This window comes from Lepidochelys olivacea, assembly GCF_965140295.1.
Source record: "Lepidochelys olivacea isolate rLepOli2 genome assembly, chromosome: 8".
Taxonomy (NCBI): Eukaryota; Metazoa; Chordata; order Testudines; family Cheloniidae; genus Lepidochelys; species Lepidochelys olivacea.
Genome location: NC_140418.1, coordinates 48714032 through 48832946, shown reverse-complemented (window position 1 = coordinate 48832946; position 118915 = coordinate 48714032). Strand labels below are relative to the sequence as shown.

The following is a 118915-nucleotide window of genomic DNA, read 5'->3' as shown; positions in this document are numbered from 1 at the left end:
GATGCCATCTATTGAATAATGCAGCCATTGCAGTTCAAAAAACTCAAAAGCAGTTACTGTACTTCCAAATGCTTGTGTTAAAACAAAAATCCCACCTTCGCTATGATGCTAGAGGAGTGACGGACGCTCGAGCTCCCACCTAGTGCCCCCCTGGCTGAAAGAGCCCCCTCTAGGGAACCATGAAGCATTGCTAGATTCACTACACAGAGGTTTTAAGCCAGGAACCAGAACGGTCTGTGTCTTTGTAGGCTCCTGTGGTTCAGCCTGGGTCTCTCCCCTGCCCCTCAGCACCCTTACCTGGAGTGTTTTCCCCAGGAATTGAAATGGGGTGGGTTTTTTTTGGAATAGTTAGGGCGGGGAGGGGGTGAGGGCCGACGAGGGTTGAGACCGTGAAGGCAAAGGTGGGCTGTATGGCACCACAGTAAAAACTGAAAAATGTCCCATGACCATTTTTATTAGATTTAGCTTATGTTTTAAAATCATCACAAAAATTAAAGTGGGCTACTCAAGCCTACTATGAAGCACTACATCTACAGCCTTCTTGGTTTCTTGTTGTAATTTTGTACTCTTTGGTGTCATCTTGTGTGCCCGTTACTTCCAGTCCTTCATGATATGCTCATGATCAGGCAGAAGCCGACTTCTTTCAGAACACAAAATTCTATTCAATGAGGAAAAAGAATGCTCCACTGTAGCTGTTGTGACTGGGAGCAGCAAGAGATGAATTCCTACTCCTTTCATCCCAGGAAACGTAGCACAAAGATTGGGACGAACCACTAGTGATGATAAAGAAGTTGAAGTTAATCTTCATTTGTTCGTCCTATGTTATTCCACTCTGCGATCAAAATTCTCTATTCTGTCCTGATCACATAGCAGCCCTACTGCTGGTAGTGCCTCACTCCACTCAACTGTAGGTATTTTATAAGACAGGCATCTGTAAAAGCTACATGGAGGTTGAATAGAATCCAGAAATCACTAGTGTAGATTTGTAAGAATCAAGTCTGTGTACTTTTTCAGCTGGTTTAACAAGCACTTCTTTTCCTCTTCACTTAAGGAGTCAATTCAAGTACCTTCATTAGTCAGCTTTTGGACTGAAGTCTTTGCTTCTTCCAGTACATTTTCAATGGATATCTCTGATTGATCCAAGGATAGCTTCTATTGCTGGACAAAGATCTACTACTGTTGTAGCAGATGCCTGGATGACATTATTTAATGACCCAAGTGGTTTCAAAAGTAGATTTACAAGAGAGAATGGCGATAGTCTTCTCTGAACTTAGTAACAAAAATAGTCTACCAGCCTCACTACTTAGATCTGTCCTATCTTGGTGGATACTTTCCAAAGCCAGTAATAACGGTTGCAATAATTTTAAGACAACAGCCAAGAATCGCTCATAACAATGCCAGTAGGTTTTCCCAGGTTGGACTAATTTGAACTTCAAATTTGCAGTGTACCTATTTGTTTCCAAGATGTTCAGTCCTTTTGGACTCTCTTTTTTCAAGCAAGAGTATCTTTTGAAGATTCTGCAGTTTCTAGATTCTGCGCTAGCTGGAGTAGATGGTCTCTGCAACGTATATAAGAGAGATTAGGGTTACACTTTTCTCTGAGCAAAACTTGTACTCCACTACGTCTTCCAGAGAAGCTTGTAACACCATCAAATGCACAAGCAGCCATCTGTTTGGGGTTCAATTTACAAGCATTTAACTCTTCTAAGATGTCACAGATGGCAGGTTATATATCTTCAATAACCTGAACATCTAAAATGCATCTACTGATCTACCATGGACATTGCATTGGTGCATTCATCAGCAACATATGCACATATTTTGAATATGGTGAGAAAGTTCTTCACTTCTTCAAACTGCTGAGTCTTTCACTATTGCACTGCACACTTCTAGAGAGTCAGCTGAGTTTTTCAGAAAGACAGCAAGCATTTGCCAGTCTTGTTTGAAACTAGTGTCTGAAACAGTGTCAGGATTCACAAGTGACAATGCACTCAACATTGGCCTCCAGTTTGTAGTGTGTGGTATCTCTTGCTTAAATAGAAAATACCATGCAACAGCCATGTTGGTTCACATGATCTGAGTTGTGTCTCCAGCATTCTTAACAGCCTCATTAAGTTCTTCTAAAACTAGCTTTGACAGTGACTGGTTTATAAGGCTTTCTGCATGTCGATGCAGTCCACAGGCATGGTGTTTTGCAGCCTTTTCAATAGGTTGTCAATATTGGCTTAGGTGATCAGTCTGGCAAATCAAGCCCCTCCGCTTTTACTATATAAATCCATGATATGCCCACATCTTGAATACTGTGTACAGTTCTGGTCACCCCATCTCAAAAAAAAGATATATTGAAATTGGAAAAGATACAGAGAAGGGCAATAAAAATTATTAGGGGTATGGAACAGATTCCATATGAGGAGAAAGTAAGACAACTGGAACTTTTCAGCTTGGAAGAGCGACAGCTAAGAGGGGTATGATAGAGGCTTATAAAATCTTGACTGCTGTAGAGAAAATGGATAAGGAAGTTTTATTACCCCTTTACTTAACACAAGAACCAGGGGTCACCTAATGAAATTAATATGCTGCAAGTTTAAAACAACCAAAAGGAAGTATTTCTTCACACAACGCAGAGTCCCCCATGGAACTTTTTGCCAGGGATGTTATGAAGGCCAAAATTATAACAGGGTTTAAAAAAGAACTAGGTAAGTTCATGGAGGTTAGGTCCTCCAATGACTATTAGCCAGGATGGACAGGGATGCAACACTATGCTCTGAATGTCTCGACCCTAGTCTCTGTTCGCCAGAAGCTGGGAGTGGATGACAGGGGACGGATCACTCGATGATTCCCTGTTCTGTTCATTCCCTCTGAAGCACCTGGAATAATCACTGTCAGAAGACAGGATATTGGGATAGATGGACCATTGGTCTGACCCAGTATGGCCATTCTTACATAAAAATAATCATAAAAAAGTTTATGACAGAAACTCCCCTAGTTAATGACCTCTTGAGATAGCGATGATGTGATATGACGACTTTGGCAAATTATGTATTTTAAAAATCTTGGCCTACTAGGAAACATTTATATACGTTTTCCAATCACAAATCTAGCATTCTGGAGCCAAGTCACTAAAACATAGTCCAGTGCTCTGGCTGCTGCTGTTTGTCGTGCCACCGTTCACTCTACTGCTCCGTCCCCAATGGCCCTGCACTGTCACCTTCTGCTGCCACTGTGACCTCTGCGAATCGGTCTCTCGAGGTTCCACCCAGCTCTCAGTGATTTCCGCTCTCAGTGGGGGAGCCTCGCTGCTAGTGCAGGCTGGGTTGTCTCTTCCACAGAAATGCTGTCCCACAGCAGGCCTAAGCACTTAGACTGATCATCACGGATTTCAGCTCTAGTGGTCAGTAATGAAGCCTAATCATCTCTCTCTCTCAAGAGGAGGCAGGTCAAATAGTGCCTGTGACTCTTAGGCAGAGCCCACAACCAAGCAAAAACACCTGTGCCCCACCCTCTCTCTCTTCCCTAGGATGTGGCATTCAAACCCCCTGCTTAGCAAGTGCAGTTCAGTTGAGAGTGACGAGTGCTTAATTTGTAATGAAAGAGGTGCTGGGGTTCAAGCAAGTTTGTTACATTCACAACTGATGTGACAAGCCCCGAGGTCTCAGGGCTATAAACTGCCAAGCCTAGAGGTGCTGGGGCTCAGCCCTGCAAGCCCGAGCACAAAATAAGCACTGAGGGAGACCCCCTCATTCAGTCAGGCTAAGTACAGTTCTGCTGTCCTTTCCTCCTACAATGTGGATAACATTTCATGACCCCCACATTTAATACTTAAAAACAACAAGGAGCCGGTGGGTAAAAAAACCACTTCTTCAGATGCATCTGAAGAAGTGGTTTTTTTTACCCATGAAAGCTTATGCCCAAATAAATCTGTTAGTCTTTAAGGTGCCACCGGACTCCTTGTTGTTTTTGTGGATACAGACTAACACAGCTACCCCCTGATATTTAATACTTAAGTGACTTGTAACCCACCACCAGCCCAAATTGATCACTTGGGCAGCACAGCTCTGTCTGCTGGATACCCAGGCAGAGTAGGTGTGTTTATGTAAATGCAGTCTGGTCCTGAAGCCTTTCCACCCTCCACTGGCTCATTGCTAGCTGTCAGGGGAGAGCTCATTCAGACCTTGCTTATAAATAATAATTTGAAATTGTTAGGTGGGCTAATATAGCTGAAACAAATGTGCCGACATTGTCATAAATAACAGCTGTCTGAAGAAGCTAGTCTTTGTTCATATTTTTCAAACCCATTATGCTTTCTCAGGTACAAGTATTCTCATATACTGTATATGCTTTTTAAAGCGTGTATTGTTTCATTTTCGGTTCAAATTTCCAACCAACAACTAAATTGGCAACACTGCATGTAACTGGGGGAGTGGGGTAGGTGTAGGGCCCTAGGGAAATCTCTGCCTGGAGAAGAAGGCCAGGGTAGGAGAGTTTGACTTCTTCCACATGGTGAGGTTAAAGTGTATTAAAATACAGGCCAGATATACAAAGAGCCAACCCACATAGCCCATGGAGCCAGGACAAAACACAGGGACTTAATTTTTAGTTACTAAAGCATCATGCAGTGAGCAGTATTACATAGGTTCCCAGGCCAGCAGGTTACCGGGGTCATCTGGTCTGGACTCCTGCATAACACAGGCCATAGGACTTTGAGTTAGGAACCATACTTTTAGGGCTACTGCGATTGCACAAGCTGCAGTGGTGCATGCAAGTCAGGCACACAACTGGACCCCTAAACCCTGTGGGAAATCTGCTGTTTAAAGTGCCATTATTAGGCTATGGCTGCAGACCATTCTCCAAGTTGCTGAGCTGCTGGACTAGGACAGAGCTGCATGTGGAAGGTTCTCCCTGGCTGTAAACCAAAAAACAAACAAAGGGCTAATCTACACTGGCAACGCTAAAGTGCTGCCACGGCAGCGCTTTAATGTGTCTTGTGTGGTCATGGCACAGCACTCTTAAAACAAAAACAACACCTCCACAAGGGGCGTGGCTCCCAGCGCTGGAACACTGTCTACGCTGGTGCTTTACAGCGCTGAAACTTGCTGCACTCAGGGGGGTGTTTTTTCACACCGAGTGAGAAAGTTGCAGCGCTGTAAACTGCCAGTGTAGACAAGCCCAAAAGCTCTGATTCTGCAGAATCCCTCACAGCTGCTAATTAAATCCACCCTCCAGGCTGGGTGGTGGACACCCTGCTCTAGTGCGTCAGCCAGCTGTCAGTCCACAACCATGATTTTTCAGCACGAGAGTTTAGACAGAACAGCACCTGCAGATGGGGTTTTTGCTCCAGGGACATAGGGGCAGGCTCTCCCCTACAGAGCAGAAAACAGGGAGAGACAGTGCAGGCCCAAGCCTGGACCACCCACCTGGCAATCACCTTAACAGAGGGGACAAGAAGCACCAGTATCCAGTTATTTCATCTTTATTTACAGGGAAGGGCAGAACAGTACATCAGTCTTGAAAGCCACCCCACTCAGGCAGAGCCTCCAGCCCCTGGAAACCTCTCCCCCTCGGTAGGGCTCCAGCCACTTATCACTTAAGGGCTGGCCTCTGGCCCTCCTGGGGCAACCCAGGCATCACTGGGTCTCAGGAGTAGGGAGATTGCCATGCCTCAGGAGCTGGTTGGGGGGTTTCTGGACAGGGTGGTGGGGAGAAGGGCTTCCGCATCCCACCATAGGAGAGGGAATGGTTTTGCCCCTGGAAGTGCTGACTTGGGGCATTTATTCCCTTCTTTATCCCCTTGGGGTCTCAGAGAGCCTATCACACACTGCTACTTCTCTCATCCCTGTTCAGTTGGAAGGGAGGGAAGAGCCAGCAGAAGGTGAATAAGCAACTCTTTTCTCTAAGAAGCCAGACCTCTAGGTTATTCCTTATTAGTTAGCCCAAGAACAGGACCAGGCAGTAGCCTCGCAGGACTCCAGATGGCCACAGAGGGGCAAGAATAAGCCTGAGGTTTGAAGGCTCACCCCAAAGCACAGGAGCCTGGTACCAAACACAGCTCATAAAGCAGACAGTGAGCCCCCTGGGAATCCACCCGGTCCCACGCAGGGAGCTGCTTAGGGAAAAGGAGAGCAAAGCACTAGCAGGCTTGAGGGCAGAGGCCACAGCAAAGAGCTCAATGGGACATGAGAAGGTTAGCACTGGGGGATTCCTCAGTTCTTAAGAGATCCTTTCTAGTGCTGCTCCTTCCCCATGAAGAACCATCCCTCCCCCCCATGGGGGCTCTTGGGGTTCCCTATCACTGTAGTGATAGCCCCTCAAGCACAGCTGTGCTTGACAGCTGCAGCATTGGGCAGTGGCACTAAATTGATGAAGTCCCATAGTCTGTACCACATCATGGCACAGTCGCTCATAGCCAGCATGGCCACCTGCCCCTGGGAATGAACTGTCATGGCTTTGGTCTCTGCAGAGCTCTGGGAAAAGAGCAAGTGCTTCAGGATACTGTCTCCCAAGGCAATACTGGCAGGCTGGGGCCTGAACACAGGCACATGTGGGTTTAGCACCTTCTAGAGGAGCAGAGAACTTGCTCCAGGTCCAATCCAGCTCAGATCCTTAACCAAGCCAATTCTGAAGTAATTTGGGGGGCTAACACCCCAGCCTAGTCAGGATGGCCCCTCTAGACCTGCCCTCTACCATACTCCCAATAGCAGTGACTGCTCAGCCCTTTGCTTCTCTAGTAATGGGGATAGAGGGGGCACGTGCCCAGGGGGCTCTGAGCAAACAGCAAGCCCAATGCTAATTCAAGGACCCTGAAAAAAGAGGTTGCTTTGCCCAGCACCAGCGGGGAGAAGATCCCGCCAGCTGGCAAAGAAAGCAGGTAGCAGGGAGAGCATGGAGACAGTCTGATCCTCTGGCCCAAATCCCAGCCAAGGCACTCAGTGGTTTGCCCTGGTAGCTTCAAGTAGAACTTGGGCATGGGGCCGGGCTTCTCTAGGGGCAGAGGTTCCAGTCTCAGAGGGGCTTGCTCTTGGGTGGCCCCAGAGTGCCAGCAGCACTAGGCTCTTCACAGGCCACGCCCTCCCTCCCCCATGCCAACGCTGCAGTGCCCTGGCATAGCATTACGCTGCAGGGCTTTCTGGGAGGGGCTGCTCTGTAGCTTCTAACCTAACTGCCCTTTCTTCTCCCCACAGACCAGCTGGGGAGCAGCTTCAGAGATGCTGTAAGCAGAGCTTCAGCTCAAACCCCACTCACGGAGGAGCAAGGCCCCCTTCAGACAGCAAGCACGTTTCCCTCCCACCCCCAACCCCACACACTAAACGGGCACCGCCGAGCTCTCGCCTGGCGCTCTTGCTATTTCAGCAGCTGGCCAAGGGGTGGTGCTAGAGCACACTGACATCTATCATATTGTCCCACCCATGGCCCCAGGCCTCCCCCCTACCAAACTCCAGGCAGCTGGGGAGAGCCCCCAGTCACTTGTAGCCAGACAGGGGCGAGGTGCTCTTGTCACCCAGATGTGTGGGAAGAATCAGATGGGCCAGTGGCTGTTAATAGCCAAGCCCAGAATTTCACCCCTTCAAAATCCACCCCCTCTCCACCCCCCCAGCCAGTTCTTTGTGGGATGAATCACTCCAGCCCCAAAACCACAGCCAGCAGGAAGTCAGCTGCGGTAGGGGCAGTGCTGAGTGACTCAGGCAGGAGCGCTGGGGAGCCTTGGCAAGGCAGGCAGCTAGCAGGGATAGGGGCGGGAAAGCAGAGTAGGAAAGGGCAGCAGAGGTTTCAGCCATTGTTCTCCCCTACGCCACCCCTCCCTGCCAACCAAACCCAGCACCCTCCTGCAGAACAGGGACAGCAGCTGTGTGGCCACACACAGCCACGCAGGCCAACAGCAAAAAATCACAGTATGCGCCACACCAAGCCTGCCACCCACGCGCCCCAGCCATGGGGTGGCTGCTTCAGGTTCCTAGGCCGCTTGGTCACCTAGTTTGAAACCTTTGGTACAGTTTCCCCCTCCCACACTTACCAGTTCCCCAAACCAGCAGCACCCGTGTACTTCCCTCCCCGCTCCCTTGTCCCAGCTGCCCTCAGCAATACCAAGCCTGGCAAATACCTTATGGCAAGTAGTTTTACATTGTTTCTTTTTACACAAAAATAGAGCGATTCTGTATTGATAGCCAGTTCCGTGCCGGAGTGGTTACTGAGCGAAGCCAGCGGTAGGCATCCCCAGCGGCATCTGGGATTATGGGTATCCAGATGCTCCTCTCTCATTTCCAAGATACAAAATTAAAGGCATGTGTCTCCATCTAGTTACTTAAATATCAGGAGGCTGGGGGCGGGGGAGGAGGGGTGACTGGACACAGTATGGACAAATCAGCTGCAGCAGAGCTCAACCACCATCCACCCCCAACCTCACCCCAAGGCCTGGGGTCAGTGTGGCCGGCTACTTGACTCAGAAGGCTGCCTCTGGCATGGAGTGGTGTAGCCGTTCAGGCAGCTGTTGATCTGGCGTTTACTGTGTCCTCCATTCAGAATGTCCTGGATGTGCTGCACGATCAGGTTTATGGCCACTGGGTGTGTGGGAAACAGATGGGGTTAGATTGTACAGTATAAATAAGTCCCGAGCTACAGAAATGGGGCCACTCCCAGCTCCCTTTGCAATGCAGTGGGGCACATGCCCGGGAGTGCCAGGCTGTCAACACTGCAGGGAACAGTGATGCCAGCCAAGTCACTGAGTGATAGCTTCCCGCATGCAGGCGGCGCTTCATCCTCTCCCACAGCCAGAGAGGAGCCACCCATCAGTGGAGTGACACTGATCACAGCAGTGAGGAGTTGGCTCTTCCTCTCTAATGGGACTATCCGAACATATGTACTTTAGACCTACTAAAAGCCCCCTTCACCTTAACAGGTCTTCCTCCAGAAGGGGTTCATGCTGCAGGATACAGAGGGGGTCCCATGCTACTCTGAGTTATTGCCAATTGTACTCTGGTTCACACGTTAAGCTGCAGCCTGCCAGCCCACCCATACAGCGACAGGGAGCATCTAGGAGTTTCCCATGGGAGAGCACCTCCTCCAACCACGTCTGCAGACTGTAACTGACCTTGAAAGCCAGATATGGGACTCATCACCTCGCTAGGAGCCACACTGGCTCCCATCTAACCACAGCCCCGCAGGAGCCATTCACGTCCACATGCCCAACAGCAGCCATGACCCTATTAGTCAGTTTTCCCACATGAAGCCTCCCCGTCCATTAAGGAGGAGCATCACCGCTCACCTTCATTATCTGCCCCCCTGGGGATGATCACATCAGCATACTTCTTGGTCTGTGAGAAGAGAGCGCAGTGTTACAGAGGAGACCAGAGCGTGTAACTGACCGAGTGCTGAAGTATTTTCATTCATTTATACCTCTGAAGATTTCATACCAGAGTCCAGCAGCGCCAACCCCCCCCCCAACCTCAGCCATCCCACCATGGGACGTTTAAAAAAAAAAAAAAAACCAAACAAAAAAAACCCAACAACAAAAAAACCACAAAACCACACTCTGGCTTCTTTTCATTTGCCCTCTTGTTTGAGCTTTAGGCTACGCTCTGAGCACGTTTTCATGCTTTTCTCCACAACGATGGAGGCTACAAAGTTTCATTAGTAAAAATTGTGATCAGGTGAGAATCTCGTGACTCCGGAAGCTGGTGCTTCAAGATAATCATCCCACCAAAGATCACCAGACTCACACTAAGGGTCACAGGAGTTGACGAGACTGAGTTGCACAGGGAGTTTGTGGGGAGAGGCTGCCAAATAGTTTGTTTAGATGGGATTTCAGTGTTGCTTACACCGCCCTTCTGGAAGGTTAACGATGCAGCATCCCACTGTTTGCTGGCTCACACCTTCTTCCCCCACAAGGCCAATGCCAGCTTCATCCCCACCTTGGCATTTAGCTTGGAGCACAGTGAAGCCACCCACACGGCACTGCTATCGGCCACTGTCAGGGTTCCCTCCCCACTCTGAACTCTAGGGTGGAGATGTGGGGACCTGCATGAAAGACCCCCTAAGCTTATCTCTACCAACTTAGGTTAAAGACTTCCCCAAGGCACAAATTCTTCCCTGTCCTTGGATGGCATTGCTGCCACCACCAAGTGAGTTAGACAAAGATTTAGGAAAAGGACCACTTAGAGTTCCTGTTTCTCCAAAATATCCTGCCCAAGCCCCTTCACCCCCCTTTCCTGGGGAGGCTTGAGAGTAAACAAGATAAGCACAGACAGACCCTTGGGTTTTTAGGGACACTAAAAACCCAATCAGATTCTTAAAAACAGAACTTTATAATAAAGAAAAAAAATAAAAGAAGCACCTCTGTAAAATCAGGATGGAAGGTCATTTTACAGGGTAGTACGATTTAAAACACAGAGGATTCCCCTCTCAGCAAAACTTTAAAGTTACAAAAAACAGGAACAAACATTCCTCTTAGCATAGGGAAAATTCACAAGCTAAAAACAAAAGATACTCTAACGCATTTCCTTGCTATTACTTACTATTTCTGTAATTTTAGATGCATCATTCAGTAGGAGCTGGATTACTTGCTTGGTCTCTCTCTTTGTCTTGGAGAGACAACAAGGAGCACAAAACAAAAACCTTCCCCCCACAGATTTGAAAGTATCTTCTTCCCTTATTAGTCCTTTTGGTCAGGTGCCAACCAGGTTATCTGAGCTTCTTAACCCTTTACAAGTAAAGGAGGGACTTTATGCTACCCTCAGCTGTATGTTTATGACAGCCACAAAACCAGAGCACTGGGCCAAGCATTTAATTGTTGCCACTGCTGCAGAATCTGCCCTGCACAGCCAGACCCTGAGAGCTCCCAGAGGCGGTGGCCAGGCTGTGGGAATAGCCTCTCTCCACAAACTGCTACATTATTCATGGCTTTAGATAATGGCAGTTATGGGAGCCCATTACAGCCTAGCTCTGGCTCTTAGGGCTGGTCTACACTGGCACTTTACAGCACTGCAACTTTCTCGCTCAGAGGTGTGAAAAAACACCCCCTTGAGCGCAGCAAGTTTCAGCGCTGGGAGCTACGCCCCTTGTGGAGGTGGTTTTAAAAAGAGCGCTGGGAGACCTGTCTCCCAGCGCTCTGCTGAGACTACACAAGCAATGTTAAAGCGCTGCCATGGCAGCGCTTTAGGACTAGTCTACACTGGCAACGCTAAGACAAGGTGGAGGAATGTAATATTGTTTATTGGACCAACTTCTGCTAGTGAGGGAGACAAGCTTTTGAGCCACACACAGTTCTTTCTTCAGGTCTGGGAAAGGTACTCTGAGCGTAACAGCTACATACAAGATCCAACAGATAATGTACACTAACTGCTTATGCTAAACAACCTGTTCGCTCTTCTGTTTAGTTGCGACACTCTCCCTACCTTTCCCACACCCGAAGAGCTCTTTGTGGCTCAAAAGTTTGTGTCTCCTCAACAGAAGATGGTCCAATAAAAGACATTACCTTCCCAACCTTGTCTCTATGATCCTGGGACTGACATGACAACAAGAACATTGCATAGCTATGGATCTGTCAGATTCCAGTCATGGGAATTCCCTCCCAGCCCATCTGACCGGGAGCTAGTTAGGAGATCAGTACCAGGATTGCCAGCGCTTATACCAGGTTGTCTGTCCTGCACTGCATGCAAGTAGAATAGCTGCTCCTTGAGCCATGAGCTTGGAGCAGGGGGTGCAGATCAGACAGACAGAGGCAGGAATCACTGGGGCAGGAGGAGAAGAGATGTTGCTGCCACCTCTGTTGGGCACTCCTCTCCCTGCAGGACCAACAGCCGATTCTGGAAGCAGACAAGGGCAGCAGTAGCAATTTTGCTGGGGATCCATGGTCAGGAGAGGAGTGCGCCAAGGTGGCTAGAATACAGTTTCTTGCCTCCTTTCTGCAGCCGACTACCTACCCTTCCTGCCGGGCCTCTACACCCTCCCCCGATCCTATCAAGGAGGGAGCTAGACTTGGCTCCCATGACAGGTCTGCTCCGCTCCACGTGTCCCAGAAGCCAGTGATGACTGTGGGACAGCAGATAGCCGGGAAGGAAAGTCCAACCCTGGACTGTCTCAGGGCGTCCTTAATCAGGCCTTGTATCCCAAAGGGATGCACTAATGCAGCTCTCTGCATGGAGCAAAGCAAGGCCCTGTCCCACCCCTTCCCTCCCTGGCTTGAGGAAAAGGAAGTGCAGTGCTGGGAACAGGAAACAACAAACAGTTAAGGAGGGTGGTTGAATGGTTAAGGCACTTGACTAAGTCAGGAGTTCTGGGTTCTATTCCCACCTCTGCCCTGACTGACTTGCGACCTTGGGCAAGTCACTCCACCTCAGTGTCTCACTTCCCCCATGTGCAAGAAGGGGATAAAAATCCTTCCTGGTCCGTGGTGCTTAGATGTGCTCTGTGGGGCAGGGTCTGTCTCTTACTAGGCGCATGGCCAGTGCCTAGTGCAAGGGGGCCCTGATCTTTGTTCCAGGCCTCTAGATACTACCACACACAGACTGGCAATGTGGGCTCCTTGTGTTCACCTCCCAGCCCCCCCACCCCCCCACTCTCCCTCTGCCTTTCCTGGGAGCCAAAACCATCTCCACTGAAGTCACTTCACTTCTGATTCCAGGAATCCACAGCTGGCACCCAGCAAGCTCTTCATTGGCTTTGTAGCCAGCCAGAAGGGTGAACCCCAGGCCAAGACCTGCAGCACAGAGCTCAGTCTCCTGCACCTCCTTATGGGCCAACCAGAAGGCGTGAGCACTAGCTGTCTCCCAGCACACCCAGGACAGCCTGTTAGCCACTGGGGCTATGCACAAGCTTCACCCACAAGTAGGGACTTCCCCTGCTGCTGCTGTATCCAGCTGGAAATTCCAGCCACAGGGAAGTGACCATTGAGAGCAACAGACACCATGTCCTGCCATGCAGCCATCTGTGCCTGCAGGGAGAGGATGCACACTGTCCAGGCTGGTGCTGTCCTGAACAAAGTGACATGGCTGCATGGTAGGGCGGGCCCCAGTGAGAAGAGAGAGCTCCCAGCCAGCTCGCGGGGTGGTTGTTTTTCTCACTCACTGGCAAGCAGAATTCCTCAAAGGCTGGTTTGACGAAGGTAATGTACTGAGACAAGATCTGCTCAAGGTCCCGGCCTCGCTCGCTGATGTCCCGTAACACTAGGAGAAAAACAAGGCAGTCAGAAGCCAATTGCATAGGTCAATGCATCCCCGCCCCCGTTTCCCAGACAGGCCCCTTTCCAAGCACAGGCCTCTTCAGGCCACACCTCAGGCAGGCAGGCTTGATGGCTCGCAGTTTAATGCCATTTGGTTGCAAGAGCTCCCGATAGTAGGGGGCTGATATTACAGGCCTGAGCCAGACAACATGGAGCAGGGGGCTGCACATGTTCCCCCCCTTCCAGGTCTATCAGTGCACTTCAATTCACAACATTCCAGTCCTGCCTCCAGAGTTCTCCCAATACACCAGTCCCACCTACGGCCCTGATGCTACTGCATTACTGGAGTCCCCCCACAGCTCTGCTGATGCCCCTCAATCCTGACCTGCAGCCCCCTGGTATTCCAGTCGTAGGCCCCTCACACAGATCTGTGAATACCCCTCAATCAGGGCCGTCCTTAGGCATACGCAGCTGCGTAGGGCACCATGAAATTTGGGGCACCGAATTGCCCCAAATTTCATGGTGCCCTAGGCAGCTGCGTGCTGCATACGTGGCAGCACCAGCCCTATCCCTTGGCTGGCCCCCCCGCAGGTTGCGCCCACTGCAAGGGTCAGGGCCGTCGGGGGCCCCATGCCCCCCCTAGGGACAACTCCCTTCACCCCACCTCTTACCCTTCCCCCTGCTCTGCCCCTGGCCTGCCCCCATTCCACCTCTTCCCCCAGCGACCCCAAGCTCACTGGCAGTGGTGGGAAGCCCGCTCTACTCCGCCAGCTCCCAGCTGCGGCGCTCCGCTTCCTGCCACCAGTGAGTGCGGGATGTTGGGGAAAAAAAGACAGTCCCCCGCTCTCACTGGTGCCTGGGAGCTGTCGGAGTTGAGCTGGCTGGGGCCAGTGAGTGCAGGGGGAAGAACCCCTTCCCCCAAGCCCCCTTTCCTGAGCGACACAGCTGGGGCCAGGGCAAGGGAAATGGAGCAGGCTGCTCCTGGCCCCCTGCTAATCCCCCGGGCCACTCTGGGCCTGTGGGGCCCCCAAAAGTGCCCCCCCCGCTCCTGCCTCCCAGACTTGGGGGGGGGGGGGAAGGAGAAGAGAGAGAAGGCACTTCTGCCGCACATGCCGGGTACTTCAGCATACGGGTTACAGCTGCAGGGAGTCCAGCACCCTCAGACTTACTATAGTGTCAGCTGTGATACTCTGAGGAAGTGCGGCACCCTCAGGATAGGTAGGTAAAGTGTCCAAGACGCCAGGGGAGGCTCCAATTCTGTTTCCACAAGGCTCCTCCCCCCAGGGATTGGGCTTTACCTGCTGCTATGGCTAGTCTTTTATTTCTAGTGGTCTATATGCTTTGCTGACCCAGGATATGCACCCATCCAGAAAGCCTGATATACACATGAGACCAAGGAGGGTTGGCAAAGATCAGATCAGGCCTGATCCATCTTCCATTAGAGTCCCTGGAGAGACTCCTGTTGACTGATGGGAGATGATCAGCCTCATTGCAAAGGGTAGTATCTGGAGCAGCTGGCCAGTTCTGCAATCTGGCAGCAGAACCACTCTTAGCAGAAAGAGCATGATGCAATTTACAAAAACCAAAGTCCTAAGTTTACTGCTCCAGCCTGTGCTAATCCAGAATTCTGGGCTCTGGTTCCCATAGTAACATTCAATTACAGTAATACCTATGAGTGGGCTATGACTCAGTAGCCAGATCCCATTACATCATCCTGCCTAGTTTCTGCAGTTCAGAGGTTACAGCCAGAAAGGACCATTAGTCACCAGCTCTGGCTTTCTGTGAAACACAGGCCATTGGCTCTCCCCCCACATCCCATTACTGGTTGAGACAGGTACATTCTTGGTCATTAGTTAGGGAAGGAGAGAAACAAGGCTGTGACTAGCGCTTTCCACAATGCCTATAAAAGGGAACACGGAAACCCTCTGGGTGGTCAATCCTCCCAAAAAAAGGAAGGAGTCCGGTCCCTTGAACAGGGAGGGAGCTGCTCTCCGATGGGCCTGCTGGTCTCCAGCCAACCATACTGCAGGGCTTTAGAAGCTGGGGGCGGGGGAGAGAAGAGGGGGAAGAGAATGAACACAACAGTTCCCAGTCACTGACCTTCACCTATGGCAAGGGCTGGAAGAGGGTAATTGAGCACTGATTTGAGGATCGCTGTCTTTAGGGGCTGTCTGTTCATCACTTAAGATTTCTTGCTTCCAGGGCTCTATTAGCCAAGACCTATAAGCCCCACTGACACACCCACCTCAGCGATCAATAGAGAGGTCTTTCCAAATCAGCTGGCTCAGTTTCTTCATTGAGGTGGTGGTGCTGGGAGGGGGGTTCATTTCTCAGTTGCTATCATTGGGCTGAGGGCCATTTCTCAGTTCCTAGCACCAGGAAGAACTATAGCTGGATCTTAATAAGGGATTGGATAATTTTAAGACTAATGACATTAGAAATCACGTACTAAGATAAAGGTAACCAAATCTCATGCTTCAGGGCATGAGCCGATTGCCACAGTGGTCAGGCAGGTTTACAATGAGCCTATATAAAGCACTGTATTGTCAGCCAAGTGCAGGTGATTTTCACCTTCCCTTGGGACATGAGACACAGGCCATCTGCAGAGGTGGGAGACGCAACTGGACAGATGGCAAATCCTAGATCCCCAATATCATGACCACTGAGTAAGGGAGACTCCTTTTGTAAGGTCCATATGCAGGGTTTACAACCTGCTAGTTCTCCCTCCCATCCCCGCAGTGACTGTACTGTGACTTCCCTGAATGAGTCACGTGGAAGCAGCGGGCTGAGCACAGAAGAGACAGATGGGTGTAAAAAAAAAAGTAGCGTTTATCAGCAATGACAACATCTCCCCTACTGACGAGACAGTAACGTTGGCTTGACAGTGGCAGGCACCCTGGAGAATCTTGGCTCTAGCTTTCTCAGCCAGCACTGAAATCCCATCTCAGACACAGGATGAACACATCTCTGGAATTCTACAGAGACACCCACTCATGCTGGGTGGGCCTTCCCTAGAGTCCCTTAATGGAGTTCTGCTCTGGTGTCCTGTTTTGTCTATACTCAGACACCTCGGCTGAGATTTCCAAGGCTGCATAGATAGGGCCCTGTGTAAAGCACATCTTTAGAAAACTCATGACATCTTTAGAAAAAGCATGAATGACAGTGTGAATGCACAATGAATTTTACAAACAAAACATAGTCTTAAGACAAAATTATTTAAAATATCATTGTTTGGGGGCATTTTCACGCCCTCTGGGAAACTGTAATTTATACAAACTTCTAAGAACAGGGGATTTAAAGACATCTCCTATTAAAAGGTGTCTCTAAATTCCACAGGTTGATTTAAAAAAAAAACAAAAAAAAAAACACACAACAACTACCACCACCAAAAACCACCTCGACCAGCATTTGCCAGTAGACGAGATCCCATGATCTCTCATAGACCCTGTGGTACCAAAGTCCTCCCTACACTATGTGAAGAGGTACCCTAGCAAACAGTTGGTTTTAAGGCCTTAAATTTGCAACACAGCACCCGTGGCAGCTGGCTCAGGCCGTCAGCTCTTACAAAATGCAACACGTGGCATCAAGTCTTCAGCCCAAATCCAGTCTGACACACACACACACACACACACACACACACTTACTTTCTTGCCTTTTCTCCAGCGTGGCCAGCAAGCAATGAGTGTGACAGCAGTACCAGTTTGTCTGCATTTCCCCAATGCCATGCTGCAACACGGCAACTTGTGTTTTGTAGTTAATGCTAAACCAGGCCTCTTCACCACCCTGCACCGCCAGCCACAGACCCGTGGTCCTTTTTTGCTCTATAACGCCCAGCCTCCGCTGAGTGCACATGTGGTAGCCAGTCTTCTGCTTCCTACATGCAGTGCTTGCTCCAATCAAGACCTTCAAGAAGACTAGGAGCTGTGCAAGAGCCCTGCTCAGCTTCTGGAGCAGTTCAAGCAGAGCTCACCTCCACAACCTATGGCCAGCAGCCCCACATCAAGCATTGCCAAGGTAGAGGGTTAGGAACGATACCAAGGGACTGGAGTCCTAGTACACTAAGGCTCAGGTTGTGAGTTGTGCATATTGGGCTCTTCAAGTCATTGGTCTGGATCAGTTTGAAGGAAATCCCCTTCTGAAGGGGCAACTATCCCAACTCCTCTTTGATAAGGTCCCTCACCAAAGACTCATAAGCAAAGTAAGCAGTCATGGGATGAGAGGGGAGGTCCTCTCATGGAGCAGTAACTGGTTACAAGATAGGAATCAATGGTCAGTTTTCAGACTGGAAAGAGGTAAGTTAGAGTCCTCCAGGGACCTCTACTGGGACCAGTGCTGTTCAATATATTCATAAGTGATGTGGAAAAAGGGATAAACAGTGAGGTGGTAAAATTTACAGACAATACAAAATTACTCAAGATAGTTAAGCCCAAAGCATATTGCGAAGAGTTACAAAGGGAGCTCACAAAATTGGGAGACAAAACGGCAGATGAAATTCAATGTTGATAAAAGCAAATGCACATTGTATGTATAGTTGGGATTAGAGCTTTCCAATATATTGGGATCTAAATTAGCTGTTACCACCCAAGAAAGATCTCGGAGTCATTGTGGATAGTTCTCTGAAAACATCCACTCAATATTCAGCAGCAGTCAAAAAAGATAACCGAATATTAGGAACCATGAGCAAAGGGACAGATAATAAGACTGTAAATATCATGGCAACACTATATTAATCTCTGGTACGCCCACACTTTGAATACTACATGCAGTTCTGGTTGCCCATCTCAAAAAGATGTATTGAATTGGAAAAGGTACAGAGAAGGCAACAAAAACCATTAGGGGTATGGAACATCTTCCATATGAGGAGCGATTAAAAAGACTGGGACTGTTCAGCTTGGAAAAGAGACTACTAAGGAGAGATAGGATAGCAGTCTATAAAATCACGACTGGTGTGGAGAAGTGAATAAGGAAGGGTTATTTACTCCTTCACATAACACAAGAACCAGGGGTCACCGATGATGGAAATAGGCAGCAGGTTTGAAACAATTATAAGGAAGTACGTCTTCAAACAACGTATGGTCAACCTGTAGAACTCATTGCCATGGGATGTGGTGAAGGCCAAAAAGTATAACGGGGTTCAAAAAAGAACTAGAGAAGTTCCTGGAGGATATGATCCATCAATGGTTATTAGCCAAGATGATCAGGGATACAATGCGATGCTCTGGGTGTCCTTAGCCTCTGACTGCCAGAAGCTTGGAGTGGATGATAGAGGATGGATCACCCAAATATTGCCCTGTCCTGTCCATTCCCCCTGAAACAGGCCACTGCCGGAAGACAGGATACTGGGCTAGATGGACCATTGGTCTGACAGAGTAGAGCTGTTCTTAATGTAACCCATCCAGAGTCAGCCCAGACTGTCGATACGAAGCCAGGATGCTAAGAGGGCTGACTGCAGTGGGAGCAGCCCACCACACACACAGTACTGCAACTCCATATGATGTTGTGCTGTATGTGCTTGGAGCCAGGTTCTGGTATTGCCGAGGCTCTCAGTGGTACTGCACGGGTCAGAAGGGTGGGGTGGGGGGAAGGAGTTTCCTCAACTCCAGAGACTGGCAATATGGTAATCAGAGCACCCAACTGACCTGCCTGCTTCATCCCAATTGGAAAACACATGACCTCTCCCAACCCCAGTCGTTCCACTGCCCCATCAGAGTCCAGCCTCCACAGCAGGCCAGCTCTTGCCATTAGCATTACTATCAGAGTGGCAGTGGTTGTCTAGGGACAGAAGTGGCAACAGGACTCCAGGGAGATACATTAGTGTTAAATACGCCTATTACTCCCCAAGTTCTACGGGTAGCTAAGAAAGATAATCCAGTGTCATAAGCCCTTGTCTTCCCAAATTCTACGTGCCCCCATTCCCAACCCTGAACTGTCACGCAATGGCCACCACACTGTCAGTTCTTGGCCAGCATTCATAGCCAGAGCCGACCGGCCAGGGGAATCCTGCCAGGCCGGCCCTTCAGCTCCCAGAAAATATCCCACCCAAGCAAAGCAATTTTGGAAGCGACCCCCAAGCCCTCTGCTCTCAACCAGCACTAGGCACGTGAGGAGTTCCAGGATGCAGTGGCATTAGCCACCGTATTGTCAGGAGAGATTGTTAGTGTAGGCCCTTAGAGACAGGCCCTTATCCACTCAGAGCACGAGAAGTATCTGCAGAGACTCTCCCTTCCTATAGTCACTCCCTGAGCTTACACAGCCCATCCCCACCTGCCATGCTCTCTCCTACATGACAGACATGGACTTGGAACTAGTCTTTAAACCAGTTTGCTGTACCGCTGCTTTTGGCGCCCCAGGACTGGCGGACAACTGGCACTCCAGCTGTCTGCACTGAATGGAGCTGCCACAACAGAACTGAACATCTAGTCTGGAATCCTGTCACTCATGTTCACCAAAGCCAGTTGCTTCAGGAAGCATAAAACCCACACAACCTAATACTACTTGGGATACAGGGCAAGAGCTTCCTGATGCCACCGGGGGGTTGATCTAATACTCTGGACCATGAAGGCCAAGTGCCCTTGCCATTTCTGTCTAGTTAGGAGTCACAGAAGACATCCTTCCATCAATCCAACAGACTAATCCTGCTTCAGAATCTTTGCCTGCAATATCTCACAGAAGCAAGCTCCCAAGTCAGTTATGCACCAAGTAGCATCTTTCTACCTGGCTAGCGATGCACCCTCACCTCTGCGGGACAGCCGGGTGTCTGCATCAGTGTCCACAAATAGCTTCATCCGGAAGAGGTCCCGGACCTCCTGGGTGTAGAAGGCCAGGATGCCCTCAAAGAGGACCACATCAGCTGGGTACACAGTCACTGTCTCCTCCTTCCTGCCACGCATGAGAAAGGCATGTCAGAACAAGATGCAGAGCAAGAGGAAGAGCTTCCCTGATGGGAGGAGTGTTGGGGATGACAGTTTCTTGGCTCTATGCCTCACTGACACCAACTCTGGGAGAGATGTCACCTCTCTGTGACTCAGCTTTCACCACTCTGCCCCATCCCAGTATGGCAAAGCTTAACCAGGGAATCCAAAGGTTATGGACACTCCTCCCTAAAATATGGTGAAAGGAGGGAGCAGGCTAGACCATCCCCCTCACTGCCACCATGTGCATGCTCATTTCCACCAGGCAGCTGCTGTATGCAAGAGTCAAACTAATCAATCACGCTCAGGGACCCACCCACAGGAACAGACACCCTTTCCAGTTTCTCCAGTGAAGGAGGCAAGTATTGTGCAGATGACAGCCCCATTCATTACGCAACCTTGGTGCATTCCCTGAGCACTTTATGAAGCAGAGGTCCTGTGGGAAATAGCATGTGATTGTACCGTAACACACACAGAATTTAGGTTGAGTGGATAAATAAAAAATAAAAAAAATGCTACAATGCAGGTTGAGTGCTTGACTTTGTAACCCTTGTAACCTTTTTGGTGTGGACTATTCAGCTCAAGCATTTGGGCAATATACAGTGCATACAAGAGCCAGCAAAATAAAAGATACCTTCTCCAGAAATACCCCATATTGGTAGTTTGTGCTCAAGAGATCATCGCCTGGAGTGTCAGGGAGGGAGGGTGCTGCAAATGAGGATGGGCAGAGCTGCATCCCACACTCCCGAATCAGAGCAGCAGGTGCAGAGCAAGGCAGGAGTAGTGTCTTACCTGGAATGGGAAACAAAGTCATAGACAGGAATCTGGACTGTCTTCCCTTCCATGATCTCTTTGAGCGTTTTGACGATGAGCTCGTTGTCAAAGGCATCTGAGGAGAGACAAGCTGTTATGAAGGCTGCTTGCCAACCTCTGCCCCCATACATCATGGTATTTCAACCTAGACAGAGTCCCTGCTGAGCTAGACATGGAGGAGCAGAGGCAGGTGCATGCTGCCTCAAGGTCTGAGTGCTATTGGGCCAGATCCCCCGCTGGTGGAAAGAGGCAGAACTCCACTGAAATCAGTGGGACTATGCTGCTTTACACCAGCTGAGGATCCAGCCCTGGAAGATCAATACAATCTTTGTACTGATTTTGTTTAAAGCCAAGACTAAAAAGAGTGAATCTCCTCTTGAACCCCAGCCCCTCAGAGACTAGAGCAGCCTTTTATCCCTGAACAGCTCCCTCCCACAGCTTCATAGAAAGGGCTCTGTTAGCAAGACAGCCCACTGCCCAAGGCAGCTGAGTTTTGGGTGAGGCGGTTCTGGAATTTCCCACCAGCCCATTAAGCAGTTGAAAAAGTCTCTGTTGTAGTAACAGGAATTGGGCTTCCTTTGTATTTAGACCTAGTTTGTTTAGTCCTAGTTTGTTATCCTGCTCAGTAGGTGACCTCAGTTGGGGTAAGGCTTAAAATCCCAGCTTTTAAGGAGGAGATGTTTTAAACACTACTCTCCTTGGGCAGAGTATTCCCTCCGGCTGGGCAGCGCGCTGAGCATGTCAACCCTCAGGTGGCTGCTTTTCAGTGGTGCAGTTTGCATATAATCTGCAGAGCACTTTAGGATCTTCAGGATGAAATCGGATACAGAAGTAGAAATAAATGTTATAGGATGGTGCAACCATCCTCTTGGGACAAGGACAAGACTCAGATTCATTGCACTAGGAACCTGATCAGGATATGGCAGCTGGTCCCAAGCAAGCCAATGCACTGCATCACTACCCATCCACCCCTCTTTAACGCAGTGAGGCAAGAAGCTGGGTTCCCGGCATTACCAAGAGGTTCTGTGCCAGTGGAATTAAAAGAACGACTCAGATCAGGAGAGGTGTAACTGAAGCCCTATCACAGCCCAACACCTCCTCCCAAAGATCAGGCTCCATTCACCTGGGTGGTCAAAGTTGAACTGGCCCTTGAGTGCCTTGGACTTCTGCTCAGAGGTAAGGACCCGATAGAAGCTGTCTTGGCTCAGTATCACCACCTGCTTCTGGCGATAATCCACCTCGTTCTGGCCCAGTAGCTGGACGATTCTGGCACAGACTGAGGACTTCAGGCGACGTAGCAAGGGGGAAAATGAAAGGAGAGAGTCTGATGCAAATGGAGACTACTCTGAGCAGGAGACCTGCAGACTGAGGAGAAGCCTGCCTTGGTTGGTGGGGAGCAGGAGGCTGCAGGCTCAGGCGGGAGACATTCTCATCCTCATCTGATGCTTTGCTCCTTAGCCAAGGAGCAGAGAGCTCATCTGTCCTCTTGAGACATCCCAAAGCCATCTGAGTGCTGCCCCTGGATCCTTTTCTAAGGGTATTGTTTTGTGGCCTATTGCTCATTTATTTAGTTAATAGGTGTGAAGCCACCTGCCCTCTCACTTCCCCATGTGCCTTCTAACTGCTGGGAGGGAGAAGGGGCTCTCTCTGTGTCCCAGACCTGTTCTCCCAACCAGCTCCAAAACTCCTAGCTGTCATAAGTCTCCACTATCCTACTCTTGCTCCAGCCTATTTTGTCCCCCATTCTGAGAGTAGCTCCAGGGGCTGCTCTGAGCTTTCCACAGGCAGTAGCATGAAGCCAACCTGATCCAGGTCACTTGCACTGCCGCCCATGGGGTTCCCATTAGCAGCAGTGACAGCCAATGTGACTCAGGGTCTGCCCTCACTAAAGAGCAGCTGAGGAGGCCTACAAGGAGCAGCAGAGGCTCAGGAGCTGCGCTCAAACTGGCTCCAGGAGTGGTGTTTGTGGGACAGAAGCCAACAAGCTCTATTCTCCCCTCACTCACACAGAGAAGTCTGCTGAACTCTGTTACGCCAGCGAGGGGAGAAATCAAGCTCTGACTGGGGAAGTTGGAGGGGAGAAAAAGTTGTTTTTAACACCCTAAATAAAGCCCAATGGAAAGTAGCTCATTCTGCACTGGCCAGAAAACAGGAGGGCCTTTCTCCGAGAGTTCTGCAGCAGCAAGCAGGGCTTGGAGGAGCAGCAGAAAGCACATCCTGGTGCCTCTTGGCACAGAGGCTAAGGGAACTGTTGAATGAGCAGCTTGGTCTGTGGCTCTGGCTGACATCTCACACTTTCACACTAACAGAGGGAGCAGACCAGAATGAAGAGCCATGCAGCTGGGGACGGGTTTCAGGGAGGAGCTGCTGGGGATCCCAACCTGTTCTGTAGAGAAGATGTCTGAAATCACCCTTTTGGGTGCCCAAGCTCAGGTTGTTTGGATGGTAGATTAAGCTAGTCTGGGGAGGGTCCCAACAGCTGGGGGAGCAGACACGTGGCTGGTGGAAGCCTTCCCCAGCTCCATCCCTACCGCTGCTTCCCAGCTGACTCAACAGGGAGGCAAGTGGCACAGGAGCATCAGAACAGAGGGAAGTAAGGAGGTGGCAGAGTATGGGTGAGAGAGGAGGAACTTTACTCCAAACTGGTTTGCAGATTTAAAGACTGAATTACCAGGACAGAGAGGAGAGGTGCACTGGACCCCATCATACATGCACTGAAGTCCCTGGGAGCTGCAGCAGCAAAGCACCTCTGGGGAAAAAAGGCGGCCCCTAACTTTAAGTTTCAGAGTAGCAGCCGTGTTAGTCTGTATTCACAAAAAGAAAAGGAGTACTTGTGGCACCTGTCAGTCTGTTTCTTCACTTCAGCAGGTGGGTATTGTAGTTGTAAGAATGCTTGATAAACACTATGATAGTTTATGAAACCCATTATTTCATGTTCTCTATGTATATAAATCTCCCCACTGTATTTTCCACTGAATGCATCCGATGAAGTGAGCTGTAGCTCATGAAAGCTCATGCTCAAATAAATTGGTTAGTCTCTAAGGTGCCACAAGTCCTCCTTAACTTTAAGTTGTGGCCTCAGTCCCATACAGCAGCACTTAGCTGTGTCACTAGCAGGTTGCCTCACTGGACCCCTGACCGTTTTGAACTTAGATTAGTTACAGAAAGCGGGCAGATGCCTGGCAAACTTCACCTGTTTAGGTAGCCATGTAACCACACTAGTGCTTGCCTAAGGCAGTTAGTTGGCAAGGCATTCTGGGTGCCTATTCCACAATGTACCAAAACACACTGCATTGGCTTGCGGGCCTCAGAAACTGAGGAACAAATAGGAGCTATTGCTCCACTCGTCCCACCAGTGACTCAGCTAGCCTCCTAGTTTGCCAGCCGACATTCCCTTCTCTGCTCCCCAGATGGACCTCCCTCCCATCCACGTCCCCACATTTCCATTCCCACCCTTAAGTCACAAATAATGCCCCTGCTTCCAGCTATGCACTCTGAGCCAGAAATTCCACTCTGGAGTGCCAGCTGGAAATGCCAGTTGGATAGCCAGCTCCAAGTGCGTTAGAGCAGCAAAGAGGGGCATTAGTGGAGCTTCTCAGCATTAACATCCACACCTAAAAATGCCCCGTGGCCAGGCTGCAGTCTACAACTCCCCCCCAAATCTTAATTCAGATGTTCCACAGTTGGATTGTTGGCTCAGGAGGTGGAGTTGGAGCCAGGGGCATTATCAGAGACCAATGGGAGGAAAGTTTGTGGGGGTGGGTGGGGGGGGACCTTCAGTTGGAGAACAGATGAGAAGATTTGACAGCCCCATGTCCATTCCCCCTCCAAGCCCAGATGGACCCCTTCTGCTATGAGCAGTGCACTATGGGCCAGTGCTTGGAGGACTCTCTAGCCACAGGAGCTGTACAGAGTGAATGGATAAACAGCTTATAAGTGGTTCAGTTCTAGAGAGGTGGGTTGTTTGAACTGTTCTGTGGGCAGCTCAGCCCTCACCTCATCAGAGTCCAGGGGCTGGCAGAGCTACTCTTCTCACCAGACTCTGGCCTGCAGAGCTCTAATTCACTAGTCCAGCCACCCCCGCGGCAGAAGTTGCAAGAAGCCAAGATAGGAGTCACCACTTAAGTGTCTGAAGCTCAGCTTCCCTGTATATAGAGCGAGCTAATTTCTGGAGTTCCCCAGAGCTCAGCTAGAATAGCAGCATTTGGGAAACTTTGGGTTTTGTGTTATTATGAAAAGTGAAGAAATTCAGGCTCAGAAAAGAATCAAAACAGAGCATCCAGTAAGAGAAGAGCTAATTTAATTGGGGGTAGGTGTTGAGAGAGCACACAGGCAGCTGTACAACCCACTCCCACCTCACTTAATGATTCTGTTGGCCAATTGTGCTTTATAGGTGGCATCCCTTCCTGACCTCTGCAATAGGCAGCTGACACCCAGAAGCAGGGTATTTAAATCCTGTAGATCTTATCAATGGATATTCACTTAAATTATATATAATCTCACACGCACACACACAGACAGAGTAGGACAGAGTGTTTCCTGACTCCAACCATCATGAGTTGCTTGCCATCACCTCTCCCTTGTTTTCCCATTCCTTGCCTCCTTCCCCAGCACCATTTCAACATCGCACTCTGACTTATCAAGCTGTATCCCACTGCTTTCATAAACACTTGACACAGATCACCTTCTCCTCTTCCTGTTCTATCTCTCCTAGCTAGATTGCTGCCCATCAATATTGACATTCCAACTCTGAGAATCACTGTTGGGAGTCAGCAATGTGTTATGGGCAGAGCCATCAGCCAGCAACCCCTTAGGGTTCTTCTTGCAAATTTCCCATGGTCTTTTCATTTGTGAATTAGCCCTCTCTGTCTTACACAGGGGCAGAGCCTGAGCTGGTGTCAGTCAGTGTAGCACCATTGTAGTCAGAGACTATTTGCCCAACTGATGCGGGTGGGGAGAGATCAGATTCCCATAGCTGGAGACAGACACAGGAAGAAAGTTCCAGGCTCAGTTAATCTCCCCATTCCAGGAAGTGAGAGAGATAACTGATGTCATGGCAAAGGAACACTGAGGGGTAACTTCTGGCCTGTGTTCAAGCAATAATTGGCTCTTGCCTGGCCTGCTGACCCTACAGAACATGGTAAGGCACATAGGGAATGGAGTCTTTGAGGATTCATCTGTTCAGCTATGCTCTGGCACTGGAAGTGGAGGAGTTCTGGGGACATGCTGTCAGATGCTCTCCATCTCTTCCTTTAGGGGGATTATTCTCTCCCTTTGCAATCAGCTCACAAGGCACCCCTGCATTCAGCAGCACAAAGTTAAACACTAGTTGTGAAGTGTGGCCTGTGATTGAGGGACAAAATAGCCACGCCTCCACCTTTATCATTGTTTAGAAGATTGAGGGTGGAATGCGGGGCCCACCCCACACCCATTTCTCTTCAGCTGACCTTTTAAGGGTGAAGATCAGAGCACTTGCAAGCCGCATTTGCCTTCCAGCAGCCTGCTTCTATCAGGCACCAGAAGTGATGACTGCACAGTGCGGGCCGGGGAGCCTACTCTATTTTTCTTAATGGATTTTAAGGGTTGTCAGAAACAATGGGGGAGGTATCCATGAGGATTTCCTGCTCTCTAGTCAGGAAAGATAGACACAGATGCTACCCTCCAGCTCCAACTATTGCAGCAAGGCCTCCAAAATGGCATGTGCCTCTCCCACATAACAGACCGATTCAGCTCCAAGACAGCCTGAGCCTCCAGCTGTGCAGAGCTCTGGTCCAACCCTGAACTTCAGGCTCTTGTGGATCAAAGCAAACCAAGACTTCCAGGCATGAACGATGCTTCAAAAGGAGGGAACTGGGACAGCTCAGAATGCAGTGGGGTGGAGCTGGAAGGAGAGGTGTATGTACAAGTAGAACTACAAAAAGAAAAAGGAGTACGTGTGGTACCTTAGAGACTAACAAATTTGAGTATAAGCGCCCCACCGTATTTTGGGCTGAATGCATCCGATGAAGTGAGCTGTAGCTCACGAAAGCTTATGCTCAAATAAATTTGTCAGTCTCTAAGGTGCCACAAGTACTCCTTTTCTTTTTGCAAATACAGACTAACACGGCTGCTACTCTGAAACCTGTCATCAAGTAGAACTACCTGTGTGACAGCAGCAATGGGGAAAGAAACAGCCAAGCTTCACAGGGGTTTGGGTTTAGCTTTCAAAGAGTGACTCTTGGGAAAGGAGTTCCACATCTCTCTCCTTGTGGATAGTCACCAATCCGGGGTAGTTTAACAACTGGATCTTGTTTCACACACACACACACACACACACACTCTTTCTCTCTCTCCACCCATTAATGCAGCCACTTTCTTCATTTAGCTTGGACAGTGAAATGAGACAGCTCAGGTTCACTTCCTCAGTTCTCCAGCACCATAAAGAGCTTGTTGCATTTCAGTCAATACAGCAGGGAAAGAGTTTAATCTCTCCCGCCCCACCCATTAAAACCCTCACCTGTTCCTGAAATACAATAGTGTTTCCTCTCCCCATACCCACTCTTTTTGGGGGGGGGGGGAAGAGGGGGGAGAAGAAAGATTAGGAGTCTAAAATACTTGAAAAATAGGACCCCATCCTGCCAAAAAGCTGTTTATAGAGAAAAGATCCAGTCCCTCTCTGCAAAGCTGCTTCTGACAGACACAAACCAATGGTGCCCTGGTGGGAAAACTTCAGCCACTGGCTTGAAAGCAAGATTCTGAGGAGGAGGAAAGACTAGAGACACAGAGGTCATAAGTTCCCCTGCACAACAGGAACAGAAACTCCTCTAGCATTCAGAGTAACAGCCGTGTTAGTCTGTATTCGCAAAAAGAAAAGGAGTACTTGTGGCACCTTAGAGACTAACCAATTTATTTGAGCATAAGCTTTCGTGAGCTACAGCTCACATTCCCTTCAAATGAAGGGCACAAATCCCCAGTACCACACACAAGAGAACGCCATTAGGAAGAAACATAAAAACTCCTTTAGTGGTCTGGAAGAGGGAAATGACCAGTGAGGTAGCAAAGCTTCGAGGTGACCAAGTTATATGTTAGTCAAGACCTGAGAAGACTATGAAGAAATTCAGAAGCATCTAACCAAGCTAGGTGAATGGGCAGCAGGATGGTAGAGGAAATTCAGCACTGACAGATGCAAGGTAATGCATAGTGGAAGAAGTAATCTGGAATCATACATACTGCTGGGCTCTAAATTAACTGTAATTGCTGCAGGATGGGACTTGGGTGTCATATTACACAACTCTATGTGAAGCAGCTGTTAATAAAAGAATGTAGTAGGTTCAATAACAAATGGTATAGAAAATAGGATAACGCTGTGACAGGTTGAATCACAGAAACCCCCCTGGTAACTGCCAACTGATGTGCTGAGACTACTTCTCACCCGTTTCCCCTGCCAGACTGGGGGGTTCAGTGCCCTGCCTGGTTTGAGCCAGACACACTAGCCTGCTACTGAGCCAGACCCAGGTCTGAACAATGTCCCCCAAAAGCTGCAGGCTTAACTGAAAACAGCTTAAGAAGTGTTCCTGTCTCCAACACTCAGATGCCCAAACCCCAAATAAATCTGTTTTACCCTGTTTAAAGTGTATACAGGGTAAACTCAAATTATTCATCCTTTATAACACTGATAGAGAGATATGCACAGCTGTTTGCCCCCCCCCCGCAGATATTAATACATACTCTGGGTTAATTGATAAGTAAAAAGTGATTACATACAAAAAGTAGGATTTAAGTGGTTCCAAGTAATAACAGAAAGAACAAAGTGAATTACCAAGCAAAAAACAAAACACGCAAGTCTAAATGTAATACAGTAAGAAAGCGATTACAGAAGAAATCTCACCCTCAGAGATGTTTCAATAAGCTTCTATCACAGACTGGACGCCTTCCTAGTCTGGGCACAATTCTTTTCCCTGGTACAGTCTTTGTTTTAGCTCAGGTGGTAGCTAGGGGATTTCTCATGACTGCAGCCCACTTTGTTCTGTCCCACCTCCTTATATATCTTTTGTATAAGGTGGGAATCCTTTGTCCCTGTCTGGGTTCTCACCCCTCCTTCTAAATGGAAAAGCACCAGGTTAAAGATGGATTCCAGTTTGGGTGACATGATCACACATCACTGTAAGACTTTAAGCCCTCATTCCTCCCAGCCTGATTTACAGGAAGGCCTGCAAGTAAACAGAGCCATTTACAGTCAATTGTTTTGGTTGATGGGAGCCACCAAGATTCCAAACCACCATTAATGGCCCACACTTTGCGTAACTACAATAGGACCTGAGAGTTATATTTTACATTTCTAGTTTCAGATACAAGAACGATACATTTATACAAATAGGATTACCACACTCAGTAGATTAGCTTTGTAATGATACCTTATAAGAGATCTTTTGCATGAAGCAATTCTAGTTGCATTTTATGAAAATATGCTAATGAGTGTGAATATAATCATATAGAGTGCAACATCACAAATGCCTTTAGAGAAGCAGCGTGGTCCAGTGAATAGGGCACTGAGCTAAGTCTCCAGAAAACTAGGATCGATTCTTGCCACTGACCTGTGCGTGACCCTGGACAAGTCACTTCCCTTCCCCGTGGCTCTAGCTGGTCTATTTAGATTGCAAGATCTTCAGGGGAGCACGAAAAGTACAGGACCTAGTATAAAGGGCCCACCCCCGGTCTAGCCTGGGGCCTCTAGATATTACTAAAAAGAAAAGGAGTACTTGTGGCACCTTAGAGACTAACCAATTTATTTGAGCATGAGCTTTCGTGAGCTACAGCTTACTTCATCGGATGCATACTGCAGAAGACATTATATACACAGAGACCATGAAACAATACCTCCTCCCCCCCCACTCTTCTGCTGGTAATGAGAGTGGGGTGGGAGGAGGTATTGTTTCATGGTCTCTGTGTATATAATGTCTTCTGCAGTTTCCACAGTATGCATCCGATGAAGGTGAGCTGTAGCTCACGAAAGCTCATGCTCAAATAAATTGGTTAGTCTCTAAGGTGCCACAAGTACTCCTTTTCTTTTTGCGAATACAGACTAACATGGCTGTTACTCTGAAATCTAGGTATTACTGTAATACATATAAGGTAACTCCCTTTATATAAACTAATGTGACACTGTCACCTAGAATACTGTGTTCTGTTTTAGTCACGCTCTCTCAAAAAGGATATGACCAAATAGAGGGGCACATGTCACACAGGTGTTTAAAAAAAAAAAAAAAAAAAAAGCCAGCCACCCTCAATGAATAGGATGCTTTCCCAGGGAAGTACCTTCACTTCTTCCAGAATCTAAGCTTTCACTTAAATATCATCAAGTACCATATCAGTCTAGTTTTTCACGGTTACAAACAAAAGCTTTGTAACCATGAACTGAGAGAAGTCAGAGCAGTGATATCTTCCTAAGCCTGCAGGCACACAGCTCTAGTGCTTCTGCTGCTGCTCAGAGCTTCCACAAGCTGCAGTAGAGTGAAAACTGACTTAAGGCCTTTTCACTTTTACTACTCTTTTTCGGGTGCTGTGGTAGCAATCCAACTGACAAGAATCTGATCAATTTCATTTTGCTAGGTCTTGGAGAAAATTCTGAGTAACAGCAGGGTAAGTGCTAGAGCTAGTCACTGGGGAAGCCCTACCCCTCCTGCAGCAAAAAAAGGCAAAGTTTATATAGTGGAAACATCTTCTTCCTTCCAGCAGCCAGAAAGCTGAAGGAGGCGTTATGCCCAAACAGTGCTGATTGCACATCCTCTTGCAGTCTTTCGTATCTGTTTGCAGCACAGGTGCAAGGTTGGGCAATGTTAGGAGGAGAAGGGGGAAAAAATATAGCAGAGGAAAGGAAATAGGAAATTAATATTGAGGCAATTCAGAAAGAAATTTAACATGGGTTATAATAAAGAGGAGAAGGAGGAATTCAGGAATGGCAACTAGTAAGGACCAGTGGAATGCTCATTTCATGAGTTTTACCTGTATCCATCAAATATATTCAATTCATACTCATTCATGGTATTTAACCAGCTCTATAGCTGGTCTGATACTATTCAGAACATATTAACCTGTTATATATTTGACTAATTCTACTATTCTATATCCCATAGGCTAATCATCCCTACTAGCAAGTGAAATTTTGAAAACAGGTGTAACAGAAGTGTTTGGGTATTTTGCACTGCATTTAATAGTAACATTGTCAAACAGTACACCTGCTTTGTTCCTTTATGGTGCAGAGAGATGGCATCTGGAAGGGGTGGGTGGTAAAGGTACTTTTCACCCAGGCCATAGGCTTAGTCCTAGGGCTACAAGATATCAGTAAGTTTTTCCAAGCCTGCCCATACTGGACAACTGTGGAATAAGATGCCCATTGAGAAGTTTCTTCCTACCCCATGCCAGGAAGAGGTTGGTTTATTTTCTCCAGTGTTATGGATGTTCTCATTAGCTATCTACGTGTCTTTTTATGGTTGCATGACACCTGCAAAGCCAGAGTTGGGAAATACAATATGTCATGTGGGACTACATCAAATGCCTTACTCAAATCAAGATCACATCTACTGTTCGCTCCCCCACCCCGCTGCACTAGGCCAGTAACCTTGTCAAAAAACAAAATGTGTGGACAGGAGTCCTTTACTTGAGGAGAGAGGAAGGAGAGCAGGAGTTTTCACTGGGCTCTTTGGTTCCAAGAGGAAGTGGAGTTGTTGCAGTATTTAACAGGTCTGTCAAACAGTACTAAGACAAACCTTGGGAAATCACTTGGTGGGGGCACGAGAGCATGGAAAAGAGAGTCTCCATTTAATCCTGCGCTTCTCTGGTGGAACTGCCAACAAGGGAGCCAGTTTCACCACTTCCTACAGACCACTAGACAGCCATCAGACGGTAATGTGCTGGGCCTAATCAAAGCACAGGTTGTATTCTGACAATGGGAAGGCTTTGTATCCCAGCCAGCTCTTACTAGTAATGCATTTCACTAGACAACAACAGACTCTTAATAAAGAAGCTGCATTGTGGCCTGATAGGCCATCACATTAGCTCCCTTGACAGCTCTAGTCATGGGCATCAGTCTGAGTCCTCCTCATCTGCCTATTACCACTTATGCCAGCAACAAGGCTTCTGCAACACGTGGGCATGGCCGACCTTACGGGTGGGCCTAGAGTGCGAGGCCGTGGAAGGGCGCTCAGAGCCAGGGGGAATAGGTGGGGAACCTGAGGGCCAGGGGGGCCAAAATACAAGTTTGTCCAGGGCACTATTTTCCCTAAGGCTGGCCCTGCATATGGGCTTCAGAGGCAGACAATCCAGGAGGCTTTTAAGTTACTTCAAGTTTTTATTCTTTATTTGAATTCCCCCCCCCCCTTTCTTATTTTCCATAATCAGCTGGATCCATTTACTAAATGCTAACAGAATCCCTCTTCCCCAACCCTCTAGGGAAGGCCTGGTCACTTTGTAAAGGAATGCCAGCTCACCAAGAGCAGCACATGCTAAAAGTCAGGTGTGGTGCGCTACAAACAAGTTATCTCTATACTCCCCTTTCCATGGCCTAACACAGCTGCTTAGTGTCCACAGAGTTATTTCCTGCAGTCTGCCATAGGCACCGACTCCACTGGCAGCCAAGCTCTCCTCAGCCCTCAGCCCCCCTGAATGGGCCACGTCCCCGGCCCTCCGCTTCCCTCCCATTGCTTCCCGCTGCCAAACAGCTGTTTGGCGGCACTTAGGACTTTCCAGGAGGAGCAGGGACACGGCACACTTAGGGGACGAGGTGGAGAAGAGGCGGGGCCGGGTTGGGGATTTGGGGAAGGGGTTGGAATGGGAGAAGAGAAGGGGGGGGGGAAGAGGCAGGGCCTCATGGACTAGATGGGCAGTCTGAGGTATGAAGTTCAGCATGTATGATTCTTTGCTGTGAGAAGTTGGGAAGAATGTTAAAAGTGGCAATGTATTTTGTATGAATAATTACTTTAAAAAGTTCCTGCCATTACAGCTATGTTGATAGACTGTTAGCATAGATCATCATCAGTGTTACTGACCACATAAGGAATAGTTACAGGTTTTTAATACAAAGAGGGGTTTTAATAAAATATACAGTTTTTAAAAAGTTAATACATTGATTTTTATAGCATACTATATTACTCTTCATTTTTGGCTATACTTTTGTATTGTTGTATGAAAAGGTTTCAGTGATGCGGCCCTTGGGCCAATGTACTAGTCCTCATGTGGCCCTCGTGGCAAGTTGAGTTTGAGATCCCTGGTCTAGAGCACTGTTTCTCAAATGCGGCCACTAGGGGGTTTCCCTGCAGCCATGACAGCTTCCTGGGTGGTGATGGGGGGTGGGGCAGCAAAGCATCAGTCCCTCCCGGTCTTGCTCCTGGATGTGCCACTTTGCACGTTTCCAGAGACAGGTGGGCAGGGGTGAAAGTAACTTAACGGATTTACTGGTACACAGGGCAGACGGGTCCTGAGCAAGGTTGGGGGGGGGGGGGGGGAAGGAGGGAACGCACGGCTCTGCGCCCCTGGAAGGGGCAGTGCCTTGGGCAGAAGGGACAGGGCTGGTACCAGACTCCCCCAGCCAGCCCTTCAGCACTGCCCAGGGCTCCAACCACTGGAACGGTAGTGGTAGTTGGGAGCCCCAGGCCCTTTTAAATCACTGGGCAGGGCAGCTACCCCTTTTGCCCCCCATTGCCCCCATCAGCAGCCCTCCTGATATGGTAACCTGTGTACTGGCAGCCACTTTCTTACTGGACCGGTTTACTTTCACCTCTGCAGGTGGGACACAATGCTGAAGGAGCAAGGGGAGTTCTCTACCTGGTGGGGGGGGCGGGGAGAGGGGCTGGCACACAAGGGGGAGAGGGCTTAATGGGGCTCAAACTTCAGCCCTGGGGTGGCTGGGTGGCAGGGACTTAGGGAGCCTGGCTGAAGACCAGGGCTCCAGCCCTGGGGCTTCAGACTCCAAGCCCTAGCTGCGCGGCAGCAGGTGCCAATTCCTGGCTCTGGCTGTGTGGTGCCAACCCCTAATCCCACTTGCGGGCAAAGACCCCATCTGTACACTACGACCCCCAGCCCTAGTCACTGACTCCGGGTGACCTTGAGCTCCAGCGGCTGCCAGCCCTGGGTGCAGATCCCCGGCACCGGACTAAGGCTCTGGCGGGTGCTGACCCCTAGCCCTATGACAGCAGGCACAGGCCCCAAGCACCAGCCCCAAACACGGTGGCAGCCAATCCCCGGCTGCGCGCCCCGACCCCCAGCCCAGGCTGCTGACCTCCTGGGATGTCAACCCTGGGTTCTGGCAGGTGCTGGCCCTGGGCACCCATCCACAGCCACCAGCCCTGAGTGCAGATCCCCAGCCACACAGCAGCGGGCACTAACCCCAGGCTTTGGCAGGTGCTGGCCCTGGACGCTGACCTCCAGTCCTGGTCGTGCAGCAGCAGGCTCCAGTGGGTGTGTCCTGGGCCAGCAGACTCCTAGCCCTGTCTGTGCAGCAGCAGCTGGCACAGACCCCAAGCACTGACCCTGGGTGCTGACCCTTGGCCCGGGTTGCACAGCAGCAGGTGCTGCCTCTGGGTGCCAACATCCAGCTGCATGGCATTGGATGACAGTCCCTGGCCCTGAGCGCCAATCCCTGGCCCTAGCCATGCAACTGCAGGCACCAAGCCTGGGCTCCAGGAGATACTGACCGAGGGTGCTGATCCTCTGACCACGCGGTGGCAGGGCCCCCTGATCCATCACCCCTGGCTTCTGCTGCTTCACCCCGACATCCATCCTCCCTAGCCTCTGCCGCCTCACCCCCTACCCCTCCATCCAGGTCTTAGCTTGCCAGGACTTGCTGTAAAAAGTGATATTAAACATACAAATATCACTTTTCACAGCATTATTTTTATTATTGAGTCCAAAAAAGAACCCTACATAAATAAATTACAATGATCTTGATGTGTATACATGAATATTTAATTAACTTTAGGAAAAACAAATGAGTATTTTAGGAAAAAAAGTGTCAGGGTGGCCACCAGCAAGAGTTGGTGGTGGCACTCTGAGGCCACCAAAAAATTTGTTGTGAGAACGGCTGGTCTAGAGAAATTTTTACCCATCTCTGACTCAACAGCAGCAGCACAGCGAGGGGCTTTTTTTGCGTGCGCGCCTTTGCAAGGAAAACATCCTCTGTTATCTTTACTCTGGTGTGTTGCAAACTGAGTGTGTTACAACAGTCTGCAGTTGGCACGGAGAGTTAGATGGATTTGCAGCTTTGGAATAGGAAAATACATCTGTCTTTTTTTCCACCATCTAGATCCTCTCTGCTTCTAACCGGGGCCAGCACATGTGGACCTTAAGAACTGATAGTCAGCCATACTGCTAGCCACAGAACATTCAGGAAAGTTTACCCCTTGCCTGGGCTCAGTGTGGTGCATATCACCATAGATGTACAGCGTTCTTTGTTCTTCCAATGACCCGTTTGCCCTCTATTACAGCAATCAAGAATATCACCAAAATTGGAGGTCTTGCCAGGAACCAGCTGGGAAGATCCCTGTTGTGTCAGCTGCATACACATTTCGCCTTACCTCTGCCACCAAGTATGTTCTCACTTTGCTGCATCATGAGCCACATTAACTATAATACACCAGTTTGAGATACTAGAGGCATAAGCACCAATAATCTCTTCCTGCTGCTTCTGCTTCAGCATAAGTTAAGAAGGGACTATAAGAAAGCTGGCTATGAGAAGTTTGCACTGATCTGTTGAGTTCCTTTTAAAGGGCAGCACTGCACAGTATGTGTGTTTTGGCAGCAAGTAATCATTGCAGAGGGGAAATCAAAGCTGAGAAAGGAAAGACCATTTAGTACACCACCTTGCTGATAAAGAACCTCTTCCCTGTTTTACAGGAGAGCCTACTACTGCTGCTGAGCATGTTTCACTTTGAAGCGGAGAACAACTGTGCCCTATTGGACTGTAATCCCTGGCCTTACCTTGTGGATTCAATAGACTGCTCCAAGACATAGCACTTCAGCAGCGACAGACACAATGTTACTGAGACAGCTATACAGAGCTAGGCCCACGCACAAAAGGCCTCACATGAGCCCAGAATACCTGAGTCACCAGAAAAAAAAACTTAGTGTAAGAAGAATTCAGCATTGGTGCCCAGACAGATTTCCACACACACCCCCTCCACCTTCTATGGGATTTTTTTCCACTGGGGAACATGCACATGTGTTTTCAACAAGCAAGAGAACAGATAAAGGCCACCCCCTATCACTGCAGTGAAGGCCTAGTGTATTTTTTTTAAGTCATCTTTAGAAAAAACTGAGTGCACATAGCCCTGTGTTCCTCCAGTTACAGCCAGGCATTTAGTGCTCCCTATAACAAGGAAGATTTCAGCTGCATTCCCACCTATGAACATGAGCGTGTTCACCTGGAACATTTTTTAAATGGACACCATATGATGGAACAAATTCCATCCCCCTCTGAACAGAAAGACAAAATGTACGTAGAGCAACTAGTTTGCCTCTACTGGTAATTCAAACAACAAACTCACCATAAACCTCAGCCCAAGCTATCTCCCTATTGGCAGTTCCTAGAGTTTTCCCCAGCCCCAGTTCTGTGTCCAGAGGAACTCTTCTACACTCACTTACATCCAGCATGGAGTTACAGAGTCACATTTGCCATTATGAGTCAGCATCTCCCAGTAGGATTCCAACACCTGCTACCAATCTGGGTCAACAAAACACCCTCATGCCCATCAGACACACCATATCTGCCTGAAAAAAAATCTGTTACTATCATTCTAAGCAACACTTCAGATTACTAGAACAGAAAGGGATTAGAGAGGGGCAAATATTTGTCCTTTGCCTCCTCCGTCCATGTTATTGTCTGTATATAGGGGAAACAGTGAAACTGGCTATTTGTAGGAGTCTTTCGTACACATTAAATACCTTAAAGGAAAGTGCAATTGTAAAGCCATTAAAGTTACCAGAGAAAGTACACAGACAGAGCCACATACACAAAAACTAGTGTGCAATAACTACAGCTCCAGGCCTGTACTGCGCTAAACAGGGCCAGAGCATGAGTCAAATGGGGGTGGGGGTGGGAGGTCTGTTGACAGAATGAAACTGGTGTTGCTTTAAAGCTGTTACTTGCTTACTGATTACAGTGACAAGTTTAATATTAGTGTGGAGAAAAAAGTGAGGATCTAAGCTCCTTTCACTAAGAGACAGGTATAAAATTCTAGAACCAGCTTTTCTAGAGGTGCTTGTACACATGGATATAGACAACTGAAGGCCTGAGGAACTTCATTAATAAGGAAAGAATCAGTTTGTAACAGCTGCTCTTATCTCACTTAATTAAAAGTGGACAAGTTATATTCAACAGCAACTATTTTTGAGTTCTACCCTCTGATAAGTTCTACCCTCTGTCTGTTTTGAGTTCTACCCTCTGTCTGTGCTTCTAGTTTATATTTTCTTTCTCCCCAGCCTAGGAGTGCAGGTGCATCTCCAGCAGGAGCAGTTAACACAATGGCATGATTGCCACTTCCAAGCTCTCTCGTAACAGCGCCTATTAGCCTGCTTCCAGGCAGGCTGAGGGAACTCCAGTGACTCCTCCACATAGCTGCGATCAGAGTCGGAGGAGGGGAAGCTGGGCAGCCCCAGGAGGGACTGGGGAACAAGACACTTATCTGACTCCCATTCAGCCTAGCCATCCATGCAGCACTGAGTCACCCCGGCACAGAGCAATGTCACCACCAAGGCAGAAAGGGGAGGAAGGAGGTTGCGGGAGTTAGAATAACCGTTTAGACAGATGTTTACAGGAGCACAAGAGAGTCACCAGGACCCATCTGTGACGACCCCGCACCCCGGCACAACTGCCACACAGACATCTGCTCCCCCTAGAGCCGGAGGTGAGTGGCAGGGGTGTCAATCAGGAGGGAGCCCGCCGAAGCCGTTGAGTGCCACCTGCTTGGGGATCAGGCCTTTGTGTCTGGCAGAGGGAGAACACAAGGCAGGAAGCAGCCGCTTTGCGGGGAGCGGAGGCACCCACGCCGCAGAGCCGAGCTCGCTCCCCAGGGCGGGCGAGCTGGCTGCGGCCAGACAACGTGCTACAAAGCCGCGCCACCAGTCAGCAGCCGCCCTGTCTCCCCGCAGCGCGCTGGGGCGATCCCGGTGCAGGAGGGGGACACGCGCGGCCTCTCACCCGCCCAACGCCTCGCTAGGAGCCGCACCCCATCGCGGCAACAACACGCCCCCCCCTTCCCGGCGCACACGTGTTCTTGCAGCCCAGAGGAGGCCGGGGGCTCTCCAGCAGGGTCTCGGCTGGCACGCACCCGGCCATGGAGCCGCTGCGCTCGGCTCCCCGTGCACTTACGCGGGGACCAGCCCCCCCCGGCTCCGCGCTCCCCCACTCACCTTGCCGCTGGCTGTGCCGCCGCTGACCCCGATCAGGAAGGGCTCTTCGCCGCCAGGCTGCTCGTGCTCCTGCAGGCTCTGCTCGCTGTCCCCTGCCATGCTGCTGCCGCCGCTCAGTCTCTGGCTCACCAGTCGCCTTGGGGGGCTGGATTTATCTGATGAGTCAAGGAAAGGCCTTCCTCCCCGCCTGGTTCACATCCCCAGCGTGCGGCTCCCTGCCAGGTGCCTGCTACAGCTGCACATGCTCCCGCCGCCCGGGCTGATGCTTGGGTTTGCAAACTGGCTGGGGCTCAGGGCCGCACAGACCCAGCATCCAGCCGCCTTCCGCTCACTGCCTCCTCCAGCTGCTGCTGCTGCTGCGGAGGACAAAGCGGAACGTGTCCGGGTAACGCCTCCTACAACACCTGTGCTCAGTTAACCCTCTCTAGCACTGAGGCCCTCTACTCCAGATTGACCGCACTGTGAGTTCTGTTGTGTTATGGCTCTGAGGCGTCAAATCTTCCAAATATCCTACTTTGCTCGCTTCACCCTTTCATTTCCAGGGGAGGCTGCCCAGGGATGACACCCTGGGTTTGCACCGAATGCATTTGATGAATTCATTCTCTTTACCTACTGCCCTAAATCAGTTGAGAGCAGCACTTTAGGTATGAATTTCCCCAGGCCATTTCCAGAGATCAAAATCAGCTTCTACTGGAATGCTCATGATAGGAACTCAAATGTCACCAATCCTAGGTTCATCACCCTATCCCCCCACAGCCCTGATCCAAGCACTTATGTCCATAATGTATGTACTTAACTTTTAACACATGAATAAACTTAAGCATGATCAGGACCCAAATTCCAGCACTGACCACACAGGATATGAATTTTGAGAGAAGGAAGCATTGAGAGGAACTGGAGTCATCTGTTCATTGGTGCCATCTCTCCTGTCCCCCCATCCCTGCAGAGTGTTTCTTGTAATGTCAGAGGGTCCCACCTCAGCACCAGTTGTGCTCTACTGCTAGTGCCAAGAAAGGAAGTGCTATAGGCAGAGAAACAAATGAGAGATTCCTGGAAGGGTGATTTCCAATGGGATTCCCATGACCCCATACCAACTTTAAAGCTATGATTGGGGGCACAGTGCCAGGCACAAGGAACCATTAAAAGTTTGTAACAAACAATATAACAGTGCCAGAGCACTTCAGTGCTCCAGGCATTACTCAGGCCCAGATCCATTGCTTTCAGTGGAAATTAGGCACCTAAATACCTTTGAGGATCTGAGCCTTAGCTCCATTTCCCCCATTGTAGCCATCTCTGTAACTATGTGTAGTATCTTCAGGTCATTTAGCTCTCCTTGTGCCCACACAGACCTGCACCAATCTGTGTGTGGAGACAGAGAGCAAGATGTCTACCATGCCCATGACCTTTTGCACTGGCCATTACACATTTCAGATTCTGCCTTCTCTGAGGTCAGTTTAGTTTCTTTCCCAGATGCCCACCATTGAATTTCCTCACCTATTAGTATCCACAGTCCAATTTCTGTCTTAAAAGCAGGGATTTTTTGGCACACAAAAGAAATTGAGAAAACCATGAATAAAAAAAATAGGATCCTGTCTTGTTAGGATATTATGAAAAACTAGGCCAAGCCAGCACAAAGTTTATGTTACAAAATACAGAAATATTACCTATGGCATATCAGAATAAAGGTTGTATCCCAGCCTAAAGTTATCTTTCAGTGTCCCTCTCTGTCTTAAAAAAGCGTGTGTAAGCAAGGCCAGATCTTCACTACAAACTTACATTGGTATAACTACGTCACTCAGGAGTGTGAAAAATTCACACCCAAGTGATGCAATGATGCCTACCTAACCCCCGATGTAGACAACACTATGTGGACAGGAGGGCTTCTCCCATCGACATAGCTACCGCCTCTTGCGGAGATGGATCAACTACACTGATGGGAGAAGCCATCCTGTTGGTGTAGTAGCTGCAGCGTTTTAAGTGTAGACCTGCCCAGTATAACAAGAGCTCCTTCTTTCAATAGAAAATATACATACATTTTGTCTTTCCCCAAGAACTAAGATCCAAATCCTCAACGGTATTTAGATACCTAACTCCCATTGAAATCAACGGAAGTTAGGTGCCTAAATACCTTGGGGATCTAGGACTAAATTCTTTGTAATGGAGATGATAGGCAGCACACTACATCAACTTTCAAAAACAGTCCAGAATGATAAAATGGAAGTGAATCAAGTTCAGGTACCAGTTTGTGCTACATATAAAAAACAATAAAATTTCCTGTACACATGCTAAAAGCTTACCAAATCTCACCTGTCAGTCTTATGGGACCCTAGTCAGCCAAAGTCTTTCCCACCCTTCCACAAGGTTTGGGCCCCTATTGGACAGAAGGTCCTGTCCGTTTGCTGGATCAGAAAGAAGGCCCTGAGTCAGTTTAAGTGCAGCCTTTTCATACCAAAAGCCCCTTCTTTGTCTGTTGGTCTCTGGAAAACCCAGTTTGAACCATATGTGCAAGCCACCCGCCAGGGGTGCTACTGCTTTGGAGATGTTATAATCTGAGTGATTCATCTTAACAACCCCTACTGTTTGCGGTCCCTGAAGGAGCCATGGTAACCTATCTGCGGTAGGTGTATACAATCCCTGGCCCACGGTAATACATACGCTGTAATACAGTATTACATAACTGTAATACAATATGGTCCCCAAAGATACTGCATGCAGTTGCAATATCCATCACAGATGAAAGCAAATGTAATAGCAGTGTTCAAAAAATGAAAGGATCTCTTACATTTAATGTTTATTCCTATGAGAATAATGGAACAGATGTTAAGAGGGGAAAAACCTGAACATTGTCAATAAACAGCTGGAGTTTTCTTGAAGCACAGATATTGCAACTCAAAAGAGGTCAAGTGTGGCTTTGCACAAGCCCCACATATGGACCAGTGCATTGTGTTACCTGACAAGCACATCAGGAAGCAGATTGTGACTGAGGAAGTGAAAATGGCCGAGAATCGAGATCCTCTACGTATTTAACCACTTGATTCCAATTTATTTCAATGGGAGTTAGGCATCTAATTACCTTTGAGGATCTTGGCCAAATGTGCCTACTAGTCCCCTCAGCTCCAGGTGAGGGGGAGAATCATACTCTTTCCCAGCTTTATACCTATACATCCCCCAACACTAAGCGATGATGCTAAGGTTGCCTGTTCCCCATCTCTTCCTGCCCACATGTGCAGAGAGAAGGTATAGCAGCCCCTTGAGAATGGGAAGCTGGTGCAGGGAAGCAAGTGAGTGCTTTTTGCTCCCTTACTCCCTTTTGCAGGATGGGCCACAATCTGGCCTAAACTTCGATGCCTTTGTTTTGATAGTATTGTTACCCCTTTTGACATCAGCGGTTGGCCAAAGTTTGGGGCCCTGTGGGTTCTTTCCGCTAGGATGGGGTGAGATACTTCTTTGATGTAATCCTGTTTATTTACAAAGAATGTACAAAGTCAGGTTTCCCAGAACACGGCAGGAATCAAACAACAGCTTTGCTCACAGCTTCAAGATTCTTTTTGGCAGTACCCACCTTTAAAGCTCTTTCTAGGCTTTTCTCAGGGCCACACACTGTGCTTGTTCTGTCTTCCTTGCTGCCTTCTCTCTCCCACACACATAACTCCACCAAACAATACCCAACAAGAACCCTCCACCCACATCATGCTAAGTCTTGAGCAGACTCATGTGTGTGTGCCTGTGTTCCGGATTGAGGCACCTACTGTTTCGAACATTTATTCTGAATGAAGGACTGCTGCTACTCTCATCAGTTTCAATGATGTTCTGCCCAGCCCACAACAGTATTAGGTCTGGTCTATACTTACAATTTAGGCCAACATAACTATAGTGCTCAGGGATGTGAAAAACCCAGCACCTAACCCACATTGTAGATGCAGTTAGGTGGATGGAAGAATGCTTCCATTGTCCTACCTACCTTCGTTCAGGAAGGTTGAGTTCCTACAGCAATGGAAAAATCCCTGTGTGTGGCCTAGTCTATGCTAAAAAGTTACACTGACCTAATTATGCACCTCAGAGATATGAAAAATCCACACCCTGAGCAACGTAGTTAAGTTGACCTAAGCCCTGGTGAAGACCACACTAGGTCAACAGAATTCTGTCAACCCAGCACCACCTCTCAGGGAAGTTGATTACCTATGCTGACGAGAGAACCCCTCCCATTGGTGTAGGGGCTAGTGTCAACACTGAAGCACTGGAGCTGTGCTGCTGTAGTGTTTCCAGTGTAGACAAGCCATAGGCCACTAAAACACCCATAATGTAGACATGGCCTTATTTAGGATCAGATTCTGCTACCCTTACTCATGGTGTGAAGTACCAGACTGTGCAAGTAGTAGAAGTGATTTCAGTGGGCCTATCACACAGCATGAATAAGGGTGGTGGAACCTCCAGACCCAAAGGGCTAGATTGTACTTTCAGACACAGTCCTGGCAAGGATCAGTGCATAAACTGCATGTCTCTGGAAGCAGCCTCAGGAGGAAAGGTGACTCAAAGACATCTCTTGGAAGTACTACTTTCTCTTGGTTCCCCTCTTGCACAAGGGGAGTAATCTACTGGTAGCCTATGCCAGCAGCATATTATAACACTCCCTTATCTCACACTGGCTCAGATGTGCTGGCCAGCACATGGGGAGGCAGACTCAAGGCTCCAATATTCCCTATTCTTCTCTGCCCACTCATTCCAAACAGGTGCACCACAGCACCTATTTACTTTTGTGCACTTAAGTTCCAGGTAGCTTCTGCAGGGTAGAAGGAGAGTCTCCCCCCTCATGCCCCTGTGCTAGTCCATAGTTCAAGTCACAATCTAGCCCAGTTAGTGGATGAAGTAGATGCACTATATTTGACTTTTACTAAAGCATGTGGTACTGTCTTATAATCACTCTTGAAATTACTTCAAATTGGCTTGAATAGGAACTCTGTCCTATGGACTGAAAACCGGCTGAAGGACCATAAACAAAGGGTAATAGCAATGTATTGAGTTATGGGGAGGATTTTAACAAGTCAGGGTTGGGTCCAGTCTTATTTAATACCTTCATTAATGATCTGGAGGAGAGAGTAAAGGGAATGATGTCACAGATAACATTGAAGTGGAAGGAACTGTGAATACCAGTGATCACAGAGAAAATAATGAAAAGGAACCTAAGGCCTGAATCAAACCCCACTTAAACCACCTTAACATTGACTTCAGTGGCCTTTGGGTCAGGCCCTTAAAGAGGATAAATATATAGAAATAAACCAACAACATGAGATTCAATTAAAAAAAATGCAGAGTAACATCTGGGGAACAATAATCCAAAACCCTATCTAAAAGGAAGAAAAAACTTGGAAAAGAGATAGAAGATAAAACCGCAAATTAGATATGAGTTTGCAAAATGACACAGCTGTAGAAAGGCCAGTTAAAATGCACAGGGTAATCATTTCACAGCAAGGTAAGGTACAGCTCTAATGTGATCATATCTGAAATAGAGTATTTTTTTTGAAGAACAAATTACCAAAAAGATATTGACAAAACTGGAGGAAATTTAGAGAAATCAACAAGAATGACTAGGGAGCTGGAGGGATTGGTTTATAAGAAGAGGCATAAAAAAATAAAGGTTATTCCATGACCACAAAGTGAGAACTAAGGGGGATACATGTAGAAGTAATGGGATGAAATTAGGAAAAAGAAAAGTTATGCTGGAAAACTTTTGGGGAATCTCTCCACAGAAGTCCAGGAAGCCACACTGTTCTTAAAATTAGACTGTCCAATCCAAAATGTAAGGTAGGCCACAATCCCTCATTGAAGGAATATGCACTGGGGATTTGTCATCTATTTCTAAGACTGTGTCATGGTGGAAACATTCCCCGATTTTCACCCAAGATGATCCGGGGACTAATAAGGCATTCAGTCCTTGAGGAGGAAGCATGGGCCAATGGTTCAAGGGCTTGCTCCATGCTCAGGAGACTTCGGATTTGCACGGGCTCCCTGGTGCAAGTCACGTAGTCCCTCTGTGTCTGGGTTCCCCACCTATGAAGTGAGACTTGCGACACTGGGAGGCGCTCAGCTGACGGGGGGCCATGCACGTACCTAAGGCAGCACTGGGCCCTCCTGTGACAGTCCGGGAGCTCTCCGCGCTGCCTGCCGGGAAGCACCCTCCCGCCAACAATGGCATCAGCGCGGGACGCTGAGCAGCGCTCGCGGGCCGGGCTCCTCCAGGAGGACAAGGCTCTGGGGAGGCCCGGGGCTTAGCGACAGCAGAGCCCCCCTTCCCGTCAGACTCCGCCGGGCCCGGGGGCACAGGGGGAGCTCGACACTCGCCAGGGCCTGGCGCGGATAGCACGTCGCGGGCGCCAAGCGGGGCTCGCTGCGAGCTGGGCCCGGCTCCGCGATCCCATGGGCTGAGGGGGAGGCCGCGGCCCGGCCGGGCACTCAGACCAGCCTGGCGCTAGGCACGCTGGGGCCCGGCGCCCTCTGACCCACGGGCTGCAGAAAGTGCCCCGCGAGGGGAAGGCGCGGGAGCGGCAGGGCCCAGCCGGGGCACCCGGGGCGGCTGCTTCCAGCTCGAGGGGCTGAGCGACGGGGCGCCGGCACGAGGCGAGTTTACCGCCACTATGGGCAGGCTGCTCGCCTCACCTGCGCCGCGCCCCGCCCCTTACTCGTAAGCGGGATTTCCCCTCGGCGGAGCGCCTCGTTGCCGAAACCCCGAGCAACATCACTTCCGGAGACTGGAGCCGGTTGCTAGGCTGCTAGTTGGACCCTTTGTGGCTTCCGGTCTAGTCGCGTGTGTGCGCGCGCGTGGGAGTCTCTTCCGGGTGTGGGGGCACCATGAGTACTATGTTCGCTGACACTGTCCTCATCGTCTTCATCTCGGTGTGCACGGCGCTGCTGGCCGAGGGTGAGCCGGGCCGCTGGGCGGGTCTCCTAGGTCCCCGGCGTGTTCCATTAGGAAGGGGGCGCCTGCCAGGCGTAAGCCGGTGAGCAGCCTCCGAGCCAGCCCCTTCCCGGTTCAGGCTGCGAGTGGGGCTCCGGGGGCGCAGCGGGGAGGGGCTCCTAGCTGGTCACCCGAAGAGCCCACCGTGGGGCTCCAGCCTGGGTCTCCGAGCGCGGTAGCTCTGAGGCCAAGTGCCAGGCCTGGCTCTGCCACAGTGACCGTGGGTGACTCCGTGTATCAGTTCTCCATTATCTGTGCAATGGGGCAATAGCCCTTTGCGGGAGGTTGTGAGGAGAAATGCATTTAAGATTTTTAAGGGCTCTGGTGATGGGGACTATATACATATCGTGGCGGGACAGAGCGAAAATGACTCTGCAGCCTCAGCTGTGTGTGTATCAATTTCTATAGATTTCTGAGGTAAATACTTTTATTGCTGAAAGTTAAGGGGAGATATGAGGTCTGTATCTCACAGAGGTGTCTGTGCCATTCAGTGCATCTAATGCGTCCTTGACAAAGACCGCCCTCTGCTTACTGTATGTTGCTGTTCTCTGGGTTTCTTTCTCCTTGTTACAGAGTAACAGCCGTGTTAGTCTGTATTCGCAAAAAGAAAAGGAGTACTTGTGGCACCTTAGAAACTAACCAATTTATTAGAGCATAAGCTTTCGTGAGCTACAGCTCACTTCATCGGATGCATATCCTGGAAACTGCAGCAGACTTTATATATACACAGAGAATATGAAACAATACCTCCTCCCACCCCACTGTCCTGCTGGTAATAGCTTATCTAAAGTGATCATCAGGTGGGCCATTTCCAGCACAAATCCAGGTTTACTCACCCTTCACCCCCCTCACAAATTCACTTATCCTTGCAACAAAGCCCGTTGCCAATTGTGCCCACATATCTATTCAGGGGACACCATCACAGGGCCTAATAACATCAGCCACACTATCAGAGGCTCGTTCACCTGCACATCCACCAATGTGATATATGCCATCATGTGCCAGCAATGCCCCTCTGCCATGTACATTGGTCAAACTGGACAGTCTCTACGTAAAAGAATAAATGGACACAAATCAGATGTCAAGAATTATAACATTCATAAACCAGTCGGAGAACACTTCAATCTCTCTGGTCACGCAATCACAGACATGAAGGTTGCTATCTTAAAACAAAAAAACTTCCAATCCAGACTCCAGCGAGAAACTGCTGAATTGGAATTCATTTGCAAATTGGATACTATTAATTTAGGCTTAAATAGAGACTGGGAGTGGCTAAGTCATTATGCAAGGTAGCCTGTTTCCTCTTGTTTTTCCCTACCCCCCCCCCCCCAGATGTTCTGGTTTAACTTGGATTTTAACTTGAAGAGTGGTCAGTTTGGATGAGCTATTACCAGCAGGAGAGTGAGTTTGTGTGTGTATGGGGGTTGGGGGGATGTGAGAAAACCTGGATTTGTGCAGGAAATAGCCCAACTTGATTGTCATGCACATTGTGTAAAGAGTTGTCACTTTGGATGGGCTATCACCAGCAGGAGAGTGAATTTGTGTGGGGGGGTGGAGGGTGAGAAAACCTGGATTTGTGCTGGAAATGGCCCACCTGATGATCACTTTAGATAAGCTATTACCAGCAGGACAGTGGGGTGGGAGGAGGTATTGTTTCATATTCTCTGTGTATATATAAAGCCTGCTGCAGTTTCCACGATATGCATCTGAGGAAGTGAGCTGTAGCTCACGAAAGCTTATGCTCTAATAAATTGGTTAGTCTCTAAGGTGCCACAAGTACTCCTTTTCTCCTACTGGTGATAGCCCATCCAAAGTGACAACTCTTTACACAATGTGCATGACAATCAAGTTGGGCTATTTCCTGCACAAATCCAGGTTTTCTCACATCCTCCCCACCCCCATACACACACAAACTCACTCTCCTGCTGGTAATAGCTCATCCAAACTGACCACTCTTCAAGTTTAAATCCAAGTTAAACCAGAACATCTGGGGGGGGGTAGGAAAAAACAAGAGGAAACAGGCTACCTTGCATAATGACTTAGCCACTCCCAGTCCTTGTTAATGTACCCAAATCTAAATGCTGCAGCAGCCCTGGGGAAGTTTCAATAGAGCTGTATAGAAAGTCATTCTCCCCTTATTTTATCTGATGCTTGTTTCAGGTATAACATGGGTGCTGGTTTACAGAACCGAGAAATACAAGAGACTGAAAGCTGAAGTGGAAAAACAAAGCAAAAAATGTAAGTGTTGCCTTTCAAACACTATAAATAAAATGGCTGTTCTTGTCTTCTCATTGTTTTCTGCTCCAGGATTTTTCAAAGTAGGGTCTGCTCTTGGCAAGAGGTGCCTTCTGTTTGCTTCCGAGGGTCCCTGCCTCATTGTAGAATCAGGGTGGATTTGATTTAAATCTCTAGTCAGGCAGACTCAATTTAATCATGGTGTTCTACATAAAAGTGCATTCTTGTTGGTTGTTATAACCTTAATACATATCCTTCGCAATTGAGAGATAGATGTAGGTTTCATTTTTAGAAGGTACACACTATACATTTTTAAACCATGATTTATTTTGAAAACTTTTCAGATTAGTTTTACAGCTATATCAGAAAATGAGTGGTTGTTTGATTATTCATTTACCAAAGGTAATTGAAGCAGATAGTTCACCTCCCAATGACTTCATAAATATCTCCAATTCAACAGGTTATTCATTAATATTTGGAGGATTTTCTTGCCATGCTGTATTAGGAGGAGAACATCACCAGACAGACACTTGAAGTGTGTTATTTAACTCAGGGGTTCTCAAACTGAGGGTCAGGACCCCTCAGGGTTCACAAGGTTATTACATGTGGGGTCATGAGCTGTCAACCTCCACCCCAAATCCTGCTTTTCATCCAGCATTTATAATGGTGTTAAATATACAAAAATGTTTTTTTAATTTATAAGTGGGGTCGCACTCAGGTTTGCTGTGTGAAAGGGGTCACCAGTACAAAAGTTTGAGAATCATTGATTTAATTAAAACAACAACATTAAGTATTCTGGATTTTTTTCTTCGACAGCAAGCATAGAATATTTTAACAAAACAAGCATATGTCCCTCGATTCTCACATTTATCTCCAGACTTCTTCTCCTTGTCCAGATCTATTCCGCCCGCAACAATCTTCTATCCATTGAACTTTCTGAAACTTTGCACTTTTAGAGAGAGGTAAGGGATTGACTCTGTACACAAATTTGCAGAGGGACAATAGAGTTGAGGTCTGTTATTTCTCACCTCTATATATTATTTATTTTAAAACATTTAAATAAAAACCGATTTAAAATTTAATTTTTTTTTAAATCATTGATTTTTATCCACCCTGCATAGAATACTTGGGAGCTTTAAACATGACCACTGCCATTCTGGTCTGAGGCAGCTCCTAGCTTTATCCTTTTTTGTCCTTAACTGGAAGGAGAAGGGTTAGTACTGAGACCTGTCCTGATGTTAATTCCACTGCCTACCTAACTTCTACTGAAGAACGGGGGGAGCAGAAATGGGTGTAAGCCTCTCTTTCCTTAGCATGGTTAGCCAGTGGTTATGTATATAGATTCCACCAGCTGCATTGAGGTGAGCTCAGGGATCCTGCCTGTGCTCTTTGAGAAGGACCCCAGATCTGGGGAGGAAGGAGAGAGAAGAACAGGAGGAGTTACTGAAAAGAGGAAGAATTGTGGTTGGATGAATGTTATGAGAGACTAGGGAGGAATAGATAAGGAGTGAGATTAAAGGTCCCAGAGGAGAATGAGGGAGGATGATTTTTGTGGTGGGAGAAAAAAAAGTGACGGAAGAAAGAACACACACACAGAAGTTGCATGAGTTTAAATTGGTTTTTAAACTGATTGCACTAGTTTAAGTACAACCTCTCTATATAAAATGAGCTTGAAAGGACTTGGAGAAGGAGGGAGGGAGTACAATGCAGTGAAAAGAGAAAAGGAAATGAGGGATGGAGATTGAGGGAAGAAGATAGAGAGGTGGAGAAAGAGTTGGAAGATCTATGGTATAAGGTAAAAGTGGCACACAAAAGCATCAATAGAAATAAGTGAAGTAAGGGTTTTAAGCAAGTGACAGCTCAACAGAAGATCGGCTTGGCTTCTGTCTCCCTCTCTCCTGAGCCTTCAGGAGAAGACAAGTTAGAATAATAGGAGATTAGGATTGGAAGAGACCTCAGGAGGTCATCTAGTCCAAACCTCTGCTCAAAGCAGGACCAATCCCAGCCAGGGCTTTGTCAAACTAGGCCTTAAAAATCTCTAAGGATGGAGATTCCACCACCTCCCTAGATAACCCATTCCGGTGCTTCACCACCATCCTAGTGAAATAGTGTTTCCTAATTTCCAACCTAGACCACCCCCACTGCAACTTGGCACCATTGCTTCTTGTTCTGTCATCTTCTGAGAACAGCCAAGCTCCATCCTCTTTGGAACCCCCCTTCAGGTAGTGGAAGGCTGCTATCAAATCCCCCTCACTCTTCGCTTCTGCAGATTAAACAAGCCCAGTTCCCTCAGCCTCTCCTCGTAAGTCATGAGCCCCAGCCCCCTGATATTTCCGTTGCCCTCTGCTGGACTCTCTCCAATTTGTCCACATCCTTTCTGTAGTGGTGGGCCCAAAAACTGGACGCAGTACGCCAGATGTGGCCTCACCAGTGCCAAATAGAGGGGAATAATCACTTCTCTCAATCTGCTGGCAATGATCCTACTAATGCAGCCCAATATGCTGTTAGCCTTCTTGGCAACAAGGGCACACTGCTGACTCATATCCGACTTCTCATCCACTGTAATCCCCAGGTCCTTTTCTGCAGAACTGCTTGTTAGCCAGTCGGTCGCCAGCCTGTAGCACTGCATGGGATTCTTCCGCCCTAAGTGCAGGACTCTGCACTTGTCCTTGTTGAACCTCATCAGATTTCTTTTGGTCCAATCCTCCAATTTGTCTAGGTCACTCTGGATCCTATCCCTCCCTCCAGCATATCTACCTCTCCCTGCAGCTTAATGTCATCTGCGAACTTGCTGAGGATGCAATCCATCCCATCATCGAGATCATTAATAAAGATGTTGAACAAAACCAGCACCAGGACCGACCCCTGGGGCACTCTGCTTGATACCAGCTGCCAGCTAGACATCGAGCCATTGATCACTACCCATTGAACCCAACAATCTAGCCAGCTTCCTATTCATCTTATAGTCCATTCATCTAATCCTTACTTTTTCCAGGAGTATAAGACAGCGCAGAGTAGCTAAGGATAAAACCTACTAGTATAAGATATGAAACCAACTGAAACCCCAGCAGAGAGTTTAGAGCAGGAGTGGGCAAACTTTTTGGCCTGAGGGCCACATCAGGGTATGAAAATTGTATGGCGGGCCATGAATGCTCACAAAATTAGGGGTGTGGGAGGGGGTGAGGGCTCCAGCTGGGGGTGCAGGCTCTGGAGTGGGGCCAGAAATGAGGAGTTCATGGTGCGGGAGGGGGCTCCAGGCTGGGGCAGGGGGTTGGGGGGAGGTGAGGTGCAGGCTCTGGGGTGGGGCTGGGGGTGAGGGGTTTGGGGTGCAGGAGGGTGCTCCGGGCTGGGACCAAGGGGTTCAGAGGGCGGGAGGGGGATCAGGGCTGGGGCAGGGGATTAGAGGGGATGCTCAGGTGCAGGTTCTGGGCGGCGCTTACCTCAAGCAGCTCCCGGAAGCATGTCACCCCTCCAGCTCCTATGCAGAGGCATAGCCAGGCCAATAGGAGCTGTGGGGGTGATGCCTGCGGACGGGGCAGCGCAGAGCAGCCTGGCCGCACCTCCTCATACTATGCAGGAGCCGGAGGGGCGTCACGCCGGCTGCTTCCTGGAAGCCATGTGGAGCAGGGCAAGCCCCCAACCCTGCTGCCTGGCTGGAGTGCCGGAGCGGGGCAAGCCCCCGACCCTGCTCCCCAGCGGGAGCTGAGGGCCAGATTAAAAGGTCTGATGGACCGGATGTGGCCCATGGGCCATAGTTTTCCCACCCCTGGTTTAGAGATAATGTGCTACTCCTTTGGGTGCTGTGGAATTTATAAGCAGCTGGTATAGATTAATCTCTGGTGTTTAATGATTGCTGTAGAGACTTTACTCTGATTATTTTGTAATTCCTCCTATCTCTGGTTTGTGTTTCCACGAAGAGCCAGATGTGAGGTGCATACACCAATAATAATTGCTAACGTTAATGCTTGTGAGTTAGAGTTTGAGTGGCAGAGCTGAGAATAACAAATATTAGCTACAATTTCAGATTTGATTAACATTTATTAATCACAGTTTATTCACATATCCTTTTTAAAATGAGCACTTATCTGTCCTTTGACAATTCTTAAATATACAACTGTAAAATAGACCACTCCTGCCATACCTTTCAACCATTTGTCAGTGTACCCACAGCAACAACCAATGTGCCAATAAAACAGCAAAAAAAACCAAAACCAAACCATGGATAAGATCACTAGGCCACTCTGCCAGAGCCTTGCCATTCTATCACAGCTACAGAAAACAAATGGGTCTTGAAAGTGAATAAACTAGGGCTATTAGATTAGGGGAGTGTTTATAATTTAATCTCTCAACAAAATATACTTGTGTTGTATGGCACAGCTATGTCTCAAAACTCAGTGAGCCTGAAAGTTTCAGGGTAGATGTCTGATTATTATCTGGCAATGGAAGAAGTTGCAAGACTGCAGCATGGTTATAGTAAGAATAAAAATGATGATGTGCCACTTTATTTACTCCTAGTGACCTTTCTGAGCAAACTTGCTCAGTTTACATCACCCTTGCATAATCCTACTGGCCTGCTTGCCTGAGGTGTGTGATTTAGTTTATGGATAAGTAAACTTCACCGTTAACCTTTTCATCAGCAGCATTGTGGTAAAAGCAGATGAGTAGGTTTGTGCCTGGGCTGTTCGTTTTTTGGCAATTGTGCAAGGTTGGTTTAAAATTCTTATGACTCATATCTGTTAGCACCACAAATTCTCCTGCGATCTGGAAATTAAGCTGTAGTCTTTCTGTCTTGGTCATCATCAGGAATAAAAGTTCTGCCATTAAAACTGAACTGATATACTAATATGTGAGATAGAAGTCTTCAGCGCTGACACTATGGAACAACAGGAGTGAAAATGGGTTTGTTGGTAAAGTAGATGTACAGATGTGCCGTTGGAAAAAGGCAATCAATATCACATATCTTATCATAACTGTACTTTAACATTTATCATCCCATTTTCATATTGTGATATTGGCTATATAAACCTGAAACTAAAACTTGGCTTTCATTTTCTGGGACTGTCGATCAAATTTCTCTGCTAATGGAGGTGATTCCATTTGCAGATTGAAAAGCATAGTTGCTGGATCACAGTATCAACAGATCAGCACTCTGGCTTGTGACTATCTGTTGGCTTTGCTTGCAGCAATCTGTGGAGTATCTGCTGTCTGAATTGGTTGTCCTACTTGGTTTTCTGGTAGCTTTGATAACTAAGTTTAGACTTGCTACTTAATTTTTAACTTCAAAATATTGGGAATGTTTCAGCCCTAATTGGATGACCAGCAAGAATGGAGCTGGTTGTGCCAGACTGCTGGCGCAGCACTTCCACTGAGAATGCCTGTCTGTGAAGAAGGGATATAACAGAACACAGGCCTCTCTGTGTTCTGCTTCCCACTGCAGATAGCTAGGGTCAGAGTTTCCCATAAAGCTCGTTTCATCACACTTGTTGAATTGAAAGTACTGTCTAGAATTCATAATGACAAATCAGCAAGGGCTGTTTAAACCAAAATGATACTCAAGCTCCTTGGTTCACAATGCAATGGGCTCCTTTGGCAGGTTTTAAAAGTCTGGCTTTTGTCAGGGATTGAAATTGATCTTTTCCTCGTCTAGGATCAGGGCCTGGAAAACATTCCTAGTCTTGAAAACATTTGTGCCAGTCCTGCTCTGGCAGGTTATAAGACATTGAACATATATCATAGACATATATCTGTATCTTGCTTCCTTCCTTCCTCCTGCCCCAGTCTGCATGAGGGTTTTGGGTATAAGGGAGAGGAAAAGAGAAGGGGTTAGTAGCATAACTCTCCATTGTTTGTGTGAAAGTGATTCTATGTTGTCTTTGCCCTTTATAGTGGAAAAGAAGAAGGAAACGATAACTGAATCAGCAGGCCGACAGCAAAAAAAGAAAATAGGTAAGATTTGGGGAGGGGAGGTGTGATGCTCCAAAAGTGAGGGGGAGGCTGTGAGGAAAAGCTGCTGGAGTTGACTTTCCCTTTCTTTCCACAGGTTCGGGGGGGGCTCAGGGCTGGGCCAGGGGGTTGGGGTGCAGGAGAGGGTCAGGGTTCTGGGCTGGGGATGCAGGCTTTGGGGAGGGGCCAGGGATGACAAGTTTAGGATGCAGGAGGGGGCTCCGGGTTTGGGGAGTGCTCAGGGCTGGGGCAGGGGATTGGGGTGCATGGCTGCGGTGCGGGCTTACCTCAGGCGGCTCCTGGTCAGCGGTGCAGCAGGGGTGATAAGGCAGACTTCCTCCTGTCCTTGTACAGTGGACCACACTATGCCCCGGTAGCGGCCAGCAGCAGGTCTGGCTCCTGGGCAGAGGAGCAAGCAGCTCCACGCGGCTCTTGCCCACAGGCACCCCCTCCCCCAGGTCCCATTGACTGGTTCCCAGCCAATGAGCGTGCGGAGCTGGTGCTCGGGGCGGGGGCAGTGCACAGAGCCCTGTGGCCCCACCCCTCCGTGCCTAGGAGCTGGACCTGCTGCTGGGTGATTCCGGCGCGCAGCGAGGTGTCAGAACAGGTAGGGACTAGCCTGCCTTAGCCGGGCAGCACTGCCGACGGGACTTTTAACAGCCTGGTTGGTCATGCTGACCAGAGCTGCCGTGACCTAGTACTGGGTCGCGACCCACAGTTTGAAAAACACTGCCTTACAGTAATAAGATGCGATGTACAAATAAAATTCTGAGAACAACACTGCTTCCAGTATACAATATACTGGCACTACCTGATTTTTACAAGCACTGTTTGGTTTTCCAGTTGACATGTCTGTCTGTATGTCGTCATGCCCATTGTCTGAGTTGTTGTGCATTGCCTTTTGAATGTTGACAAACCTCATATACTTGTTCTGCTGCATGTTGTTTCGATTCAAGGACAGTTGGCTGTGTACCGTTTTCACGCTGTATTGTCTGGCATACAGAGCTGGAGTCTGTCTTGGAACTATTACTGGCTTGGATAGCAAGGAAGGTTTAGACTTCTTGAAAGTGAAATCTTTCTGGTGTCTGGATTGGGATAACCTCTGTGCTCTTCCCTGTTTTACAGAGAGGCAAGAGGAGAAGCTGAAGAACAACAATAGGGACCTGTCGATGGTAAGAATGCTGTAAATTAGGGGCAATGCCCAAACTAGTGAAGGGCTAGATCTCATTCCCCTCCGCCCCCGCAATCTCTCTAGTGCTTCCAAAATAGAAGCAGTTTTCCTGACTTTCCACTTACTCACCCCATCTTCCTAGTGAGCCCACTCTGTTTGTTATTTCCCTTCCTGCCTCACAGTTCCCTTGGACTCCCCTTTCTTTATGCATGGTCACCTTTTGGTTAACAGGACAGCCCTGAGACCTCCCTTTCCTCCATAAGCTCTTGGCCCCCATGATCCCTCTCATGGCTGTTCCAGTACTCGTAGCTATTCAACCCTTCTAAGAGTTTTCTGCTTGGTCTCCTCTGCTACAAGCTGAGAGAGTGAGCTTAAAGATTCCCTTCTCTTTTGATCCTGATGCTGCTGCACAAAACCCATTATTCAGTATTAAAGCCCCCAAGCCCTAACTCTGGGACTTGCCTTTATTTTTAATCTGTTTGTTTCTCCCTGTATTAGCTGTCAATAATGAATGACTCTGACCTCTCTGGTTGCAGGTTCGAATGAAGTCCATGTTTGCAATTGGCTTTTGCTTTACTGCCCTCATGGGCATGTTCAACTCCATGTAAGTATCAATTCTCTCTGGCTGCTTCCCCCCCGCCCCCCCCCTTCCCAGCCTTCAAAGTGAATGTATCCCATCCCCTCTCTCCTTTGCTACTTGGACTCATTCTACTGATGTTCATGGGATCCCACTGAGAGCTGCATCTAATTTGTATAAAATGGATCAAACTGCAGCTCTCCTCATCTTTGATATAGAGATGAAGCCAGCGAATCTGCAGGTCAATCATTGCTTCTGCTCAGTTCAGCATGGAGCATTGCATGCAGGGATTCTCTAGGCTGCACTTTAGCCACAACTGAGCATGCTTGCTGTTCTGGAATATGTGACCAGGATGAAAGTCTGGCTAATTCAGAATAGCTTTGCGGAGATGGGGCAGCCTTCTACAGTCTTCAGACCTTTCTATCACATCTGCATTGGCTATCTGTGTTGGCTTTTGCTTTGCTTTCTAAAGCAGTACTGGCTGTTTTTTTTCCCAAAAGCCGAGATTCTTAAAGAAAAAAGGTTTTGGAATTGACTAGGGTAATTACATAAGCTATACTTTTCATATATTTATATGTCTAAATAATACTGTCAGAATATTTTGTTTTTGAGTGCAATACTAGAGCGATGCTTGAATTTTCTTGGGGGGAGCGACAAAACTCTTCGTCCTCCCTACCCCCCAAAACCAACCAAACAAAAATGCTTGGGGATTTCTGTCCACAACAATGGTGACAGTAATCCCATGGTTGGCCTTCAGATTTGTGGATGTCTCAAACTTAACTGGTCATTCACAAATCTACCCTGCCGTGCTTATCTGCTCATGTTGTCACCTTTCCCATCGCCAGTAATGCCAGCCTCAGCTCCTTATTTGTCCACCTTTCCCATAACCATCGTTGTGGTTTCTTCTGTGCAGCCGTTTGTATGGAGTACCCTCTCTGAACTGGACCATAAAGCCACTTTCCAGTCCCTCCTAAAGTCCCAACTCTGCCATGATTCTTACATGAAACTTAAAGGCTGCATCAGGAGCCAGTGAGGGGGATATCTGATGTACTTTGGGAAGGGTGAATGCAGCTTGTCTCAGATGTGAGCTCTTCAGGTTAGGAAATCTCACTATGTTTAGACAGTACCTAGTATATTGTGGGTGCTCTGTGATAAAAATAATGTATGTGAAGGGATCTTTCAGTCTGAGGCCAGGGGGGACACTTCCTGCTGTTGGTGAAGTGAAGTGAAGCGAAGCCTAGCCCTTTGTAATAGAGTTTGGGCATAGATGCCAGCACTTAAAAATGTTCTGCTAATGACACTTTTGTTGTACTAAGGTCAGTTATAGTATAGCTTTAGGTTCAGAGCCAGATCTGTCACTCACTAGCATGAAAAGGTGGGTCCCTCCACCCTGAAGAGTCTGCCATTTCATTTTGTCTTCACAGCAGCAGGCAGACGGGTCTGTGCTGCCCCACTGTAGAGCTTTAACAAAAGCACTCTTCCTTCCATAGTGTCTACTTTGGCCCCAAATTCTCCAGCAATGCGCTTGCAGGACAAAGTATGTGCCTCTTTCCCTGATTGCTGAAGAACACTAGAGGCTGGAGCCCTTGCTCATCCACTGGGAGTTCAGTATGTTGGACAAAGAAGGGAGAGAGGCAGAAATACACACTTTGTACCATTCCCCTCACTGAGGCACTCAGCAGGGATCTGCTTCTTTTGAAGGGCCCAGGTTATGCTTACAAACAGCTCATTCTGGGTAAGTGTTGTTCTGACCCCTAACTCTAGGGAAGGAAAAGTCCCTGGGAGGTGCAGACAAACAAGCCCAATTAGAGAAGCAGTCAACCATCTGGAACCATCCCCTGCTCCTCCTATACATAGTTGGAAACTACACTACAAGGCCAGTGGTCCGCATCCATCTGGCAGAAGCAGTTGCATTCTGTGTGCTTTGCTTTAAGGAGGGCCTTGGATTCTGGTCCCAATTCTCTCTCTCTCTCCTCCCCCCCACCCCTGATCTCTCTGTGCAATGGTTTCATGTTTGTCCATCTGCTAAAACTACTTTTGAAGGTTCTTACAACTATGTACCATCCCACCCTAGAACCTACTGATGCTTGTGATTAAACTTTGAGCCTACTGTCTCTTGATGTGGTGCTGAAAGTTTCATTCTTGGTGGCCATCTTCTCAGTCTCTGGAGTACAGTCTGCTATGGCCAGCTTCCCCTGTACTGTATTCACATGGGCCCATTAGAACTTGGACCTCACTCAGTCTTGACTTTTAAAATGATCTTCTTTTAAAAAAAAAAAAAAAAGTCTAAATCATGCCATGTTGTTGTCTCTATTTTCTAAAGCTATCGCAGGAAGGTGAAGCTGCACATCCCAGATGTCCAGAGAGCTCAGTTACTATTGAAACAGGACTAACCCTTTTAGCAAGTCCAAGAGATTGTCTGTAGCACTCAAAGAAAAATCTAAAGGTTTGACAGTTTTGGCTTAATGGCAATCTATGTGTCTAAGACTATGCTTCCAGTCTTATGGGCTGGCTAGTGTACCTGTGTGTGAAGGGCAGCTTCAGGGACTTGTCAGTGTCATGCCCTCATCTGAAATCTATAGGGCTCATTGGGGAGGGGGGAGAGAGCTGGTTGACATCTTCACCAATTGCTGTTCTCTTGACATGGTATCAAGAAGAGATGTTGGTTTCAGGAGGACAGTGTTCAATCACTGTTTAGCTGGGGTCCTCAGGCCACTTCCTGGGAAGTCATGGCTACTAGCCACCTACAGAGGTGCTCTAGATTCAGGGTTGAGAAGGAGGAAAGGGGATTGCTTGTGCTTGGAACAAGAGTCAGTGTATTGCTTTATTCACCCACTTCTTTCCCCCAACTGCTGGAGAGGCCAAGGCCTAAAGTTTGGGAGGAGAGGGACTATGGGTTGTTTGGAGTGAGCATGCTGTGTTTACCTTTGGACAATAGAATGTAGGCTGGCCATGTATCCCTTCTGTCAGCTACTGCCTAAAAGCCATGGCCATACAGCTAGGCAAATGACTCCTACAGAGAGGCTTTGTACATGCAACATATATATACAGAGAACGGTAACTAGCCCCTTACTTGCTGTTGAAAATGGGAGCTGCAATACACAGTACAGGGATGGGAGGGACAGGTGCAGGAAGGCTGGCTTGAACACTAAAAGCAGAATGCCAGGTTGAGGATCTACCATGAGGATCCTGATTATCCATTCAGGGTAATCTTTTTTGTAGGTTGGTGGGATCCATGGAAAAGCTATCTCTGCTAGGGGTAGGGCGATCTGCAGGTGAATACTAGACTGGGATCCAGGCAGATAGGGGTATCTAGTGAGAGAAGTTAGTGTCCGGAGAGAACCAAGGGGCACAGCAGGTAACATCTTACTCCATTAGTCCTGAATCATGCAACTCTGCCAAAGCAGCAAACCTTACAGAATTCCCTACAAGAGTGTGCCTTAAAACCTAGGTTACCTGCCAGAAGAGAAGGCAGGTACCTCAGGCTACCACCTCTGAGCTACTCTGTGTTCCCACAGCAGGAGTAATGCAGAATCCTAAAACACCGGGGATGTTACAGGGAGACAAACATCCGTTCCTAGCCCTTCTGCCAAACTGCCTGTGAGATGTAAGCAAAGTTGGCACATGTTAGAGCCATAGCTCTGTGTGAGTGCCTCTCCACAGGAAAGAATGCTCATTTAGGAGCTCTTGAAACCAGAAACACCTGTTAGAAAATGAACACTCAAGGAGAAAATAACATCAAACTCTGAGCACACACTGATGCAGCATGATACGCACACTGCTTCAAAGGGTAGTGTTGGCTGTCTGATTTCAGAAGCTGAATCTCTTCAGTCCGTCCAAATTCACACCATGTCTCCATATCCGGAATGTAGTACTGAATGCTTCCCAGCTCCTGGAGTTGAATAGGTACCTTGTGGGAATATACAATGTCCCCTGCTTCTGAAGAGTGAATGCAGAGAAGGAGCATTATATAAAAAGGAATTCTCTCCATGGCGGTTGCCCACATTCCTTTTGGTAACTGATAAATGTAACAAATCTGGGCGGGGGGGACAAAACAAAAAAAAACAACACAGAGTTGGGCTTTAGTTTTTCTTCTGAAAGCTGAGCACACACCTCTAGTACAAAAATCCATGAGTCTGCATAAAGTAACTGTATTACAACAGGCTGGTAATTGTCTCTTGACTCAAGTGTTACAGCGCTTTGAGAGAAACCTATGTGTGACTTGGTTTTAAATAGCAGGTGTCAGTACTTGAGGATATTGATTTAGAAAGTTCCTAGTCTGTGTCCCGCAAACCTTGGTCAGCAATTTATCCAACCAGTAATCATTGATAGGTTGACCTCCAGGAGGGACCCCTTGTCATTCCACAGCATCTGCTAAGGGAGGCCTGCACAGTCCATTCAGTGGATGGCAGGCCGCTGTGGTGCGTGGCCTTGAGGATGGGGTGTGTGTATATATTAGTCTGTCTAGTATTGTGCAAGTGAAGGTGGAGCCACATGACTTTTTTTTTTTTTTTTTTTTTTTTTTAGGCTTTTGACTTGATCTTGCATCTGGTTTTGTCCTCTTGGAGGCCTGTTTCATTTAAAACACTTAATCTGTTTTTCTGCAATCCAGGGACCCGATTACTGTCCCAGACTGAAGCCCTTCTCTAGGCTGGGTACTTGGTTGCCGTCTCACATTAAGTGATCTCTTCTCTTCCAGATTTGACGGCCGAGTGGTGGCAAAACTTCCTTTTATCCCCCTCTCCTACATCCAGGGCCTGTCCCATCGCAACCTACTTGGGGAGGATTACACTGACTGCTCCTTCATCTTCCTCTACATTCTCTGCACCATGTCTATCCGGCAGGTGAGTGCTGAGCTGCTTCCTATGGAGCGGGAATGGGGCAGGCATTGATCTGCCACCCGGTAAGAAGTAGCAAGTGCCCAATAACCAATTTAGCACATGTAGTCTGCCTTTGACCTAGGTTTGTTTGAAGCTTTCACATTGACCACTGGTTCCCATAGGCTTAGCTGTCAAAGGAAATGTAGTGCAGAAAAGTCTCACTTTGTATGAGGTCTTATCTCATGAGGGAGACCTGGCTAAAGTCAGCAGGATTGCTCCAGGACATTCCCGTGGAAACAGCTTCCACCCTGCTACCTGTCGCCAGGTAACTTTGTGGACTGACAGGATCATTTTTGGCAGGGGACCAGTTGCATGGTTCACTGACTTCACGGCAGGCTTCAGAAAACACCAGGATTACTAAGAAAAAGCCCTTACTAAAAACCTGACTGTACAGTCATTATCAGAAAGAAAAACACTCCTCCTTTAGTGTACTCTGAGGGTATGTCTACTTTGCATCTGGAAGTGAGCCATCTAGCCCAAATTCTCAGCCATCTAGCCCCCATGGTAGTGGGGCTTGGGCTAGCACTCTGAAAATGGTTCTGTGTAGATTTTGTGGCTTGGGCTCTGAAACCAGTGGGGGTGGGCTTGAGACCCTGAGCTGCAACATCAAAGCATGATCTACATGCTATTTTTAGAGCATTAGCCTGAGCCCTGCCAGCACAAGTCTGTGGACGCAGGCTGGGAGGCGCATTCCCAGATACGATGTAGCCTTAATGTAAGCTGCTCCAAAAGGCTCAATCCGTGTCCAAAAAATCTGCTGAGGAAGCAAGAAAGTCTGGGGTCAAACCTGCATTTTTCTCAAGTGCCTTATTCTCTTCCCTCCCCCCTTGCCTGATTAATACATGACTCTCTCTGAAGGCTGAATAGCTTTCCCTTCAGAGTATTTTCTGTTCCAAATCACCAGTGGGTGGAGTAATTTATAGAATGGGGGTCTGGTGTGACAAAATGCAAGGCCATGCTAGAGACCACTGTTAAGAATTTACCACCATGGTGGATTGTGACCCATACACAGGCCCTTCTGCTACAAGGCGGAACTGCTGGCCCTGAAAATGGGAAGTGTCTTCGTGGTTGGGAATAGCTTGCCACAGTGATGCCATCATTTTATCAGCTGCAGTGCACTGAAGCAGGAATAATAGTGAAGCAGCTGTTTAACTGACAGTGGAGCTGCTATTAGCACATGACTAGGTTGGATGAAGTGTCAGTCTGTGTCGGTTAGGACCGGTGGGACTTGAGTGCTGCTGAAAGTGTGTTCTGCTTGTTGAATTTCCCCCAGGGAGTGGGAAGAGGCTAATAGACCCTGGAAGCTGGATTAATGCTGATGCACTTAGCTGGTTCTCTATTTTTATCTTTCCTCTTGCTTTGGTTCACTTCCTGAATGCTTGCTGCTTATTTCTCCTTGATCTGCAGATCTCTGTTGCTTTTTCCTCTGGAGGTGCCAAGGGACTTAGAAACCCTTACAGCAGGTCAGGAGAGGAAATGATTCTTGTGCCAACTTCTAACAGAGGGGTCAGGATGGGCTTGGTGAAGTGGCTCAATAATAGAATGAAAGCTCCTTTACCCCAAAATAAGTGCATATTAATGGATCAGACAGATTCTCTCCCTCCTTCCACAGCAGGATCCTGCATTAAATCAGATCTGTGTCCAGTCTTGCATGAAGGAACAAGGCAAACAAACTAGCAAAAGCCATCAAGTCCACTGACCCCTCATTAATGCTCTCAGCACAGCAGGTCTTGTTCAGTGCTCGTTCCCTGGCCTGGAACTAGAACAGCAGGTGCTGTTGTGTGTTGAGGGGTTTGTCTAGTTTTTGTGGTTTCTGTGTCACCCACTGGGAAGCTTTTGTGTTATTTCTACAGTGACTGCCCCCCAGCGAATCTCACACCAGATAGCCAGTGCCTTGCAGTACCCTGGGGAAACTCTCCTTGCCTCCAATCTGTGTTACAGTGGGGCTCTATGCCTTTCTATTCTGACACAAATAGACTTTCTTTTGCACCCCTGAAAGGCAACGAGCAGTGAGAGTGAAACTCAGATTGTGCTGGCTGCTGCATGTCTGCTTTGCACCAGTTGGATACTTGGGGAATTCAGTGGCTGAAAAATCCCAAGTGGCCTTTTTGTATGTTTTAAAATAAAAAATCCCATGGTATATTCCAGTTTTGACTATTTCCTGCTGTCACCTTCTGCGATGAAACATACTAGAAGCAGCACAAAATGAATGGCTGGGCATAAACACTCGGGTTTTCAATGCTAGGTATTCAGCTTGTTCAGTCCAACAAGCCTTCAGCCCTTTACTTGTCCCTGCTAATGGCCTGGTGGGGGTAGTAGCGCCATTGTCTTGGAAAGGATATTTCAGCTTCATATGCTGCAGCCTCTCTAGTGTAACACTTTTTTTATTCTCTGTAGAACTGATGTACTGTGTACTCCCAGCATTACATTAAAAGCGGTAGCTGCTCCTTTCACACTCAAGTCTTTACCTCTAAGCTGTAGTTTAAACTGGCCCCCATGGAGGTGGAAGGGCCCCCCTACAATCCATGAGGGCAATAGCCCAAGAGAAGAGCTGCAGAGAGGTGGGGCCCTGGAATTAAATAGTGGGAGAACAGGGGAAGATCACAGAGTCCATTGGGGGGGAGGAGTATAGGAGAGAATCCCTAGAACTCATTAAATTGAGGCAGAGCCTAGATTTAGTTCAGCGTGTGGGTGTCTCAGTCTGCTTTGTGGGAGGGAGAGGACTAATTGGTGCAGAGTGACCAAGTGCCACTGATTTAAACAGGCATTGCTTATGGGGTGGGTGATAGCACAGCTACTCTTCACCTAGGCTGATAGTCCTCAGGCACGTGAGGCTTGAGGAAACTCCTCAAGACCTGGCTCGACTGCTTTTTGCCTGTGACCTGAGGCCAGCATCTCCTGAAATATCCAATTTGCAGTGAGTAACTTCCTCTGCGCTGTTCCCATCTCCCCCTGCACGTAAATCCTGTCCAGTGGTTCCTTGTGCCTTCCTGTTTGGAGAGAGGGCTGCTGCTGAGAGAGGCTTTCTACAGGCCATTGAGCTGCTGCCTTTCAGCTGGGGAAGTCTGCTGCTGAATTGGGAGTGATGAGGAATGTCAGTTATATCCTCTGCCCCTCCTCCTGTTAGTGCTCTAACAGCCTTCACCTGTCCTGTTTGTTGCGTAATAAACCTTTATTACACAGAGGCTTGCCAATATTTAGTTTCCTTTTCACACATCTTTGAATTTTAGACCTGTCCTCTTCCTCTACTCAAGATGTGCTCCTGGTGGTAGAGGGGGCCAACGATTCCCCCTGCAGACAGGAGAGGGAGCACATCTTTCTTTCCCACAAACTGTCCTGATTGTTGTGGGGCAGTAGGTCAGTTCTGATTAGTTTTCTTCTCCTAGGGCACTTAAAAGTTTTGCGCAGAAATGACATCTGTTCGCTCTGCACTGATTGTGGGGTGGAAAGGATTCAAAGGAAAAGACAAGGGGTGGGATGGACTGGTGTAGTACAAATGTTCTTGCTCCCCTGCTGCTGTTTTCTTCTGCTCCCATCGGTAACAGTGTGCTGCCCAGAGTTGTCCTTCCTTTAGAAAGGAAGAGTGTGTGCTATGCTGTGGGGACGCAACATGGTGCAGGCCTCCATAACGCTTAGTCCTGGCATCAGTGTCTGGGACCTTCTGTGCAATTTTAACATCACTGTCTTGCAAAAGTTATTTATCAGCATAATGCTAGCTAGCTACATGTCTGCTGGAGAGAGAACTTGACAATTGTGGGAGAGGAAAGGCTGGCCAGAGAGTGTGTAGCATTCTGATTGGTTATAGTCGGCTCAGGTCAACGTGTCTGTTTGCCTCTACTCTCATAATCCCTCCTCCCACCAGTGAGATCTGTCTGACCAGCTAGAATGTACAGGGCTGAGTGATGGCATCGACAAGAGTCGGGAGCATGCAGTGCAAGCTTCCCCCATTGCTCCGATAGTAACTTTGGTCTTGAACAACTATGCTTCTGCTCTATCAGCGCACCTCGGTCCTGATCCTGCAGTAGCCCCTACTGGTCAATCGAGTCCCTTTTGAATAGCTGTTCCCTTTTCTAAGTTCACCAACATTTCCTGTTACAAGGCCCTATTTTTAGTTATTGATAAGCTGGTCAGACTTTAACTCTTTGGGCTGAAATTTTCCATGCTATTAGTTACCTCTGGCAGTGCAAGTGGCAGAGGTCTGTGGGTCGGATCTAAAGATTCCAACCTTGCTGATGAACCATGTGGGCATCAATATAATGCCACATGACGGAATCTGTTTTTTCAGTTTGCTTTTTTAAAAACCCAGGAGATTACACACAGGTTTTTGTGTTAAAAGAACATTATTAAAGTTGCTAATCCAAGCACTCAGAAGTTAGGAAATGCCAGAATTAAGGTTGCCTGTGCATATGCATTATGATACAGCCTTTAATCACATGACCACACACAGTTTTTTTCCACAGGATGCTGCCTCATTCAGTGAACAGGATGGACAGTGCTCACTTCATTAGCAACTACTCACTATGTTTTCTTCTCATCATTCAATGGGTGGCCCCAGGCCTTGGTTAATCTCACTAGTCAAACCCTGCTCTGAAGACAGAACAGTTAATCTCCTCAGGGGCTTTTCTGTCATGCTCAACACTACACTAGCTTTGTGCCTAATAAACATTACTGATCTTATTTTCACAACACTCTTGTGAGATGAGGGGGTATCAGCCCCATTTTACAGATGGATAACTGTGGCCCAGAGAGATTAAGATAAAAAGTATTCACTAATCTTAGGTGTACAATTTGAGATGTTGAGGACCTGATTTGCAGAGTACTTAGCATTATAGGGCTTTATATGTTCAGAGCACAGCTCCCAGTTATTCAGATGCAGCTATGAGTGCTCAACGTATCTGCAAATCATAAGAACGGCCATACTGGGTCAGACCAATGGTCCATCTAGCCCAATATCCTGTCTCCTAACAGGGGCCGATGCTAGATCCTTCAGCATGAATGAACAGAACAGGTCAATTTTTCAAGTGATCCATCCCCTTTTGCCCAGTTCCAGCTTCTGTCAGTTGGAGGCTTTGGAACACCCAAAGCATGGGGTTGCATCCCTGACCAGTTTTGCTAATAGCCTTTGATGGACCTATACCCCAGGAACTAATTCTTTTTTTTAACCCAATTATCCTTTTGGCTTTCACAACATCTGGCAACGAGTTCCACATGTTGACTGTGCATTGTGTGAAGAAGTACTACTTCTTTTTGTTTGTTTTAAACCTGCTGCCTATTAATTTTGTGGGTGAACCCTGATTTTTGTGTTAAGTGAAGGGGTGAATAACACTTTTTTTTCCCCCCGCACACCATTCATGATTGTATAGACCTCTATCTTATGCCCCTTAGTCATCTCTTTTAAACTGAAGTGCCAGTTTTTTTTTTAATCCGTTCTTAGATGGAAGCTGTTCCATATTCCTAACTAATCCTTTTTGTTGCCCTTCTCTGTACTTTCTCCAGTTCTAATATATCTTTCTTGAGATGGTGTGATCAGAACTGCATGCAACATTCAAGGTGTGGGCGTACCATGGATTTATATAGTGGCTTATATTTTCTGTTGTCTTATTTATCCCTTTCCTAATGGTTCCTAACGTTCTGTTAGCTTTGACTGTCGCTGCACATCAAGCAGATGTTTTCAGAGAACTGTCCATAATTACTCCAACATCTCTTTCTTGAATGGTGATAGCTAATTTAATTTTGTATGTATGGTTGGGATGTTTTCCAATGTGCAATGCATTGCATTTATCAATATTATATTTCCTCTGCCATTTTGTTGCCCAGTTACAAAGGGATCTCACAAAACTGGGTATCTCTTTGCTGTCACCTTTGGACTTCACTGCCTTGAATAGTTTTGTATCATTTGCAAACTTTGCCACCTCTCCGTTTACTTCTTTTTCCAGATAATTTATGAATATGTTGAACAGCACAGCTACCAGCACAGATCCTTGGGAGACCCTGCTATTTACCGCTCTCCACTGTGAAAACTGGCCATTTATTCCTACCACAGGCCTCAGGTTGGGCACCCAGTAAATGAGGCATACACAATTAGTGGCTGTTTGTGAAAAAGCTTGGTTTAAGTGACTTGTGCAGCATCACACACGAGCTCTGTGATAGAGGCAGAGATAGAGTGCAGTTCTGCGGGGCAGCATTCAGCTGTCTTAACCATGAGAATGTCCTTGTCTTCCTTCAATTTCCTGCCTTATTCACTACGTGCCTTCCAACTTCTGCAACAAATGAAGTAGACAATAGTCTTGTGCACTACACAGCCCTGATTGATCCCCAGAGCAGGCTGGAAAAAATACTATGTGATCCTATAATTAAAGATTGTGTCGTCATTATGCATATGCACAAGGGGACCAAATTAAGGTTACACTGACAACCTTAATTCTGGCATTTCCTAACTTCTGGGTGCTTGACTTTGCAACTCTAATGTTCTTTTAACATAGTTTTGTGTGTAACTGTAAAAAGTTGAATGTTTGCCATCCGCAAATGCTATAAAGCTGCCGTGACTTCCCTTTAACCTCCTTTCCCTTTTTAATTGCTTGTAATTCTTACATATTTATATTTGGGCTGAAATTTTCCTTACCCTCTGCCCAAAAGTGACTGCTGTCTTTTGTGTGTAAAATTTTTGATTCTCTGCTCTGTGAATGTCAAAGTAGTGGGGAAGTTCTCTGTATATTCCACTTCGAAGCACAAAAATCTCATGACTCTAAAAGGTAGAAGCTGGAAATTTCCTAGTTGGCTTGTGTTGACAATCTTTTTGAGGAAGGCGTTCAAGGGTGAAGAAATTCTGTTTAGTAGTTTATCCTCCTTTGCTTCGTGCATATTCAGATTTTCCATTTTGTCCTTCCAGCACCATTTAGGCTTGCATCATTTAGAACACTGGTGTTGATTATAGTGAAGGATGCCCTCTGCTTATATCATGCTTCTAACACTATCCAGTGTTGAAACTAAATAAATGTAGTTTAATTGAAGTGTGCTGTTTTTAACATAGCTTCACAAAAATCTCAGTACAATACTAATCTTTAAGCATTCTGCTATGAGTATGACTTTCCTTATGAAAGTGCTTGGTTTTTGTGGGGTTTTTTTTTTTTTCAATCTTAATGTTCCATTAACACTAGTGTGATGTTGTATTAAAACACTATGTTCCGATGTTCAAAAATCTAACCAATGGATAAAGGCAGAGATAAGGTCATCTGCACAAATTTATTTTTGTTGATAGGTAGGTATACTGTACCATGTGTCTCAGGAGAGAAAGCACTGTTTCCTACTCTGAAACCTATCATTAGCACAGAAATCAGCTGTGTACTCAGACTTTTGGCAGGAGCTCAGCAATTCCTCTGGTGGCCGGGTGGGCAGCCCAATTCTGATTGTATTGTGTGGGATCCTTCCTGTCTTGTTTGAAGATTCTCGGGCTCTAATTACAGCCTCCCTTGATGGTGGTTTTTGGAATGCGTGAAAACAGCGGAGTGCTGCTCCTAGATTTTCTGCCTGGGAGCAGAGAACAGGAAGCTGCTACTGCATATGCACTGTAGTTGAATTGCAAAGATATTTAATGTTACCATCTTAATTTAAAGAAAACAAAGTAGGCAAAGGCTGCAGCCTGCAACAAGAACTCTATTACCTGCCCATTGGCTTTATGACTTATGTAGGTGAAGATAGAATTGAATTGCAGCCCTGCACTGAAACCCACTCCAACTGTGGGGAAACTTGATCAAGAAACACACTCTGGAGCTTAGGCCCACCTCTAATTGCAGTTCATTATGCATATAAATCACTTAATCTCTATGGACTGCATTTTTTCCTGGCCCTTTTGTATGGTTTCAGATATATCACATATATACATTGGGTAAACTGAGTTGTGAAACCCTGGAGGTTGAAGTTAGAGAGGTTTGCCACTGGTCTAAACGGAACCAGGATTTCACCTGTGTATTGGCTTCCTTCTCACTATACCACCATCCCATCATTCTGTTTTTCATTTTCACAGAATATTCAGAAGATGCTTGGCCTGGCTCCTTCGCGGGCTGCCACCAAGCAGGCAGGGGGCTTCCTCGGCCCCCCTCCTCAAGCTGGGAAATTTTCTTGAAGTATAGTCATGCACCTTTCACAGCAGCTCCCATTGATGTCAATATCGAAGACAGACTGCCCTTGGTTTGTAACAGGAGCGGATTCCACAGCAGGCTTTCTATTCATTTGAAGCAGCATTGGGATGGGTACTGCCTTCACGGAAGCATCTTTGTATTTGGAGCGTTCTACAAGCAGCCTGTCACAATTGAAGCAAAACTCCTGGCAGATAACGTGAGATGTGTTTTGTGTGTCTGTGTAATAAATGATTAGGCCCCTTGCATTTAAAATGTAGTCACCTAATCTCATTGCAGGGACAGTGGAACTATCTTGCTTTATAGAACTACTGTAAAGATAATAAAACCTTATTTGGAGCCATGATAGGGAACCTGTAAAATAAACAGATTTTAGAAAGTCCTGCATCATCATGCTCTAGTACTGATTGTGTCCCTGTTCTCTTAGACAAACTGGCTAGAGACTTCTGTGTATTAGGAACCCATCTATAGGGAAACTAGGCATGTTCAGTTCTAGGCTATGAATGGGAAGAAAAATACATCTAAAGCTGGAGTTTGTTTCCTCATTAGTGCAGTACCCAGGCCACAGTGCCATGTTGCATAGCACCAACAACCTCTAACTGCTTCTGAACATTCCTTCCCCTCCTCCTGAGGAGCTCAGCTTGGTAGTGGTTTATGTAGCATTACGGTGCCCACATTCTAGCTGTCTGCTTAGCTGGAATCTGTTCAATTGCAGTCATAATTTAAAACAAACAAGTCCTTTAGTCTTACCTTGATTAAACAGTTACATAATCTCTTGTTTGTTGTATGCCAATGATACCATCTGCAATTACCCTTTACTACCTAAGGGTTACAGTGTACACACACAGCATGTACCAAACATAGAATGCTGCTGTGCTATTCACTGTACTTCTAGAACTGAGTGATCGGTTTGCATGTCTTAAAGGCCTCTAAATTTGTTACCAGTCAGCCATATGTTCTCAGTTCAGTTCCCTGTGCTATTTCTACATTGCCAGATATTTACCTAGCTTAGTCGTATTAGCTGGAGCCCAACTCGCTTTGTTTATGAGGGGACTTAAAAAATAAATCTTGAAGCTAAACTTTTATCAGGGTCACTATAGACAGAGTTCTAGAATGGCTGAGAGGTGGAATTGCCTGAAGTATCATCGCTGTACTTGTACCCTCATAAATTCTAAACCATTGCAGAGGATGGAAGTCTGCACCTGTCTTTGGAGGCATTTATGTTACACCATAGTACCTGTGCACTAACAACTGAACTAAATGTGATATGTGCTTGGTTAAATGATGTGCTCGACATAAATTCAAGACTGCCTGTATGTGGCAACATGGGGCATATTCACTGGATTATTTTAAATAGATAATGGGAGAGTTCTGAATAATAAACCCTGCCTTGAATCCTATCAGAGAGTGCCTGTGCATATATAAACTTGGTTTAAAACTGGGTAAGGTTGCTTAAATGCCACCTCCCCCACAACACAAGCTCTTAAAAACAAAGAAATGCCAAATTAAGGGATGTATTTTTGTCATATTGTGAAGACAGGATTGTCAGCCAATAATGCCAGATTCTGCATCTCTGCAAGAAACTTTTTTGTCTCCCAGAAAATAACTATATGCAGCACACAAAGTTCCCTCACGCTATCATGCAAAACCTTCAGCAAAATTAACAAGTATTCAGAATTGAAACTGGTTAGGTTTGTGGTGGGATGTGTTTAGAGGAAGTATGAAATTGTAGTTAAGATTTATATTATAGTTCAATGTGTTGCATTTGTTTCCTTATCTGTTAGAGACAGAAAGGAGTTAATTCCTTGTGTAGATGCAGAGTGAGCAAACTATAGGCCACATCTTGTAGTTGTTACATAGACAAAGTTCCAGTGAAGTTCTAAGGCTCATTTTGCCTGTATGGAAACTACACGATTAGGTCCTATTGGACTTATTTTGAATAAATACTTATAATGGACTCAGTCATGGATTGCCATTAATTCCCATGTTTCCACTGAGCTAAAATCATGAAATTTGGTTCAGTGGTAGTCATGATATAGAATCAATTATGTCTTAAGCAGGATCTGTTAAAGAAAACAACTTCCACACAGTTTGAGTTCCAACTTTGTCTCCCTTATTTATCTGGCACCACACCCTGTCTGGACCTCTTATATAACTAATGGCTCAATAATGCACTACGAGTAGGTCATTTCACTGAGTACAGGAAAAAATCTCACATTTACTTCTGAGGGAATTGCTAAAAAAAATTAATAATTCTGCACACAATTATTTTAAAATTTTGCAAATTTTATTTGTCAGTAAATTAATGTGGACGCTCCAGCATGGCTGTGCGGAGCACAGGCTACTGGCTGCACTGAGCTGAGAGATCACCCTGAAGCTCCCCCCTCCCAGGACAGGGACTTGGCAGTGAGGCTGCACCCAACCCTGACACAGTGCAAGGGCCCTGCCCCTCATCACAGGTGTACCAGATGTGGGCAGGCAGGCTCAGCCCAGCAGGATCGAAGTGCAGACGGGCTTAGTGTGGGGGGATCCAGGTGTGGGGTGAGAGGGTTCTATGTGGGGCAATCTGGATGCACAGGGGTTCACTGGGGGGTTCTGTGTGCAGGGGCAATGGGACTTTATGGGGGTACAGGAGTGGGATGGAGGTCTGGGTGCAGCTGTTTGGGGCTCAGTGGGGTGGGGGTCCAGGTGTGGCGGTTTGTTGGGGTGGTCCAGGTGCAGGGGGTGTGAGGCTCTACAGGGATGGGGGTGGGGGGTCGAGATGGGCCTGCTTAACAGGGGAGCCCGTGCTGCTGCTGAGAGGACACTGCATGCTGGGCTCCCTTTTCTCCCACACCATTTCCCATCCCATCCCCTTCCCCATTCCCCCTCCCCCTGCCCTATCACATCCCCCTTTCTTCCCCACTGCCTTTCCTCCCCCCCTCCTTCTCCCATTTCCCCACCCTGGCCCAGCACAGGCACTCACCATTGTACAGAAAACATGCAAGACACCCAGCACTAGGACCCAGGAGGTGGCATCCAGCTGCAGAGTTAGTGAACCACAGACGGCAGCTCCGCACTGCAGAAATGTGGGGGAGGGGGCATTGCATGTGACCCTGTGTACTCCCCCATGCCTCACCTCTGGGGGGGCACTCAGGGTTCCTGCCTATTAATCATCTCTATATATCTCAATTTTAGACCATTGACCCATACCTCTTTTATCTTACATAGGAATTGCCATACCAGCTCAGGTTTCAGAGTAACAGCCGTGTTAGTCTGTATTCGCAAAAAGAAAAGGAGAACTTGTGGCACCTTAGAGACTAACCAATTTATTTGAGCATGAGCTTTTGTGAGCTACAGCTCACTTCATCGGATGCATACCGTGGAAACTGCAGCAGACTTTATATACACACAGAGAACATGAAACAATACCTCCTCCCACCCCACTGTCCTGCTGGTAATAGCTTATCTAAAGTGATCATCAAGTTGGGCCATTTATGGCCCAATGGCCCAACTTGATGATCACTTTAGATAAGCTATTACCAGCAGGACAGTGGGGTGGGAGGAGGTATTGTTTCATGTTCTCTGTGTGTATATAAAGTCTGCTGCAGTTTCCACGGTATGCATCCGATGAAGTGAGCTGTAGCTCACGAAAGCTCATGCTCAAATAAATTGGTTAGTCTCTAAGGTGCCACAAGTACTCCTTTTCTTTTTGCATACCAGCTCAGTCTATCCTTTATCCTGTCCCTAATGGTGGCCAGTACTAGATGCTATGAAGAAACTTGCAAGAAACTCCGTCGTAGACAAATAAGAAATAACCTGCCTACAGGGGAAGTTTATTCCTAAACCTAGTCAGTTAATAGTTATGTTCTGAAACAGCAGGTTTTGTATCCCTTCTATAGTTTTGTCCTGTTGTATTGTTATCTAACTGCTGTTTTTTTAAATTACATAAATATTTACTCCTTTTAAAAATTCTAAACTCTTTGCCACATTGATGTAGCAATGAGTTCCAGATTAATTATGCTTTGTGTTAAAAGTATTTCCTAGTATCAGTTTTGTATGTTGCCTTTGGATTTTATTGGGTTTTCCCTTGCCCTTGTAGTGCAATATTGTGAGAAGGTAAATAGCAGTGCTTAACTACCTTTAGCACCCGAGCACTTTAATTGCCTTGGCATCCTGTAGGAAGTCCAGTAATCTTTGTCTGGTGCACTGTGACTTTGGAAATCCTTTGATTTTTTCACTTCTAAATGTTTTGAATTGTTCAATTATACCTCAGCTGCCCACCAGTGGGCAGCTGGAGAATTGCATGCCAATGCAGCCTTCAGAAAGCACTGCCTTGCAAATTGATTCTATGGCCCCTGCTCTCTCATAGATTCCAAGATCAGAAGGGACCATTATGTTCATCTAGTCTGACCTCCTGTATAACACAGGATCCAGATCTTCCCCAAAATAATTTCTAGAACAGATCTTTTAGAAAAAAACATCCAATCTTGCTTTAAAAATTGTCAGTGATGGAGAATCCACCACGACCCTTGGTAAGTTGTTCCAAAGGTTAATTACTCTCACTGTTAAACATTTATGCCTTATTTCCAGTCTTTATTTGTCTACCTTCAACTTCCAGCCATTAGATCATCATGTTATACCTGTCTGTTGCTAGTCCATTATTAAATACTTGTTCTCCACTTTTGTTCAGGGCAATGATGTTCTGGGGTTGTCTGTATAATTTCACTGTAATCGGTTTCTTTCCCCTTGTTGCGGCTCTTAATTAAACAAATTGGTTCATAATGAACCTCGAGTGCCTAAGCATACTAGTGGGAACACAGGAAAGTATATAGGATGTAACTCCCTTAGCTGGGTTTTTCCCAATATGCAGTTACTTATATTTTAAACCAGCATTCCTGATGCTCCTGCATACCCAGCATTGGCTAACGTAGCATTGGCATCATCCACGCAAACTTCAGTGTTTCAACAAGTCTGTGGGGAATTGGCAGATACACTGGAACCTTGGGGGAAGTTTTTCCTACACAGCAATAAATTCCTGGGAGATAGTTCTGGGTTGATGGCCACAATCTTGGGCATTTTAGGAATGTGACCTCAGTGCAGCAAATAGCCAGTTCTACAACAGAAGCTTTTCTGTGTAGTGCAACTGTGTGATTGTAACAAACTCTCCCCACCTCGTGTGATCCTTTCTATTACAGTGTTGCCCAATCTCATGTTGTTTGATGTTTTTCTTTAAAACCCCAGCACTTGGAGTCATGTGATTATAGGAAAAACACATTTTTCATTACAAAAAAAAGTTTCTAGCTCAAAGTGTTGTTAAGTTTTAAAATGTGACTCTGAAATGCTTCAAAAACCTGAAGGCAAATAAAAAACAAATTGTATTACTATTTTTTAAAATCTCATGCTGTTTTGGCAATGACTCAGTACAATGTCTTTGAACATTTGGGGTTGCCAATCCTGCAAACCTCACTGGCATGCTTTTTGCTTCTCAAAGCTGCATTAACCCTTTGCAGACACAACTCCCTGGGAGATTGGCTAAATGCAGTAATTGTGTGGCCACCAATCTGTGGCATGGTGCTAGCACAGATTTGCACACATACTTCCCCCATCTGTGATAACACCAATAGAGTGGTTGCTTGCAGGACTGGCTGCATGCCCCTCCTCTTACCCCTGAAATTATCACTGCCTACCTGTTGATGCTTGTCTGCAACAGAGATGCTCTGCTGTCCAGCTTCAAACACGAGTTGTTTAATTGGAAAGACTATGACTTCAAATCCTGCTTGAGCACTGGGAATTTTTTTGGAAGGCTAAAAATAAGTTTTAAATAAAATGTAAAGTAAGTAGTCAAAGCAAATCGGGATGTGATCCTCTCCTCAAATTCTAAGGTCACTTTCAGAGTATGCAGATGCTATGATGGATTTTAGTGGATCCTAATTTGGATTGTGTCACACGGTGGAGTGGCTCACAACCATGAGTGTCTACCTCAGCTCAGACTGTCAAAAGCAGACACTGCAAACTGGTGCTATGTTCTATAATTAGATTTCACCAACCTAGTACCAAAAGTGAAGTCCCAAAGTACTACAGTACTCTTATAATGGAGCCACAGATAGACACTCCTCTATCTTGCCACTTAGGCAAACTGGACTATGTGATAAATGGCCACTTATATCAGAAATCACAAATATTCCAGGATACACCCAGTCCCAAGAGACTTGTCACTCACCCATGTTGATTTGCACCTCAGATCTCACACCAAAGACAAAATTGGTAGCAAATTCTGTAGTAAACTAAGTAAAGGTTTATTAGCTAAGGAAAAGGAATGAGAGTTTGGGAATGAGGGTTTGGCCAGGTTTGGGGAAGTGTTTGGGGAGGTTGGACAGGTAGGGTTTGGGCAGGTTTGGGGTAGTGTTAGGGGAGGGTTGCATAGGTAGGATTTGGGTAGATTTTGGGTGGGTTTGGGGCAGAGTTTGGCTGCGTTTTGGGTAGGGTTGGGTGGAGTAGATTAAACTGCGTGCAGAAGGTGTGCGGTTTTCTGAGGCAGGACCGCGCCAGGATACTGGGGCAGCGGGCTCCCCGCGAGGTGTGTGGAGACAGGGGGCAGAGCCCCGCGGGAGAGCGAGTCTGACCCACCCCGCCCCCCAGGCTCAATCTGGATCCCACAGCGAGCACGGCCCCGTATCCCTCGTGGTCACCCGCGGGGGAAGGGGGGCCCCGTGCCCATGCGCACACTCCTCCAGCGCGAGGCTTGTGGTAGGGAGCGAGGCGATACACAAGGCTTCTGCTCGCAGGGCTACGCACAAAGGGGGCGGGGCCGGGGCCGGGGCCGCGCCGCGCCAGGGTAAAGTCGAGTCGTCCCGCTGCACGGAGCTGTTCCTGAGCTGAGTCCCGCCAGCTGCACGAGCTCCCGGCTCCGTTCTCTCAGCTGCGGGGCTGCCGTCCCCTCCGCCTGCAGCGCCTCGGGTAGCTTTGGGTCCTTCCCCTCGGGACTTGGGCGCCTCGGCGCTGGGCCCCGCGGGGTGTTATGGGAGATTTCATCCCCCCCCCCCGCCCCGTGTTGGGGCACCTCCCTAGGGGAGCTATGGGGGATACTATATAGGATGACCAGATGTCCCGATTTTGGGGTCTTTTTCTTATATAGGCTCCTATTATCCCCAACCCTCTGTCTCGATTTTTCAGATTTGCTGTCTGATCACCCTAATACTTTACCCCTCCCCCGTGCTAGGGTTCCTTCTGCAGGGGGTGTTATAGGGGATTTCATACCCCTTCCCTGCTCTCCACCCCAGTGTCAGGGTCTGCTATTCAGGGACTTATGGGGGATTTCATACCTCTTACCCTGCCCACCCCCACCCCCCCGCGCAGCCAGGGTCCCCTCTGCAGGGGGTCATGGGGGATTTCATACCTTCTCCCACTTTCCAGCAGTGGGGTACCTTCCCCTGGTGGGATTATGGGGATTTTGCACCCCCTGCCCCAATTCTTCCTCCAATGCAAGGGGCCCTTCTCCTTCTTGTGTGGGGTGGTGCTGGTGGTTCCTGGAAATGAGCCTGGGCACTTTGTGACTGACACCTGTCTCTGTTTCTCTTTCTCTATAGCCTGTTCCTGTTGCCTTGCCCCCTGGATGCTCCCACGGCACAGCCTGTTCCTTTTACCTCGATTCTGCTCCTTCCTCCCCTTCGCCACCATGAGCAGCAAAACCGGCACCTTCCTCTTGCAGCAACCACTCAACTACCGGGCAGGGGCCCGAATTCAGCCCGTGGATGGAAGCCACAGTGAGGAGGTGAATGAGCCAGCAACAGGTAACTAACTGACTGCTTTCTGTGGGGCCTGGGATCCTGGAGCCAAGGAGGAGCTGCTGTATTCTCAGTAGAAATTGCCTGAAGATCTATAACAACCTGCCAGTGCCCATGAACTGGATTGGAATACTAGATAGACACAGCAGATGAAATCCCAAGCTGCACTGCGAGGCCCAGCACATTGCAATGTCTCCAAGTAATTGTTCCTTCAACTTGGGGAGACAAGGTGGGTTAGATAATATCTTTTATTCAACCAAATTCTGTTGGTGAAAGAGACAAACTTCCACGCTTAAATAGCTTTCTTTACTGATTTCTTTCAGCAGCAGAAATTGGTTCAGTAAAAGATATTACCTCACCTACCTTGTCTCTCTATTATCTTTAGACCAACACTGCTACAGCAACACTGCCTTCAATTTGGGTAGTACTTACATAGCTTGTCTTACTCATAAAGATGTTGTTGTTTAACACAGGGCTTTGGAGTAGAGCCCGTGGAGCAGCTCCGGAGCAGTGGCGCTGCAGGTTTTTGCCTGGAGCTGGAGCGGAGCCGGAGCGCAGCTCCAGAGCCCTGGAACAGCTTCTCTTCCATTTAGACTTGCATGGGATAGAAAAAGGAAGTGCTATCTGGTATAAGGGCTCAGGAGAAAGAGTTAGTGCAGCAAATATTGCCACAGCACCTGATAAGTGGCCTGGATTTCTCATTCTGTTGGCATCAGCCCTGGGGCTAGTTGGGTCCCAAGTCCTCCTGTAGACTAAGCCCAGTGCTCTTTCATACTTAACAGAATGGGGCGAAACAGCAAAGGCACTTGGCAAATCCCCGGTGTGATGAGGTAGACAGGAAAGCATGGACTTTTCTCATCTCTCTGGCCAGGTGCCTTGCACTGCTACCGCCTTGTGGGGCGCACACACCTAGTTCTTTTCCCTTTGCCACCTCTGAGTATACAGCATCCCACTCTCTCCTGCCAGCACCTCCACTCTTCACATCAGTCGCATTGTCTGTGAGAATATCTGTAGATGCTGTGCAGTGGCATTCAGAAAAGTGTGAATTTGCCTTAGAGCCAGTATTTGGGTTGAATGACTACCTCTGATGGAAATTCAGCACTGACACACCAGCCAGTAACCCGTAGGATAGTTAGAAAACGCAAGCACAAGCTTCTACTTATGTGGGAATTGCCTTTGGTGCTGCTCCTCAAATGCTTAAAGGATTTCAAATCTTCATGTAGCTGCTTCTCCTTTCTGCCCTGGCCACCCTTCACACTAGTGAATTATGCCAAGGTTTTCAAAAGAGTCTTGTGACTTTTAAGTGTCTCAGGTTGAGACCCCTTAAACAGTTCTGATTTTCATAAGGCATTGGGCACCCATTCTCTAAAAGTCAGATCCCTTTATGGTGTCTCAAGGAGGGCACCTGGGAAAAATAATAGTTCTAGCAGATAATACTTGGTGCTAGTAGCATAATGGTCATATTCAGAGGCAGGATGTCTGTCGGTATTTTAGCAAATAATGCTTGGAATTAGTGTCAATACCAGAAGCTGGCATAGTCCATACCAGTACCAACCTCTGCAGCCCAGCCCTGCACCCAGGCCATAAGCAGAATGACCACTGACTTTAATGGAAGATCCATGCAGAATTCTACAGGATCTGGCCCTTGGTGATCCAATACCAACTTCTGGTACTGGCAGATGACCTGTTCAAAACGTATTAAAAATTATAACTGTCTTAAAATGCTGGGATTAGAAGGCTTTTGGGGAGAGGATGTTTGAAATGGGTGTTATTGGGTTATCCCAAGTCCTACGGAATCAACACAGGGAGGAGGTGCTTTAATCTTGCAGATAAAGACATAAGATTCAACAAGTGGAAGTCGAAGCTTGACAAATTCTAACTGGAAATAGGGAGCAAAATTTGAACAGCAGAGTTAACTAACCATTGAAACAGTTCACCATGGTTTGTGGTGGATTCTTCACCACATGAAATCTTTAAATTGAGATTGGATGTCTTTTTAAAAGATGCTGTAGTTCAACCACAAGTTATTGGGCTCAGTGTAGGAATTACTAGATGAAATCCTCTAGACAGGAGGTCAGACTAGATGATCACAGTGATTCTTTATGGCCTTAAAATCTGTTAGCATACATATAAAAGCAGTAGGAGACAGAATGAACACTTCTTCTGATACTGTAAACCATGGATCTCATTGGTGCTACTCCTATAAACGCTCGCTAATAGCGAGGTTAATGGCAAAAATCTCTGAACGAAAGCTCTGAAATATAAACCTTTTTTTTCTTAGGTCGAGTGATGGGCAAGTTTCTCTTCTCTGGGGAGAAGGAGGTGGATCTGGCTGTGCAGAGTGCCAAAGCTGCCTTTAAGATATGGAGCCAGAAATCGGGCATGGAGCGGAGCAGGGTTCTGCTGGAGGCTGCCAGGATTATCCGGGTATGTGGTGAAGCTTTTCTCTTGTGTCGGAATGATGTGGTCCTGTCCTTGATCCTCTTCCTGAGCTGTTCTTTTAACCCTTCACAGCTTGCTGTTGGGCTGTGCTTGCAGCACTAGATAAGACCACTAATGCGGTACCATTTATTCAAATTGCATGAATAATGTACATTTTGAAAGTCATACTCGAGCAGAAGAGAGATTTCCTTGGGTAGGGATGGGCCTCCAGTCTCATCAAGGTAGCTTTGTTTGTGGAATTGTGACCACTAGCTAAGTCTTCTCTTCTGAGCCCTAAAGTGCCTGCCTGCCTGCCTGCCTCCCTTGTCACTTGCGCCTCCCCTTTCCCAAAGAATATAAGCCAAATTTATGCCTGAGTTGAGGTCTCTGGATTGCTTACTCCACTACTGTAGTTTCTGTATCCTTATAGTAAACTTAGTTTTGTTTGCAGCAGACCTATACAAATCCACGTAAGCTTGCTAGAAGTGAAAGTCCCAAAGTCCAGAACTTCTGTGCCTGCAGAAAGTACAGGGCACTATCCCTGTCTCCATTTGCTTTTGGAACTTAAATTGGATAACTGTTACACTGTCTTATCTTCATAACTACTGAGAGCTTATGTACACTTAACTACACTAACCTGTAGTGCTCAGTGAAGACACTGCCTACGCCTGTGGGGGAGCTTCTGTCCCTCTATTGACATAGCATTTTCTACACTGGGAGTTAAATCAGTGTCATTGTGTCGCTCAAGGGTGTGAATTTTCCACACCCCTGAGCAACGTAGTTATACCAATGTAAGTTTGCAGTGTTGGCCTGGGCTTAGTGCAGTAACCCTGTAACTGGAATGCATTAGAATGGGACTCTTGCTAGGACAAATGAAAGAATACATGTCTGCATTTTAGGTTTGCCTCTGCTATATTTTTGGAGGGATTTGTGCTTATTTTTTCCTTCATAGTCCAGCTTCTCCTGCTGTCTGACCCCTACAGTGGAATTGTAATGCCATGTTCAGGGCAGTCCGGTGATAAAGATGATTTACCAGTAGAATGTATTTATCTTTAAATCCATGGTTCTAGCCTCTTTAGGTCCCTTTTGGATTTTTCTTGTCCCTGCTCTTTGCAGTTCCTCCCAATTTGGTATCATCTGTGAACTTCCTTAATGTTTTGTTTACTCCCATTTCTAAATTGAAATGATCAATAAATCTAAATAGGGAAGTGAAGCAAGAGTAGACCTATGGCAGGTCCCCAGCAGGTCTTTGTTAGATACTTCTCTACACCCAGCTCAACACATTGACAAGCTGGTAAATGGCAAGTGGAAAACTCCTTCTTGTAGAGACGGTTGGGTTATCACTGATGGCAAAGATTGTCTTCATCTGCGTTTGGAAAGCAGCTAGCATGCTGTGGCTGGTGCCACAGTCTGTCTAATGCTGTTACTGTGCTGTTCTTACAGGAACGGAGGGAAGAAATTGCCACCATGGAAACCATCAATAATGGGAAATCCATCTTTGAAGCCAGAGTGGACATTGACATATCTTGGCAGTGCCTGGAGTATTATGCAGGTTTAGCAGGGGCTATAGCAGGTGAGAGCTATACTAGTCACTGGAGCCTCATTCCTTTTCCGCAGCTGTGAGACAGTCATTCGTATACCTCAATGATCGTTTAGTCAGATGATGATTAAATCTTAGGACTCCTAGAAAGTCCCTGGCTATTTGGAATAGGGTAGAATTTTGGTTTCAGACACCATGTTTCCTATCCCAGGTGCGTCAACACTTTTTATGCAGTGGTGAGTTAGACATGGGGGGCAAACTCTGTCCTGCTTTAAAACCTGTGTGACTCCATTGACCTCAGCTGGAGTGCCTAGGGATTAAATTGGGCTGGAAAGCAGTGACCAGGTAAACAGGGCAGCCATTGTACATGTAGCAAGAGTCCATTTATCGTCTTGGGACACTGATGCTGATTGTGATGGGAGAAAGGTAACTGGCTACACCTCCAATGATGTCCCTGGCTTCTTTTTAGAAGTGCCTTGCGACTTTCCGCTTTCACCAGACAATGCAGACTGGACCCTGATTTAACATCTCCTCTTAGGGATGGCTCTGCTGATAGTCTGGGGGTGGGAGCACAGCTCTAAATATAAATGGGTGAGGCTGTAGTAAAGCAGCTAACAGATGGGAGTTATATTTCCTTTTTTGTCTTTATATTCAGGGACCAAATTTGCTGTTATCCAGACCTGAAAGCCCCAGCTGAGATCAGGGCCCCATTGTGCTAGGGTGCTGTTTATACATTTAGTGAGAGAGAGTTCCTGCTCTGAAGAATTTACAGCATAAATAAACAAAATAAAGGGTGGGAGAAGAGGGGCTTATTCTCTCCTTTTTACAGATGGAGAAACTGAGGCACAGAAAGATGTAACTTGCTCAAAGTCACACATGGAGTCTGTAACAGAACTGGAAATTGAACCCAGATTGCCTGGCTCCCAGGCCAGTGCCTTAACCACAAGACCTTCCTGCCACTGTTGGCATAATAAATTGCAGCTGGCTTCAGTGGGCTTGTAGACACCCCCCTGGGCCAGCAGTAAATTTTTTCTTTAGTCTCTGTCCTTTTGCTAGTTCCAGTGGCATTGTGGGGATTTCACTCTCAAATTCACTAAGAGGTGGAGCTTTTCCTTGAGTCAAAATCTTAAGACCGCTTTGGGCAAACCCCATTTGGTGCTACTGGTCTTGGGGCACTTGCAAACCTGTTAGTATAGAGGGATTTGCTAGATCCCACTTTGGCACTGAGACAGGAAAGTAGATCTGAAGCTGTCTGGAGGCTCGAAGGTTCTTTGTTAGTTTGCTCAGCTAACTCCATATGTTCTCATGCACCTGTATTTATCCCCGCCAAGGTCAGCACATCCAGCTTCCTGGGGGATCCTTTGCTTACACCCGAAGAGAGGCGCTTGGGGTATGTGTTGGGATCGGAGCCTGGAACTACCCCTTCCAGATTGCCTGTTGGAAATCTGCCCCAGCCTTGGCTTGTGGTAATGAGACCCCCCTGTCTGTGCAAGATTTCTTTGTGATGTGGGTGATCGTGTGGTGAAAGAGGGTCAGGGGTTAAGCATTCATGGACTAAGAGCTCCATTAGTGGGTGAAGAAGGATCTGTTTGTCTTAGGTCTGTTTCTCAGAGAAACTTTTTCTGTCTGGGAGGGGAACAAGGCAAAGGAGAGTTAGCAAATAAGTTATGGGGCGGGAGCATGACAGGAAGGGGGTGCTGCTGTTGCTTCACACCAAACAGGTAAGAGTTTCAGTGAAAGATGAGAGAGAGAGGAGGGAGCAAAGAGGTAGGGCCAGCAAAGCAGTGTCCCTGCTCCTCCTTCTGACTTGGTTCCGGTGGCAGGTACCATACTAGCTCCTTCCTGCTGCTGTGTGACCTCAGTTGCACTTGCTCCCCTTTGTGTCCCCATTTCATCAGTTACTGAAAATACTGCATTTGTGAATGCTGTCGCTGCCCTGCCTGGGTGCCTTGTCGGGATTGAAAGGGGTAAAACTTCCAGTTGCTCTCCTGTTTTCAGTCTCTGCAAAATCCATTGCCCTCCTGGAGGGTGAGATATTTGAATGTGAAATCCCCTGCCTCCCTGTCCCGAGTGTTGCTCCGATTTTAACACCCCCTCTACTCCCTCCCCTCCGTACTGGATTCACATAGGTAACGCCATGATCTACAAGCCATCTCCCCTCACCCCCATCTCAGTGGTAATGCTGGCAGAGATCTTCACCCAGGCTGGTGTGCCCAATGGGCTATTCAACGTGGTGCAAGGTGGAGCTGCCACTGGCCAGTTTCTGTGCCAGCACCAGGATGTGTCCAAAGTCTCTTTCACTGGGAGCGTACCAACTGGTATCAAGGTAAAGACCACTCTGCTAGGTGGGAGGGCAAGGGACTTCTAATTATGGCACGAATACCAGAGGACATGCAGCAGAGGCAGACCCTCCCACAAGCCTGTGCACAAGCAGCCTGCCCTGGAGAATGGCTGGGCACATGGGGCATGCCTTACAGCTATTCAAATATGGCACAGAAATGTCAGGCTGTACTTATGCTATAAGGGCCTGCCTGGAGTACTAGTTGTGGGGTTTTTTTGCGGGGTGGGAGGCTTGAAGGTCCTCTCTGCTCTAGAGAGGAGCTATTAAATCTATGGAGAGTCTCTGCTCTGATAGTCTTAAACTGTTCAGCCTGTTATGGTCTGGTGAAGAGAGGGTTCTCTAGCAGGGAATAAATACAGGTACCTAAATGGGTAAACCTGGGTCAGGATGTGTTTTGAACTATCAGAAAGACAACACATGGGAACTCCTGGAAACTAATATGTTTCCCTCCAATCAACCCAAACTCAAGATAAATTAATATGCAGAGACCCCTTTTTCCCTAGAGGAAGGAGGGTAGCAATCATTGTTAGTAATTTTCTACCCCACATTATTGGACAGCTGCTTACCTAGCAACAGTATCTTGGGGAATAAACCCTGACCTACAGCAAATTCTGCTCATGTGCACGCAGTGAGACAATTTAGTTCTTTGGAGCTGGGGAAGATTTATCCTGGGCCCATGTGAGCCTAGAACTCAAGCATTTCCCCCTGGACCATCAAGCAGGGGTCCTCCATTTGTGTGGGATGCTAACTGATCCTGGCCATCTCCCGTGGTGGGGATGGAGATCTAGCTCATTCCCCTCAGCTTGTAGCTGCTGCCTTTTCAGAAGCAAACAAAAATACCTCTCCCCCTCACCCCCCGCAACCTCTTGCAGTCCCTGACAAAGTCTCTTTGCTGAGAAACCAGAGCCCTTGTCCATTCCCTGAGGCAGGTGAGGCCCCAAAACTACCTGAAGAGCAGAGTAGCACAGCACAGACTGGGTCACTCTGCTTCTGGTATTGTAGATATTTTCACAGACACACACACACACACGTGCCCTGCTAGTCTAGATGATGTGCCCTATGTACACCCTTGACTGGTGCTGTGTATCTGGATCCTTGCATTCAATTAGTCTATTACGTGTTAAAATTTATACACCCTTAAAACTGTAAATTTTCAGCGTGCACAGCTCTTTAGGTTTCAACTACGTTTTAATCAACAAAAAGTCTCTTGCGCCATCATGGGGCAGCAGTATGGGAACAGTCATGAGTGCCCCCCACTAAAATAAAAAATGCAGTCCCCACCTTTGACTGACTTCTGTTGTTGCAAAGGGCATGTGTGTGGGCCAGGGGTGAATTTCTCCTCTCCTCCCCCTCCCCCCATCTCTAGAATGGGGGCCATGTATTTGCCATCTCCTGTGGCCCTTCTGGACCTGGGTTGGGCCCTCACAGTCCTGTCTGTGGTTCCTGTTCCTGGTTGGGCCCCCAGCAGCCTGTCCCTTCTATCTTTGTTTGTATTAGATCATGGAGATGTCGGCCAAAGGCATAAAACCAGTCACCCTGGAGCTGGGGGGCAAGTCCCCCCTCATCATATTCTCTGACAGCATCCTGGAAAATGCCGTGAATGGAGCCCTGATGGCCAACTTCCTCACGCAAGGCGAGGTGTGTAGCTCCAATGGGATGTGAATGCTACCTGCTTACTCTACTCTCATGTCTCCCTCCCTTCCACATCTCCAGTCCCACAGATACTACAGCGATTGACGTCCTAAAAGACTCAAGTTATATTCACCCTCCTTGTACATGATAGGAGAAAGTGCCCTGGGGAGCAGTGCCCATGATGGAACCTGTTCATGAGGTTTCTTGCAGAGGCTTGGGGAAGGTCACACACTGGAGCTCTGCACCTGACTAGTGTAGAACCCTGCAGCGGGACAGGGGTCCGCAGGAGCGGGATTAAGCAGGGCTCTCGCACACACCCTGCTGTCTGAGGGGATGTCTCCTGGATTCTGCCTCCAGGGAGAATCACAATAGAGGGCAAAACTGAGGTTCGAATGCCTCCTACTGTGCCACCTCTAGCTCCTTCCTCACTTGCCCCAGCAGGTAGCATCATTCTCTGGAGTGGAGGGGGTGGCTCCAGGAGCTTCTTCTGTGTAAGATACCAGCCCCTAAGATCAGCTATTCCTGCATCTTGGCTCTTGGAATCAAGCCCGCAGCACAGAGATCAGAATGTATGGCTCTGCCTCCCTACTGTGGTCTCTTTGGATTCTGTTACTGACTAGATCAGCTGCTGTGAGTCTGCAGCAGTGTGGGGCTTTTCTCTCTGGCTTGCTGATGATGCTCCCATGCCAGCCTGCAAGATGTTTACCCCCTGTGGGCCCAGCCCCTGGGGCACTTTGGGGCTTTCTGTAACATCTATTGCCATAATAGCTAAATGCTTATGTGTCCCTTTGGAGCATCTTTGGGGTTTGAACAGCTAACTCTGATTATCCCTGCTGGTGGCCGTATATATTTTCACCACTTGGTGGCACCGAGACCACTAAAATACTTGCATGTGATGTGTTTTGTGGTGAGAGGGAACAGCAATCAATCCCTTTGCCTTTATTGCCCCTGGCGATGGACTGAGCTGCATAATGCAATTCACTTCTGTATCCAAACAGCCCCAGAGTTGGGAAGGAAGGCCCCTAGGCTGTTCTGAGCTCCTCTCTAATCAATCAGGCTGCCATGCAAACAGCAATCATGCTAGTGGCCCATATGGAGCTGGTGATAGGGAAAGGAGTTCAAGTCCTTCAGCTCACTCCCAATATGTTTGAGGGAAGATCGTGAGGGGGTTAAACTTGGTAGGTACATTGGTCCCTTAATAGCCACTTATACTTCCTCCAAGAAATGGGATTCAGCTGCAAGTGAAACAAGTGGTTGGTGTATGTGCGGCTTCAGTGGGTAGGATAATGTGCCAGTGGGGAGTCCTGTGGGGGACTATGGTATGTTACTTGTTCCCCCTAAAGAGCCTTCTATAAGATACTGCTGATTCTGATGTCCCAGGTTTGCTGCAATGGCACTCGAGTGTTTGTGCAGAGGGAGATCCTGGAGGCCTTCACAAAGGAAGTGGTGAAACGCACCCAGAAGATTAAAATTGGAGATCCACTTCTGGAAGACACAAGGATGGGGGCCCTGATCAGCTGCCCCCACCTGGAGCGAGTCCTGGGGTTCATTACACAGGCAAAGGAGCAGGTAAGAGCATCTGGCTTTCTTGGATTTGAGGAGGCTTGCTGGAAAGAGTCTCACATGTTGGGGAAGGGACTTTCCATCTCCCTCTGCTGCTAGTTTAATAGACAGGCAGCATGTTCTCCCTACCCTTTCTGGGGTGAAGCCCTTTCCCTGCTGAGGTTGAATTACACATGCCAAGAGGGTACATATAGAAGGGACCCTGGATTAAAACTTACACAATGGCTTAATCTTGAATCAGAGTGGTATGATATCTTACCACTCTGATATTAGTGTCTCAGCAGGGCTATGGGGTCATGAGGATGGATAGTACACATTGTATCATGTAAAGCAGAGGTGGCAAACACCTGGCTTGCTTGATCTGTTTATGGGGCATATTTGAATACTGTAGAATCTCCGCTTTCATTTAAAAACAAAATGGTAGGTCTTGTGTTTGCAATGAGAACCTTCTAGATTTGACCCAAGCGTAACCAGTGAAGTGATGCATGCCTCGTCTGCAAGCAGCCTGGATATAATAGCTTTGAGACTGGTGAACTTTCCCAACGCCTGTTAATGCCTTTGGTCTAGCCATGCTAAAGTCTAATGATGTTCATATGTCAGCACTAACTATTTAACTGCAGATCACTTTAGCATCAGGAATTGGGAAGGGGTTTGGGGTGTACCCTGAAGAGGGTAGAATTGCGAGGGTGCAGAGAACAAAATGCAGGGGGATGAAAGTAGGGGACAGACAGGGAGGGAAGAGAGACAAATAATGGAAGTAAGGGTCATTCTGAAGTGAAGAATATTTTCCTGCTGAACATGACCATGAAATGAACAACTAAGGGCCAGATCCTTAACTGGTGTAAACTGGTATAGCTCCACTGGAGGAATGCTAATTTGCACCAGCTGAGGGGCTGGTCCAAAGTTATTACATACAGGCCAGATTTCACCCTTGATCTTTGTGCAAACTTCCTATTGATCCCAGTTGGAGCTCTGTTATGGGTCGAGAGGAGACTGTTGTCCTGAACTTGTACTAGGTGCCCCTATGAAAAGCTGAATTTGTCTCTCTCCCCAGAATGAGTCTGACAGTCCTGGTTTAAAGTTTAACTGCAGAGCTCTGTTTAACACGCCAGGCCAGTAACAGATCACTGGGGCAGATTCAAATTACAGCTTACTGGGCTCTTCAAACAAAGCAGTGGGAAAGGCATTCTTCTAGCCACAGGCCAAGTCTAGGGCTCTGCATTACCCTTTCTGACATACTAACAAGAGACTGCAGCACCTGGCTTCACCAGCCATGTTAGCAATATCATCATCTGTAACAGGAGAATGGCAGAGCCTTGAACTTTGGACCCTGGCCAGCTCCGAATACAGACAGCTGAAAACAGTTTTCTCCTTTATCTGCTTGCTTGGGCAGGCTTTCTCTTTGTGGCATGGGCAGCAGCAGATGCTGTCTGCTCAGGCTCTGAGTGGCTCTAAACTCAAGGGTTTTCAATTCTTAGCTGATAGCAGACACTGGCCAGGGAAAACATGAAAGCCTGTCAAGCTTGTGCCCAAGACATAGTACATTTTTTTTTTTGCTCCACTGAAACTCTCAGAAATCACCGTGGAATATAATTCCAGTGGGAAAGCTACAGGAGAAGCAGATGTACATTTTGAGACTCCTCAGCAACTGCATCTTCTTATGGCCAAGGTCACACGTGCACACAGATGTATTGAATTATTCCTGAATTCATCTCCAAAAGGAAAACAAGATTGCTAGTGAAAATGGCACAATCCCAAACTAGGATGAAGCAAGAAGTGTTTTTGTTTGCTCATTATTTTTGGAGCTAGAATACAGGTGCTCCTGTTCAGTAGCAAAGATAAACCATAAAGGACATATATATATTTTTTTCAAAGGCAATTCAATCTGTATCTAAAATTATTTGGTATGGGTTTGTGTAGTAAAGCGCACAATAAATTGTCCACACTGTTTTGGGGCGGGGGGGAGAATAGGTCCCAGCTTGATTACTCGAGTCAATGCTGTCCCCAGTGACAGCTGGGTCACGGTGAACTGCAGTTACCACTTGATGGACAAAGCACTAGAGCAGGGTGCCTTCTGCAGACATCTGCTTTAACCCCTTCCTTTCCAGTCCACCCGCGAAAAGCATGTATTGCTTGGTGATATCACATGCTTTAAAAAAATTAGAGCAAGGGCAAGCCAAGGGTGGTGGTGGGGTGCCAGATTGCTAACTTCCATTCTGCTGCCTGCAGTGGTGCTAGTAGAGTAGAGCAGACCCCTTTCCCTTCTGGGTGGGATGAACATCCCCATAAAGTGTCCAGCCAGTCGCATGCTACTCGAGCCTTTAGGCATCTCAGTTTGTGTTAAAGCTCTTGGAGGAGCTCTGGAGGTGAAGGAACCAAAATAACCTTGGGAATCCAGCCTGGCTTTCCCAAACAACTGCTGCTGTTCTCCTGTACTTTGTGGGTATAAAGGGAAGGAGGGAGGGAGGCTTCCTGCTCTTGGGGAATTGGCTAATCCTGTCACTGAGAACTGCCTGCTCTGGTCCCTACATAGCCACAGGGTGACAGCTGCTGCTCTTTTAGCCTCCCAAGCAGTCCAGGGCCTTCACTGGGCAGCTCTCTTTGAAGCTGATTTGACCGTTGCCTCCCGCTAAACTCCCAGACTCTTGGACTTCATTATTCCTGTGATTGTGGCCAATTCCATCCACCATAGGCCTCTTCTAAGGCTGCTGCTGCTGGCCAGCAGGCACATCAGGGCAGTGCAGTGGGCTGGCTCTCTGACACCTGTGTACCTTCTAGTTTGGCTCATTTTCAGGGGGCAAAGGTGCTGTGTGGCGGGGAGCCGTATGTTCCTGATGACCCCAAGCTGAAGAATGGCTACTATATGCGACCCTGCGTGCTAGGTAGGATTCCTCTTCAGCTCAGTGGAGCTATTTTATATGCATAGGTTTAATGCTAACAAGTTCCCGAGCTCTGTCGGTCCCTCTGCCTAAAGTGAAACCTGTGAAATGTGTAACCCTTTTCAGATAGTTTGTATAGCTCAGACAACTGAACCCAACACATGGTACTCTAGAGGCATAGGAACATACTGAGTAAGATCAGTGGTGTATAATATCTTTGACAGTGACCAGAATCTGATGCTTCAGAGGAAGATGTATTAATACTCCCAGGAAGGACAACTGCAGGAGAACTGGCCCAAAGGGGTTGGAAATTTCTCCCTAATCCTGGGTAGATGGTGCTTGCTCTTTGTCCTGAAAGTTGATATCCCTTTAAGAAGCTTTTTCCAGATAATTTAACTGTAGATAGGGTTACCATATTTGAACATTCAAAAAAGGGGACACTCCATACAGGGTGGGGTGCATGGCATTTGTCCGTGCCCCCCAGTGCTGCCCCAACTCCACCCGTTCCCCACCCCCATTCCAACCCCTTCCCCAAAGTCTCCGCTTCCTCCCCTGAGCACGTTGCATTCCCCCTCCTCCTCCTCCCTCCCAGCCATGCGAAACAGCTGTTTCACGGTGCAAGCCAACCCCTGGGAGCTTGGGTGGGGGGGAAGCGGGCACTCTCTCGAGTGATCAACATTTGCTCTTTCTTGAATGATCAACTCTTCCTTGGGGAAAAATAATAATGGCAAAATCCCGGACGTTTTTAGGTATTTAAAAATTCCTCCCGGACAGGGATTTAAGAACCGAAAAGCCAGACACGTCTGGGAAAATACAGGCATATGGTAACCCTAACTGTAGATGATGATCTTAAAACAAACCCCACAAAAAAAACCCCTAATTCTCCTTGAATCTTACGGGGTTCTTGATCTCATCTACTAGCAGTGGGTTCCTCAGGCTTATCAGGGCTCTAGTTTAAAAAATGCACTTTCTTTGATCACTTTTAAATTAAGGAATAGAATCATAGAATATCAGGGTTGGAAGGGACCTCAGGAGGTCATCTAGTCCAACCCTCTGCTCAAAGCAGGACCAATCCCCAACTAAATCATCCCAGCCAGGGCTTCTCATGCTTAAAAATTTCTAAGGAAGGAGATTCTACCACCTCCCTAGGTAACGCATTCCAGTGTTTCACCACCCTCCTAGTGAAAAAGTTTTTCCTAATATCCATCCTAAACCTCCCCCACTGCAACTTGAGACCACTACTCCTTGTCCTGTCCTCTTCTACCACTGAGAATAGTCTAGAACCATCCTCTCTGGAACCACCTCTCAGGTAGTTGAAAGCAGCTATCAAATCCCCCCTCATTCTTCTCTTCTGCAGACTAAACAATCCCAGTTCCCTCAGCCTCTCCTCATAAGTCATGTGTTCCAGACCCCTAATCATTTTTGTTGCCCTTCGCTGGACTCTCTCCAATTTTTCCACATCCTTCTTGTAGTGTGGGGCCCAAAACTGGACACAGTACTCCAGATGAGGCCTCACCAATGTCAAATAGAGGGGAACAATCACATCCCTCGATCTGCTCACTATGCCCCTACTTATACATCCCAAAATGCCATTGGCCTTCTTGGCAACAAGGGCACACTGCTGACTCATATCCAGCTTCTCGTCCACTGTCACCCCTAGGTCCTTTTCCGCAGAACTGCTGCCTAACCATTCGGTCCCTAGTCTGTAGCTGTGCATTGGGTTCTTCCGTCCTAAGTGCAGGACTCTGCACTTATCCTTATTGAACCTCATCAGATTTCTTTTGGCCCAATCCTCCAATTTGTCTAGGTCCCTCTGTATCCTATCCCTGCCCTCCAGCATATCTACCACTCCTTCCAGTTTAGTATCATCCGCAAATTTGCTGAGAGTGCAATCCACACCATCCTCCATATCATTTATGAAGATATTGAACAAAACCGGCCCCAGGACCGACCCCTGGGGTACTCCACTTGACACCGGCTGCAAACTAGACATGGAGCCATTGATCACTACCCGTTGAGCCTGACAATCTAGCCAAATTTCTACCCACCTTATAGTGCGTTCATCCAGCCCATACTTCTTTAACTTGCTGACAAGAATACTGTGGGAGACCGTGTCAAAAGCTTTGCTAAAGTCAAGAAACAATACATCCACTGCTTTGCCTTCATCCACGGAACCAGTAATCTCATCATAGAAGGTGATTAGATTAGTCAGGCATGACCTTCCCTTGGTAAATCCATGCTGACTGTTCCTGATCACTTTCCTCTCATGTAAGTGCTTCAGGATTGATTCTTTGAGGACCTGCTCCATGATTTTTCCAGGGACTGAGGTGAGGCTGACTGGCCTGACAGGATCCTCCTTCCCTTTTTTAAAGATTGGCACTACATTAGCCTTTTTCCAGTCATCTGGGACTTCCCCCGTTCACCATGAGTTTTCAAAGATAATGGCCAATGGCTCTGCAATCACAGCCGCCAATTCTAGCACTCTCGGATGCAACTCGCCCGGCCCCATGGACTTGTGCACGTCCAGCTTTTCTAAATAGTCCCTAACCACCTCTTTCTCCACAGAGGGTTGGCCATCTACTCCCCATGTTGTGATGCCCAGCGCAGCAGTCTGGGAGCTGTCCTTGTTAGTGAAGACAGAGGCAAAAAAAGCATTGAGTACATTAGCTTTTTCCACATCCTCTGTCACTAGGTTGCCTCCCTCAGTCAGTAAGGGGTCCACGCTTTCCTTGGCTTTTTTCTTGTTGCCAACATACCTGAAGAAACCCCTCTTGTTACTCTTGACATCTCTTGCTAGCTGCAGCTCCAGGTGCGATTTGGCCCTCCCGATTTCATTCCTACATGCCCGAGCAATATTTTTATACTCTTCCCTGGTCATATGTCCAACCTTCCACTTCTTGTAAGCTTCTTTTTTATGTTTAAGATCCGCTAGGATTTCACCGTTAAGCCAAGCTGGTCGCCTGCCATATTTACTATTCTTTCGACTCATGGGGATGGTTTGTCCCTGTAACCTCAACAGGGATTCCTTGAAATACAGCCAGCTCTCCTGGACTCCTTTCCCCTTCATGTTAGTCCCCCAGGGGATCCTACCCATCCGTTTCCTGAGGGAGTCGAAGTCTGCTTTCCTGAAGTCCAGGGTCCGTATCCTGCTGCTTACCTTTCTTCCCTGTGTCAGGATCCTGAACTCAACCAACTATGGTCACTGCCTCCCAGATTCCCATCCACTTTTGCTTCCAGCACTAATTCTTCCCTGTTTGTGAGCAGCAGGTCAAGAAAAGCTCCCCCCCTACTTGGCTCATCTAGCACTTACACCAGGAAATTGTCCCCTACGCTTTCCAAAAACTTTCTGGATTGTCTATGCACCGCTGTATTGCTCTCCCAGAAGATATCAGGAAAATTAAAGTCACCCATGAGAACCAGGGCGTGCAATCTAGTAGCTTCTGCAAGTTGCCGGAAGAAAGCCTCATCCACCTCATCCCCCTGGTCCAGTGGTCTATAGCAGACTCCCACCACTACATCACTCTTGGAAGGAGTGAGAAAGCAGCGCCTGATCCTACCTTCTCTCAACTGTGTAATGCACTTCTTAGCACATCCCATCTTTTTCATTTCCTCTCAACTGAATAGTCTCAATCTTCCTAGCTTCTGTAGTCTTCTTAATATTTTTAGACCCTTCCTAACTTGGCTGTGTTGCAAAGGGTGACCAGAACTGACTACATGGTGTTCAAGGGCAGACTTTTTATACAGTGTAGCAATATTGTCTGCATTTTCTTATGCTTCCTGACACTCAAGTGCTGCTGTGCATCTAGCAGAGGTCTTTGAGCTGTCCGCAACAATGCCTAGGTCCCTTTTTGGAGTTCATTTAGAGCCCAGGAAGGCTTATGAGAAGTTGAAAATGTGTCCCATACTGTGCATGACTTTGCAGCTTAGGGGTTTCAACACTGCAATCAGAGCTGTGATTGCAGCACTTGTAGACAGACCACAGCTAGTGTTGACTGAGCTCATTTGAATAATAGCACTGCAGCTGCAAGTGCTAGCAGTTCAAGTATGTATTCAGAGTAGGGAAGTTTATACATGCTGCTGCCGTGGCTTCACGTCTATTGTTTTGATCTAGCTAGCTTGAAACAACTAGTTTAGGTATGTCTGTGTGCTGCAATCACCCCTCCAACTGCAGTGTAGATACAGCGGACCCTCGCTAGAGCACGCATCGCTAGAGCACAGTTGCGGCGATGGATCCCAAATTTAAATATTTTGGATCCCAAATTTAAATATTTGGGATCCAGGGTAACGCAGCCCCTGCTATAACGCGGTCCTCATGTTAATGTGGTACCACACATGGATCCTGAACCCCACATTCTAGCGAGGGTCCGGTGTATACCCTTGACCCACATTAAATTTAATCTATCACACTGCCCAGTTTGCCCACCTTTGTTATACCCTCTTGAAGCTCCTGCAACCATCTTTAGTTGTTCAGCCCCAGGGCTGGTAGAGCTGGACATACTGGTACAAGAATGGACAGTGGGTAGGCTTAAAGGGGAATTTGGGATGTGAAGCAGCAGCTGAGGGCTCTGAATTGTGGGCAGGTAGCCTGCCAACTTCCTGCATAATGCAGAGCCAGGATAGAAGTCATATGTCAATGCCATGGCTGGACATGATCTTTATTTGTCTTAGTTGTTGGAGGATCTTGGAGGCATGGTACGGGCAGATGATGTGCAAGCTTGCGCATGCCACCATTCCCCCCTCCCCCGCCAGTACCCTCGTTTGGCCTCATACATAGCTCTGCCTAGCCCTTCAATCCTGAACTGCAACATTTCCCACAAGTAACATAGATAATGGATTCAGGTTGCAATGCAAGGCAATGGATTCATAGGTTCAGGAGCTTTGATAGGACATGGGGACCCAATGGATGGAGCATGGGGGCCTTGATAGAGAAGTAACACACAAGTTGTGGATTGGAGCCCAGTGGAATGACTAGTCAGGGGGATGAGTGTAAAAGTTAGTGCTTGCTCTGCATGTGAGAGGTAGGACATGCCACCCTCCCTCCCACATTCTACCCTAAATCTTTCCCAACTTGGCCAATGGAGTGCCAATTAAGATGCTATGTCAAGGATTGTTGTGGTGGGGCTGGGGTTATACATAATTCAGCACTGCAAATACACATGTGCTGCAATACTTTCAGGGGACTGCAGAGATGACATGACGTGTGTGAAAGAGGAGATCTTTGGGCCTGTCATGTCCATCCTACCATTTGACACCGAGGAGGAGGTCCTGGAGAGAGCCAATAACACCACCTTTGGGCTGGCAGGTGGTGTCTTTACCAGGTACAGGTGGGGGGCAGTGTTCAGTCCTTTGAAATGGACTAGGGATAGGGGAAGAATGTTACCAAACTAGAACACCAAGTCCTAGTGGCAATTCTGCTTCAGAGATGCTCTCTTCTAACAGCCACAGAGAGCAGCAAGATGGCTCAGATCAAGAAAGAGCACTATTATTTATTTTTTGTATATAATCATAGCACGTAGGATTCCCAGTCATGGATCGGGACCCTATTGTTCTGGTGCTGTACAAAACCTGGAACAAAAAGTCCCTGCCTCTGTGTGCTGGACATGTAGTCTCTGCTGCTATTTGTATTCCAGGTAGGACGGGGTCTCACTGTGCAGACATAGATTAGGAAATGGCTCCTTCCCTAGCAGTTTGTAGTGTAAAAGACTAACAAAATGCACCATGCTGAGAGTACAGAACTTGTAAATGATAGTTGGTGGTGGTTTTTCCTTCCCCCCCCGTTTCCCCTTTTCATAACAACTTGTCTCCAGCTGCCACTCAAACTCCTTCACAGCCCTGCCTGTCTTCCCTGCCACAGGAAGACACTGCCTCATTTTGGGACATGCACACACCAAGTGTCCAAAGGCAGCTCTTGCCTGCTTTCCCTTGTAGTGGTGGGGGACAAGATAGCCACTAGTGGCTAACAGCTCTAAATTAAGTGCCACCCTAGGTTTCCTGGCAATTAGCTGCTACATCCATTGGGCAGGCACAGATTGGGTGCCTCTCTCCTCAGGGTCAAAACCAGTGCCTGTGAACTAGATTCTCATGCACTTCTGCACAGCTCTGCTATTGGGCATGGGGGAGCAAAGGCAGCTAGTGGGACTTAATACCTACCACTTGAGCTGTCTGCAGAGGGTTGGGGGACTGGTATGGAAGGGAAGGCTTGCACTAAATCTTGTCCTTCTCCCACAGGGATATCCAGCGGGCTCACAGGGTGGTTGCTGCTCTCCAGGCTGGAATATGCTTCATTAACAACTATAACGTCAGCCCTGTGGAGCTGCCCTTTGGAGGATACAAGATGTCAGGTGAGCAAGGCACCAGCTCTGAAAAACCTACTAGAGCTTCCCTTTTAAACCTCTCTAGCATATAGGAATCAATGTCCCTACTCCTGTGATAGCAGAATCAAGTGGTGTCATCCTAGGCTGAGACCCCAAAAACTGAGGCTGTCACATCTGTAGGAAGCCAAAAGCTGCTCAGCAGCTTGGTTGCTATTCTGAGCACTCAGGGCTGCAGTTAGAAACTAAAGGCGGGAGGTTGGTGAGGTGGCTGCAATGTTACACACCAAGAAAGTAAGGGAAGGGAAGTTACATCGCCTGCTATGGCTCCTAGTTCAGAGTTGACTCAGCTACTCAGTCTAGGGATAACTTGAAATGCCATATCAAGAAGCTAGTGATGCTGGACTGCTGCCTGTAGGCAGGGTTGTCCTTCCCCAAAGGGCCAGAGGTGTGCATGGCTGAGTCTGACCACATGACTAGTGACAGAGCAATAACATAAGGTGGGTGGCAATGACTGGCACTACCATCTCACTCCTGAATATGGCATCTGTTCCTTCCAGGGTTCGGCAGAGAGAATGGCCAGGCAGGAATTGAGTATTACTCACAGCTGAAAACCGTCTGTGTGGAGATGGGTGATGTGGAATCTGTGTTCTAATGGCATGGGCCTCACAGGAGAGCAACAGGCTGTCCCAGTCAGCCAGAGATTTCTACTAGAACTTCTAGATCGCAGTAACAAGTGCTCTGAATGTCCTGTGCCAATGGGGGAAGCTGGGGTGGGGCAGTGTGCTGCAATCCTTTGCATTTGTGAGGGGGGATGGGAGACAAACGGTTCGGGTTTGAGTGTCCCATTCTCCACAATCTGCCTAGGACTAAAATTGGATTAAGTGACCTTGATTCTTCACCAGCAACTGTTGCTACTGAAGTAAGTACCAGTAGACACAGCAGCTGTTTAGTGTAACAATTTCTAGTTAACTACTGGGTCATGCTCTGACAGCTCATTGTGCACGGAGAAAACCTACAGTGATGCCATAGTCTCTGTAGGCCTAGGTTTCCTTCATGCACACTATGCTGTATGAGAGCTTTGGTAGAAGCCTGCCTGACTTCTCCTAAACAGCAATGCCCTTATCCTAAGCTATTTCAGCATAGAGCGGGGTGTTGGAACACCGTTTGGCCATCTCTATATGTGGGTGGTTGCTGACAGAGGCTTGGTTGGGTCTTTTTCCAAATATAGCTCATTGTGCAGTGAGGATAGCAGTATATAATGGCATCCACCTGCAGCTATGGAATAGTGCTAGTGCTCCACTCTAGAATCACCTAGGGGTAGTTGCTGGTGTAGTGAAAATTGTTTATCCCCCAAGGCACCAACAATGAGGCAAGCTATTCTTTGTGTACACACGCACTTGGAGAAACTGTTTTATACTACTTGATTTTAGCAGTCAAATAAAAGTTCTGGTATACAGCCTTATCTGAAAGTTCTGTTTATGGAAGAATTGGAGCTGTAGCTCAAAGTGCTCCCTGCCAGTGGGAGAAGACTGGTTTTTTAGAGAGGAGCTGCAACTCAAGCGTGGGGTAGAGGACTAGTGTGTGAGCAGGGACTAAGCCTCTAGCAGGCTCAAGCCATCCAGCCTGGAGTTTAGTAAAGCTAACTCTTGAGTCCCACCTACAGCAGAGCTACTGCCTAGATCACTCACTACATAAGCGACTTGGAGGGCAACAGGATTTTTAAATCAAGTGTAGTATCAAAGGGAGTCTCAGAAGTGGAACTGATCCAAGGGGTACAGAAAGGCACTGCCAAGTGCAAAACTGCCTCCTGGGGCTGTTTCAAGAGGTAGATTTCCACTACTCCAGAAAGGTGGTGATATACAATGCTCTTAGCATAGTGTTCAATTCTAGGACACCAGCAAGCTAGTATAACATTGGCAGCACTTCAGAGCAGACTGCACCCACCCTTAGAGGGACTGAGTGAGGAAGAATTAAAGAGCTGTGTATGGCTAGCTTAGCTAAACAGGAGTAGGTAAAGGGACGACTGCCACCAAGGAGGCATTCAGCATAAGGAACAAAGGGGTGAAATTAAGGATAACTGAAGTTTTGCCTGTTGTTCAAAAGTTAAGTACACAATACTGAGTTGTGTCCTGCTTAAGACAGAGGGAAACACCCAGCACTGCCTGTCCTAGATAATCCAGTACATCCTTCATCTCTGAAATCAAAGCACAGAGGGCCTTTCCAGCAGAGAAACTCAAAGGAGCAGCTGAAGGCTAGCAATATTATACCAAACAGGAGAAGCCTAGATACAAGGATGGAGCTAGTGCTTTTTCCCAGGGCACAGCTGCCTTAGCCCTCACCACCTCCTTCATCTGCATACCTTATTCAAAAGATGTAATTTAGAAGTTACCCTCATCTGCCTGAAATACAGACTGCAGGGTAAAACACAGACAAGGCCTCATTTGCAAAGACTGCAGCAGTGGTACCAAGGGAACAGCTCCTTCTCTGAGAAAAAGGATCACAGGATTCAAGGGGCTGGGTGAAGGGCAGGAAAAGCCACCCTTGAAGCAGAGGGGCTAGAATTTCCCACTTGAGCTGCTTTGTTCCTTTCCAGTGCTCTTAAATGCTATAATGCTGCTTTAACGGCAGTCAGCAAGATGAGATCATGGTGATAAGTGTCAGTGATCCTGCTTTTTATCTGGTTCCGTTAGTACTGCCTGCAGCAGAGGTCAAAGCCCAACCAAGAACAGGGTAGTGATGCTAGGCCAACACCATTGTAGGCACCAAGTGATGATTCTGTGCCTGCAGCTCACGATAGGGAAAGGAAGAAACATCTTCCTGGCTGGGCCCTGGATACAACTCAACCTTTTCTACTCAGCCACCCAGAGGAGTCACTTGCTGTTGGAGATCAGATGCTTGGAGTGAGCATTCTGTCTGTACAGTCCTAGCACAGGGAGGGAGATGGACTAGGAGGCCCAGTTTGATCTCTCATGTGACAGGTCACCAGGCTAGGCCAATATTATATATAAGTTCCAGTTTACAGGACTTCTGTATAGCACAGGCTTTTTTCCAACCCCCTCTCTGTATTATTGCCCAGGACTACTATAAAAAGCACTTTTACCCAAGATTTCAAGATGAAAACAATTAATTCCTTTGAATTTTAATTAGGAAAAAAACTAGTTTAAGTTGGAAATTAAGTTTTATTATCCAAAACATCCCCCCCCCCCCAAAAAAAACAAAACAAAAAACAAACACTCTACACTTTGGAGATTCTCCAGAAAGCTGCGAAGGGGTATGGAGGCTGGCTACTCACTGGAGACCCACTCAAGGTGCTGGAAGGCTGAGTACAAAGTGTTCCCCACTAATCCGAGGAGTGCAGCTGAACCAATGGCCCCTCGGTTTCGCTTTCTGGGATCTGTAGAAAGAGATGAAAGAGCACAAAGACTTAGCTAGCTCAGCAACACCATCCTGTGCCATGCTTCTCAGCACTAGCCCATGCTACAAGGAAGTTTAATACACGTTTAACAAGGTAGCACTTGGGGAAGTGGGGATGCAGGTCAGGGCTCACCTTGCTGCAGAGAAACTGCATTCTCAGCTGCCCAGTTAGTTCATTTTTGAAAGGGAAGCCAAAAAGCTTTTATGGAACATGGACATTTAAAAGCAAGACTGTTGCAGGCTGAAACCTCTATGCTCAGCTCTACGGATCCCCTAAGGTCTAAATCGTGAATTCAGGATTCCAAGCTTCCCCTGCTCCAATTGGTGTAACTGACACTCCGTGGAGCTGCATCATCAGTTACCTACAGGTGTAACAGAACTTGGCAGGTAAATGGATGAGGGAATGACGTTCACATACAGATTTAGGCTGTATTTCCCACCTGAATCTGCAGTCTGTCACTGCTGTGGAGGCTTGTAACTTTTGTATTTAGTTTTACACAAATGTTTTGCCATTCTTTAACCCTATCACTTTATGACATGCCACTCAAGCCAGTTGCCCAAAGACCGATTGGGTTCCAGGGCTAGATTGCCAGGCTGTAGCACTCCACACAGAATACCCCAGAGTGAATAACTACTTTGGAGAAAGTGAGCAGCAAATGAGCAACAGGGAATTTTAGCTCTTCTGCTTCCTGAATGTTGTCCTACAGATGGAGATTTAAAGGACTGTTGTCCTTCTGCTGTTCAGTACTTGCACTGCTTTTTGGGGAATAATAGGAAAGAATCATCTGTTTTCCCTATCATCATCCAAGTATTTATAGAAGCACCAGCACCATATTAGCTAGGTGCTATAGACAATTAAATAGTACAGATTTGGTCCAGAAGAGCATGCCTATCATGGATTGAGGGAAGAAGAGATAGTTGGTCAGGACTAAAAGGACTTGCTCTTTAAGTCAAAGAATGCCACTTGTGTGTGTGGTGGGAGAAGGTATCAACACACACAAATCAGTCTGTCCTTTCTCACTGTGGACAGAGTTTCTTTTCTTAGGAAGGGGGAACATGTGCTGCAGTTCTAATTAGGATACTGTACCTTTGAGACTAATCTGCTTTCGCAAACTCGGAGAAGTGAACAAGGGACTGGGAACTATAGTTCAGTCTCAGGGTGGAGCAATAGATACTGTGGCACTGGGGGTAGCCATATTTAGCTCATCCTATCCCCAGAATAGAGCTCCTTATACAGAAGGACAAGCGCATGCAGACTGTACAATGCCAAGTCTTAGCTGTCACCTCAATATGTGGGGCAAAGGCACTAGCCTCCTTTCAGTGGTACAGGAATCCTTATTCATGCCCCCACCACCCTGCCTCACAGGGCAGCCTTCCACTAAAGAGGCCAGATGGTCAACACTGGAGACTCCAGGTCTCAACTGGGGCTCATCCTTTGTCAGTCTAAAGACTCACCTCCTGTGTAATAGCCATAGGCATAGAGGACTCTCCCAATGATCCAGGTGATGCCAAGCCCAACAGCGACACGCTAGAGAAAAGCAGGAAAGGTTAAGGATTTCGGAGCTGAGGAAAACTTACCATGCTCCTTTGGCCACGCAAATAAGCACTCTGCTTTATAAACACTGGCTATCAACATGGTAAGGAGTCAGTGTAGAAAAGGAATCTGCGTCTCTAATAATTCCCTCTCGTTAAGCTGTGGAGTCCTCACCCAGTCAGCAGCACCAGAAATCAGTGTCCCAGAGGAGCGCAGCGTGGCAATGCCATGAAATACTGCATGTGGTGTGTATCAGTGTCACATACACCCCCCCCCCCACACACAGATGTCACACTATGTCTTAGAATTGATCCTGGTGTCATCAGTCTGTGGCATGTGCCCTCCTTCCTGTCCACCTCCAAACATCCCCAGTGACCAGCCAGACCTATGGCCACTAGTATAGAGTAGCCCTAATTTACCAGATGCTGATTAACCAAACTCTTCCATCCACCAACTGTTTTCTTCACTCCAGATCTTTCCCCTCATTCAGTGTCCTAAGCACAGTGGAGAGAGCACTACCTGGTGCAAACTTGACAGCATTAAAGGGACTATGGTAATTAGAAATGCCTAGTCCCTACAGTCACAAGTTGTTGTCTGCTCCAGGCTTGAGCCACCAGGTATGTTGAATAAAACCAACCAGTTTTTGTAAGCTTGTTTTTCGCCACTTTCTGGAGTGGACCAGAGATAGGAACCGAGTAGAAGTTATCCCTCGCTCTTACGTTGCAAGAAACCTCAGCAAGTACAAACACACAGGAGTGGCACTTCCCCATTTGCAGACACTGCAAATTTCCACCTAACAGCTTAGTTCCTGTTTCTCAGGCTGCGGTTCCAGTTTGCCAGACTAGGACCTCAGTTGAACCTGCCAGTGCTGCTGCCTCCAGTCCCTCCGCACCAGCGCTTAGCAAAGGACGGCAATTGGTTTTTGCAAAAAGTTTCAAATCTTGGTAAGTTTTTCATGAAAGTCGTCTGGATTTTGGAAGAAAAACCCAAACCTGAACATTCTTTATTTCTTGTCCCCAGCCCTTTTTGCTAGCGGCAGAGAGAAAAAAAAAAAAAAAAAAACATTTTTGGTTTCTCAATGGAAATTTTTCCATGGAGATTTTCATTTAGATAAAGGCTTTAAAAAAAAATTTTTTTTGACAGAAGAGTTTTGACCAGCGATCCTGCGCATGCTGCAGTGCGCCATGAAGACTGGAGGGGCCTGAGCCTCACTAGGGGTTACAATGCACCCAAGCAAGCAGGAGGCAGCAGCAGCTCCAGTTGGCCCAGGTACATGGTTCAAGTTGGGAGGCAGCAGCCTACTGTAGGATGCACTACACAGATCAGGAACTTGTCTTACAGAACACTGTCTCTCAGCTGTGCAAGGTGATTGATGGCTCCCACCAGCACCTCCTGAGCAAGTACAATGCACAATGGGGCTAGAGTGGAGCATGCTAAAGATTGATCAGGCAGACTTTGCCTCCTTGGGAGATCTTAGCACATTCTCCTGCAGCCAACAGGAAGGCAGGGGAGAGTAGGAACAGTCTCTAATCCAATCATTTCAAACCTGGCTAGGGACATGACTCACCGGGTGATAGACTCCGCCCACGGCTAGAAAGAACAGGAAGGAGGGATAAACTTCCAATCTGAAAATAAAAGAAAGATTTGCACTTATGACTAAACTCTAAGAGGTTTTTTGTTTTGGTTGTTTTTAAAAAGATCTTTGTGGATATCTAGAGGATCAATCCCTGCCCATCCCACTTTCCCCCACACTTCTTAGAATTGGGCACCATATTTTAGGGAACACCCTCAGCCTGTATAGAGACCTAGAGCAAGGGACTGGACTACTCAGAAGAGGTCTCCAAGTCCAGCTTTTAGCTGCCTCTGCAAGAATGCTGTGACAACCATAGTGGTGTCTACACACACAGTGTGCAGTAATGGATGCACAAACCCTTGGGAATCCTGAAGATCCCAGAGCCACTGCCCAGGATCAGCAGCGTATTTGCTTACAAGGCCTGAAGTTCCCTTTTAAAGTCATTGCCAAATGCTAAGCCACTGTTTACTAGCTGGGGAATGGGAACACACCAGCCATGCTCCGTTTGAGAGCCAGGTCTCTCTGGGCTGGTGAATTCATTCTCTGGGAGAGTCAGGCACTCATCAGGCAGCTGAACAAATGAGACCATCAAAAGGCAAGGCACGACATACCTCACTGGTAACACAGCTTCCTGGGCCTTAGGATCTGTCCACATGGGCAAACTGCCAGGGCTGTGATATAACATGGTAGTCCCTGCCTAGGTGGGGCCAGACCGTGACTGGAATCGAACCCCTGGATGAGGGCTTGTCTCACCTACTAAGCATTACGCTGCAGCAGAGCCTTACATTTTCTCAGAGCCCAATCCAGACACAGACAAAGCGTTTAGCAGAAGCGAATGCTACACTCCAGGTGTCAGTGCTTAATAACTTAAATCTTCAAGTCAGCACTCAGGACTGTCCACGATACTCACGTGTTCTGGTGTGCGCGCTGGATGCAGTTGAAGAGATGCCCATGTTCAGGGTCCGTGCTATACATGGTTGGATACTGTTAAAGACAACACAGTGTTAGCAAACACATGGAGCTCTGTGGCCCCTCACAACAGCGTCACTCGCCGCTTCCTGCGGGGGCTGTTATTTCCCAGAGCACTCACCCAGGGCGATCTGAATCTCAACTCTGCTTGTTTGGCAAGACCACCTGACTGCCTTGGGGGGTTTGGAGTCCAAGTTGTGTCATGTTGCCCTCCTTCAAGAATGAGCTGTAGGCTGCACTTCAAACTCCTGGGCGCATTGGCTGAACAGTGGCACGAAGTGAACCCTGGCCTCATGTCTCCGTGATCTTGCAAATGCCACTAGATGTGACACAAAATGGAGGATCCGTCCCCCCAGCGGCTACTTTAAAACCATCCTTTGGCTCTGGTCAGATAGAACTTCTGGGAGAGGACACTTGGCTGCTTCTCTCTATACCCCCTCCAAAAGGCAACGGGCAGCAGCAGCCAGGAGTTGGATAGACCCTCTCTGTGCAATCTCATCTGCTCTGTGGAGCCAGTCTGAAGGCTGGAATGGAGGCTAGAGCAAACACTCCTCCCTCCCGCCCGAAAAAATCCTGGACACCGTCTCATCTGGAGAGCTGGGCAGAACGTCGCAGGTGGGAATAAGGACTGGAGGCTCACTGCCTCCCCCATCTCCTCTGCACATCTGAGCCTCAAGCAGGAGCGGTCCCTCAGCTGCAGATACTTTCCTGAAACAAGCTGGGGTTAGATCTCTGTGCACGCATTTGCTGTCTGGGTGGGAATTTAATCCGGGAGTGTCTACATTGGTTCTAATCCTGCCAAGCTCTCTCTTGCCATCTCCCAGCACTGAATTTATTGCTCATTGTTTCTACTCAGTCTATAACACATGGGCATGAATGGAGATTCTCACATGGAGCCCTGAGGATGGTCACGCCACATCACAAAGCTAGCCCATAACCTTAAACAGAGACTCTCAAGTTGTGTGAAGAAACCACCATCATGCATTGTCAGCAGGGGTGGAACCCAGAATCTGCAGTGTTGAGCCTTTCCCATTTGAACAAAAGGGGTAATTCCACTAGCTGGGAACTGCACTGAACTCTCCCTCTGTGGACCAGCCTGAGAGGCGTGTAACACACTGAACGATGGGCTCCCCATACACAATACATCACAGCCGGCCTTTTATGTTCTGATCCAAGTACCCCTGAACACCCCATTCTATGCACTCACGTGTGGGGAAAGAGCAGCAGTGGTGCACATAAAACCCAGCAGCCAGATACTGCTGCAGCCTCGTACACACCCACTGACTGGCCCTCTCTTGGGGATGTTTGAGGGCTATACCATACAGCTCCTCCACCCTTTCTCAAGTTTCTAGAATCACACCCTGGAGGAAATGCCCAAAGTGCCAAAGCTGCTTCCAAGCACAGTAGGCTCCACATGCCAACGTCCTGACTCACAGCGGCAGCTGTTAGTAGTTCCCAGGGTGGATTCTGAGATGAAGTTTAGTTTACAAAGGGTCCTCTTGGCTATTGTTCCTCTTAAATATCTCCTTTGAATTTTATAAGCCCTTCTCCCTCTATTTTTAAATGCTCCTCTAAGATCATCTCACTTTCTTCTGCCCCAAATCCAAACTGGGTTTTTCCCAAAGGCAAGATCTACCCACCTAGTAGCAGGGAAAAGCATAAGTAGATAGGGCAGGGACGATATGGTTATTTGCTTGTTACAGGTCTCTTAAGTTTCTCTGTTTCAGACACCCTTCAACAGCCCCATTCAGTCCTAAGCAGCTGATCTGCCACACTGGTAGCTCCACAGATCTAGCTCTGGAGATCAGAGCACAGAAACACCAGCTCCCCACTCACACACACACTCATGGAGGCATATTGCCAGGCTAAAAGGGTGGGGAAAACCTGTGTTTATGTGCGATGTTCTAAGTTTTAGAGTCCTGGAAAGTCTTGGGTTTTGCAGCTGCCTAGGTTGGAGGTGGGGGTGAATAGACCTAGAAGGTGCTGTAGCAGGAAGACAACAGCCTGTGCCTAAGGACAGAGGTTAGAACACCTCAGCAGAGCCAGTCCCATCATATCTCCCCCAGCCTGAACTCTCAGCCCATTGCTGCCAGGTCCTACACCTCACCTCTCCTGGGAAAGGAACAACGGTGCCTAACAGCAGCAGGAGATCTGGCACAGCGACCAAGAGGGGGGAAAGCCTTCAAATGCATCTGTGTGGGTACTGGAAGGAGACTGCTGCAACTGGGAGACAGAAGCAGAGACTGGAGCTGAGTCAATAACTCTCTTCCACTGATTTCAAATCTTAAGGGTAAGAATACCCACTGTGAGGGTTATTGCAAGCACCCCTCTAGGAGGATCGTACAAAGGATAAGAGAATAACTAGCACTGGTGGGGCATCACAGCTAGGGCTCTGGTCCAGGGAATAATGGGGAATCACTGCACAGTTCTGAACTACTTCACCTCACTATATTCTCCCATTTAGGACTGGGCTATACTAGAAAATTATATTGACCCAACTATGTTACTCAAGTGTTTGAAAAATCCACACGCCTGAGTGACGTAGTTAGGATGACCTATGTCCCTGTGTAGACAGCGCTAGGTCAATGGAAGAATTCTTCTGTTGACCTAGCTGCCACCTCTCGGGGAGGTGGATTATCTATGCTGATGGGAGAACCCCTCTCATTGGCATAGGCAGTGGCTACAGTGAAGTGCTGCAGCTGTACCGCTACAGTGTTTGAAGTGTAGACAACCCACAAAGTCAGCGATAATGTGACTACTGCTATCTTGGCCAACACACTGGAGACTGAACCAGGGACTCCACAGCTATAAGCATGAGACTCTACAGCTTGAGGTGAAGAACCAGGCTCTCCAACTAAGAACTGTAACAGACCCATCAGACAGGGATGTATATGTAATACACGCACAGTGACTAGTGGGTTACAACATTTGCTGAGTGGACCACCACCACGGATATGCTCCTCTGCAGAGAGCTCCTAGGATATGGTGAGGCACAAGGCTAAGAGCCAAACACTGGAGAAGTGCAGTATTCTCATGATATCCCCCTGTGATGTTCCTTATGTACTAGGATCTAGACAAAACCAAATTGCCGTTCACCAAACAACTCACACAGAATGGGAACTAGTCCACGAAGTCTTGTGTTTCCCCTAATTACTAGTGCTTCTGTCATACTAAGCCAGCTAATGAGATGCCTGGGCCTCTCTCCTTCAAGATAGCCAGTAGAGGCATTCTTGGTGCCTCAAGGGCAGGACCACCTGCGCTACCCACTCACCTCCACCTTGTACTTCTTGCGTGCCTTCGCCACATTCACAGCGAGGTGCGTTATCATGATAAAGCCGGCAACACCGGTCAGGACCACATAGCCGTATTCCTTGGAGAGAACGACCATCTTGACACTGTTGAGAGAGGAGCATTTGGTTACAATCTCAGGACAGGACTGAGAATCCACAAGAGACTATATTGGTATAAAAAGTCGGATTTACTGAACACTGACCAACGTCCTTCCGGCATGGGGACCTGGGTGCCTGAGGGAAGTGACAAATTATGGAGTTTTCACCTCTAGGCTGCTTGCTGAAATTCAGCCCAAGCAGTTAAGTACAGTACTATGTGTAATGAGTCAGGGTCTCTACGTCCAGTTCATATTAGGCAAGTATGTACAGCATAACCTTCACCATCATAACTGTGTCTCCTCACTGGCACTTTCAGTAGAAGGGCCACAGATGGATTGGGCCCCGGAGTCAGAGTGCCCCGTAAGTGGTTCTTTAGATCAAGACGAGGCAACCTTGGGTGGTGCATGCAAGGAGACAATGGGTAGAAGCTTGCCTCAGTACCTGTGCCTGGTCTGTGACTGTGGTCTGTTATACACTTCAGTTATATCAGCAGAACCTTTTAACTGAAAAAGTTATATTTGTAAAAGCTCTAGTGTGGATTCAGTTATGCTAGTATAAAGGTGACGTATTGGTATCATCACCTCCCTTCCCATACAGGAATAGCTATACCGCTATAGCATGGAGCGTGGTTGTTCTGCTTTAACTGTACTGGTATAGTTAGAGCAGTACAACTTTTAGGGTAGACAAGACCAGTGATAGGCCAGCTCTCTCTTGAGGGGTCTATCCGACACATTTTCAATAGCACTAAATTCACTTAATTGTTTAGAATAAGTCTTAATAGCAAATATGTAAATTCTACCGTTGCAACTGTCCCAAATTCTAGATTAGGGCCCTTATCCTCCTTCTACTGAAGTCAATGTCAGGACTATTGACTTAAATGGGACGGTGTCACGCCAGAGGACAACAGATACTGGTGACCTGAGTGGGGAGATGTTACAGGAGGTTTAACCCTAGACATAAAGCACTGCAGACTGCCTTCCAGAAGTCCTTTCATCTGAACCCTAGCTGTGGCCAAATGATCACTGACACTGCACACAGTGTGGGGGTAGTGGGAGGCAGAGCAAAGTTGACAAATGTACCAATGTGAGTGAAAAGTGGAAACCATACTTCAGCCCAGCTAGCCACTGGTAAGCTGAGTAATGTTCTTCCTCCCAGCAGCTAGAGAACAGTGCCAGGGAGCGGGCTCAGATTCACAAGCACACAGCAAGTCTCCAGAAGCATCTAGTCTCTGGTATTTACCAATAGTTGCACATGCAGCTCCACTGGCTATCAGAAGATGGCCTTGCAGAGCTGTTATACATAAACCATGTCTCCTGATACCAAACCCCTAGCCCTGCAAATGAGCTTTCCCAGTCAAGTTGCCTCTCTCTACCACTTGAACAAGGTTCTCTCCATTTTACAGGGTCAAGTCAAACCTAACTGATCCTTTCCATCTGGTGACTCCACTGGGCAGTGAGGCCTCCTATCCTTCACTGACACAGAACCAGAGCAGTCCTGGAAGAACATGTTACCTTAGGAAACTGGCACCTGCAGCCTACCATGGCAATGCTGCCAGCACTCATGAGCAATGGAACAGAAATTCATAAGGGAGCAGGTTTAGTTTCACACTTACAAGGATAATTATAAACAGCATGGAAAGGAATGAGGTTATCAAGGACAATGGCGTAGACTTTGCACATGAAAACTTGCAGGTACTTAGTTATTTTAGGTTTCAGAGTAGCAGCCGTGTTAGTCTGTATTCGCAAAAAGAAAAGGAGTACTTGTGGCACCTTTAGAGACTAACACATTTATTTGAGCATAAGCTTTCGTGAGCTACAGCTCACTTCATCGGATGCATTCAGACTGGCTATCAGACTGAATGCATCCGATGAAGTGAGCTGTAGCTCACGAAAGCTTATGCTCAAATAAATGTGTTAGTCTCTAAACGTGCCACAAGTACTCCTTTTCTTTTTGTAGTTATTTTAAGCATTCATGAGAACACTGAAAATTAAAGCAGATTTAAGGCTGTGAGCACGAGCAGTACCCCTTGTTATAACGGTTACTACACTTCATTTAGACTATCGTAAATGATCAGCATTTCACAAATACAACAGGTCAGCAAACTGAGGGTCATTTTTTATTATAAGCTGAATTCATAACACCAACTGCCAGTGGTGATCAGGAGCAGCATTTTTCTGCTCAGATACTCAGGAGGGATACTGCCCTCCACCCACAGACTTCATCTCTGCCTGTCACCTGGGTCACTGGCAGGGGCTACCCTGAGAATGTCTCACAGGCCGCTACTACTGTGGAACACAACAGCGCCACTGCATAAAGGCTTTCACCCACGGAAGCGGACACCCACGCTCCACCGAGGCTGCTTAGTCCGCAAGTGAAATTCGAGGCCTTATGATTAGTATTGAAAAGACTTGCCCTGCATAAGACCAGTCTGTCTGAATGACTACCTGTCCCAGAGGCTGCAAGGCTGGAGCTGTGGAGTATAGGCAGAGCACTTCTGAAATGCCCTCTCCTTCCACAGGCACTAGGGCCATACTGCATGTAGCACTCTTAGGGCTCGTCTACACGACCACGTGGGGTCAATCTAAGATACGCAACTTCAGCTACGTGAATAGCGTAGCTGAAATCGATGTACTTCGATCTATTTACTGTGGTGTCTTTACTGCAGTAAGTCGACAGCTGACGCTCTCCCGTCAACTCCGCTTGCGCTCCTCATTCTGGTGGAGTACTGGAGTCAACAGGAGAGTACTCAATTTATTGCTTCTATACTAGATGCGCTAAATCCACCCCCCCGGATTGATTGCTGTCTGCCGATCCAGTGGGTAGTGTAGACAAGCCCTTAGAAGAGACTCCAGAGGCTTGTGTTAATTGAGGGGTGCTTTATTGGCTGTGTTGGAGGAGCCCTGCCCCCATTTTTGTACCAGCTTTGGCTCAGTGAAACACCCAGATAAGTTACTGCTTAAGAATATTGTTTAAAGGGGTGTCACCTCTCAAACCTGCTAGGATAATCTGGATCTTTCACCTTATCAGTTCCCTGCTATCGCAAGGACATTGGGCACAGGTGATGCCTCAGTTTCTCCTATTCTCTGCCCATTTCACACAACAGTTTAGTCTCCTGATGGACTGAAGTGCTTTGGTTTCACTATTGTTGTTGTGCTCAACACAGGGGTATTTGGATGTAGTTTAAGGCCTGTGATATTCAGGTCAGACTAAATGATTTAGTGGCCCCTTCTATGAAACCATGACCCACCATCTTGGGGCAGCATCCCTTCACGTTTCCGTAAAGTCAAAATTACCATCTCAATTTCAGCTCTGTACTAAGACTCATTCATACAGGGCCCTTCACTAGAAAGGGGTCAGAGTCCAACAATCAAATGCAGCACCCCAACTAAGGAACTGTTAAAACTTATACTGGAAGATTAAAGCCCGCTCAGCTTTCCAAATGGCTAACTAGATCATAGGACCTTGTGAAGCCAAACGACTCCCACTGAAACCTGTGGGACCATGTCTACGCTTGTGAATTTTACAGAAGAATTCCTGCTTGTTCCAACACTGGTTCAGCTGAACTGATGTTAAGCACCACCATAAGCCCTAGTGTAGAAAAGTTTGTGCTGTTTTTACCAGTGTAAAGCCTGCTGAATGGGTAAAAATGGGTCTGGTTGCAGGGGCCTCATGTTTACATTAACACCTCTTCAGCTGACCTGGTGGGATATATATTTTGTAAGGCTCCCCCTAGACAATGTTTCTGAATCTTTCCATTGACTTTGGTGGAAGTTGGTTGGGGCCCCATAGCTGGTTATTTGTATGATCCCACTTGCAAGTATTCAGACCAGAGGCTAACAGCATAATAAGTCAATAATATACTTTAAAATCATACCAGAAATGCACAAAGATTTATTTTTTAAGTTTGAATGGCATGGTCCAGGTAATTAGGTTTTATTAAAAAACACAACAGCATTCTGCACTGATTATCTCCAAACGCAGATTGGAAACAGAGAACAGAAATTGCTAGGAATAAAGGCATAACATCTCCACATTAGGATCAGTAGTAAGACACTGATGAGAACAGTTCACCAATACAGAGCCGTCTGGAACATCTGTAAACTGGGTGCAATCAAACAACATGCATTTTTATAGCCAAGTGCAAAAGCAGACATTTAAAAACAAAGCATGTAGGTAACACTTACAAGAAAGCACTGACTCTGAAGAGGACATGGAGATCATTGTAGCTACCAAACTGAGTATGAGCTCTTAGAGCAATAGGGTGGCTAAGAAGGGCTAAACTGATCCCTTGTTTATACATCCAGGTGATATGCTGAATAGGAGCAGGGGGGTGATATTACGTCTGTATAGGACACTGGTGAGAACATTACTGGAATACTGTGTCCAGTTCTGGTGTCCACACTTTAAAAAAAAATGTTGGAAACTTGGAGACAGTGCAGAGAAGAGCTACAAAAATTTATGATTCTAGCTCTGGAGAACACTGAGAGATCGATTTAGCTTATCAAAGAGAAGGTTAAAAAGTAACTTGATCCTGGGCTGTAAACCCCTGCACAGGAAGAAATCAGATACTAGAGAGCTCTTTACTCTAGCAGGCAGAGGCCCAGCGAGTTCCAATGACTGGAAGTTGAAGTTAGTACATTCAAATTGGAAATGAGATGCAACATTTCAAACAGTGAGGGTGTAAGTAAAGTGGTCATCAAGGGATTAACTGGGTTACTCAAAATATTATGGGTTGGAGCTATGCTCCACCCCTCCCTTACTTCCTATTTAGTGTGCCCCCTCCTGTTTGCATATAGTTGAATATAGCAGCACTTTTCCAGCCTGAAATGCTGTAAGTAAAATGTGTTTCTTTTGCACTGAGCAATTACTTTACAGAAGAAGGTAATTAATCAGTGGAACATCTTACCAAGAGAAAGGGTAAATTCCTCTTCACTTTGAATCTTTAGGTCAAGACCAGATGTCCAAGAACATCTAGATAAATCCATGTGTTACTGGTCTCAATAACGTTCTCTTATGTGGTAGGAAAGAATAATTCAGGAATGACTAGGTGAAATTCTAGGACCTGTGTTATGCAGAAGGCCAGGCTAGATGATAATTGTAGTGCCTTTGGGCCTGGATCTGTTTATCTATAATTTTGCAATATCAAAGAGACACTGGAAGTCAGTTTTATTTCATAACAAAATCAAAACAAGTATGAAGAAGATGAGATCAAAAGTAACTAACTTTAAAAACTGCAGATGGTAATTTAAGAGTATCATCAAATGAAAAACGGTAAGGAAACGGAAACAGGCTTCCAAACTTCAAAGATAGTAGGAAAAAAAATAAACAAGAGTTACTTGTATGTGTGTCACTGAATATGTTACAGGCCCATTGCTCACTAAATGCATGTTAACCAGATAAATAGTCGAAATAAATGACTAAGGAAGAAGGAGTAAGAAAGTGTTACAAGGAAGAGTCTGCAGACAACATCTGAAGACAAGTGTGGGAATACTGATAGCAACATAGAGACACTTTCACCTGATGCATGGAGTCTTACCTTTGCTTCACAATGGCGTAAGTCCATAGGTCACAAGAGAGTCTTAATGACCTTGGCACTGTAACACTGCCATAGATGTTGCAAGACTGGCTTTTCATCCTGACTCAGCATTGCTGGAGCAATTCTGCTAAATGAGCCAGGACTGAAGGAAACTTTGATAAGTTATCTTTGTGCACAGTCAATCATCAGCCTAGCAGTAGTAGAATCACAGTTACAGTGCAGTGAGCCAACTGACAACTTTTACAACCACATGACATAGAACTACTAAGGATTGGGTTAGCTGGAAGAAACTGTCATGTTCAGTTGTAGCAAAGGCCAACACAATCATAGGTTATATCAAAGTTGGTATTAGAACAAACATTATATGCTTGTACAAGACTTCAAGGAAGTCACACCCAAGTACAGTAAAACCAGGCAAAGGAATTCAACAGGACTCAACTTGACTCTTATTTTTTATGACCTGCAGACACACAGTGTATTTCAGCAACCTTTGACCACAACCACAAAGACTGTGATAAACTGAATGACGTGGGTCATAAGGCTGAATTCATTCCCCCTGAATTGCAGGTACTTAGGGCTTATCTACACAAAGATGTTCTTTCAGAATAAGGTAAAGTTTGAATTTAAAATGCAGCAACTATTTCGGAATAAGAGTATTTACATGGGGAGTTATCCCAGAAGAACTATAGCGGAATAGTTATTCTAGAATAGCCACGGCCAGTCAATTTCCCCAAGCAGACAAGACCTTAAGAGACTTGAGACAACTTGAGCTCAAAGGATTGAAGAGGATGCAGACCACTACATATTCCAAGACTCAAAAGCTTGTAGCAGCTCAGTAGGCAACTAATAGTAATGAATAAAGAAACACACTCAGCAATGCCCCTCTGCCATGTACATTGGCCAAACCAGACAGTCTCTAGGCAAAAGAATAAACGGACACAAATCTGACATCAGGAATTATAACATTCAAAAACCAGTAGGAGAACATTTCACTCTCCCTGGTCACTCAATAACAGACTTAAAAGTGGCAATTCTTCAACAAAAAAACCAGACTCCAACGTTAAACTGCAGAACTGGAATTAATTTGCAAACTGGACACCATCAAATTAGGCCTGAATAAAGACTGGGAGTGGATGAGTCATTACAAAAAATAACTTCCCCATACTAAATTTCCCCCTACTGTTACTCATACCTTCTTGTCAACTGTTTGAAATGGGTCACCTTCACTACCACTACAAAAGTGATTTCTCCTCCCTTGGTATTCTACTGTTAATTGAATTGTCTCGTTAGACTGACCCCCGCCCCCCACTTGGTAAGGCAACTCCCACCTTTTCATCTACTATGTGTATATACCTGCTACTGTATTTTCCACTCCATGCATCTGATCAAGTGGGTTCTAGCCCACAAAAGCTTATGCCCAAATAAATTTGTTAGTCTCTCAGGTGCCACAAGGACTCCTCATTTTTTCAATCTACATTGTAATTAGTGATAACACATAATAGTTATCTAGACTGTAAACTCTTTGAGACAGAGCCTGAAGTTTGCACGTTTCTCAGCAAAGTGCCCAGTGCGCTACTATTGGTGCTTTACAACCAGTTAAGTATTTTGTCTTTCTCTAGGACCAGCCCAGTAAAAATCTCACCGCACTTTACAAATGTTAATGAATTCACATTAAACATTTCATTAGCCTGGAGATAAGGTTAGTCAAGAGCATTTCCTTTCAACACCATCACTACAAACCAAAGAGATCACTAGTTAAGGCCACAAGTATCCAGAGCAAACTCAGTGCACATGTATTACCATCTACACTTCATGTAACCCTCATAGGCTGTCAGCCTCACAACAGTCTCTGGCTTCCAACACATGGCCACCTACCATGCTTGATTAACACTTACATGCACAGCCTTCATTCCAGATGGGAAGGACTCATGCATTTGACTGTGGCATTTTCCTTCCAGGTAATAACACATTAAAAATGTCTGGATTGAGGGACATTAGAGAAACAGGCTCAGGGGTCAGTTGTCCAGGCTGGAAGACTTGATGCCTGGAGAATTAATGAAATGGTGAAATCACAATCGTTGAGAGTGAAAGCTGAGTAATTGCAATAAGAAATCAAGACTGTTCAGAAGCCATTGGTTGGTTGGTTTTTGTTAAGTCCTATTTAACTTGAATGACTAACACTTTTTAATGAAGGAAGGCTTGTAATAGCCAGAACCTCTACAGATTCTTTTAAGGTGTTAGGGCTCAATAACTGTCCTGGAGCTATGCTCTAAAACAGGGGTGGGCAAACTTTTTGGCCTGAGGGTCACATTGGGGTTCCAAAACTGTATGGAGGGCCAGGTAGGGGAGCCTGGCCCCCACCCCCTGTCGGCCCCCTCCCACTTTCTGCCCCCTGACTGCCCCCCTCAGAACCTCCGACCCATCCAACCCCCCCTGCTCCGTCCCCTGACTGCCCCGACCCCTATTCACAGCCCTGCCCCCTGACAAGCCCCCTGAGACTCCCATGCCTATCCAACTCCCCTGTTCCCCATGCCCTGACCATGCCCCCTCCCACCCCCAGAACCTCTGCCTCCTGCTCCCTTCCCTCTGACTGCTCCCCAGGACCCCCTGCCCCTTATCTAACTGCTGCCCCCTTACCATGCAGCTCAGAGCAGCATGTCTGGCAGCCGCGCCACCCGGCTGGAGCCAGCCACACCGCCGTGCTGCCCGGCAGGAGCTTGCAGCCCCAACGCCCAGAGCGCTGGCAGCATGGCGAGCTGTGGCTGCAAGGGAGGGGGGACAGCAGGGGAGTGGCTGCAGGCTAGCCTCCCCCTCCAGGAGCTCAAGGGCCGGCTGTGGCCCGTGGGCCATAGTTTGCCCACCTCTGCTCTAAAACCATGGTAGATCACACTCAACAGTAATGATATTTCTATGGTAAAAAAAGCAGGACATTTTAGAAACAAAACCTAACACATTTTTCAAGCCTTCTTTATATATCATAAGGAGCAAAAAAGAAAGGGGGGGGGCGGGGGGAAGGAAGCACAAGTCCAGTTTCGTAAGTGTCCTTTGCAGGTCACCTTTAAGAAAGCTCCATTTATGCAGTTTTGGTCCTCATATAGGGTATGTCTATACTACAAAAAAACCAAACAAAACCAAACACAGCAGCAAGTCTGGGTCAACTGACTGGGACTTGCATTACAGAACTAAAAATAGCAGTGTACATGTTCCCACTTGGGCTGGGCGCTGGCCTCTGAAACCTGGTGATGAGGATGGGGAGGCTCTCGGAGCTCAGGCTTCCAGACTTCAGTCCAAATGGGAATGTCTACACTGCTATTTTTAGCCCCACAGCATGAGCCCAAGTCAGCTGACCAAGGCTCCAAGACTTGCTGCCCTGTTTTTTTGCTATGTAGACATACCCTCAAATTGAAGCCAATACAGACAAGGTACTCCTAGAACCACGCAGATCCTGACACAGCATGGCCTTGTAAGTCGAGCAATAGATACAGGAATTAGGGCTAGTCTACACTTGCAATGTTAAAGCGCTGAGGCGGCAGCGCTTTACCGTGCCTTGTGTGGTCGCGGCGCAGCGCTCTAAAAAAAAAAAAAAACCCACCCCACATGAGAGGCGCAGCTTCCAGCGCTGGGGCACTGTCTATGCTGGCACTTTACAGCGCTGAAACTTGCTGCGCTCAGGAGGGTGTTTTTTCACACCCCTGAGCGAGAAAGTTGCAGCGCTGTAAATTGCCAGTGTAGACAAGGATACGCACCATCTTAGCTTCAACAAAAAAACTTCAAAACCAGACTTCAAAGAGAAACTGCAGAGCTACAATTCATTTGCAAATTTAACACCATTAAATTTGGGCTTGAATAGGGACTGGGAGGCTCTCTACAAAAGCAATTTTCCCTCTCTTGAAATTGACACCTCCTCATCAGTTACTGGGAGTGGACCACATCCACCCTGATTGAATTGGCCCCCTCAACACTGGTTCTCCAATTGTAAGGTAACTCCCTACTCTTCATGTGTCAATATATTTATGCCTGATCTGTAATTTTCACTTCATGCATCTGAAGAAGTGGTTTTTTTACCCACAAAAGCTTATGGGTAAAAAAGGCTAAATCTATTAGCCTTTAAGGTGTCACCGGACCCCTCGTTGTTTCTGTGGATACAGACTAACACAGCTACCCCTCTGATGCTTGACACCATCCTAGCTGGGAAACCTGAAAAGTTAGCTTTGTTTTGATTCTCACGATGGACATTTTTATATATCTGAATACCCCACTCCCTTGTGAGCAATGTTCTAGTTCATAGGAACAAGAAGTTGGATGAACTCAGAGTATGTGCAATACCCACAACAAATCCAGTTCTCAGGGGTTTCTTGCAAGTAGTTCATCCAACAGAAATACTGGGATTAACAATCTTGCAGGCCTTTCTTCTTATGTTGTATACATTTCAGGGTAGGTTCAAATTTGAGCTAATCAATTTTGGCAGCATCTCCTTCACTTACAAGATCTCTGCAATAACCAATGCCTCAGATTAAAGCACAGGCAGGTCTGAAATGAAAAAGGTACTGACTGCAGCAAGTGGGACAAAAGGAGACAGACAAGAGGATGCAGCATTTGCACAGGAAAGTGACATCTCTCTCTCCCCCACCCTTGAGCAACCCCTCCTATTGTTTCTATGCCGCATTGGTACTGTGAAAGCAGATATAATGGAAACCCCACTCAGTGATGGGATTTTAAATACATCTTCTGGCTCCCTATTGGGTGTCCTTCCCCAGTTACCTGATGGGAGAGGACTGGCCCAGAAACTCAGGCCAGACTATAATTAGTAGAGTATTGTGTTATCCACTGTGCCAAAGAAAAGTGACCCCTAGATTGCTCTGGGGATGTGGAACAGGAAACTGACCAGGCACTGGTTTGTGTGAGCACTGGGCTTGGGGTTGGCTTGCAGGTCAAATGGGAGGAAGTGGCCCTACAGAGGCAACAGGGAGACAAGCACCTGGGAAGCCGCAGGGGCGAGTGAGCCCAGCAGAACTGTGGCAGGAGGACCCAGAGCAGACAGGGAAGTCACCAAAAAGTGGCTGTGGGGTAGGCAGGGACCAGTACAGCCTGCAGGAAGAGCCCACAGGCTTCACAGGGAGCCAGGGATGAAAGAAGCTGCCCACTGGTCAAGTGCAGGGGAAACTGCCAGCCTGGGGAAGCCCAGCAGGAAGCAGCAGTGTGCAGGGCCTGAGCCGACACACAGACCTCTTGGGGAGTGTCATTAAGTGGAACAGCAGCTGGGGCAGAGGGCACAGGGACACTGACACAGCTAAACCAGGAAGAAGAGGACACGGCGGTGGCTGTAAGAGGAGCGGCAACATCCCCTGGGAGAGGCCCCAGCCTCACCACGCGCACCGAAGGGCCAAAGACAACTTTAACCTCCAAAAGAGAAGGACTCTGACTTTACGCAACACCCCAGCTCCTAGGGGCTGGGAGATTATCCATGTCGCCCTTCCCCCCGCCTCTTGGCCTAAAAAAAGAGGTTAGGGGCAAGGGCCCCAAGGCCTCTCCTCCCACCCGGGGAGAGAGGGCTGCCCGGGGGCGCAGAGCCGCGGGGAAAGGGGGGCTGCCCGGGGGCGCAGAGCCGGGGCGGGGGGAAGAGGGGCTGCCCGGGGGGGGATGGGGGCTGCCGTCCAGTGCCTGCGAGCCCCCAGGGGCGCAGAGGCGGGCACACGGGCCGCGCTGCCCGCAGCAGGCCCAGGCGCCTGGCCCCAGGTTGGCTCCCAGCTGGCGAAGGAGCCGCCCGGACTCACCCGCTGCCTTTGCCGCGCGGACACGATCCTGGGAAGTAGGGGCAGCCCGGGGCTGGCCACGGACTGTCTAAGGCAGAGCCGCGTCCGGACCCGCCCCGGGCCCTGCCGAGCCACCGCCCCCAGGGCGGGCCCGCAGCGCCGCGCACACCCGCCCCCTGGCCCTCAGCCCGTCCCGCCGTGGGGAGACTCGAGGCGCTGCGGCCTCCCAACTCCGCGTTACCCAGAACCCTCACAGCGCCCCCATAATCACCGTAACACCCCTTCTGAACGGGGGGACACACACCGCCCCCATAATCACTGTGGTACCCACAACACCCCCTCTGCCTAGCGGGACTCACTGCACCCCCATAATCACCAGGACACCCTACAACACCGCCTCTGACTGGGGGGTCCACACCCTGCCCCCATAATCATTGTGACACCCCAAAATACCCTCTCTGACCAAGGGTGGTGGGGGACAACACACAGCACCCCCATAATCACTGTGACACCACACATACACAACACCCTATGTAATCATTAGAATCAGAAGATTAGGGTTGGCAGAGACCTCAGGACATCATCTAGTCCAACCCCCTGCTCAAAGCAGGACCAACCTCAACTAAATCATCCCAGCCAGGGCTTTGTCAAGCCGGGCCTTAAAAATCTCTAAGGATGGGGATTCCACCACCTCCACCACCCTCCTAGTGAAATATTTTTTGCTAATATCCAACCTAGACCTCCCCCACTGCAATGTGAGATCATTGCTCCTTGTTTTGTCATCTCCTATCACTGAAAACAGCCAAGCTCCAGCCTCTTTGGAACCCCCCTTCAGGTAGTTGAAGGCTGCTATCAAATCTCCCTGCCACTCTTCTGTTCTGTGGACTAAACAAGCCCAGTTCCCACAGCCTCTCCTCGTAAATCCTGTGCCCCGGCCCCCTGATCACTTTTGTTGCCCTCCACTGGACACTCTCCAGTTTGTCCACATCCTTTCTGTAGCGGGGGGCGCAAAACTGGACGCAATACTCCAGATGTGGCCTCACCAGTGCCCAATAGAGGGGAATAATCACTTCCCTTGATCTGCTGACAATGCTCCTACTAATGCAACCCAATATGCCGTTAGCCTTCTTAGCAACAAGGGCACACTGCTGACTCATATCCAGCTTCATATCCATTGTGACACCCACCTATCTAAAGCCCCCCATATGAACGCTCCCCTGTACTCACTGTGACAACCTCACTCCGTAGAGTCCTTTATAATCATTGGCTCCCTCCAAAAGATCCCCTCAGTCAATGACACTATCCCCTGCAGTTTTCAGAGTAGCAGCCCTGTTAATCTGTATCCGCAAAAAGAACAAGGAGTACTTGTGGCACCTTAGAGACTAACAAATTTATTTGAGCATAAGCTTTTGTGGGCTATAGTGGGCTGTAGCCCACAAAAGCTTATGCTCAAATAAATTTGTTAGTCTCTAAGGTGCCACAAGCACTCCTGTTCTTTTTATCCCCTGCAGTGTCCTTTTTAATCACCAATACGCCCACCCACCTGCTCCCATTTAATCACTGGAAAATCCCCACACAACCCCATATAATCACGAGGACACCCCCAAAGAACCTTCTATAATCTCTGAGACACCCATCCACAATATCCCCTCAAACACCACTCACAAAGTCCCCTCTTAATCTCCATCACAGAGACTCCCAAAATAACTCGTTCAGACCTCCACGACCATTGAGGCAATTTCACACGGTACCAGTCCTCAAGACATCTCATATGTACTTGACCTCTTATGGATAGGATAGATGATTCTTTCTCCTGGGGAAAGAGGTGCTGACTAAAACAGAACCAAAAGATGACCCTGAGTCATCCCCTGACGGAGGCATCTGAATCTTAGACCAGTGGGTCGTTAAGTTGATGAGGGAGCCTGCAGGGCAATGGATTCATCTTAACTGATGATTATGGACTACTTAAAGAAGCCATTCCTGGTTGGCTGGGACTCACTGAGGTGGGCTACTAGAGGTGGTTAAGAGTAGAAAGGTTTGTCTCATAATATTGGCTTAAAACAGCAGCATGTTGGCCGTGAGATCCCAGCAGCCAGAGGCCAAATAAAACCAGAGGCTGACTCCCTTGAGGAAGGAGTGGAGTTG

General features: G+C 47.5%; 4 protein-coding genes across 7 annotated transcripts; 2 read left to right on the top strand and 2 right to left on the bottom strand.

Annotated features, from left to right (window-relative positions):
- Window positions 1-5454: 5454 nt before the first annotated feature.
- On the bottom strand, window positions 5455-44702 carry UCK2 (uridine-cytidine kinase 2). Of its 2 annotated transcripts, none has more exons than XM_084638018.1 (8): window positions 44362-44702; window positions 38254-38609; window positions 21998-22157; window positions 20854-20950; window positions 19887-20029; window positions 13057-13154; window positions 9257-9305; window positions 5455-8552 (listed from the first exon to the last, which is right to left on the bottom strand). In XM_084638018.1, the coding sequence occupies exons 2-8, from the start codon at window positions 38350-38352 to the stop codon at window positions 8413-8415; spliced, it is 786 nt and encodes a 261-aa protein (XP_084494144.1). In that variant the 5' UTR covers window positions 38353-38609; window positions 44362-44702; the 3' UTR covers window positions 5455-8412. The 2 variants fall into 2 exon arrangements, with proteins under 2 accessions (XP_084494144.1, XP_084494145.1); XM_084638019.1 differs by having other exon boundaries at window positions 38254-38606.
- Window positions 44703-44984: 282 nt separating this feature from the next.
- Window positions 44985-69546, top strand: TMCO1 (transmembrane and coiled-coil domains 1). 2 transcript variants are annotated; one of them, XM_084638020.1, is made up of 7 exons: window positions 44985-45169; window positions 47366-47443; window positions 53327-53386; window positions 54509-54555; window positions 55091-55158; window positions 59831-59975; window positions 68035-69546. In XM_084638020.1, the coding sequence occupies exons 1-7, from the start codon at window positions 45100-45102 to the stop codon at window positions 68131-68133; spliced, it is 567 nt and encodes a 188-aa protein (XP_084494146.1). In that variant the 5' UTR covers window positions 44985-45099; the 3' UTR covers window positions 68134-69546. The 2 variants fall into 2 exon arrangements, with proteins under 2 accessions (XP_084494146.1, XP_084494147.1); XM_084638021.1 differs by lacking the exon at window positions 68035-69546 and adding an exon at window positions 65948-66478.
- A 5376-nt stretch (window positions 69547-74922) lies between these two features.
- Window positions 74923-96064, top strand: ALDH9A1 (aldehyde dehydrogenase 9 family member A1). Of its 2 annotated transcripts, none has more exons than XM_084636258.1 (12): window positions 74923-75085; window positions 75715-75918; window positions 78194-78339; window positions 79777-79906; window positions 81205-81339; window positions 82003-82199; window positions 83712-83852; window positions 85227-85415; window positions 88204-88291; window positions 93465-93606; window positions 94517-94629; window positions 95160-96064. In XM_084636258.1, exons 2-12 carry the CDS (start codon window positions 75741-75743, stop codon window positions 95252-95254), a joined length of 1554 nt encoding a protein of 517 aa, XP_084492384.1. In that variant the 5' UTR covers window positions 74923-75085; window positions 75715-75740; the 3' UTR covers window positions 95255-96064. The 2 variants fall into 2 exon arrangements, with proteins under 2 accessions (XP_084492384.1, XP_084492385.1); XM_084636259.1 differs by having other exon boundaries at window positions 74946-74963.
- A 1644-nt stretch (window positions 96065-97708) lies between these two features.
- MGST3 (microsomal glutathione S-transferase 3) lies at window positions 97709-116947 on the bottom strand. The gene is made up of 6 exons (XM_084636260.1): window positions 116792-116947; window positions 105364-105487; window positions 102034-102107; window positions 101118-101175; window positions 99472-99544; window positions 97709-97996 (listed from the first exon to the last, which is right to left on the bottom strand). The coding sequence occupies exons 2-6, from the start codon at window positions 105478-105480 to the stop codon at window positions 97887-97889; spliced, it is 432 nt and encodes a 143-aa protein (XP_084492386.1). The 5' UTR covers window positions 105481-105487; window positions 116792-116947; the 3' UTR covers window positions 97709-97886.
- Between the last annotated feature and the right edge of the window lie 1968 nt (window positions 116948-118915).

Excerpts from the sequence above, each read along its gene's own strand:
- UCK2 (XM_084638018.1), bottom strand. The coding sequence starts at position 38,352 with ATGGCAGGGGACAGCGAGCAGAGCCTGCAGGAGCACGAGCAGCCTGGC. Across the intron at positions 22,158-38,253 it reads GCGGCACAGCCAGCGGCAAG|TCCTCAGTCTGTGCCAGAAT; the intron begins GTGAGTGGGGGA and ends CGTCGCCTGAAG. Across the intron at positions 20,951-21,997 it reads GTTCAACTTTGACCACCCAG|ATGCCTTTGACAACGAGCTC; the intron begins GTGAATGGAGCC and ends GTCTCTCCTCAG.
- TMCO1 (XM_084638020.1), top strand. The coding sequence starts at position 45,100 with ATGAGTACTATGTTCGCTGACACTGTCCTCATCGTCTTCATCTCGGTG. Across the intron at positions 53,387-54,508 it reads ACAGCAAAAAAAGAAAATAG|AGAGGCAAGAGGAGAAGCTG; the intron begins GTAAGATTTGGG and ends CCTGTTTTACAG. Across the intron at positions 55,159-59,830 it reads ATGGGCATGTTCAACTCCAT|ATTTGACGGCCGAGTGGTGG; the intron begins GTAAGTATCAAT and ends CTTCTCTTCCAG.
- ALDH9A1 (XM_084636258.1), top strand. The coding sequence starts at position 75,741 with ATGCTCCCACGGCACAGCCTGTTCCTTTTACCTCGATTCTGCTCCTTC. Across the intron at positions 78,340-79,776 it reads AGGCTGCCAGGATTATCCGG|GAACGGAGGGAAGAAATTGC; the intron begins GTATGTGGTGAA and ends CTGTTCTTACAG. Across the intron at positions 81,340-82,002 it reads TGCCCCAGCCTTGGCTTGTG|GTAACGCCATGATCTACAAG; the intron begins GTAATGAGACCC and ends GGATTCACATAG.
- MGST3 (XM_084636260.1), bottom strand. The coding sequence starts at position 105,480 with ATGGTCGTTCTCTCCAAGGAATACGGCTATGTGGTCCTGACCGGTGTT. Across the intron at positions 102,108-105,363 it reads GCAAGAAGTACAAGGTGGAG|TATCCAACCATGTATAGCAC; the intron begins GTGAGTGGGTAG and ends TGTCTTTAACAG. Across the intron at positions 101,176-102,033 it reads CAGCGCGCACACCAGAACAC|ATTGGAAGTTTATCCCTCCT; the intron begins GTGAGTATCGTG and ends TTTTATTTTCAG.